Source organism: Lontra canadensis, unplaced genomic scaffold (genome assembly GCF_010015895.1).
Source record: "Lontra canadensis isolate GAN:19392208 unplaced genomic scaffold, GSC_riverotter_1.0 scaffold66, whole genome shotgun sequence".
In the NCBI taxonomy this organism is placed as follows: domain Eukaryota; kingdom Metazoa; phylum Chordata; class Mammalia; order Carnivora; family Mustelidae; genus Lontra; species Lontra canadensis.
Window position 1 is genome coordinate 2,812,547 of NW_022631060.1, and position 143,164 is coordinate 2,955,710.

Genomic DNA, 143,164 nt, shown 5'->3' on the forward strand with positions numbered 1-143,164 from the left:
CACACACAAACATACAAACACACACATTTATTAAGAACTCATGGACAATATTCAATTCACAGTGCTCTGGGTGCATCCTCACCGGAGAGGGAGGCCGCACCATCTCCCTCTGTCTCTCAAAAGTGGGGACCTCAGTCCACCCTCTCCCACTTTTGGACCATAAGAGGAGAGGTAAAGGAAGAAATTCAGCTGCAGAACTAGAGATGGACACATAGATATGCAGTAATATGCATCTGTTGAGGTGAGCACTGGCCCATTTGATGAAGGTGTCTACATATTGAGTGGACCAAATTTCATGCAAGAATTGGTAATAGAGGTTTTGAAGGACTGAAGCAGTAAAAGGGCAAGATGAATTATACCCAATGATTGATCATTTGAAAATACAGTTCTGATTCTAGAAAAGTGGGTGGGGGGGAGAAGATTGTATACTAAAGTAAATGGAGTAATATATCAGCAAAAGTGCCTCTGAGTAAAGGTACATGGCTGTTCTACTACATATATTACTGCATAATTTCTGTAACTTTGTGGGGAGTTTCTTGGATTTTTCTTCTTCCAAGATTTTATTTAAATTTGAGATTGTTAATATATAGTATAGTATTAGTTTCAGGAGTAGAATTCAGTGATTCATCACTTCATATAATACCCAGCACTCACAAGTGCCCTCCTTAATGTCCATCACACATTTAACACATCCCCCACCTTCCTCCCAGCAACCCTCAGTTTCTCCTCTATAGTTCAGAGTCTCTTATGGTTTGCCTCCCTCTTTGTTTTTATCTTATTTTATTTTTCCTTCTCTTCCCCTATGTTCATCTGTTTTCTTTCTTAAATTGCACATATGAATGAAATCATATGGTATTTGTCCTTTCCTGACTTATTTCACTTAGAATAATACACCCTAGTTCAATCCACTTCTGTAACTGTGCAGTTACTTCCAAGTACGAAGTTAAAAACTGTATTCCTGAGGCAAAATGGATTTGCTGAACACAGCTTCTTCATTCATGTCCCTGATGATGAGTAATGTTGAGCATACTCTCATGCATCTGTCGGCCATCTGGATGTCTTCTGCCCATTTTTTAATTGGATTATTTTATTTTTATTGTGTCCAAAAGGATATTCTTTTTTTTTTTTTGCAATACATTTTTTTTTTATTTTCAGCATAACAGTATTCCTTGTTTTTGCACCACACCCAGTGCTCCATGCAATCTGTGCCCTCTCTAATACCCACCACCTGGTTCCCCCAACCTCCCACCCCCTGCCACTTCAAACCCCTCAGATGTTTTCCAAAAGGATATTCTTAATAACAAGTTTTTCTTCTTTTTTGTCTTTAAACAAATAGATTAAATAGAGATTTTTTTTAAAAGCAGTTTTAGGTTCACAGCAAAATTGAGCAGGAAGTGCAGAGAGTTTCCATACATCTACTAAAATCACACAGATGGACAGCCTTCTCCATGATCAATATCCTCCACCAGATGATACTTAGTTACACAGGATGAACCTCTACAGACATTCTTATCACCCAAAGACCATAGTTTACCTTAGGGTTCATTCTTGGTGTTCTCCAGTCTATGCCTTTTGTGAAATCTATGTGATGAGCACACCCCCTCATAGTACAGAAGAATTTCACACCCTTAAAATCATCTGAGTTTTGTCTATTGGTTCCTTCCTCTCCCCAGACCTTGACAATTGCTATTTTTAATGTCCCCATTGTTTTGACTTCTCCAGAATGGCTGTCATTGAATCCAGAGATCCAGTAGAGCCTTTGAAATCCCTTCGAGTCACCTGAGTCACTCAATGGGAGAAGCCTGGACTCCTGAATGACTGGATGTGGTCAGGATGTGTCCTTGACAGACCACTGGGAGCACCCTGCTCAGGGTCAATGTAACAATTATTTAAAATGTCCAGCAAGGAGGGGCATGTTATCTGTGATATTGTAGAAAAACTAGCTCAAGGTGATCATTCAAAGCAGTTGACTTTTATTCCATTTTGTTGTCATTTTTAAATCCTACACAAAGAGGCACACATTCTTTGCCAATACTCTGTGAGAACATTCCTCCCCCCGTGCCTCTCTCAACTCCCAACATGTCAAAGAGCATCTCCCATGTCCTGGCCAACTGCATTGCACTGAGATATACTAGCAATAAGCTATTATTTTTTTCATCCACTGAGATGATGAAAAATAAAGACACATATGAAAAGAAGATTGGAGATATACATGTATTTTAGAGGTAAAGGAAGAAGTTCAGAGACTCAGAAATGACTTCTTCAACCAAATGGAATAGATTGCTACTTGGTCCTATCTCTGAGCAGTGTATTATCCAAAAATACACAGTCCAATAACTCAATAATGATTTTTCAAACAATTACTTTTAATTGCATTTTTTAACACGTAGGAATATGCAGTGTGCAGCAATTCTCAAATCCTGTTTTCCTCTCTCTTCAGTTTCTCTACCTTTGTGGTTCTTACTCAAATATCTTTCTCAGGGAGAAAAGTAGGGTTTTTAGATTTTCTTATTAGAAGACAGCTGGTTTTACATATTTGTTTCAGTCTTAAACGTTGCAACATCCCATGTCATATAAATTCTGAAAAATTCCACTGTACATTTGTGAGAGAATGAGAGTAACCTGGGGGAAAAATCTTAATATTATTATTAAAATAGGTTTTCTTCCCAGGGCCCCTGGAAAAGTCTTGGGGGGTCCCCTCAGCAGTCCCTGGAACCACTGCAGTATGTATATGTGTGTGTATATATAGTAAAATTTCTCCTCTGCATATGAAAAAGATGAAACTCAAAGAAGACTCTTAACTTCAAGGGTTAAACACATGTAGGGGATTCCAGAAAGACCAAAACCATTACTTAACATCATGATTATTACTTCAACAAATGAATAGAGAAAACCTCATGGTTATATGAATAAAGTTATTTGATAAAATCTGGTGATAGCTCTTATTAAAAATTCTAAGTAAAGAAAGAAAAAACTAGCTAGAACGCCCAAAAAATTCAATTCCAAAGTCAACAGCAAACAATACTCCAAAATAACGAGTGTTAAAAGGTACTTCCATGAAAATCAGGGAAACAAAAATGCCTGATATATTCGTTGTTTGTCAACATTGAATTGTAAATCCTAAGTGTCACATTAAAATAAGAAGACAAAATGAGCATTAATATTTCCAAAGTTGAGTTAAAACACTTTCATTTGCAGACAGTGCAATTCTTTCACCAGGAGACATGAGACATGCTCACAAAGTACCACTGGAAGTATTAAAATAATATGATGAGATACTTTGTAAATGGTTAGATACTTGCTTAATCTATACAAATAGAACAGCCAATATGCTGTATGAGAGAGCCAGTGAGAATTTTACAGGGAAGAAGATATATCCCATTTGCAAAAGTAGCAAAATCATAAAATACCTAAGAACAAATCTAATAAGTAGGATACATACAGTGTCTCTGGACAGTAATTATACAAATGCCAATCTTTCCAAAAATGATATATAAAAGTAATACACTTTAAATTGGATCCCCTTGGAGCTTTAGCAGGAACTAGACACAATTATTTTAACATAATGGAAGAATATGCATCTGAAAATGGTCATGAAGATTAGGAAGACCACTGAATGGTGACTTGCTGGATCAGATACTGAAACTAACTGAAAAAGAATTCACCTTGATCCAAATTAGTGTTGGGATGGGAATAGACAACCAAAATGTGGAACATAATGGAGAACTCAAAAATGGATCCACATTTTCCCAACCTCACTTAGTGAATAAGCTCTCTTTTCCCAATGATTTAAATCTCACCATTATCTCTGATATGGAGAATCAGGGGACATTCTCATATAAGCTATTGGCCCCCTATTTTTAAGCTGTTTCAGGGAGTGCAGTTCCATTAGTGGCTTACATACTACATAAAGCTGCTTCTACCTCATTCATTCTACTTTTTGCAAAATGCTGTTTTGCGAATAATAGGCATATTTTTCTTGGGGAACTTTGTGTCATTTTTTCAAATATGAAAACCAATCTAGATAGAATGTCAACCCATTGAATTTATAGTTTGATCAATGTACACACAAAATGGACCCATGTATATAGGGAACTGAATATATAACATGAACAACAGCATTCAGTAGTTAAAGAAACTATCTTTGGGGCAGACATTGCTAATAAGCATCTGGAAGAAAGAAAACATGACTTCGACCTATATGAATATAAAAAAAAATTGAAACTGGCTTTAAGATTAAAATGTAAGACCTTAGGAACTTCAGCTAAATAGTTGGAGTGGAAGCCAGATTGCTTCTGCATGAGGAGTGAATGGAAGGTGAAAAGTCAACACTCTCCAGGACCTTGTGATGTACATAAATATTAGAGCATAATGGAGAATAAGAAGATCAATACCCAGAAGGCACAAACTATTTTTCTTGTCCACTTCACTACAAAAGACTATTCAAGAAGTTAGGTCTTTGTGGTAAGCAACATATAAAGGTCAGCAAACTAAAAGGTCTTGAGAATACTACAGTGAGTATTATTTCATCCGTTTCCTGGCACATCTCATAAGCCCAGAGGTTATTTGGTTTCTAATTGGCGCAACTCTTCCAAAATTTAGAAATAACTTTACCCAACCTGTTGATGATGCCACAGGGTAACTGCTTTCCTCCCTGGGCCAAAGATTGAGAAAATCTAAGTGGCATCTGAGTACCATTTACTTAAGTGTCTGCAGAGGACTCAAATGCCCACTTTGGGGGAGGTACCTTTGATGAGGTTGTAGCTTCCTTTCCCCAAGTGTCTCTTTCATGTGTGAGGCTGACTTATAATGAGGAGCACATACCTCAGGGATGGACCAGCACACCTGTCTGACTGCGGGGATGGTCAAAGAGTTGTTAGTGCCTGGCTTGAGTGCTACAAGGTAACCCCTCTGGAACTGCTCGCTGTAACATCTGTTACTCAGACAGAACACATCAATTGTGACAGAGTCTCACTAGCCTTGACTCCAGCTTAATAGGAGCTTGGGGTGAGAGGAGAGTCCCTGACATTCAAGTGTCTTCTCATGGCAGAAGAAAACTGTTGGAGTCCTACATGGAAATCTCCTGAGCCCATGATAATTTCATATGTACAGTGCTTCACAGCTCATTTTAATGCAGCCTGTAATTTTTTTAATCATTAAGAAGGTTTAAGCCACTGTAGCTTCTTACTTGTGATTTATTTAGTCTGTAATTTGTCACTCAAATTAGGTATGACCTTCTCAGAGCCCAGGGATTTGGGTACAAGATGTGATTGTAATTTGATGTTTAAGCCTTTGCAAATCTGCCAGAAAATTTGTCTCCTACGTTAAGACTCTTTGTCTTATTCTATATTGGAACAGAATTCTCACAAAGAGTCTGTATGCAGGAGCAAATGGAGTAACTCGCCAGTGATAGGTGGGTCTGGGTAAATGTGAACATATCTTCTACTAGGGTACATAACATTGCATAATCCTTATAAATTTCTAGTTATTTTCAAAGACAAAGTTAACGCTTGTATTGCTGAAGCAAAATGGGATGAACAAACTTCTCCCTTCCCAGGAAGGAAGGGTCAAATCATTCTGGGAGAGTACCTGATACAGCTGGGCCATCGAGGACCCCAGTGATGGGTGATGATATATGAAGTCAATGTGCAATTGGATGAAGGGTCCTCAAACTCTGCCTTGTGTCTGAAATGACCCCTGGATTGGATTCCCAGCATTATGGGAGTAGGGTAGTGCATACAATGAGAAACTGTTACGGAAAATTCTGGAGTAACCAAGCATTTCTGATTTTTTCTTCATTCCTTATCTCATATATGACACAGAAAAGAGATTTAGATACTTTCAGACCATCGTGTTATGGCAACATTTGGCAAACAGGTGTCAGAAACAATCTCTGATGCCCAGTGGCCTTTTCCATGATATGAGCTTCTTTTAGCAGCTCACAGCTTATAGCAAGAGTCTGAGCATGTGTTATGGGTATGAAGGTTGCTGGCAGATGATGGGTGGGGGTAGTGGATGGCTTGGTCAGCTCACACATTTCCCTGAGGACCCTCAGAGCAAAAACCTCAGAGGCTCAACAGTGCACAAGGACAAGGGAAGGAATAATAAAATGGTTTTGTGGAGTGTGTAAGATAAGGCACAGTGGTGATTTGGGTGCCTTCAAAGATGCTTGCAGCTTTGGATAAAGATAGATATATTTCGATTTTTGATACTTCCTAAATCTATGATATAAAATGTTATTGATAAATATATCCTTTCAAGAGCTGAATGAGGCCCTTTTTGGTTTTGTATATCGTGAATATAAGTTGTTGCTAAATTGAGACATTATTATTCAGGTTTTTCCTCTTTATAGTTGCAAACCCTAAAAATACTCCTCACATGAATGTACAAATGGAAAAAGAGTGAGTCTATGGCAGCGATGTCACTTGATTCTTTGAATTCCCCTAGGTACCAACTAAAAATGACATTTTGGTGTCTCACTATGAATTATTTTTTAAAGATTTTATTTATTTATTTGAGAGAGAGGGAGAGATATCACGAGTAGGCAGAGCAGCAGAAGGGGGGGTGCGGGGGAAGCAGGGTCCCCGCTGACCAGAGAGCCCAATGCGGGGCTCGATCCCAGGACCCTGAGACCATGGCCTGAGCTGAAGGCAGAGGCCTAACCCATAGAGTCACCCAGACATCCCACTCCAAATTATTTTTATTAATTTTTTTTATTTTTTTATAAACATATAATGTATTTTTATCCCCAGGGGTACAGGAAAGGGGGGTGGGGTTATGTCCACTCCAAATTATTTTTAATGATTTATCATCCCCAGCTAAATCAAGTCCTTTGATGGTATCCAAAGCAAGGAATTAGAAACCTCTTCCTATAAAGGGGAGATGAACCATGAGAGACTATGGACTCTGAAAAACAATCTGAGGGTTTTGAAGGGGCGGGGGGTGGGAGGTTGGGGGAGCCAGGTGGTGGGTATTAGGGAGGGCACATATTGCATGGAGCACTGGGTGTGGTGCATAAACAATGAATTCTGTTACACTGAAAAGAAATTAAATTTTTAAAAAAAAGAAAAAAAAGGAAACCTCTTCCTATAGAAAAATATGTGGACCACAAAATATTACTTTCCGTTGTTTTTTGGAGTCTAGAGATTTGTACACACAGTGTCAATGCTGTGTAAGATCTGAGGGGTGACAGAGAAGCCTCCGTCCTTATAAATTGGAATAAGAATGTTTATTACAGGGGAATTGGGACATGATAACCAGTGTGAACACATGATATATCCCTTGTGACACTATTTGTGGACCTTATGATCCAGAAGTGCTGTCTTAAATCTTTCATGTCCCAGGTGTATGTTAGGCGCTTAATGACTTAGCCCCAGAGAACCCTGGGATTTCACCCAAAAGGACACATGTGACTAGTGTCTCCTGCTGTGAACAGGAGCCCAGAGACCTTGTGTGGCTTGGGGATAACTAATATCTATCCCCACCCACCACTCTCCTATACCTTTAGTTCCAGTACTCAGTGTTTAGGAGTTTAAAATTACAAAAGCCATTTCAATGTGATAATAAAACAACAAATTAAGTGACTGAAAAGTATTGTGGGAAAATTTTTAACCAAGAGAAACTCCATTTTAACGTGAGAGAAATCCCAAAGAAACTAAAGCCAAATTCTGAAGCACACTGTGTTCCCATTTAGGATAAATAAACATTCCTCATTGGTAGAGTCAGGTACATTCAGGTTGAGATTTGATTTGGGAGAGAGCTGATTTATTTTGTTTGACATTTTCCTTGTATATTTTCCTTTTTGTTACATAAGCGTGACAACTGACCTTACTGCCAGATGGTGTGCTGAGCATTTTTCCTGTAGCAATTCATTTATCCTAAGATAAATCCTATGAGGTAGGCACTGTTGTGATTACCTTATTTTGTAGACGAGGCACCAGGCTAAGAGGGTCAGCGACTTGCTGATGTGCCCACAAGTAGAAAGTACAAGAGCTGAGCTTGAACCCAGTAATCAGACGCTAAAGTTGGGCCCTTACACAGTGCTCACACTATTCAATGAATGAATACATTCTACTTTGAAACACCCAGCACTTCAAGATCTAACACACAGTGTAAAACTTCCCAGTGAGGACTCTGATGTGAGCTGGATCAGATTTGTAAAGTAATTTGAGAAGAGTAGACTTCCTTAAATGTTCTGCTATTTCCTTTGGGAACAAAGTGTGTGCCTCTAATTTTTTTTTGAGTTTTTTTTTAATTTTTTATTTTTTCAGCATAAGGGTACTTGTTTTTGCACCACACCCAGTGCTCCATGCAATCCGTGCCCTCTCCAACCCACCACCTGGTTCCCCCAACCTCCCAACCCCTGCCCCTTCAAAACCCTCAGATTGTTTTTCAGAGTCCATAGTCTCTCATGGTTCACCTCCCCTTCCAATTTCCCTCAACTCCTTTCTCCTCTCCATCTCCCCTTGTCCTCCATGCTATTTGTTATGCTCCACAAATCAGTGAAACCATATGATAATTGACTCTCTCTGCTTGACTTATTTCACTCAGCATAATCTCTTCCAGTCCCGTCCATGTTGCTACAATAGCTGGGTACTCATCCTTCCTGATGGAGGCATAATACTCCATAGTGTATATGGACCACATCTTCCTTATCCATTCGTCCGTTGAAGGGCATCTTGGTTCTTTCCACAGTTTGGCGACCGTGGTTTTTTAAGATTCTTTTTTAGATCTGTAAGTAAAGTTTCATGATTTGATCCTTAAGGTTTTGCATATTTCCACTTGGGTCATTCCAATGTATTTTTGCTGCTGCTATTGTTCTGTTGACAGTGGCATCATTTTTTTCATGATGTTGAGTGATATTCACAGGTTTATTAGAAAGTCATTGATGTTTACATGCTGATCTTATATTCAGCTATGTAATGAGCTTTTATCAGTTCTAATACTTTTTTCCAGTAGATCATCTTATATTTTCTTGCCTTGACCAACTATCTAACCAAAGGACCTGTAGGGAGGACTACAATGGTATGTTTCCAGATATCATCAGCCCTCTCTTATTGTGATGACGGGATTTTCATTGCATGATATTTTACTTCCCCCAGCCCCTGGCAACCACCATTTACTCTCTATTTCTATGAAATTGGCTACTTTAGGAACCTCTTATTAGTGGAATCATACAGTATTTTCTCTTTTTACTGGCTTCTGTCCCTTAGTGCACTGTCCTCAAGGTTTACCTATGTTGTAGCATGTGACAGGCTTCCCTTGTTTTATACATCTGAATGTGAATAACCCTACATTACATATATGTACCACATTTCCTTTATCTATTCATCAGCCCATAAACCTTGGGTTCTTTCCCCTCTTGGTTATTGTGGATAATGCTGCTATAAACATGAGTATGCAAAAATGTGTTTGAGACTCTCCTTTCAATTATTTTGCACAGGGACTAAGAGGTGAACTCAATTAATCATATTAACTTTCCCTTTAATTTTTGGAGGGATTTACAGGCTCTTTTCCTCAGAGGCTCCACCATTTTCCATTCCCACCTAAATGCACAAGGGTTCTTATTGCTCCACATCCCTACCAACATTTGTTCTCTCTCTCCTCTCTCTCTCTCTCTCTTTTTCTTTTTACATTAGCTGTCATGATGGGTGTGAAAAGCCCATGTGATTTTGACATGAGATCTGAAACCCAGCATGGAAGCACTAGTGCCAAATAAACCTAGATGTGTCTCACCCCACCCACCATTCTGCCCCCACATCTCACAGAGTACAATGCAAACCCTACTTGGTTTGACCTATCCTGTCTCTGCAGTCACAAACCCTTCCCTCTGCCACCATGCACTGTCGTATGTAGTATGTGTTTCAGGGTAACCTAGGTACCTGATACTCCCATGAAACTTGGTTTGTGCCCTCTCATCTCCCCTCATGCTGTGTCCTTGGGATCCCTCCTCCAGCCATTTCCTCCAGTCAGAATTCTATTTACCCTTGCATGGCTCTCCCATATGCTCCTCTGGATAACCAGAGTGACTTCCCAATGCCTTTAGTAAGAATTTCCAACACCTTCCCTGTGTTTCCATAGAGCAAGATGCTCATAATTGGACACAGGCAGAGGAAGAGCCCCTGTGGGAAGCTCTATTGCCTGGTTCCTGATGACCCTGAGATGTGACCTTTCCAGGTGACAAGTAAAACTAAGAAGGAGCCTCTTCTTCTCCATGTAGGGCCTGATTTGACTTGAAATATCTTGATATTTTTTAAATTTTATTTCTTCAGTGTTCAAAGATTCGTTGTTTATGCATCACACCCATTGCTCAATGCAATACGAGTTCACCACCAGGTTCACCCAACCCCCCACTCCCCTCCCCTCCAAAACCCTCAGTTTTTTTCTGAGTCCACAGTCTCTCATGGTTCCTCTCCCCTCTCCAATTTCCCCCAATTCACTTATCCTTTCCTTCTCCTAATGTCCTCCTTGTTATTCCTTATGCTCCATAAGTAGGTGATATTTTTTAAAATATTAGCTTAGAATAGGAAAGTAGTATTAGGGAGGTAGTCTTCCTCTTCTCATTGTCTTCTCTTGGGATACAAAAACCACTCATTCCCCCCACTAGGGTCACCATAGTACTAATCTTTCTCCCTCACCTTCCCAAGGGGATAGTTGGCATAGCAGGTATCTATTTACACTGAAGATGCACCCTAACCAGGTTTCATGGTTTGCTGATTCATATTCATTCATTTATCCCAAGAATATTTACTTTTCCTTTCCTGTGTGCCAGGTACTATGCTAAGTAAAGATGAGCAAAACCAGAAACTGCTCCTGCAGTACAGGACCTAACATCCAGGAGGGGCTTGCATCAATTAATTAACTATATTTTTGTACAAGTACAACCTCAGATTTTGCTACAAAGGGGAGGTGCGTGCTGCCAGCAGTGCTTATGAACAGGAACTTTGGGGGGATTTTGTTTGTTTGTTTGTTTTATCTTTTCGGTGTTCCAAGATTCATTGTTTATGCACCACACCCAGTGCTCCATGCAATATGTGCCCTCCTTAATACCCACCACCAGGCTCACCTAACCCCCCACCCACCTCCCCTTCAAAACCTTCACATTGTTTCTCAGAGTCCACAGTGTCTCATGGTTCGTCTCCCCCTCTAATTTCCCCCAACTCACTTTTCCTTTCTTCTCCTAGTGTCCTCCATGTTATTCCTTACGCTCCACAAGTGAGTGAAACCATATGATAATTGACTCTCTCTGCTTGACTTATTTCACTCAGCTAATCTCCTCCAGTCCTGTCCCTGTTGATACGAAAGTTGGGTATTCATCCTTTCTGATGGAGGCATAATACTCCATTGTATATATGGACCACATCTTCTTTATCCATTCATCTGTTGAAGGGCATCTTGGCTCTTTCCACAGTTTGGCAATTGTGGGCATTGCTTCTATGAACACTGAGGTACAGATGGCCCTTCTTTTCACTAAATTTGTATCTTTGGGGTAAATACCCAGTAGTGCAATTCTGGGTCATAAGGTAGCTCTATTTATAATTTTTTGAGGAATCTCCACACTGTTTTCCAAAGTGGCTGCACCAACTTGGATTCCCACCAACAGTGTAAGAGGGTTCCCCTTTCTCCACATCCTCTCCAACATTTGTTGTTTCCTGTCTTGTTAATCTTTACCATTCTAGGGGCGCCTGGGTGGCTCAGTGGGTTAAGCCGCTGTCTTCGGCTCAGGTCATGATCTCAGGGTCCTGGGATCAAGTCCCACATCGGGCTCTCTGCTCAGCAGGGTGCCTGCTTCCCTCTCTCTCTCTTTCTCTCTGCCTGCCTCTCTGTCTACTTGTGATCTCTCTCTGTCAAATAAATAAATAAAATCTTTAAAAAAAAAATCTTTACCATTCTAACTGGTGTCAGGTGGTATCTTAATGTGGTTTTGATTTTAATTTCCCTGATGGCTAATGATGATGAACATTTTTTCATGTGTCTGTTAGCCACTTGTATGTCTTTATGGAGAAGTGTCTGTTCATGTCTTTTGCCCATTTTCTGACATGATTTTTTAAAAGATTTTATTTATTTATTTGAGAGAGAGGGAGCATGAGAGGGGAAAGGTCAGAGGGAGAAGCAGACTCCCCACTGAGCAGGGAGCCCAATGTGGGACTCGATCCTTGGACTCCAGGATCATGACCTGAGCCAAAGGCAGTCATTTAACCAACTGAGCCACCCAGGTTCCGCATTTTCTGACATGATTATCTGTTTTTGGGGTGTTGAGTTTAAGGAGTTCTTTATAGATCTTGGATATAAGCCCTTTGTCTGTAGTGTCATTTGCAAATATCTTCTCCCATGTCTTTATTTCGTTGACTGTTTCTTTTGCTGTGCAGGTTTTTAATCTTAATGAAGTCCCAAAAGTTTGTTTTCACTCTTTGAACAGGCACTTTGACCAAGTCATTGGGGTCTATGACACTGATGGATGGCGTGAGCACTCAGTGAGGAAACTAGGGCTAGAAGCCAGGGCCGTGGCCAGACCAATGTTTATTTGGGCAGCACCAGGGAGGCTGTCTAGGTATAAGTAGCCCTAGGTTCCCCAGTCTCCTGATATAAGCTTCTAATTGCTCACCACTCACTAAAGCCGAAAACTTGAAGGAAAATACACCATGAGGCTATCCCTGAGTGTCCTACTGGTCACTCTGGCTCTTTACTGCTATGAAGGTGAGTGTCATTTCTCATCAGACTGGCACCAGCCCTGGTGAGTACCACTCTCTGAACTAGGTGACCTTAAGTGGCTTTACTCCTTTTCCTCTACTTGTGAACCAGCCTCCTGCCCCCACTCCCAACACCAGAGCTAATTTTGTGAGTTGCCAACACCCTGGAAGTTGTACAAAAAATTATTACAGACAAATTTTAAGAATTTCCACTGAGGCCTCCCTCCTTATCTGTGAACTCTGTTTCAGAAGCAAGAGAACATAAATTTAGCTGTGAATCATGGCTCTGCCACTTATCAGACCTTTGACCTTCAACAAAATGCTTTATCTCTCCAAGTCCTTTCTCATGGTTGGGTTTGACAGATACCACAAGAGAAGCTATAGTAGTGGAGTGAGATTAAGTCTGTCATGGATCTAGCTTTGGTGCTCAAGCCCGTATCTGGTACTTCCCAGACATTCTCCTTCCCAAAGTTTTTCAGGTGCCAGTTGAGTCCACAGATTTTTCACTCATGGATTCAGACCCATAAAATGATACAGTTGGAAGGGTTTAGGGAAAGTTTTCACTTCCAAAAGAGCCAGTGTTCTTTTAATATCTGATAATGAATCTTCAAGGGGGCTCTGAAATATATAGCATTCACTGTATCTACTAGTGAATAGATTTCACTGTATCTACCAGTCCTCCTGGTTTTCTAGGAGTGATACCAGTATTTTGTAGTAGAACATGTTCATTCTGAGGGGTGGAATTTCTGCTTATCTTGATTAATTCTAGCCATCCATTCCACAATGTCTGCTTAACCTTGAGACCAACCCAACTCTTCTTCAGTCTTTCTATTTCATCTGGCTTTCTAAACATCCTCTTACTTCCTCCTTTGCCTCTGATTTAAACCTCTCTCAAATTCTTTGCATAGTGTGACATCTGATCAGGGGTCAGATCAGATCCTGACAGGGTACCTCCCTGGCTACAGCATGGTTACAAAGACATGAGGTGATAGAGAATCCACACTAGGAAAAGTGGTCACTTTAGGTCTCCACACAACTCCAGAGGGATCAGGAAAGAGCCCCATTCCCTGTCTCCCACCCTCTCTAAGGAATTCTGTACATCCATGCAAGAATAACAGAGCTAGTCATGGCTTTGTGTATGAGCTTTAAATGTGTTCAAACTGCTTACCTGGGGGTTTGTGCTTATATGCGTGTGTTTAGCTTTTTAACCATATCTGCATTCACATAATCTTACTCTTAATTTTTTAATAGCAGATGATTTATTTTAACTTACTTTAAATAAACACAGAAAATAAGTAGATTTTTAAAAATAAATTAATAAAAATAGAAATTTAAATAAATATGAGTACAGGGACATCCATTAAGAGACCCTTTGCTGGAGATACCTAATAATTAACTAAATGAGAGGCCATTCCTGATGTTTGGCCTTCTGAGCTCTGAATTTTTTATATTATTATTATTATGTTATGTTAGTCACCATACAGTATGTCATTGGTTTTTGATGTAGTTCTCCAAGATTCATTGTTTACGTATAACACCCAGTGCTCCATGCAATACATGCTAGCCTTAATAACCATCACTGAGCCAATCCATCCCCCCACCCTATCCTCACCTCTAAAACCCTCAGTTTGTTTCTCAGAGTCCACAGTCTCTCATGGTTCATCTCCCCCTCCTCCATGCTATTCCTTATGTTCCACAAGTAAGTGACACCGTATGATAATTGACTATGCTGAGTGAAATAAGTCAAGCAGAGAAAGTCAGTCGTCTTATTCTGTCTCAAAGTAGGATCTTCCACCATATAAAGAGTGTGACTTGCTCTTGTCCAGATCAACCCACCCCTTCTCTGCTCTCTGGAAAGACCTGACTCTACCATTCACTTAACAACTGATTATTAAAATCTCCTCTAACCCAAAATCCAAGACAAAAACAGGGTGTCATTCTATTCAGGCAAAACTTAATTATTTGAAATATAAAGAAAGTACATTCCAGAAAACCAGGAGAGTCTTGGAAAGAAGGGAATGTGATTTTAAAAAGATAAAAACTGAACTAGGTATCAGTAAGCCTATATTCCAGTCCTAGATCCTCTGAGTGCTCTTCAATATGAAGTCACAGGTTCTCTATTCACCCACTGTCATTGGTGCTACGGTGGGAGGGGATCATATAACCTTTCCATTCCTGTCTAGTTCTAACATCAGGAAACCATGGGGGAAAATTGACTTTCCTTATATTGATTGTATTTCTTTTTCTTCACCAGCCAACGCAATGACCTGTCCAGCCTTAGCAACTGATATGACAGGCTTCCTTCTTCAAAACAAAATCATGTACAGGAAAACACTTGAGAAATATAACCCACCTCCAGAAGTCATTGAGGCCAAGATGAAAGTGAAGGCCTGCACAGATGAAATGTCCCTTGTGTCCAGAATGCTAATTGAAAAGACATTGGTAATTCCTTTCTTCTTTGTGTATAGAGGCTTCTGCTCAGCTAAGCAGCCAGGAAGGAAATAAAGGTGCTGCTCTGTCAGGGGCACAGGTGGTTGAGGTAGCTGCCTCCCTGCTCACTGCTGATAGGATGACCAGTGGCCCCAGGGTAGACGATATTATACCTGGGGAGCTATACAAAGGCTGCACAGAGAATCTGGGAAGTTTTTCCTTCTCAGGTCACTTCCCTGAATACCAGGTTCCCCATAGTGTCCTGAGGAGGAGGATACCTGGGGCCCCAAGCAGTGATGTTGAAGGACCAAAGTCTGGCTGCCTCCTTACCTGGGAGCTTTCCTGAGGGCAAGATCCCCCCTCTGAGTGGACTTAGTCACAGGGGAATCCCAGGAGCATGTTGGGAGTGTTGAATGGGGAGACAGCTGGAAAGGAGGGAACTCAGACCTCTGTCAGCTTGGAGGGCAGATGGCTGGGCACTCTGCCAGCTTCTGCAAACCAAGGCCTAACCCTCATATCTTAGCCTACTTACCACTCCATGCCTACAACTCTCTCCCTTATCACACCCATGTCCAGCAAACCTCCTTCCACTATCTCCTGTAGTCACATGTGAGGGGGAAACACTTAAATTGTGTATTTGTCTAGAAATAAGATACTTGAAGGTGTCTCTAAGCCCATCCACTGCTGGATTTAGGTCATGAGGTTCAGTCACAAAGGCCCACGGGGACTGGGTGTTCAGTGCTGAGAAGACATGTGCGATCTGGCTGATTTTCCACACCCTGAATCTGGGACTCTCTTGAAAGCAGTATACCCAAAGTCCCCTCCCACCCCTATTCCAGTCTCTACCTCCATATCTGCACTGCAGTGAAAAATTGGAGTCCTTCCCCCTGGCATAGCAAAGAAAAAAGTCCTGGGCTGCTCCTCCTTCCATTAGAAACCTGAGTCTTACTCTTGGGTCACCTCAGGCTTTAATTTGCCAGACTATGGAAATGGATTTTCCTGACTTGCATCGTTGTTGTATTATGTCAGGTGTATTTAGTTTACCATCCTCCCTGGTATCCTGTCTTGTGCCCACTCTACTTGGCTTTTGTTGGCTGAAATTTCACAGACAAGGTCTTATGAGTAGAGTCTGTGTTAAGGTGTCATCCCCAGGAGCATCATGACTGAACTTCTCTCTCCTTTATCTGTTTCAGGGGGAAATCCTGATGAAATGTTCAGTGAATCTTATAAACTAATGTATCTGTCTTGCAATAATCACCTATTCTGGAAAATGTAAAGGTTTCAACATCTTGCTTCAGTAAATCAGTTTCCCTGCACTTTTTTATTTATCTTGTTATTATCCCACAGTCTCTGGCCTTGAGTTAGGGTGTTCTTTGTCATGAAGTGGTCACTGGGTGTTGTCAATAATAAATTTTGGAAAACTAATGTCCAGTTACTCATGACACTCTGGGGAGTAGGGACCACAAGAGGAAATACTTGCTCAAGAATCATCATGCATCACTTTATAGATTTCCCATCACATGGCCATGAGTGAAAATGAAGTTTCAGGGTAATAAATGATACAAATATTCCTGCTCTGGTTTTGTATGGAGGATACCCATGGCCTAACTGTCTGGCTAGTCACATGGTTCTCAACCAGAAACACCACTAGTATTCTGTCCTCATCACAACCACAACCAACCTGCTCCATCCTCACACCTTCACTCTGGATTTGATCCTGTGAATTCTCTAATATAATTTGTTTTCCATCTACTTCTCAATTTTTAGTGAATCTCCAGGGTTCATCCTTAAGTTAACTCTTTTTGAGCCTGCACGTGCACATTGCCCATCAAGGTCCAGACCACTCAACACCTCAGACTAATGCTTTTCCCTCACATTTTCCTGAGAGCTCCAGAAACAGCACCCAGCTGCCATCTGGAAAACTCCACTCAAGACTCCACAGTTACTTTAAAAGAAATGTAGAAAACTATATGCACTGCCTGCAGCAACCTGCTCTACCTTCCATAAGCCTCCCTTTTTCACCAAGACCACAAGCCATAAGGCACCTGATGCAGAAAATTTGGATTAGGGGTACCTGGGTGTCTCAGTCAGTTAAGCATCTGCCTTCAGCTCAAGTCATAATCCCAGGGTCCTGGGATCGAGCCCCGCATCAGGCTCTCTGCTCATCAGGAGCCTGCTTCTCCCTCTCCCTGCCACTCTCCCTGCTTGTGTGCTCTCTCTTTTTCTCTCTCTCTCTGTCAAATAAATAAATAAAATCTTTTAAAAAAGAAAATTAAGATTAGTTTCCACTGGCTGCTGCAAAACACTATGATACATTTAGTGGCTTACACCAATTATTTTCTCAATGCTTGAATGACAGAATCCAAAGTCTATAACACTTTGCTGAAATCATTGTGCTCCCTCTGGAAGGCTGAGGTGAAAATCTATTCATGGCTGCTGATGGGTGGAAACCAACATTCCTTGTCTTGTGTCCCATCACTCTGATCTCTGCCCTATGTGGTCCCATTCTCTTCTTCTTTTCTGTGTCTGTCAATCTCCCTCTATCTCCTTCATTTAAAATATATGGGGTTGTTCAGATATGGACCCGCAACTCTATGGTCAAGTAATCTTCAACAAAGCAGGAAAAAATATACAGTGGAAAAAAGACAGTCTCTTCAATAAATGGTGCTGGGAAATTTGGACAGCTATGTATAGAAGAATGAAACTTGAACATTCTCTTACACCATACACAAAGATAAACTCGAAATTGTCTTTTATCCATCTCTATCAAAAGGCATCTATCAAAATCCTAGAGGAGAACATAGGCTATAACCTCTTTGACATCAGCCACAGCAATGTCTTTCAAGACATGTCTCCAAAGACAAAGGAAACAAAAGCGAAAATGAACTTTTGGGACTTCATCAAGATCAAAAGCTTCTGCACAGCAAAGGAAACGGTCAATAAAACAAAGAGGCAACCCACAGAATGGGAGAAGATATTCTCAAATGACACTACAGACAAAGGGCTGATATCCGAGATCTATAAGGAACTCCTCAAACTCAACACTCAAAACACAGATAGTACATCAAAAATGGGCAGAAGACATGAACAGACACTTCTCCAAAAAAGACATACAAATGGCTAACAGACACATGAAAAATGGTCACCATCATTAGCCATCAGGGAAATTCAAATCAAAACCACATTGAGATACCACCTGACACCATTACCCTATGACCCTGCAATTGCACTACTGGGTATTTACCCCAAAGATACAAATTTAATGAAAAGAAGGGCCATTTGTACCCCAATGTTCATAGCAGCAACAGCCATAGTTGCCAAACTGTAGAAAGAGCCAAGATGCCCTTCAACAGATGAATGGATAAAGAAGATATGGCCCATATATACTACGGAATATTATGCCTCCATCAGAAAGGATGAATACCCAACTTTTGTGTCAGCATGGATGTGACTGGAGGAGATTATGCTGAGTGAAATAAGTCAAGCAGAGAGAGTCAATTATCATATGGTTTCACTTATTTGTGGAGCATAAGGAATAACATGGAGGACATTGGGAGAAGGAGAGGAGAAGTGAGTTGGGGGAAATTGGAGGAGGAGATGAACCATGAGACACTGTGGACTCTAAGAAACAAACTGCTGGTTTTTGGAGGGGAGGGGAGTGGGGGTTAGGTGAGCCTGGTAGAGGGTATTAAGGAGGGCACATATTGCATGGAGCACTGGGTGTGGTGCATAAACAATGAATCTTGGAACACTGAAAAAAATAAAATAAAATTTAAAAAACGTTAAAAATATAATAATATATATATAATTATATATATAAATAAAATTACACACACACACACACACACACACACACAAACTCAGGTCATGATTCTGGATCCTGGGATCCAGCCCTGGTTTGGGATCCCTCCTCAGCAGGAGTCTGCTTCTCCCTCTCCCTCTGCAACTCCCCCTCCGCTGTACTTGGGCTCTAGATCATTTTCTCTCTCTCTCTCTCTCATAAATAAATAATATAATATAATTTGAAAATATGTGTGGCTGCATGTAGAGGACAATCACAAAAATTCAGGACAATATGGCCATGTCAGAATCTAGTTTTATCACATTGATAAAATCCTTTTCTATCATGAACATAGCATTGCAATTACAGGTTTTAAGATGTGGATATCCTTTAGAGAGCTTTATAAGTTTACTGCTTTCACATCCCCCTGACATTCAAAAGTTCACTGAATTCTGCCCCCTCTGCTCCCATAGCCTCATTTCTGAGCTTCCCTCCTTGCCATCCCCACAGCCATCAACACTGTCCAGTCCCATCATGCCTGGCTTGGGTCCAAGTCACCTATATGGTTCCCTGGGCTCTGCCATACCTTCCTCAATACATATTCCTCATTGACACCAAAGCGACCTTCTCTGCCAACTGTGAATCTGATTTCACTCCTAGAACTATGAATTACTAAAGGTTATGTGTTTCCACACCTTTGAGTAAGAAGACTTTTTGAATCTTATACCTAACTCTCAAATTATATTCAGCAACTGATATTACCTCTTCACTGAGAAATAAAAGTAACAACTATCTACTGTTATCAATTATTAACGTCTTATAATAAATTTTTATTTTTTAGTTTTAATAAGTATTTTTAACACTTCAGGAAATACATACACTCAAATTGGTCCCCTTTTGTGAATTACACTTCGCTTTCAGGTTACACATTATGCTCAGTGGACACAAGGATTATGGAGTCCTTGGAAACTCTGAGATACTCAAATAGCAGACACACTGCTGGGAGGATCAAGGCCCACCATTTGCATTGCACACAAGGACATCCATGGCTCCATCCCTGGGCACAACTTAGCCTCTATCCCTGATCACCCAGGACTCAGTGCTCAGCCATAGTTGTCTACATGTCATTCACTTATGTATGTGCTGAATCATTCAATTGTACCAGGACAAGTACATTCCTCTTTGCCTCTATATCCTCCCTGAATAAGATAGCCTACAACCTCACCTATAAGGTCCATTTCATGTATCCTCTCCACTGTGACGTTCTCTGAGTCACACACCCTAAGACAAATTTTTATACATAGACACACATTTCACCTTCAACAACACACACACATATACAGAGTTTTACAATCACAAACAGACAAACCCAGGGACACACAATATCACACTCCCACACAGACACACAGACACACACACATTCTTCTGTTATCACTTTGCCTTTCTGTGATAGACTATTCATATCACAGAGTGGTTTGGGATAAATTAATATATAAAAAAACAAATATGATCAATCACTATTGTTGTTTCTAAAATACGAAGCACTTACATTCATTGAACATTCTTATGTGCTAGTCATTATCTTAGAAGGTTTACATGTTCTGTCTCTCTTAGTCCCTACTAGTTGCCAGGAAGGTAAAAGATTATTACCACCATTGAATGGGGAGATGAAGAATGTCTTCCTTAAGTGTTCCTCCACCCTAGCTCTGTGTCAAAATAGATTGGGAAGATTTCAAAAGCAACTTATGCCCAGACTGCTCACCAGCCCCACCAGCACCAATATACAGATCTCTCTGCAGGTAGAATCCATGCAATCCTCATTTCTTCATCTCCATTTCCTTCAGGTGGTAGTGGACCAGTGGCTGGGGAGGCAATTGCCACGTGTTCATGGTGAGAGGAAGACAAGAATCTCCATGACACTCAGGGAACCCCCAGCATCACTGTGGTGGTCACCTTGAGACATTTTGGTTTTAAGTTTTATTCTTATTTAAGTAATCTCTACACCCAATATGGGGCTCAAACTCATGACCCTGAAATCTAGAGTTCCATGCTTTTCTCACTCAGCTTGCCAACCACCTCCTGCCTTGAGACCTTTCCTTAGCTACTACTGTAAACCATCAATCCTACTCCTTTTAGGGGTACTCATTAGCTCCACTGTTATAAAACTAATAAACTGGGGTTTTCATATAGGAATATATTCCCTCATGAGCAGCTGCTAGAGAGTGCAAGGTGAGATAAAGCATGACTGCAAAGTCAGGGCTTGGAGGATAGAAGTTTATAAAGTGTTTACTGCATGCAGAGTTTCTGTTTGAGATGACTTCTGCAAATACATAGCTATTACAACATTGTGAATATACTTAATGCAGTGGAATTGTACATTTAAAAAGTTTGAATAGTAAATTTTATCTCATGTGTATTTTAACACACACACACACACACACACACACACACACACACACTCCTCAGCCTATAGCTACCTGACACAGCAGAAAGATAACTACATGGGAGCAGGGTCTAAAGTTCAATCTCCACTGGACATATTCCCCCAGAGTTGTTGACACCTTGAAGTTAAACAACATCTGGTATCAACTCACTGTTTGAGTTACCTCCTAGATTCTTTGTTGACATATGCCTAATTTTCTAGAAACTCTGGTTCAACTCACAACTGTGTTTAACCAAGCATGAAGGATGGATGTTATGTAGAGTCTTTTGACTTTGTTTTTGAGGCCTCTAACTATTCCTCTGGACATAGATTACCACTCTCTGCCCAGGGACTCCTCCTCCAGTGGCTTCTCCCTGAATCTATCTTGCTCACTATGAAAAGTCAACACTCTAAACACAAAGCTATGCTTTTCCCATGGCTTATTTTAAGCAAACCTTCAAAGGTCCACTGTTTCCTAGGTATGAAGTCTAATGTCTCCATTTGGAAATTAGTATATTGAGGCCTGTATAATAATCAAAACCTCACATTGTTTCAAAATTAAGACTTCTTTCTTTCACTCCTTTCCTACCACTTTTTCTCTCCCCACTACTAACCACAATTTCTGGCAGAGTTAGGGCCTAAAATGATGTGAGACAAGAGACAAGAAAGTTCCTAACTTATTCATATTCTTTTGCATTTAGTGTAGATTCTCTGGGCCAGGCAACTCATTCTCCTGTGGATCCTTTCATGGTTCTTCAGAAATCCCAGATTACCAAAATCTCTTCATCTCCTCAGGTCTTACAACCATTCAAAGTAAAACAAAGAGCTCTGGAAAAATTAAAAATATGACCTCTGGAAAAAAAAATAATAATGAGTTGGAAGACAAAGCAAAATGGTGGAACAAAAGTAATGTATATGTAGTAGAAGGGATTAAAAAATACAAATATGAGAGAATGGAAAACATGTTAAAGCACCAATCCGTGACACCCAACTAATAGAACTTCAGAATGAGACTGACCACAGTGGGAAGAAAACTATCATAGCAAAATGACAAGATATTTTGTAGAAATGAAGAATACAAAATTGAATAACCCACTCACTCCTCACCTCAAAACACATTTCTGTGATTCTTTTGAACACCAATCAGAAGAAAGGTATTTCTTTCAGAAGGAAACACTAGGTCACCCAAGAATGGAAAATAAAAATTGATTCAACACAGGACTGGAAGACACAAAGTTTAGGTTAAAAATTCAGAGGCTAAAACCTGGAATTTTATATGAAACCAACTATCACTTAACCATGAAGAAAATGTTCAACATCCTTAGCCATTCAGGGAAATTCAAATCAAAACTACATTGAGATACCAACTTCCCCAATTAGAATGGTAAAATTTGACAAGGCAGGAAACAACAAATGTTGGAGAGGATGCAGAGAAAGGGGAACCCTCTTACACTGTCGGTGGGAATGCAAGTTGGTAGAGCCACTTTGGAAAACAGTATGGAGATTCCTCAAGAAGTTAAAAATAGAGCTACCTTATGACCCAGCAATTGCACTACGGGGTATTTACCCCAAAGATACAGATGTAGTGAAAAGAAGGGCCACATGCACCCCAATGTTCATAGCAGCAATGTCCACAATTGCCAAACTGTGGAAGGAGCCAAGATATCCTTCAACAGACAAAGGATAAAGAAGATGTGGTCCATATATACAATGGAATATTACTCAGCCATCAAAAGAATGATTACCCACCATTTGCATCAACATGGATGGAACTGGAGGGTATTATGCTAAGTGAAATATGTCAAGCAGATAAAGTCAATTATCATATAGTTTCACTTATTTGTGGAACATAAGGAATAGCATGGAGGACATTAGGAGAAGGAAGGGAAAAATGAAGGGGAGGAAACCAGGGGGAAAGACAAACCATGAGAGACTATGGACTCCAGGAAACAAACCAAGTGTTTCACAGGGGAGTGGGTGGGGGATGGGTTAGCCCAGTGATGGATATTAAGGAGGGCATGTATTGCATGGGGCACTGGGTGTTATATGCAAACAATAAATCGTGGAACACTACATAAAAACAAATGATGTACTGTATGGTGACTTACATAAGATAATAAAATAAAATTAAATAAATAAATAATTTGGGGAAGGCACCTGGGTGGCTCAGTCGTTAAGTGTCTGCCTTTGGCTCAGGTCATGATCCAGGGGTCCTGGGATCAAGCCCCACATCACAGTCCCTGCTCAACGAGAAGCCTGCTTCTCCCTTCCCCCTGCCCCCCACTTGTGTTCCCTCTCTCGCTCTCTCTCTCTCTGTCAAATAAATAAGTAAAATCTTTTAAATAAATAAATACATAAATTTTAAATGGAGATTTTGGAAGTGCATATCTTCAAAAGTTTTATCTTCAGTTAGCTTTTTCTCAGAAGGTATGGGAAGATACGCCTTACCAAAAAGAAGGAGTAGATAAGGAAAGATAAGGCATGGAATCCAGTCAACACAGGATAAAACTTTGATTTTTATGGATGAATCAGTAGAGAACAATTTAAAACAATATTAAGAACATAGTAGAACCAGGAGACACAGTGAAAGAAGTAGAGGAGTATGAGCCCACGTGGTGTAGATCAGAATAGAGATGGCTCCAGCACTTCTCACTGGAAGCTGTTTTTCAATACTTTCCTTTTTCAATAGTGCTTCCATATAACCATTTTAAAAGGAAAATTTTGGGGGGCACCTGGCTTGCTTAGTCAGAAGAGGATGCAACACCTGGTCTCCAAATCATGAGTTCAACTTTATGTTGTATATAGATACTACTAAAAATAAGTAAACCTAAAAATAATAATAATAATAAAATAAGATGAAAATTTTGTAAAATACAAGAATTGTTAGAAATGAAAAGGAAGGACAAGAAGGAAGAGGAGGAGCAAAACAAAAAACAGTCAGAAAAAAATTTGGCCAAAACTATGTTATAATGTGGCAAATTATCTCAGGTCAACTATGAACCTACACTGCACCAAACATAGGAGCGATTTATGTATTTCATTGGAAGAATTAATGGATTTCCTTAAGGAATTAATTATCATGTCAAATGATAAGACATAAAAAAAGTGGAAAAGATATCAATATATCCCTGAGAATGAGATTCTACTGTAGAATTCAAAGGCCATAAGACATTTGACCAAGAACAAAGCCCTTAGGTGCTGAACATTCTTTCTGAAGGAAGACTTTGGGAAGAAGTGAAGACTAAGCTGGACTTTGAAGGACAGGGAGAATGTGGATGACAGAATGGAGAAACCAAGGCTGTCTGTGAACAAGAAAGAACAAGATGAGCTCTATGCACCAAATGACACAGACAATGCCCACACTTCTGCCAGTATCTGTCTGCACTGGTGCTCCACTCACTGTCCACTTAGTGGAAAGCTACCCAGCACATTACTGATATTTTGCTACAGGGAAAATGCTTTTAGTTATTTGTCAAGGCTCTATTGACTTTTGAGGATGAAAAAGTCCTTTTTGAGTAAATGTCCTGAGCATCCCAAGTTGTTTAAGAACAACCTCTTGATGCCATTAGCACACCACCCACCCTGTGGGGACACCCAAAATATCTCCAGACATTGACAAATGCCTAAAAGGATAAAATAGAAGGAGAAAGTCAGTCAGGTTCAGTAGAAAAATCAGTTTTCATAGTGCAAACACTATATCAGTTCTCCCATATACATCTTGTAATGTACCTGAGGACCAGAGCTTCAAAACTATGCATGCCATGATTAGAGAGAAAAGGTGGGCACATAGTGGAGGGAAAAATACTAACTCAATACAGAAGATAATGACGTAGATATCTAATGATCCATATGAACTGTCATGGGTAAATGAGTATTAAATTCTTTACCACACATTTCTTGACAATATCACATTGTGTAAAGTTCAGGGTTTTGGTGAATGAGCCAAGACTTCACTGGAGGTGACACATGGTCCTGGCTTGGCTTCCAAATCCGGCTTGCGGTCCCAAGTCATCAGATGGATCCAGGATAGATCGAATCAAAGTTACATTGGCTCAAGGTAATGGTTGCTTCTGCCAGCCATCTCCCTATTGTGACACCAAAGTCTTCATCCAAGAACATAAACAAGGTGATGTTAGCACCACAATGACAGGCTGGTGACTGGTTTTAGTTTGGGATTTGATCCCTGACTTCACTAAATATCCAAATTTAAATGCACTTCTCTTTCTCAGTAGACCTAATAATAAACATGTAATATAATCAGTGAATCTTTATATAAATCCAAAATCTGCCCTGAAAAGCAGTTACACAATTAATTAAGCACCTACCTTATCACTGTCATCACACAAAGACCAACGGTGCATAGGTAGTACCCTGTAAGAGCAAAACAGGGAAGAAGGACCATGAGATCAATAAGGAGAGAGTTACACACAGAGCCAAGGAGTCTTGGAAAGAGAGATCCCTATCGATTCAGAGTCAGGAAAGGGCACAAGAAGAGGGTTGTCTTTGATGTAACATCGGGAAAGAATAAGGAGTTTCAACCCAGTGGGACTGAGGCAAGGACAGTGGCAAGGGGAGTCTACAGGGAGCAAAGTCCTCAGCAGAAAACTGGTGGGCCTACACAGTAATCGACCTGGAATTCACACAGGGCAGTCTTGTGAGTCAAGATCACAAGCATCCATTTGAGCCATAGATGAAAGTCCATAAGTGTCAAACAAGGAGGTCAATAGTGTTGAGAGTGGTTTCTCAACTAGAACATTTGGGTCTTTACCCTGCCTGCCACCCACAAACATGGTCTGAGGGTCAACTTACTTGACCTCTCTTGTCCCATTGTCTGCATCTGGGAAGAAATGATATGCCCATCTCATGGGGAGGAGTTGGGAGAGAGGATGTGACCAGTTGACCGTGAGCTGAACCCAGGCAATTGGAGGCTCCACACCCACCTTCCCTGTCCTTGGAATGCAGGTTCCTCTTGCCGGCTCCACTCCCAGAAGCAGCCCCAAGCACAATGCCCTGAGGTAGTGATGTGTTGTTGAGACCACCTGAACTGAGAATGTGACTGAACAAACTTGAGGCCCCTCTGTACACTTTCTAATTCTGGCATGTTGGTATGGAGATCTACCGGTCTTGGGGCTTACTCAAGACAACCTTCTTATGTAAGACCCCTTGCTCATTAAACCTGCCACATACCAACTGGAGGGGCCGGTCTTTTCTTCGGTTTCTCCCTACTCTCTGTGTACAGGGGCTGCCTTCAGATTACACCCAGGAAGCTGCAGAGAAGGTTGCCAACCAAGGGAGGGCGATCACACATATCAGGTTTCTCAGGAGAATCCTGGTTTATGCTGCTCTCCTGGCAGTCCACTCATTTTGGGACCTCTTTCACACTCTAAATTACCCACTTCAGGCCAATAACTGTTATTATCACCTCACACAGTGGGTTGTTGTTGACAAGATTAAAGGAGGTTTGACCAGTGCCTTGCCTCCAGTGACCACTCTACTATTGTTTGTCATTCATATTTTATTGCATTTTGAAAACAGATAAACACCCATGGCTGCTGGGCTTTGAGAAGATTTACAAACCAACAGTGTGTGGAATGTGTTTGACAGAGAAGTGCTATGTAAATTATACCTCAATAAAAACTCTTCCAAAAAGAAGTCAGAACAGTATAAGTAAGCACGGATCAAAATATAGTGCTGTATATCAAACACAGGATTTTTGCCTCAGATCTCAACATGACCTTCTCTAGATCATTCAGAGAATGTAAGGTTCAACCAAGTTTGCTGTGGTCTCTGACAGTCCCAGTAGTCCCTCAAGGTTTATCATTAAGAGCTTTCTCAATTGTATAAAGTGAGTCACTGGCGGCTGCCATGTACACAGCACCTGCTCTGTGCCCAACCCAGTCCTAAGGACTTATGACAATCCCAGGACTATTCCCAGGGTACAAAGAAATGCAATCTTGAAATCTCCATAGCTGGCTGGCCCAAGGCTGGTAGTGAGCCTGTTCTAGGAATGGCCTAGATACTGTGAACAACCAACATCTCACTGCCTTCGAGATGTCTCCAAGGCCAGGTCCTTTCTTAATACCGCTGGCCTGGGTAACTCCCTCCCTTCCCAAGTTCTTTGACATGACCATAATGAGGAAGAAGTTCACTTCCAAAGAATATGCCTGAGGTTAATGTCCCAACAGCCCTGCAGGTAAGGGGCAGAACTGGTTTTCCAGAATGATTTAAAAAAATGTGGGGTATTTTGTCCCCAAATGTCCCCAATTCATATCAGTAACTTACAACTTAGAAATGTTTAAAGATCATCTAAACTTAAAAAAAAAAAAAAAAAAACTTCATAGGCTTTTGTGTCAATGCATGAATCGCTGAGAAAAGATGGTTCTGACTGACTGTTATTACTTTTATGCAATACGGCAAGGGCTCAATGACCAAAATCTTGATGTAAGTATATCTCAGGTCTTCTGTGAGCCTGAGGGCAGTCCAAATATAACTCACTCTTGCTGCATACTTTCTCTTTCTCCTATGACACAAGTCGTTCAGGGCAAAATCTGTACCTGTACAAATTCACCCATACACCATGGTCTGTCATAGTACAGGATCAATAAGCGTCACACCAACACCCAGACTGAAGGCTCCTTCATTCCTCTACTTTCTGAGCATCATCTGGGGACCTGACTTAGAGCCCCTTTTGGAGAAAGAAAACATCATGCTAGCAACACGTGCATCCTGACATTGGTTTCTTCTCTTTCTCCTTGTCAACACTGGCTTGACAATGTGTCATTTGCAGGCTGAGTTTACTTCTTGTTCATTCACCTGAGAATGATCATCATCTTCTCTGGAGAAAACATGAAGATAAAAAAAATATACACCTCTCTATTGTGGGCACCATGTACATCATGTGGGATATTATTTTATTTTATTTTATTTTATTTTATTTTATTTTACTTTATTTCTTGCTGAGTAAGAAACCTCTACCAGGACCTATGAACCCACAGGTAATAGGGAAAGTCCATAGTATCTGAGGCACCAGGAATAGTCCCCATTAAGACCTAGCCAAAAAGTCTCTCATTTCATCACTAAAGTCCTTTGTTTGCCTTTGGAATGGAGATTGACAGCAATGGTCAAGTGGGGAAAAGTACACACATAAGAACATCATCACCTTCTTCCCTATCTCTAGCCTCTTCCTAAATTAGTATTGTTCTTAGCAACTTATGCTCCAGCTGAATGATGGAAGGAAATGAGTCGCTAATAATCCAAACAGCAAATACTGCATTCGTGAGTAATTAACTCATCTCTCTGACTCTCTCTCATCAATTTCTTTTTCTTTTTCTTACCTTGAGCCAATATTCTCTTGTTGCTATTACCTCCTATTGTCCCTGCTTAAGCTGATGTGGTTTTTCTATTTCTATAGTCTGAGGCTGTCCTGTGTCTCTCTTGACACCCAGAGGCAACACGGTGTGTGCTTTCCTTATCTTGCCAAATACCAAGTGCCCCAGAGCGTCTGTACTGCTGTTCTTTCTGCCAAGAACGCTCCTTCCCACACTTTCCCCTTGATATCATTGTGCACTCGTCCAGGCTTTAAAGTCCATCCTCCTGGCGCTGGCCTGGACCTCTGTACAGGACATGGCCCATCATGGTTGTTTTGTGTTTCTGTGCAGCAAACTCTTTCTGATGTCATTCATTCTGTTATGGGATTGTTTGTTGTCTCCCTTGTGAGAAGTGAGCTCCACAGGGTCAAAGTCCTGGTTGAACACCTGAATCTGGGTCACACAGCACAGCCCCAGTCATGGGGGAAGCTCATGGTTACTGTGGAACAGCGGATGGATGGATGGTGGATGGATGGAATTCCCATTTATTCCTAATTACCTTGTTTGAAGCCTGAATAAGCTCTTCACAGAGTGTCTGTCATGCGTGCAAAACCAGGTGTGGTATTATTCCTGCTCATTTTAGAAATGAGGAAAAGGAAACTTGAAATGAGCAGTACTTTCACTTGCCCAAGGATACTTCCTGATTAGGTGTTGCCTCCAAGATTTGAATTCACATCTGCTTATGCCCAGACCTGGTCACATTTCGTCCACTCACACTGCCTCTGCTGACCAACCACTTGCTCTATAGTTTGCATCATCCTTTGAATCGGTGGGGAAAAAGTCCTAAACAGCTAAAAAAAAAAAATTCATAGATTTATAATAGACTGAATTTATGAAATTGAGTTAATTAGATGAGATATTCTTTTTTTAATATTTTATTTCTTTATTTGAGAGAGAGAAAGACAGAGAGAACAAGCAGGAGGGAAGAGAAGGGCAAAGGGGAGGAGAGGCAGAATGAGAAGCAGGCTCCCCACTGAGCAGGGAACCTGCCGCCGGGCTCGATCCCAGGACCCTGAGATCATGACCTGAGCTGAAGGCAGACCCTTAACTGACTGAGCCAACCAGGCATCCCCAAATGAGATATTCTTTATAAAAACAGCCTCAGTGAAAATAAGGCATTGTGAGTATTCTCAAAGGTCAGGCACCTTACTGAAGTCTGTGGATGAGAGAAGTCTGCCCTCCAGAGGAGGTACGTGGTATTCTTCTTTATACCGATGTGGTTTTATGATGTTTAATTGGGTTTTTACCGACACTGGCCAAAAGTACATAAGGCTCACAAAAGTCATAAGAACTCCCTCCCCTCTCCTTCTCCCAAACATCTCAGGGTCGGTGACGCCAAAGGGACCCTTGCCCAAGACCCACATCTTTTTTTTTTTTTTAGTAGCATATAATGTATTATTTGCTTCAGGAGTACAGGTCTGTGAATCATCAGTCTTACACAATTCACAGCACTCCCCATAACACATACTCTCCCAAGACCCACATCTTAACACTTCCCAACTATTACACACACACACACACACACACACACAGAGTCATTTATTTATTTATTTATTTATTTATTGTAATTTCCTTAACCCTTTTATTTTAAAATATAGTTTCACAGGAATTTGCCACAAACATGTGCAGAGATGTTCTGTGCCTCCTTCAGCGTTGGTCTCTCAATGGTAACATGTTAAATACTTAGAGTACAATCTTAAAGCCCAGAAATCGTCTTTGATACAAAGCACTTACTCAGATTTCCACAGTTTCACACCTGTCCATTTGCATGTCTGTATAGTTTTATGCAACTTTATTACATGTGTAGCTTCGTGGAATCATCACCATAACCAAGATACAGAATCATTTCTTCACCAAAAGTCTGCCTCGAGCCATTTCTCTTATAGTCACACCGGCTCTGTCAAACCCATTCCTAATCCCTGGCAAGCATTATAATTTTGTGATTTCTAGAATATTCTAGAATCTTATGTTACCATTTTATAGTGTCTAATCTTTTGAAATTGGCTTTTTTCATTCAGTAGAATTCCTTTCATGTGTGTGTATCGATAGTTAGCTCCTTTTTATTACTGAGTAGTAGTCCCGAATGCACTGCAAATTGTTTAACTTTTTACCCATTGAAGGACACTTGGGTTGTTTCCGGTGTATGGCGAATTTGAATGAAACTGCTCTGAACATTCGTGAACAGGCTTTCCCACAATTATTTAGTAAGACCACATGGACCATACTCAGTTCTCAGTGCTCTGGGTATATCCTCACTCGGGAGGGAAGCCGCACCATCTCTCTCTGTCTCTCAAAAATGGGGACCTCAGTCCACCCTCTCTCACTTTTGGACCATAAGAGAAGAGGAAAAGGAAGACATTCAGCTGCAGAACTGGAGATAGTCACATAGATTTGCAGGAATTTGCATCTGTAGAGATGAACACTGACCCATTTGTTGAAGGTGTCTACATATTGAGGACAGCAATTTTCAAGCAAGAATTGATAATAAAGGTAATTGAAGGACTGGAGCAATAAAAAGGGAAGATGAAGGACGTCCAATGGTTGATTCTTTGAGAAGACAGGGCTGACTCTAGAACTGAGGGGGGAAAAAAAAAGAAAGGGGATTGTAGTGAAGTAAATGGAGTAGCACATCAACAAAAGTTCCTACAGGTAAAAGTACGTGGGTGTTCTATCCAGTACACATATCACTGCATCATTTCTGTAACTTTGAAGTTATTTTCAAGTACAAAGTTAAAAACTGTCTTCCTGAGGCAAAAAAAAAATGTATTGTGATGAACACAGCTTCTTTGTTCATCTCCATGGTGATGAGAATATCAAGCACATTTTCATGTATCTGTTGGCCATCTGAATGTCTTCTGCCCATTGTTTAATTGGATTATTTGTTTTCTATGTGGTGCCCAAGAGAATATTCTCAATGTGTTTTCCTTCCTTTTTGTCTCTGATGAGTTTTTTAAGAATAATTTTAGGTATATAGCAACACTGAGCAGAAGCGCAGAGTTCTCACATATCTCCTAGTCAACACGCACACAGCCTCCCTCACAACAACATGCCCCACCAGGTAGTATGTAACTGTCCCTCAGAACAATGTATTACTTGAAATATCACCCATGGGAAATTTTACTAGTTACCAAGCACGTTTAGATATAACCTTAAAAAAAACACTTACTGGCAACAGGCCTCTGGGGAGAGGACGATAAACGGCCTTGAAGCTGAGCAAAAGGGAACACCGCCTACTTCATTTTTCCGTTATCTCCCCTTTCCCCCGGGAGAGCACCTGTGGCTAATTAGATAAGTCCTTTGAGTGTGTTTGTTCAATTATAAACTTTATACTGCTTGTCCAGACATATTTCGCCTTCCTTCTTGTTTATCTACAAGGCATATGACTAATGTTTGGCCTTCTTCGGCTCTTCTGTTGATTACTGTTTCTATCTAATAAGAGCAGGACTGAAGAGTTGTTTGGGGCAACAGTCTTTTCTACTGTTGTCCCCTGCTCCCTTTCTCTTGTAGCTGACTTGTTTGTGCCTCATTCTTCTCCCGTGCGCCATCAGGAAGCAGCGGTAGTACATCAGTTACACAGGATGAACCTCTATGGACACACTCTTATCACACAAAGTCCATAGTTCACCTTAGGGTGCATTCTTGGTGTTTTACAGTCTACACCTTTTGTGAAATCTATGTGATGACCATCTCCCCCACACCCCCCCGCCCATAGTACTGAGAGTTTCACCATCCTTAAAAATCATCTAAGCTCTATTCCTTCCCTCCTCTCCCAAGCTCTTAACAGCCACTGGTTTTTGTAATGTCCCCATAGTTTTTACTTTTCAGGAATGTCTGCTACAGAATGCAGAGATCCAGCAGAGCCCTAAGCCCCTTACAGACACCGAAGCCACTCAGTGGGAGGAGCCTGGACTCCTGAATGACCGGATATGGTCAGGATGTGTCATGGACAGGCCACTAGGAGCACCCTGCTCCAGGTCAATGTAACAATTATTTAGAATGTCCAGCCCAGGGGCGCCTGGGTGTCTCGGTCAGTTGGCTCAGATAATGATCTCAGGTTCGTGAGACTGAGCCCTGGGGCTAGCTCCATGCTCAACATAGAGTCTGCTTGTCCCTCTCCCTCCTCTTCTCCCCCATCCCTGCTCATGAGCATGCATATGCTTGCTCTCTCAAATAAATAAATAAAATCTTTAAAAAAAAAAAAAGATTCCCTCTCTGTCTTTTCCACCCTGCTCTTTCTTAAAAACAAAAAATTCTAGAATGTTGAACAAGGATGGGACATGTTATCCATGATATTGTCTAGGAAAACTAGCTCATGATGATCAGTAAAGGCAGTTGACTTTTATTCCATTTCACTGTCGTTTTTAAATCCTCCACACACAGGCACCCATTCATTCTCCATACCCTGTGGGAACACTCCCCCCACAACACCCTCCACCACCAGCATGTCACAGAGCATCTCCCCTATACTGGCCAAGTGCGTTGCACTGAGATAGTCTAATAATTATGAGCCATTATTTTTTAATCCACTGAGATAATAAAAAAATAAGTAGAACTGGGTGTGGTGCATAAAAAATGAATTTTGGAACCCTGAAAAAAAAATAAAATAAATTATGCTGACTTTGAATAGCATGGATTAGCTTTGCCAATTTTTATGCTTTATATAAATGCACTCATACAGTTTGCATTCTTTGAGTGTCTGGCTTTTTTCACTTAATGTAAAGTTTGTGAGATTCATCTATACTGTGGCAAGTAATAGCAGGTCTTTTCATTGCTGTATAGCATGCTGTTATGTGAATATACCAAAATTTATCTTTCTATTCTAATGTTAGGGGCATTTGAGGAGTTTTCATTTGGGGGCTACTATGATAGTATTACTGTGAACATTACATGCCTGTAAAATTACAATGAACTACCACATAAAACAATGTTCCTTGGGAAATAATATGTTCACATTTTCAACTTAATAAATGCTTATGTGTTATTTTCTATGAGGAAAAATAAGTAGAAAAATGGAGAGATATATATGTATTTTGGGGTAAAGGAAGAAGATCAGGAACTCAGAAATGACTTCTGCAACCAAATGGAATAGATTGCCATTTGGCCCTTCTCTGAGCAGTGTATTTTCCAAAAATACACAGTCCAACCACTGAATAATGGTTTTTTAAAAATTACTTTTAATTGCATTTTTAGGATTATTTGGAATTTTTTGTACTTTTTTTATTATGTTATGTTAGTTAACAAATAGAAATACGTAGTGTGCAGCAATTCTTTTTTTTTTTTTTTTTTTTTTTTGAGAGAGAGAAAGAGGCAGGGGAGGGGCAAAGGGAGAGGGAGAAAGAGAATCCTAACCAGGCTCCATCCCCAGTAGGGAGCCCAACGTAGAGCCCAATGAAGGACTCAGTCTCACAACCCTGAGATTATGACCTGAGCAAAAACCAAGAGCTCGATGCTTAGCCGACTGAGTTACCCAGGTGCCCTATTGTGTGCAGCAATTCTTAAATCCTGTTTTTCTTTCTCTTCAGTTCCTCTCCCCTCTTTGGTCTTTACTCAAATGTCTCTCAGAGAGGAGAATAGCATTTTTAGATTTTTCCTAGTCTCAATAGAAGACAGCTGGTTTTACATATTTACTTCAGTCTTAAATGTTGCCACATCACATGCCTGGAAGCCAGATTACATAGGGGTGAGGAGTAAATGGAAGGTTAAAAAGAGAACAGTCAGTCAGCCTCCAGGGTCTTGTGATAGTTGTTCCATATGTTGGTCAACAGAACCTAAATGTGCTGTTTTCGGGAATGTGTTCTCTAGAATAATCAAGGACAACACATGTTTATATAAAAACGAAGAGAACTGTCTGACCAGACTCTGGAGAGTCCTTCCAGCAAGAATGCTCATTCCTAGACACCTCACCCTCTCTCCCTCACCTCCCTCAGAGCTGGGCTGAAGCATTATGCCCTCCGTGAGTCCTTTCTGGTCCTCCAGCTTTGTGTTTGTCTGAGCTTATCAGTAGTGATGGTATCAGCTAGCAATGCCTTGGGGACTCCCTGAGCCTGTACCACCTGTATTGATCCCCCACAGACACATTCCAACTGGAGCTTATGTGGTGGCTAGACCAAGCCTGTGGTTCTTGTTATGACTGCAAGAAGCAGTTCAGCAACAACCGTACGGGAGCTTCAAAAAACAAGGTTGGTTACTCACGAGTCCTGGGAGGAATACTGCATGCAGGGGGTCGCACTTGGAAGTAACTGATAGAGAGAGATTGAGTTCTGACCTGGGCTTCTGCCTTTTTTGGAGCTGAGGGTGGGGTGCCTAGGGTTTCCTGGGTTCACTCTTTGGTGGTAAATTCAAACATAACAGTGACAACTAGGGCGCCAGGAGGGAACAGCATGGTGCCTCAAGCAGTCATCTTCCTTTCTGTGGTCTTGGCCTTAGGCTGATGCTGAAATTATCTATGTGCCCTGATTTGCGCTATCAAACTGGGGCACCAAGAGGTACACCAGCCATAAGGGAATGTTGGCTGGGATTCAAAGTCATTGCAGATAAGCCACAACATATGACATACTGATTCAACTACATGCAGAAGAGGTAGGAAAATGTTTCTAGAATGCCTTTTGTGTACAATAGTCCAGTGAAAAGTCCTCTGTAGTTATATAAGGGAAATTGCATAAATAATATTCGCCAGATGTGGTGCTATGTTAGCCAGAGTGGTCAGAAAGTAAATAAGACAGTTTGGGTTGCTGATACCATCCAGGCCCTATCTCCATGGTCTAGACTCTAAGAAAAGGCAGCAGGGAAATGGGGTTCTCTCTATGCAATGCCTAATGCTTGTTTTGTCTCTGGATTCAAAGCTTCATGAGATGAGTTTCCAAATGAAGTAAAACATTGCAGTGTGGCAGTTCATGACTCCTGGAAAGGCAACATGAGAAGCTTCTATAAGATCTCCCAGCTCTGTACTGACAAGGAGCCCACCTGGATCCCAAGAGTACAGAATCAGGTGAGAGCTAGGTGGTTGTATTAGTGTCCTAGGGCTGCTGGCGCAAAGTGTCACAACTCAGTCAGCTTAAATCAATGGAAAGATAGTCCCTCCTACTTCTGGAGGCTAGAAGTCCAAAATCAAGATGTTGGTAGAGCCAGGTTCTCTCTGAAGACTCTAGGGGAGGACCCTCCCTTGCCTCCTCCTACTTTTAGGACATTGCTGATAATCCTTGGTTTCTTGGCCTGTAAATGCATCCCTCCAACCTCCACCTCCACATGGTTTTCTCCCTCTCTGCATCCAAATTTCCTTCTTATAATCACATTGTTAGACCACTTGTTGTGGCCCAAGTCCCCCAGGTAAACAAAGACACTGTTATCAGATAGGATATGCCAGTGATCCCAGAAGCAAAGGGCAAAGGCCAGATCCTTCTTCAGGTAAGATTAATCCTTTATTACATAGCTTCATTCCATAAACAGACTCTCCACATGGGAAAAAAATGACCACCAACAGCCCCAAATCAACAGTCTCTCTAATTAGCTACTGCAGGAGAAAAAACTTCTTTCTTTTTGTGTCCAAACTTCAATTCTAGAGAAGTTATATAATTGACCCTGCTTGGATCACACAGTCACTTTCTAGCCATCTGCTGTTGCCAAACAAATGGAATAACATGATTGACCAGGTTGGGTTTTTGTGTCCATGTCTATGGTTATGGATTGAGGGTCCATAATCAGAAAAAAAGGGGATGGAAACAGCCAGGATTTGATCAATAAATGCCAGCCTCCCCAACAATTGTCCCAGCTTCCAACTTAGGACCAACCAGAGAAAACCAAAGGTATCTCCCTAACCGATGATGTAAGATGTCCACTTCTGGTCAGCCCGCCCCCAGCTTTCCCACACCGATAAGTTCCAGTCAGAGCACACCTGAAGTTTCCTCCCTTCCTGTCACTGAGTCTCTCCCTTGTGCATTCATTTCCTGTACGGTGACTTTCAAACTTTTCCACTAAGAAATTCCTAAAGATGAAAGAGAGATAGCTAGTTATTCTCCTTCTCTGGGGCAGTGGAGGTAAGTGAACAATAAATATATTAAAAATAACAATAGCATAAACAACATCAACACTGTATTATGCATTTACTATGCACCAAGTTAATGCTAAGGACTTTGCACACATTTTCTCATTTAATCTGTGCAACTAACATGGTTTCCTGGACTGGATGCTGCAGAAGTTGTGGTTCAGAGTTCTATTTTTGTATAAGGTCTGGCCACTGCCCTTTTGAATTCAGTCTTTCAGGAAGAATTTGTTATGGGTGGAAGAGTATGTGTTGTGTGGACGGAGGTCTCTGTTCTTGGATTCCCCAGGAAAGATTTATGTGAGGATCCATACTGGAATAAAGATAGAAGGAAAGTAGCCAGCACCAAGCAGTTTATTAAGCACAGTACACTCTCAAGAAGGGAGAGTGGGGGGCACCTGAGTGGCTCAGTTTGTTAAGCCTCTACTTTATGCTCGGGTCATGATCTCAGGGTCCTGGAATCAAGCCCCATATCGGACTCTCTGCTCGGCAGGGACCCTGCTTCCCCCTCTCTCTCTGCCTGCCTCTCTGCCTACTTGTGATCTCTGCCTGTCAAATAAATTAAAGAAGAAGAAGAAGAAGAAGAAGAAGAAGAAGAAGAAGAAGAAGAAGAAAAAGAAGAAGGGAAAGTGGGCAGACCCAGATTTGGCAATTGCACTATGGTTAGAGAATGTCTTTTCTTTTTATGTTTGCAGAGGCAATGAGTCGTGGCTAGGATGATCTCCCACAGAGGTTGTTTCCAATCACCTAGGGCATTCCTACTGATTGGGAGGGAGAGTTTTGGGCCCTACCAGGCTCTTGCCAGATTGTCATGGCCATCTTCCTCCAGGGAGTGTGGGAATGGGGGGTGGGATATATATTTATTTTATATATTTATATATATATATATATTATATATATTATAAATATTATATATTTATTTTATATATTATATATATTATATGGTAAATATATTTACCACCATGTAAATATATTACAATGAAGTTATAGGTTACCCTGGGGCAGAGGTTGATGAGGAGAGTGTTAAAAGCCACAATCAGAGAGGGAGCAAACCAGGAGACAATCTTGACTCCAGGAAACAAACTGAGGGTTGTGGAAAGAGAGGTGGGTGGGAGGATGGGGTACCTAGGTGATGGACATTAAGGAGGGCATGCATAAACAACGAATCTTGGAACACTGAAAGAATAAAATAAAGTTTTTTAAAAAAAAGGAAAAGAAAAACCAAAAGGGGGGGGGGGGGGCATGTGATGTGGTGAGCACTGGTTGTTATATGCAACTAATGAGTCATTGAATACTAATCGTTTTTTGGTGTACTATATGTTGGCTAATTTAATTTTTTTTTTTTTAAAGCCACAGTCAGACTTCGAATGTGTCATCTATTTATCACCACCTTTGTCTCCAGCTCTTAACTAAGAGTCTGCTCTCAGAATCAGGTCCTGCATTATCAGTGTCTTAAATTGGGGAGGCTGTGTGATGCTATTTGTTAGACAAAGTGAAAACTTTTATTTTTGACATTGGCTCATCCAACCAATTAAAAGTTTAAAGCAAATTACTAATGAAAATAAAATTATAATTCAAAAGGTTACTTTGCATATTAGAATAATGTATCCTTTGGTTCATGCCACTAATCTAGTATCAGATAGTTGTTTTACTGGATAGAAATTAAACTCCTCCAACTGGAAGGACGCCATGACAATGGGAATGGGGGATATGCAGATACAGGTGATTGGTCCAAGTCATCAAGGGGGTCAGAGCCTTAAGGGAACTCTCTAGGGCAGGTTGAAAAAAATGTGTCAACAACAACAACAAAAACTAAGGGCACATGTGGTTTAAAGAATTTAGAGGTGGGCTCCTGGAAGCTCAGAGGAGGGAGTAGCCTAGGGTTTCAGATCCTTCGAAGCACTCCCGGCTCTGAAGAACGAGACCAATTAAAGTTTATCTTTCTGTTCTTTACAAAAGGTTAAGGAAAAAGACGATTAAAAGGGAAAGATTTGAATTTAAACAAATTACTAGAATGAGAAACACTTCTAGCAGAGGAAGTATATTAGTGCGCACAGAGTTTCTTTTTTTTTTTTTTTTTAAGATTTATTTATTTGACAGAAAGAGACACAGGGAGAGAGGGAACACGAGCAAGGGGAGTGGGAGAGGGAGAAGCAGGCCTCCCGCTGAGCAGGGAGCCGGATTTGAGGCTCAATCCCAGCACCCTGGGATCCTGACCTGAGCGGAAGGCAGACATTCAACGACTGAGCCACCCAGGCGCCCAGTCTTTCAATTTTCAGTTACAAAAGCTTGGCACATCACGCATTTCGCCACCAAAGCCAACACCCCAGCCTCATAAACAGGAAGAGGAGGTTCCCCCTTCCACCAAGAAGCTCGGGTGAGTGGAGGCCCGGCACAGGGAGACAGCCTGCTGGGGTCAAAGCCGGAGCTGAGACGCGGGCAAAGGTGTGAGGTGTTGCTCGGCGGTCGGGACTTTACGGTAACTGAGCTGCGCGCCGGCCCCGCCCTCGTGCGCAAGCGCGGAGCCGTTGTCCCCGGAGCGGTTGCGAGCCCAGCGGTTTCCCGCACAGGCTCGCCCAGGCGCTGAACCGCGTAGGTTCGGAGGCCGGCCGGGCGGCTCGGCCCAGCCTGAATCCCCAGCGTTTGCCTCCCGCGGCGTCCTCAGTAAGTCGAGGGTCCAGCCGGAGCAGCCGCCGGAGACCGGGAAAGCGCCCTGCCCTGTGGCGGAGGTCCAGGATGGAGTGGGCGTCGGGGGTGGGGGGGAGGGTGGGGGTGGGGGTGGGGGGCCGCCGACGAACTGGCACTGCCCGAGAATGTCAAGGCTAAGGGATTCCAGTGAGATGTGGCGCATCTCTTTTGGGGGGGTGGGAGAGGGGGACCCGGATCTCTGCAACGCGGGGTATCCCCCACAAATCCGTGTCCGTGGCCCAGTATGTCCCTACACGGCCTGGACTGGACGATCCCAGGGAGCGTGGATACTGAGTGTCACTGGCAAGTGTATGCGCAGTTCACACCGGAACACCTTCCGCTGGGTCTGCAGCCCTCCGGGCCTGTTGGGGGCCTGTTGAATAGGACCTGTCTTTCCCCACCAGGAATAATCCTGAAGCCAGAGTTTCCTCCCACTGAGGTAGTGATGAGGAGGTTGGAATTGGTGGTTACCCTCAGACCCTCAGACCCTTCTTCCTTGCCTGGCGTTCATGATTCCCAGCTGTCTCCCATCCCTAAACTCTGACAGTCCCGGAATGGCTTCTGAGGTCCTGCGAGATCCGGCTTTAGAGGATTTAGTAACTTTGCTTTGAAGCGGGATGGCCCTCAGCAGCCTGGTGTCTTTCCCAGAGGCTCCACCTGTGTCCCCGACTATCCCTACATGGTCCAGACTCCAGACCAATCCCAGGGCTCTTGGTTGCCTAGTCAGTGTGGTACCTGCCTTCAGATATCCAGGACTTACAGGCTTGGAAAAGGGACCATCATCCTAGGGGAAACCCAAGACCAGAAAGAGCCCAGGAGTAGGGCTCAATCTCTGTCTCTGTCCTCCGCCCCCAGCCCCTAGGTCTCAGGAAAATTTTTGAGGCTGTAAACTTGGCCTCCCTCCCGGGGTAGAAACTGGACCTAGTCTCCGGTGGAATCTCCCCCAGGAGATTATGCCCAGAGTAGTTTTCTTGACCCGTAGGAAGTGACACTTCCATCTTCCTGATCCCTAGGATACGTCGACATGAATCCGGTCATCGTGGTCCACGGTGGCGGAGCCAGCAGTATCTCTAAGGACCGGAAAGAGCGGGTGCACCAGGGGATCATCAAAGCCGCTGAGGTGGGGTACAAAATCCTGACGGAGGGAGGGAGCGCAGTTGACGCTGTGGAAGGAGCTGTGGCGTTCCTGGAAGATCATCCTGAGTTCAACGCAGGTATGTTTGCAGTGCGATTAGTAGCTGATGCCAAATGAGGTTAAGCTTATCCCCCGAAACAAATAGAATCTAAAGTGCCAATGAATCTAGTAAGCTTTTCGGTAAAATGTGCTAAAATATTTAATTTTTCTCTTTTTACCTGTTGACCAAGTTGCTTTAAGAATTTTTTAAATCCGGGGCGCCTGGGTGGCTCAGTGGGTTAAGCTGCTGCCTTCGGCTCAGGTCATGATCTCAGAGTCCTAGGATCGAGCCCCGCGTCGGGCTCTCTGCTCAGCAGGGAGCCTACTTCCCTCTCTCTCTCTCTCTCTCTGCCTGCCTCTCTGTCTACTTGTGATCTCTCTCTGTCAAATAAATAAATAAAATCTTTTTTAAAAAAAAGAATTTTTAAATCCATCAGTTCACTTTTTTTAATTTGCTTCAGAGAATTCACATACTGCGACGCTTTTTTAGTAGATCTTTTCATGGGGGTGTGGGGATAGACTATATACTATAAAGCATACCCATTTTAAGTTTTGAAAATATATACACCTGTGTAACCACATCACAAGATTTAAAACATTGCCATCAGGGCACCTGGGTGGCTCAGTCGGTCAAGTGTCTGCCTTCTGCTCAGGTCATGGTCCCAGGAACCCCGCATCCCGGGAGCCAGTGCTTCTCCCTCTCCCTCTGCCTGTTGCTCCCCCTACCTGTGCGCTCTCGCTTTCTCTCTCTCTGTCAAATAAACAAATAAAATCCTTTAAAAAAATAAAAATAAAGCATTACCATCATAACCCAGAATTTCCTTCATGCCGCTTTGCATTTAATCTGCCCTCATCCCCACTACCAGGTATCCACTGCTCTTCTGTCATTAGAGATTAATTTGCCTTCTCCAGAATTCCATATAAATGGAATCATGCAGAGTGTAATCTTCTCTGTTTGGCTTCTTCTCTAAGTTGATCCCTTTTTAGTAATCATAGTAACTACTACAAGTATCTACTATGTATCAGCCAATGGTCTGAGAAGTTTGTATGATTAACTCATTTAATCTGCATTATGAGTTGGGTATAATTCTTATGCCCATTGATCTTAAAATAGAGAACCTAAAATCTAGGGATTAAAATACTGCTTGGGATGATACCACCCACCCAACATCTGTCAGAGAAAAGAATTTCAGGACATCTGAACCAATTAGTCATGAAATACTGAGTATTTGTTCCAGCCCCTCACTTCTGCTAAGCACTCTTTAACACTTATGCAAGATTTCATAGTCAGCCTGACCTATAATATATAATAAGGCATAAGTGCATTGTTATGGCTATGTTGGTTGAGTTGGAATTTACTAGATGCCCACCCCCCCCCCCGCAACCGCGACCTGCCTCCCCTGTTGCCAGCAGAGGGAGTAGCCTGCTGTTTCATGGGAGTCTTGTTCAAGGACATGCCATTAGCCGTTGGGACCCTCTGGTTGACAAACACCCACTTATTCACAAAGGACTTTGATCTGGAACAGGTCTTCTGCTCTGCCACTCTCTAAACTACTGGGATCAGTCATTTGCATGAACTGGGGAGTATCGATTCAGAACTGGAGGGGCTAGTTCTCATCTTTGCTCTATACCAGAGCCTGCCTTCTAAGTGACTCACTTCTTCTGTCCCAGGTGTCTGCTCTGCAGCACATTGAGGGAGAAGAGAGTAGAATCGTACAATCTGTAGCTTTTCAAGTCTGGATTCTTCATTTAGCATAATGCATTGGAGGGCCACCCATGTTGACACGAGTATTAATAGTCCATCTGTGGGGCGCCTGGGTGGCTCAGTGGGTTAAAGCCTCTGCCTTCGGCTCAGGTCATGATCCCAGGGTCCTGGGATCAAGCCCCGCCTCGGGCTCTCTGCTCCGCAGGGAGCCTGCTTCCCTTCCTCTCTCTCTGCCTGCCTCTCTGCCTTACTTGTGATCTCTATCTGTCAAATGAATAACAAAAATCTAAAAAAAAAAAAAAAAGAATAGTCCATCCATTCCTACTGTTAAGTAGCATTCCATTGTATGAACACACTAATTCTTGGTCATTTACCAACCAGAGGACATGGCCAATTGGCGCCATTACAGATCACTAGAAACAATTGCATACAGGTTTTTGTGTGAACGTAAGTTTTTCTTTCTCTTGGGTGAATACGAAGGTGTGGGATTGATGGTTGTAGGGCAGGTGTGTATATCACTTTATTTGAAACTGCCGAACTGTCTTCCACAGTGACTCCCACTTTCCCTTCCCACCAGCAGTGTATGAAAGCTCTAGTTTCTCCACATCCTCACCAGCTCTTAGTGTTGTCAGTATTTGTGTTTTAGCCATTCTAACAGCTGTGTGGTGGGATCTCATTCTAGTGTTAATTTGCATTTCCCTAACAGCAAATGTTTATTGTAATATCTTTTCAAGTATTTTGTCAATTTCTGTATTGTGTTTTTTATTATACTGAGTTTTAAGAATTCTTCATAAATTCTAGATGTTGGCCTTTTATCAGATACGTGATTTGCAAATAGTTTCTTTTGGTCTGTGGCTTGTCTTTTCTTTCTCTTAAGAGTGGCTTTCAATGAACAGAAGTTCTTAATTTTGTAGGAGTCCAATTTTTTAATGGACTCTGCTTTTTGTGTCATACCTTAAGACTATCTGTCTATGCTGAGTGGCTCCGTCAAGTAAGCATCTGCCTTCGGCCAGTGTACTGGAATTGAGCCCCAAGTCGGGCTCCTTGCTCAATGGGGAGTCTGCTTCTGCCTCTGCTCATACTCTCTCTCTCTCTCTCTCTCTCTCTTTTTTTCTCTCTCTCTCAAATAAATGAAATCTTATATTATATATATAATATATATATACACATATATATATTATATATATATATATATAATATATATATCTGCCTAATGCAGGGTCACATATGTTTTCTTTTATGTGTTTTCTAGAAATTTTATAGTTTCAGGTTTTGTATTTACGTCTCTGATCCATTTTTAATAATTTTTTGTATATGGTGTGAGGTGTTTATCAAGGTTGTTTTTGCATAATTGTTCCAGCACCAATTATTGAAAAAGCAATTCTTTCTTCATGGAATGCCTTTCCACCTTTGTGAAAAATCACTTGACTTTGTATATATGGGTCTATTTCTGAACTCTAATCCATTGGTCTGTGTGTGTAACCTTTCACCAATACCACAGTGTCTGGATGACTGTAGTTTTGTATTAAGTCTTAAAATCAGGTAGTAAGAGTCTTGCAACTCTTGGTGCATATGTGGGTGATTGTTTTGGCTATCCTAGTCCCTTTGTCTTTCCCACCAATTTGAGAATCACCATGTCAGTTTCTACCAAAAAAAGTCCTGCTAGGATTTTGACTAGGACTGTATTAACTCTATAGATCAGTTTGGGCGAATTGAAATCTGAGCAGTACTGAGCCTTTCAATCCAGTACTTCCAAAGCATGGTATATACTTGCATTTGTCTAAATCTTTGATCTCTCTCAGTGTTTTGTGGTTTTTAGCATGCATATCTTATAAATATTTTGTTAGATTTATACTTAGTTATTTCATGTCTTTTGGTACTATTGTAAATGTTACTTTTTACAATTGTCGCTAGTATAAAGTACAATTGATCTTTTTCATACTTGCCATCTGTAGATCTTCTTTGGTAAGGTGTCTGTTCAGGTCTTTGTCTCATTTTGTTGTTATTTTTTGGTTTTTGTTTTTCCTTCTTTATCTCATTTTTTAATCAGATTTTTTGTTTTCTTATTGTTGAGTTAAAAGAGTTCTTTGTATATTTTAAATGATAGTCCTCTATCAGATGTATCTTTTAAGAATGCTTTTTCCTAGTCTGTGGCTTGTCTTCTCATTCTCTTGACAGTGTCTTTCATATGGAAGAAATTTTTTGTTTTAATGACGTCCAGCGTAACAATTTTTTTCTTTCACGGATCATGCCTTTGGTGTCGTATCTTAAAAGCCAATCCCAAGGTCATCTGGATTTTCTCCTATGTTATCTTCTAGGAGTTTTATAATTTCACATTTTACATTTAGGTATGTGTTCCATTTTGAGTTAATTCTATGAAGAGTGTATGGTCTGGGTTTAGATTTGTTTTTTTTTTTTGCCTATGGATGTCCAGTTGTTCCAGAACTGTTGTTGTAAAGACTTACCTTTGCTCCCCTGGATTGCCTTTGTCTGAAGATTCTGAACCCAATTCCAGTGCATGGGTAGGTTTTCCCACACCAAGCACTTTTCCTACACCAGCTGGGTATCCTATAATTTAGCTCATTTCTGACACTATCTACCTGGAGGTAACATCAGATTCCATTAGGTGAGGGGGCCTCAGTGGCTCAATTGCTTAAGTGTCAGCTCAGGTCATGATTCCTGGGTGATGGGATCAGGTCTGGCATCAGGCTCCCTGCTCAGCAGGGAGTCTGCTTCTTCCTCTATCCCTCCCACTCCCCGACTTATGTGCACGTGCTCGCTCTCTCTCGCTCTCTCTCTCAAATAAATAAATAAATAAAATCTTAAAGGTGAAGGGCTCAGTCCCACAAGACTACCCTCCACTTCAGATGCCAGCTGTGAATCTAGGTTGTTGCTTGTGCTTCTGACCTACTGGCTGTAAATTAAGTAATTAATAAAGTCTTTTTTTTAAGATGTTACATTTATAGGGTTACCTGGATGGTACAGTCGGTTGGGCATCCAACCCTTGATTTTGGCTCGGGGTCATGAGATCGAGCCCCACTTCAGGCTCCATGCTCAGCACAGAGAGAAAAAGAGAAAAAAGGAACAATGAATGGATTGTTCCCTCTCTCTCCCTCTGCCTCTCCCCGCCTTGCTTGTGCTCTCTCATGCACGTGAGTTCTTTCTCTAAAATAAATTAGTCTTGTTTTTTAAAGATTTTATTTATTGATTTGAGAATAAGAGAGAGTGTACAAGAGAGAGAGCACAAGCAGGGGGAGCAGGAGAGGAAGGGAGAAACAGACTCCTCACCCAGCAGGGAGCCTGACGTGGGGCTCCATCTCTGCACCATGAGATTGTGACCTGAGCTGAAGGCAGCCACTTAACCCACTGAGCAATCCAAGTGCCCCTAAAATAAATCTTAAAAAAAAAAAGATGTTGAATTAATTGGCATAAGAGTTATTTACAATGTAGTTTATTATTTTTTTGATGTCTGTAAGGTCTCTAGAGAGGTCCCATCTTTCATTCTTGATATTTGAATTTTTGTCTTTTTTTCTTGGTTGGTCTAGCTAGAGTTTATCAAGTTTGGTTTTGGGTTTTTTTGGTTTTTTGTTTTCAAAAAAACAGTAGCTTTTGGTTTTGGGAGGCTTTTGTGGATTTTTTTATTGTTTTTTCTTTTACTATTTTTCTCTTCTGAATTTCATTGATTTATCTGTATTATTTCCTTTCTTCAACTTACTTTAGGAATAATTTACTATTATTTTTAGATCATTAATTTGAGACCAGTCTTTTCTAATACAAGCATTTAATGCTTTAAATTTTCCTCTAAGCCCTGCTTTGATTATATCCTATAAGTTTTCACATGTTGTCTTCTCATTTTCATTCTGTTCAAAACATGTATAATTTCATTTGTGACTTCTGCATTGAACAGTGGGTTATTTAAAAGTGGGATCATGTCCAAATATTTGTGGATTTGCCAAATATATGTCTGATTATTATTTTAATTCTGTTAACAATCAAAGGACATACTCTGTGTTATTTACATTCTTTTGAACTTTGTAAGGTTTGAGTTTTGACCCAGAATATGGTCTCTCTTAGTATATATCCTATTTGCATTTAAAAATAATATATACTCTGCTATTGTTGTATGGAAAGTTCTGTAAATCTCAGTAAGGTCAAGTTAGTTGATAGTGTTGTTCAGATCTTCTATCCCTTCATTTTCTGTCTATTTCTGTTGATTACTGAGAGAGGAGTGTTGAAGTCTTTCACTTTAATTGTGGATTTTTCTATTTCTCCTTTGACTTCTATCAGTTTTGCTTCATATATTTAGAAGTTGCTGTTAGGTACCTAGGCTGCTGTCTTCTGTGTGAACTGACCCCTTTATCAGTTCAAAATGTCATTATTACTTAACATTCCTTGTTCTGAAGTCTACTTTGCTGGATGTTAATATAGCTTCTCCAGCTTTCGTTTAATTCATTTTAGCATGGTATAACTTTTTCCATCCTTTTATTTTTAACCTATCTATATCTTTATGTTTAAAGTGGATTTCTTTTAGGTAGCACATAGCTGTAGCCTACCTTTTTATACAGTCTGACCATCTCTGCTTTTTATTGGGATGTTTATGCCATTTTCATTTAAGGTGATTATTGATATGGTCAGGTATAAATCTGTCATCTTGCTATTTGTCTTATATCTATCCAATCCATTCATTGTTCCTTTTTTCTCTTTTTCTGTCATCTTTTGGGTTGAGTGTTGTTTATGATTCTGTCTTACCTCTTTTGTTGGCGTAATAGCTAGACTTCTTTTTTTAGGGTTATTTTAGAGTTTATAGTATACATCTCTCACTTGTCACAGTTTACCTTCAAGTCGTACTTCATACATAATGTCAGAACCTTTTAATGGCATACCTGTTTCCCTTTTCCTAGCCTTTGTGCTATTGTTGTCATATATTTCACTTCTGTGTATGTTATAAATTGCCCAATATGTTGCTATTATTTTTGCCTTAAATAGTTTTATATAGATAGAGACATAGATATACACGCACATATACATACATACATTTTTTTTTTTTTTTGAGAGAGAGATTGAGCATGAGTAGAGGGGAAGGGCAAAGGGAGAGGGAAAAGGAAAGAATCTTAAGCAGACCCTACCAAGTGTAGAGCCCTACATGGAGTTTGAACTCACAACCCTGAGATCATGACCTGAGCCAAAATCAAGAGTTGGACACTTAGCCAACTGAACCATCCAGGCACCCCTAAACATTTATATTTTAAAGATATTGTTAAAATAAAGGGAAAAAATATTTCTGCTTATCCACATACTAAGCCATTTCCTGTGCTTTTCCTTCCTTTTTGTGGCTTATGATTGCTGTCCACTGTCCTTTTCCTTCTTCATGAGAGACTTCCTTTACATTTCTTGTAATGCACATCTGCTATTGGCCATTTCTTTCAGCTTTTATGTAACTGAAAAAGACTTTGTTTTCAGTTTTTGAAAGATACTTTCACTGATTATTGAACTTCCAACTTGACAGGCGTTGGTGTTTGTGTGTGTGCACGTTGTCATTGTTGTTTTTAATTTCAGGGCTTTAAAGACATTGCTCCACTATCTTCTGGGCTGCATCACTTCTGACAAGAAACATATTTTCATTTTCATTTCTTTTCCTCTCTTCCTAATGCTTCTCTCTGGCTACTTTTAAGATTTTCTGTCTCATTAGCACCAAGCTGTTTGATCAAGATGTCCTTGCATGTAATTTTCTTCATGTTTCTTTTTGCTTGGAGTTTACTGAGCTTCTCAGATCCGTGAATTTGTAGTTCAAATGTGAAATTCTTTTCTTGGTTTTTCTTTAAATATTTTGTTGCCCCTCTGTCTCACCTCTCCTTTTAGAGATTCTAATTACACATAGATTGGGTTGCTTGAAATTGTCCCTGAGCTCAATGGTCCTCTGTTAATTTGGGGTTTTTTAATCCTTTTTTATTTTTCATTTTGGATGGTTTCTGTTGCTGTGTCATCGTGTTCATTAGTCTTTCCTGCTGCAGTGTCTAACCCTGTTTTAATCCCATCCAGCGTATTTTCCACTTCAGATGTTTTTGTTTTTTTTTTTTTTTCATCTCTAGAAGTTCTGTTTGGGTCCTTTTTATATTTTCCTGCATGTTCTGGTACATACAGAATATAGTTATAACAGCTATTTTATTAACATCCTTGTCTACTTTCTATCATTTATGTCATTTATGATCTGTTACTATTAAGGTTTTTTTCCCCCTTCTCGTTATGGGTCATATTTTCTTGCGTCTTTGTGTGCCTGGAAATTTCTTATTGGATGCCAAACATTGTGAATTTTACCTTATTAGGTACTGGGCAGTTTTATAATCCTTTAAATATTCTTGAGCTTTGTTCTTATCCCATTTTACAGATGAGGAAACAGGCACAAAGAGGTTAAGTGTAGCTAGCCTTACAGCCATTATCTGGGCAAAAGCAGTTGGAGGAAGGATGCTGGTGGTAAAGAGAGCAGCATGCACAAGGGCACTGAGCAATGAGAACTCATGGTACTTTCATGGAAACCTAATATCTCAGTAAAATGCAGCCAAGGAAGGGGGATACAGCTGGTAAAGGAGATCAGAAGCCAGATCGAGAAGGGTTTCATATTTTATATTTTGTAGGTCATGGGGTGCCGGGCTAGATGTGTGTTTCCAAACCTATTTGTCTGGCAATGGAGTAGAGGATGAATTAAAGTCGGTGGCTTAAAGGAAACTTGGGAGACATTTCTAAGTTCTTAATTCTTGCTTTTCAACTTCTCTTTGGTTTTAGGTTGTGGATCTGTCTTGAATGTAAATGGTGACGTTGAAATGGATGCCAGTATCATGAGTGGAAAAGACCTGTCTGCAGGAGCTGTGTCTGCAGTCCGCTGTATAGCAAATCCCATTAAACTTGCACGGCTTGTTATGGAAAAGGTATGTGATGAAAGCATCCTCTTCATAAGAAATTATTACCAATGTACTTTAGCAACTAAAAGTTGTCTAACTGTAGGGAAATACTTGTGAGCACTGTCCTCCTAAAACCATATAAAAGAACAGAAGCAATGTTATTTAAATTTCTCAAATAAGCCGAGACTCGGCGCTGTTGACAGTGGAATTTGACTAGCAGTCCCTTGTCCAACAATTACTTTGTTTTCACGTTGTCTTCCTGTATTTTTTTAAGTCTTTTTCAACATGTATGACATAACAGATACAAACTGAGCAGACCAACTATTTAATAGCATGTATAAAATAAAGATGAATTGTATTTTCTAAACTTAAGATCATACATGAATACCTTTCTAGTACCATTCCATCACTTTGGGAGTTTTTTAAAAATACAAGGTCTCAGAGTGCCAGGCCCTGTTCAACATTCAGAAAAGCAAGCTAGTGGAATTTGCATCTTTGAGGCTTTGTACCCAGAGAGAAGTAATTATATCCACACACTTGGAACGGTTAAAAAGATTTTAACTATTCCAAAAAACTAACCATGTTTCTGTTTCTTTCTGGCTCAAGACAACTCACTGCTTTCTGACTGACCAGGGTGCAGCAAAATTTGCAGCAGCCATGGGAGTTCCCACGATTCCTAAAGAGCAGCTGGTGACAGAGAGAAACATAAAACGTCTAGAAAAAGAGAAGCATGAGAAAGGTGCTCTGAAGCTAGACTTCCAACAGTAAGTGTCATCTGTGGCTCGCAGTTTGTGGACTTACTCAGGTGTATCAGACAAGTATCTGATTATCTACATTTCGTAGATAAGTCAAGAATCACTTGGTAGTTTCAGTTTTTGTACGGAGCAATTGACACTATATCATGGAAAAACTGCTCTTTTGATTCTTACATTTAACCTCGTTTATTAGTCCTATAATCACAACTCAGATTCGGCCAAGAGTTCCTTCTCCAGTAGTAGAGTGCCTTATGTTACGGGATTAACTGCCGATGCCTCTTGATTACTTTGTACCATAAGCAGACAAAACAGGCTGTCTGGGATCGCGTGTACCCTCTGAAGTTACTTGAGCGTGCTGCCCTAGTGCAGAGGAATCCGTACAGTTCCTAGAAGTTTGAATTAATCATTTGTTCTGAATTACGGTTTTCTGGGTTACAGATTTCAGAACCCCCTTATTCAAAGCAAAATTTGAAAAATAAAATTGGAATATGGGCTGGGAGTTTATAATGGGATATAATTACTAACTCTGCATACTCCTTCTAAGATCTGTCATTTTGAACCAGCAGTATACTTTAATATCACCTAGGGAGCTTTTTCAAAATATACATGCCTGGTCCCCTTCCCTAAAGAATCTAATTTAATAGATTTGAGGTGAAGAGGCCAGGCAGATGTATTAGGAAAAAGTTCCCCAGGTAGTTCTGATGTGTCCCCAGCTTAAGAATCTGTTTTACAAAATCAGCCACGTACTGGTAGCTTTTGATAACCTTACCAAGTGTGCTGTTGTACCTGTAGGCTAGAGTCACAGGAATGGGGCTGCTTTATCGATGGCTCTTGGGTGTTTTAACAGATGTTACGACATCACTTTCCAGAAATTCTGCAACAGCTCACATCTCTACCAGCCAGTATTCCCCTTAGATATAAGCGAGAGGGCCCCCGCCTTGGGTCCTGCGCTTTAGAGGAACACCCCCCCCATCACAAATACACAAAACAGTTGGCTTATTACCGACACCTGGGGCACCTCTGTCACTCAGCAGTGGCATAGCATGACCCTTAACCCTCATCATCCACTCTTGTGATTAATACCACTCAGCCCCCAGGGAAATGCTTCTCTGCATCTCTTGCTCTATGTCTTGGAAGCGAAGGCCACCTAAATCTAAAGATTTATGGATTGTGCCACTGCTGATACCGGAAATGGACACTGCTTCGGAGTGGGGGGAAGAATTGAACAGCAGAAGGACTTAGGTAAGAGGAAAAGACAAGACAAATTAATAACTTGCCAAATAAATTCTTATATAACAAAGTAATTATTTCCCAGTAGTGCCAGGTATCCATTTTCTTGCCTCCTTACATGTTCTATGCTATGGTTCTGGTGGGCTTCATAGATTATTACAATATCTGCAAGACTTACATATGAGGACTGATGCTCATTAGTCTAAAATATGTACATGTGTAGGTCTAGACCAGCACTGTCCAATAGGAAGACAAGAGCTGCATTTGCAATTTAAAAATTTTCTAGTAGCCACAATAAAAAAGTAAAAAGAAACAGGTATGGGGCACCTGGGTGGCTCAGTCAGTTAAACATCTGACTCTTGATTTTGGCTCAGGTCATGATCCCAGGGTCATGAGATCAAGCCCCACATCAGGCTCCACACTCAGTGCAGGTGTGCTTGAGATTCTCTCCCACTGATCCTCCCCACCCCACCTCACACTCTCTCTGTCTCTAACCAAAAAAAAAAATAATAATACACAGGTGAAATTAATATATTTAACCCAATATAATCAAAATATTATCATTTCAGCATGTAATCAATATAAGAAATTATTTGAGATATTTTACAGTCTTCTTTTACACTAAATCTTCAGAAATCTGACCCATATGCTAGGCTTGCAGCACACCCCCCCCCACCTCACCCTGGGGCTGCCCATACTTCCAGTGGCCAGTGGTGCGGGTAGCTCATGCCAGCCACATTGGACAGTGCGGGTCTAGACAGAACCTGCCTAAAGAACCAGCTCTATGTTGGCAACTAAATGGACATTGAATGTTAGCCATGATTTTATTTGTAAAAATATGTCAAAATTTTTAGCTTTTAAGGAATTTTAAAATGTTATATTCACTAATTATAATTCATGTTTTACTTTTACTATTAATAGATAATTTGGTATATTTTAGGAAAAAGCCTAACTTTTTGAAGTTATATCTGCAGTTCATTTATATTTACTCAGTTACATTTGCTGTTCATTTTTGATGAAAATATATCCTCATTTTGTACACTTTCAAGACAATTAAAAAGAATCCCTCTTTTTAATCCCTAGATTATTGAAAATGCATGTTAAGTCAAGATTTTGATAGAAAAAGAATACAAAAGTGAACAAAAAACTGAGAGGTAAAAAGGAAAATAATCTGCCAGGATACAGCCCACATTCATTTTAAAAAGGAACATAGTAAAGAGCCGTCTTCCAGGATGATCCACCTAATGTTCACAAGCAGGACATTCCAAATTCTTGGTCCAGTGATGATTTAATTACCTTTCGTAACAGCGGAAATTATTAAGAATATTATTCTTGCCACATCCTCAGTTTGTACAGTTCCAATGAAATCCCAGTGGTTTTCCATCCTTTACTGCAGGAAGAGCTAATTGCTCATCACAAAGAATCACACACCAAAAGGACATGTGCAGTCAGTAGGATTGGGGGAACCAGCAGCCGAAAACAGAGGAAAAAGAAAAAGACCATCTGAAACAGTGATGTAATGTTCTTGAAAGAATAATACAGTGTGTCCGATATTTAGCCATGGCACTCCGTCATCAGCACCGTGTTTACAAAACACCGTGGGACATTTCTAGGCTTAATAAAAATTATTTCAGAATTCAATAATACATGTAATTAAGACAAAAAATAATAAAACCAACGATCACTATCTAGGATAGAGAATTCAGACATTAATTTAGTGGGTGATAAGCGGGAGAGGAAGTCAAATACCTAAAGTGTTTTTAACAAAATATTCAGTTCAACTAGAAGGTACCATGGTCAGAAGACATGTCAAGCAACTAACATTTATTGTACGTATTGCTGTACCACCCCAAGAAGAAAAACACGTCTAACTCACCTGCTTTTTGGAAGTAGACATTTTGGATTTAGGGAAGAAGTGGGGAGAACTTTTCATCTTAGGTATCAATTTAAAAGACCATCAAAGGCCATGGGGCACCTGGGTAGCTCAGTCAGTTAACTGACCAACTCTTGATTTTGACGCAGGTCATGATCTCAAGGCTGTGAGATCAAGCCCCGCGTCAGGCTCCACACTCAGTACAGAGTCTGCTTGAGATCCTCCCTCTGCCTCTCCCCTTTACCCATCTGCACATGCACACTTTCTCTAAAATAAAGCTTTAAAAAAATAAAAGACTGTCAAAGGCAAGCCTGTGATAATGGAGTGGACGTGCTTGGTAAATAAAAGATATATAAACATGAAGTTTAGCCAAGAGCCCAGAAGTCTCCGATGTGACATGCAGGCTCACAGTTCGAAACTACTTCTAGGAGGTGTGCCCCTAGTGTGCGCCAGCGCCGACGTGGTGGACAGCAGAAGGTCCAACGCGGGATTCTCTAGATAGGGCCAAAATGAAACAGCGTGCTCAAACTCCTGTCTGACCTTGGAACAAATCTCTGACAGATGGTGGCAATGAACAACTCAGTTCTGTTAAAGTAATTACATTGAATTTAGATTTTAAAATTCCATGAAACCACAGAAGATTCTCAAAGAGTAAATTATGGACTTAGTGTAATTAATTTTGATGCTACCTATAGTCACTTAATATGAACTCTTAATTTCTATTGATAAGCTTAATAAAAGCTTTAAAAATCTTTTTGGCTATTTCACTTTTAAAAGGATTGAAAATATATCACTAAATATATTATTGAATATATATTATTGAATATATATTATTAAAATATATTAAGTTTAGAGAAAAACAAAATCACACTGCATGGAAAATATGCAAGAAGAATAACATTCCAGGGGCTCCTGGGTGGCTCAGTCTGTTACTTAAGAGTGTCCAGCTCAGGTCATGATTCAGGGCCATGAGATCGACCCCCAGGGTTCTGCACTGGGTGTGGCGCCTGGTTGGGATTCTTTCTTTCCCTCTCCCTCTGTGCCTCCCAGCCACTTGCATGCTCTGCACTCTCTCTAAAAAAAGAAGAAGAAGAAGAAGGAGGAGGAGAAGAAGAAAAAGAAGGAGGAGGAGGAGGAGGACTAGGAGAATAGCGTTCCAGTAAAATAAAAGGAACCTGAAAGAAGTCAACAAAAATTCTTGTCTACCTTGAAGGAGAAGAATCACATACAAATCATCCCCAAATCAGCTCCCATAGAGGCTGTCCTTCTGTCTGTTGTATATCAGAGCATACTGCCATTTGAAGAGAGACTTGGCCAAAAACAACACAGCTGCTACTTTCAGTCTTCTTTATAATACACTGGCAGTGAAATGTGAAAGAGCTGCATGGATCTAGGTGCTGCTGAAGAGATGGTATAAATGACTACAGGGAGCGATCATGACATGTATGATCAAATTATGAAATAGTGTCTTCTGTTACAGAAATGTATCCTGTTGGGACGCCTGGGTGGCTCAGTGGGTTAAAGCCTCTGCTTTCGGCTCAGGTCATGATCCCAGGGTCCTGGGATCGAGCCCCACGTCGGGCTCCCTGCTTAGCAGGGAGCCTGCTTCCCCCTCTCTCTCTGCCTGCCTCTCTGCCTACTTGTGATCTCTCTCTGTCAAATAAATAAATAAAATCTTTAAAAAAAAAAAAAAGAAAAGAAAAGAAAGAAATGTATCCTGCATGCCTGGTAGCATTTGAGCTGGTAATGTTCAAATCAGGAGTTCCTTTCCAAATATAAGGATTGCCTTAAGAATTTTGTTGCACATTCCAGTTGCTGCTGCCTCAGCAGAGAGAAGCTTCTTCAAATTAAAAACCTGCTAAGAACTACACAGACTCAAAAAAGATCAGTCTTATGTGGCAGTTTGTCCAGAGAATGCACGTTGTACAGACCTACGATTATAAGAGCATACTGCTTCCTGAAATGAAAGCAGGAAAATCAACCTCGTGGAATAAACACTTAATAATTTATAGGGTGTGTGTGTGTGTGTGTGTGTGTGTGTGTGTGTCCCCCACTCATCCAGCCATCAATAGCTGATCAACAAAAGACCCAGATGGGCACCATAATAATTACATTAAGTCATTATTGGTAGTTTGTCTACTTTTGGTCATGTAAAAACCATGGCTTTACAATATTTTTGAAGACCTGTGCACCACACTATGATAAAAGAACGTATCTACAACTTCTAAAAAGTGAACAGATGGTGTAATGGCTACCATTTGTACCTTGTAGTCATGCCTCCACACCTTACGAACGTTAGGGGTGGACCTGCCACCAGCAGAGTCTGAGGTTGTCCCCTGCATCTGACATGAGGAGGGTAACACTGTCACTTTAAGTTGTATCCCCTATCAACATGTGTGAGCTTTTGGCATTTGTTGGTGGGCCATTTGTTTCTATGGATTTGCCTATTTTTGTCCTATGATCATTTTTTTCTCTTTCATTGTTAGGTCCCTTCTTCTCAGTCTTAAGGCTGTCTACTCTGTTTTTAAAAAAAAAAAAAATCCAAATCTGTTATTTTTAGTCTTGCTTTTGCTTTGCTTATGGTATTTTTGCCATACACAAGTTTTTACTTTTTTGTAATCAAATACGCAGTCCGCCTCTCTCGTATAGTTTATAGGATTAGAAACGTAGAAGGTATTTCCTACCCTGAGACGTCTGTAGTCCCCTAGACTTTCCTGAAGAATTCTGTTTTATGTTTTATATTCAGGCCTTGAACTCTCTGGAGTTGAATTTTGTGAATGCAGGAAGACAGGGTTCCTGTTTTCTTCCTAGCAGACTGCCAAATTTCTCTTTGTAGCCCCCTGAATGCCAGCCCACACCCAGCTGCAATTTGCTTCCTCCGTGTGATTGTCCAATAGGTACCTCAAGCTTGTGTCCACAACTGAACCCAGCATTTCCCCACCTAACCTCGCTCCCCATGCACCGTAAACCAACAGACACCAAAAAACCTATTCCTAATAGTCTGCATTTCAGTGAATGATTTCTGTACCCTTTTGGTTCTGGAAGCCAAAGCCTTAGAGCTGTCCCTAATCTCGCTCATAACCCAGCTCCCCCTCAAAGTCCGTCAGCTCTGCCGTCAGTGTCCTAAGCCAAGCCCACTTCTTGGTGTCCCAGGGGCACCCTAACGAGGCCCCTAATGACCCTTCAAGCCTCCTGACAGTCTCTAGTTCCACTCTGGTCTCCCTCAGTCCACACACAATTGCCAGAGTAATTATTCTAAGAGAAACTTTTTGTACATGTGCAGCCTACCTCCGGAAGTGCACAAGTCTTACGTCACCTCCGATGACTTTTCACAGTGGACCCATATAACCAGCCTCCAGGTGGGGAAACAGATCATCACCCGATGCCCTCCCCACCCGCCCCGCCATGCTCCCTTCCATTCCCTGTCCTGCCCTAAAGGCAGCCACTTACCTGGCTTCTAACACTGTAGATGGCCGTCGCCAGTTTTTGAACTTGATTTAAGTGCAACCATATAGTATGTACTTTATTTGGTGCCTTCTTTCCTCATTGTATTTCTGAGACATTCCATGTGTCACACCCACAGAAGCTCATTCTCATGGCCGGAGAGGATTCTGTTCCATGCTACATCTCCGCCCACCCCCTCTGCCTTTGCTGGACATTTACATCGCTTTCAGATTTCTGTTGGGAGAATGCAGAAATGTAGGAGTGTGATTGCCAAGTCAGCATTGGCAGATTCTGCCAGATGGTTTTCCAAAGAGTTGCCCCAGTTTATGTTTCTAGCAGTAGTGACTGAGCGTTCCAGTTCTGCATATCCTGACCCACACCTGCTACCGGGTAGTCTTCGTTTTTAGCCATCCTGATGGATGGGTGAAGTGGTAAAGAATGATATTTTTAAAACTGAACTCATCTTGTGACACATCTCAGCTCAGGTTTGGCAGTGTCCTCCCATCTCACTCAGGGCCTATGTGTCGGAGGACCCTATAATTTAGTGTTCAAATCAGAACTTGACTTTGAGAGTGAAGGGGGAACTGTGACACAGGGATAAATCAGGACCGTCCTGGGTCACCAGAATACAGTCACCCCGCCCATCAGAGCCTCCATGGTCTGGCTGCCAGCCATCCCCGGAGGCCACCTATCCTCTGTCCCTCACTTTATTTGCTGCAACCACAGTGACCTCCAAATTCCATGAGTTTCACAACCATGTTCCAGCTTCAGGAGCATTCTCCCCAGCAAGCCTAGGGATTGCCCTCACCTCCTTCAGAGAGGCCCTGCATAAAGCCCTCTCCACACTGCTGGAGTCGTCAACATTTTTACTGTTGTTCCATAAAAAATTTTTTATCACCCTGTTGCCCTCTGCCCCCAAATGCAAGCTGCACAGAAGGGACTTTGTCCGTTCACTTCACTCCCATGCCCAGCACTTACTACGTGCCTCGAATATAGGTCATTATAGAATCTGGGTGGTGGGTATTATAGCTGTGGTTCAGTTTCTTCCAATTCTTTTTACTTGAAATGTATAATATGTTAGGGAAAACAATAGCATATTACATCTTTACAGCAAGCCCTGTGAAACAGGCAAAGTGGGGTGTGACAGGCAGCATCAGCATCACCTAGGAGGCTCTCTGAGAAATGCAAGGTCTTGGGTTCCCCGTACTCACCAATTCAGGATCTCGGGGGTGGGCTCAGGGATCCAAGGGATTTTTATGCACACGACGTTTGAGATGCACTCAATTGTTTTTACCCCCGTTTTATAGGAGGGGGAAAATGAGACAGAAAAGAAAACTTAGTAATTAAGTCACACGGCTAGAGGACGGTGGTGCTGGGATGGGATGTGCTCTAAAGGCTGAGATCTAAAGGGATGTCTAGCAACCTATCTGACCTGCAGAATAAAAAGCTAATGTGAGCCATGAATGTTGGAAACAAATCGTGTCCCGTTTGCCCTTGGCATCTAACGTGGGAACTTAAGGGCCGTTCAGCTACAATGTTAACTTGTGATGGTGTGTCTCGTCTCAGTCTGTCACTTTTCTCTTTATTCTTGGCAGAGACTTGGGAACCGTGGGGGCCGTCGCCTTGGACTGCAAAGGAAACGTAGCCTACGCAACCTCGACGGGCGGCATCGTTAATAAAATGGTCGGCCGGGTAGGGGACACTCCGTGCGTAGGTAGGCTCCCTGTCTAGCTCCTGCCCCGCCCCTTCCGCTACCGTCCGCCAGTCTCCCTCGCTTCCCTCCCCGCCTCTTCTTTTCCGGGAACGCGGTGGGTGGGGCACCACCTTGAGCGGGAGCCTGTATCCAGCAGGCGCGGGCTTCTCGGAGGCTGGTGGCTCCGGGGATGACGTGGGGAGGCTCAGGTGGCCCCCAGCGAGCCCCCGAGGGCCTCTTTCTTCTCTCTAGCCCCAGATTCAGGCTCTGCGGTCCCAGTCCAGAAGAGTTACATACACAAAGCCTCTTCCCAGGCATGGGCTCAAATTAACAAACAGAAAAAGCTGAGAATTTAGGTTGATTTCATACCACTAGATTTGAGTGATATGAAAGGGACGTAGTGCTGCTACAAATGGAAGTGTTTGCGTTGACATTGAAGTACATCCTCTAGTTCCCCGGGCGTGGGTCAGTGGCCAGGCTGGGAGTGGCCAAATGGGCTCTGAGGAGGAGAAGGAGCCTTCCTGGAGGAGCTGCTCCCTGAGAGCTCAGGCCAACCCCTCCCCGCCACCACCACCACCACTGATCTGTGGGTCGTTACCTGGCCATTTCTACTCCACCTTTGCATCTCAAGGTCACGGCTACTGACCTTCGTTCATACTTGGGCACTCTAGGATTTAGCATTTAGGTAGCATTAGACTTGATATGTGTTTGAATTTCTTCACTGTTGCTTCTCAGTTAGAACCAGTCCACCTTTTTTGAGCAGGATCCGGAGGTTATGCTGACAATGACATTGGTGCCATTTCAACAACGGGACACGGGGAGAGCATCCTGAAGGTGAATCTGGCCAGACTGACTCTCTTCCACGTAGAACAAGGTACATAGAGCAAGTTCATATGGTCTGAAGACAAGTGAATGGAAGCGTTTTATAAATAGGCTGTAAAGTATTTGAAACCCTTTCCCGTTTGCTTTAGATGTTCCTTTCAGGTTGTTAACACTACTTTGACTTCTCCCCACCTTGTGTTAGGATCTGGAAAGAAGTGCACTTAGACTACTGTCATGTTGGGCATCTCAGGGGCAGTAGAGAGACTTTGAGCCTGGATGTGGGAGAGAAGGCAGCTCCCCTTAGGCTGATGCTAGGCTCCATCTCCGTGCAAAGAGGGCCTCTGTGGTGAGGACCCTTTTTTGAAGCATTCAAATAGAAATCATTTGCCCAGGGCACCTGGGTGGCTCAGTAGGTTAAGCCTCTGCCTTTGGCTCGGGTCGGGATCCCAGGGTCCTGGGATAGAGCCCTGCATCAGGCTCTCTGCTCAGCAGGGAGCCTGCTTCCTCTCTCTCTCTACCTGCTTCTTTGCCTATTTGTGATTTCTGTCTGTCAAATAAATAAATAAAAATCTTTAAAAAATAAATTCTATTAAAAAAAAAAAGAAAAAGAAATCATTTGCCCAAAATCTTTTGTTAACTCATTTGGGTTTTCAAACTGCAACAGATTCTCCCACCAGATTCCTTTCATTACAATGCGTGTTGTTTCTCAACCTTTCCTTGTTTTCAGGAAAGACCTTGGAAGAGGCAGCCGACATGTCGTTGGGTTATATGAAGTCAAAGCTGAAGGGTTTAGGCGGTGTCATCTTGGTCAGCAAAGCAGGAGACTGGGCGGTAAAATGGACCTCCACCTCCATGCCCTGGGCGGCCGCCAAGGATGGCAAGCTGCACTCTGGAATCGATCTCCATGAGACCAGTGTCGCTGATCTGCCCTAGGGCCCCGAAGATTGTATTGTAGAAGCTAGCTTGGAGGGAAAGGCCGGTTTCCTGGTGTGGAGACTTGGCTTAATCAATTAGATCTAGAAATGGAAAATTCTGCAGTCTGTCACTCGTTTTGTCGCCTTGATCAATAAGTATCTGAGTGTTTGGTTGAGGGGGCGGATCGGGAAGTGCCGAGAGAAACGCCCCTACTAAGGTCAAAGTAAGACCAGTGCAGATGACCAAGTCCTGAGTCTTTCTTATGAATTGTCCCCAGTATCTTAGATTAGAAAGAAGAAACGACATGATCTGAGCAGAACAGCAGCCATCTCAGTGTAGGGAGTTCCATCTGGGATCAGAAGACCTGCCACGGGGACAGAAGCGGCAGGCTCGAAAGCTGGGGGATCTGAGGCCAACACCTCCCAGAGCTGTCTTGGTTGCAGAGTTCACATTAAGTCAGAAGAATATCAGGGAAAAGAACCCATGAGAGGAGAAGCTGATTTTTCTTTCTAAGAAGGTTCATATCTCCTTTGACTTACTAATGTAGACATGTTTCCAGATCCTTTAAAAGTAGCCTCGGGTAACCCATAGCCCCCAGTCTGGAGGTGAAGGGTGTAATGGAGACTGCGGGGCTCCTGCAGGTCTCGTGGGCTCCCAGGTGAGTCTGCTGGCCTAGCGTTTCCCACCAGCCTCTGCCTGCTGCAGGCCCTCCTGGAGCTCGTGCTGAGGAAGGGGGCTCATGAGCTCTCCGCCGCTGCTCTAACCAGAGCCCATGGGGATGGCCCTCGACCTACTGCATTCTCTCGCTGTCCAGGGCCGTGGGCCCCCACAAGACTGCAGGTGCCACGTGTTCAGCATGGTCAGCATGACAGAAAACGTAATTTCCTTGGCAGAAACTGTTCCTACCCATCTCTCTTTACACTGGAAATGATATTTCTGGCTGGGACGGTTTTTTAGTCTGTCAGGTCTTACCTTCTCTCTGGAAAGAAATTGCTTAACTTTAAATTCCATGTGCTACTAATAAAATATATTTTGAAAGAATAACAGTGTGGTTAGGAGTCACTGCTGACAAATACCAGAGTGTCCACAAGCTCCCGTTGTTTCGGTCAGTTCAGACAGGAGTACTAACTCCAGAGGACTTTCTAGAGGAGGGTGGTGTGGGGGTGTCCATACGTCCTTCCCATGGAGTAGATTGGACAGTTTTCAGAGAAATGGAGCTTTTTCTCGGTGGGTTAAGAGAGAGACCAGACCACCGTTTGCAAGGATCAGCAGGGAAAATGGTCAGTGTTCTCGAAGTTTACCCTACAGCCAGCCCCTTCCCGATCCCTGCCCATGACCTTCCCAGGCTGGCCAGCCACTCTGAGCTACGGACAAGGAGGTGGCACTCGGGGGCCTGGCTGAGTCTGAATCCTGACTGTCCCCACCATTCGGGTGACCCTGGGCAAGTTAATTTCTAGGAATGTTTTCATCTAGAATGAAATGAATGTAGAATGGATTGCCATAAAGACTAAGCGAGATTAAAGGAAAACTGCTCCATGTTTATCTTAAGAATCCTCTGGACAGATAGAGAAACTGTGGCTGGGCCCACAAGGGACTGGGTGTATTTCTATCCTTGAAAACCTCAAAATGTTGGGGCACCTGGGTGGCTCAATCGGTTAAGCGTCCAACTCAGGGTCATGAGCTCAAGCCCTGCCCTGACCCACACTCAGCAGGGAGTCGGCTTGAGATTCTCTTTCTCCCTCTCCCTGTGCCCCCTTCGGCGCTCGCCCGCTCTCTCTCTTTCTCTAAATTAAAGAAAAAGAGGGGAAAGAACTCAAAATGCAACCACTTCCCCTGTAGAAATAAGTATTATGTTAGGGCTGTATTCGTTTGCTAGGGCTGTGCCAAGAACGAACACCACGGACATGGGCTTCAGCAATGGCCAGTTACGTTCTCACAGCTCTGGAGGCTGGAGGTCAAGGTGTCTCCTGAGGCCTCTCCTTGGCTGGCCGATGGCCGCCTTCTCACTGGGTCCTCACGTGGTCTTTACACACGTCTGTAGCCAACTTCCCTCCTCTGATGGGGACACCGGTCAGACTGGGTGAGGGCTCACCCTAGCGGCTCCATTAACTCGACCACCTCTTCCAAGGCCCTGTCTCCAAATACAGTCACGTGTGGAAGTACTGGGGGTTAGGACTTCCACATACCAGTTTTGAGGGGATACAGTTCAGCCCGAAAAGGAGGCAAAGCAGGATTACAGGAGAGGTTGGGGAAGGAGAGACTGAAGAAGGTAGCCGTCACTCAGTGGATAAGGGCGGGGGAGTGGGAGCTGAGGTAGGAGGAGGGCCAGCTGAAGCTTCTCGTTCTGTGCCCATCAGTTCCACCATTCCAAAGGAAAGCAACTTTAGTCGTCGAAGACTGCTGGAGGCTCTAGGGGCCTCTGACCTCTTCGGCCGGGCACCCTAGTTAGGGAAGGGTATGTATGTCCGCCCCCTGTACAGCCCAAGGTGTGGATTGTTGCCCTCGGACCCTGGTTCAATGAAAAGTCACCTCCACTAGCCTGGGAAATCCCTCAGCAGAGACCTCGTATGGCTGTTTTGTCCCACACATTCTCCGCGGAGCCAGATGCTATGGGAAAGAGGAGAATCTTGTCACCATTTTTGCACCACAAGAGGGCAGCAAACCATAAAACGTCCAGCGTTGCCGGGGGCCCACAAGGGAGACCAACCGATCTTTGATTGCATCATTATAACCTAGTCAGAAAATTTGGAACCAAAAGAGGGCTCCTGTTCCTGACCTTCATTTTCATCCAAACACTACAGTTTATTTTAGAGCAGCATTGTCCCAAAAGCAGTGCTAGCAAAACGCCCCAAAGGACCCATCAAAATCAACCATGTCTCTGACTCTTAAACCACATCTCTGACTCTTAAAACAACAGAAGCACATCCCACACCTGACGCCCGATGCCAGCGACCCCCCCGGTGAGCCCCCTCAGACAGCCCCAGCCTCTGCCCTCGGTTGCTCCTTCAGCCAAGAAGACTCTCTTTGGACTAAACTTGCTAAAATGGTGAGACGAGAAGGAGCACAAGAGGGGCCCAGAGTCCAGAGTGGGTGTCTGCCCCAGCAGATGCCGTGGTCAGCAGTGGGCTGGAAGGGGCCTTAACCTCATAGCTATGGCACAATAATTTTTTTTTTTTCCCAAATGACATCCTTCCCGAACGTGTTCCTTTCTGGCATGAGAGATTACAAACTTGAGTGCGAAGGAAGGTAGAATGGGGCGCGTCAGGATCCCTCTCGTTAGAACTGGGTGGTGTTTGGAGAAGTTGGCGGAGGACTTGGCCCGTCAGCCCCACACCTGCCCTGTGGTCCTCGGGCAGCCTTGATCTTGGCATAGACCAGCACTGCTTTCAGACTTCATACCAACCAGGGAGTAAGGAGGTGCCCACAGAAGCTGGTCCAGCTTGGAGAAACCCAGGCGTCCTCCTCCTTCTCCCTGTGTAGCCCCCAAGGGGATAGGGGCCAGACTGAAAGACTGAGGCGCACCAGGCCCGGGAAAGGGGTTGGGAGATCTGGGCCTGGACCACAGGGAGGCTTGGGGCCGGGAGTGGGTGTGGGTGCCCAGAGTGGTCCCAACCAGGATGCGGGCACCATTCAGCGGGCAAGTGCCTCGCTTCCATCCACCCCAAAACAACTGCACGGTCATACATAGCTTGTGTCCTGCAGGGAGTTAAAGATGGGGGGACTCCCACAGGGAGCCCTTTTGAAAGATGAAAAAAGGCCTGGAAAACTGGAGTTTCCTCAGATTAAACTGAGGTTTATCTCAGCCTCTCTGTTCCCTGCCCATCCTCATGATCTCTCTCATGGCTCCCAGCGCTTTCCAAGACCCACACAGAGCACAGGGGCGGTCCCAAGAGCCTACAGGTGAGGACCAGAAAAGAACACCACGTTTTAACAACTTTATCCTTCGAACTCTGCTTTTCCTCTTTAACCCTCTATTAGAGCGAAGTTGGGGGGGTGGGTGGCGCCTGGGTGGTTCAGTTGTTAAGTGTCTGCCTTCTGCTCAGGTCATGATCCCAGGGTCCTGGGATCGAGCCCTGAATTGGGCTCCTTGCTCAGTAGGAAGTCTGCTTCTCTCTCTCCCACTCTGGCTTGTTTTCCCTCTCGCTGTGTCTCTATCAAATAAATAAAATCTTTAAAAAAAAATAAAGTGAAGTTGGATTTTTCAGGCAGTGAGCAAGAAGGGACAGGCATGGATGGGGTTGACAGAGGACAGCAGACTGGGATTCTCAGTCTCTTTTTTCTTTTCCTTTTTTTTTATTTTTTAATCACTGATCATCTCAGAGTTAACTGTTTTTTGTTCCGCAAATATCACCACTTTCTGGTTTCTGTGCAGAACTTGGACGGGGTTTTGGCTCTAAACTATAACTAGCAGAAAAGCAGAAAAGAGGTCAGTTCTTCCCAGTCTCTGAGGTGGGACTGAGGGTCCACCACCCCATGCTCTGGTTCAAGCAGCCCCTGAATTGTTCCCTTCCAGGGTAACAATTTTTAATCAACATTTTTAAGTTAAAAATAACCTTGTAATTAAGTAAAAGAGCTATGTGTGCATTGTAGAACTTGGAAGAAATAGCAATTCTTAAATAAGTTACAAGAAAACATAGATCTTGAAAAACAAAAAAATAGGGGGAACATTTCGTACCACCCAGTGACTACTGCTATTAACACCTGTTGCATATTTGTGAGTATCTTCCAAATTGAAATCATACCATCCATGCTTTTTAAAACCTTTCTTCAGGGGCGCCTGGGTGGCTCAGTGGGTTAAGCCTCTGCCTTTGGCTCAGGTCATAGTCTCAGGGTCCTGGGATCAAGCCTCGAATCGGGTTCCCTGCTCAGCGCCAGGCTCCCTGCTTCCCCTTCTCTCTCTGCCTGCCTCTCTGCCTACTTGTAATCTCTAGCTCTGTCAAATAAATAAAATCTTTTTAAAATTTTTTAAATAATTTAAAAAATATTTTTAAAAATCATTTAAAAAATAATAAAACCTTTTTTCAGTTAACAATCCACCTTTCCATGTCAATAAACTTTCACCTTATATAATAGTCAATATCCAAATGTCTGCAGTTTTCTCAAGAAAAAACACCACCAACAACAGGTGTATCCAAATCCCACAGTCAGTCTGGATGAGTGATGGGCCCCCCTGGCTATCCTCCGGAGTTCGGTCCCCATGACTTGGCGAGGCACTCAGGACCTGGGGCCAGGCAGTGTCATACCTCCGCAGGAGGCCAGGTTGCCTCCTCATGCCACCAGGTGAGCATTTGGCTAGAACGCGTGGCTGGGATGCTGGGGGCCAGGCTGGCCGTTCCAAACACAAACGCGGCCGTCCCTTCTGCACCAGAAGCCTCCAGAGCCAGGCTGTGGGAACAGGACTGGGCTCCAGGTTTTGGAAAGGGAAATGCAGGTTGTGCCAAGAGCACAAGGCCCCACCCAGAAGTTTGGCAAAGAATGACTTGGCGTCAGAACAGGTGGGGATCGAGTTCCCCCTGTGTGGCCACCAGAAACCGTGGCCCCTTCCCTTCCCGGCTGTGCTCACCCTTCAACCTTTCCCAAGGCCAGCCCTGCCAGACAAGAGCTACCCCAAGTGCCTCTCCGGCAAAGAGCACTTTCCCAAAGTATTTACCAACTAATTAGCACAGGTGGACGCTGGTCTCAACCCAAATCCCGGAATAGTTACTGTGGAAGTGGAATGAGAACAAAGGCTGGGGTTCTCTCGCCTTCGAGAACAATGTCCCACTGTCCACCCAGCACCAGATCCCTGGGGGACTGAACTCCTGACCTCTCTCCCCCAACGTTCCATTCAGACACCAAGTACTTACTCTTTTACAAAGTAAGAAAGGCCAAGGCGAGTTCTTCCCTTCCTCCCTTCCGTCTGCTCCCCTCCCTTCCCCTGGGCCCACTCAGCCCAGAGCTCACTGTGGGCCCGCATGCTTCCCTGGTGACCTCACCCCGGATCTGGCCTCTGCCCCGGGCCTTCCCAATCTTCCTGGCCATCTCTGTTCATCTCATCTCTGGGTTTTGCACAGATATCACACCCTGGATGCCTCATGGCTAAAAAACTCTGCCGCTTCCCCCAAGCCTCTTCTTACCCTGTCCCTGTCTTGGTTAGAAATTCCAGCATGCTTGCCGACTGCTTCCAAGCAGAAATGGTCAGGACGCAGGGTGGGGCGCCCTGCAGAATGGAATTTCCCCCCATGCACACCCAGCGTTCCCAGCCCCCCGGTCCTCGCTCAGAGGTGCTGCAGAAAGCAGGCAGCCCGTCCCTGGGAGGGTGCCACACACCTGCCTTTACTTCCCCAGAGTGTCCTACTGGTGTGTGGGCACCCGAATCGTCCGACTGGAAAGCCTCCACCGTGGCCAACTCTGCGGTGGCCTCCCCGGACTGCATTCTATTTGGGAGAAAATGTTCCAGCCCTGCTTCCTGTTTCTAATCACTGAGGCCCCATTGCCCTACCTCTCCATCCCTAGCCGGGCCAGTCCCCATGACCGGGCTGTGCAGGGGGCTCAGACCAGGAAGATGCCATTGTCCTGCCAGTGTGAGCAGAAAGCTCTAGGCTCCTCTGTAACCCAGCAAGCAAGGCCGTCCTGCCTTCCTGGGGTCAGCCCCGCAATGGGGCGCAGTCTGGCCCGTGTAGGACCCGCTTCAGGCCACTTGGCTGCAAGCCTGGCCTCCCAGGCCTCTGAGAGCTCAGACCCCCGGGCCACCCACAGCCCAGCTTCTGAGCCCGTCTCAAAGTCAAGGCATCCCCTGGGGGCTCCCTGGGTGGCAGCTGGGCCTGTCCTCAAGTATGAAGACAGAAGAATGAGGAACCTCTCTCCTTGTTCCAGGGACTCTACACCCTGAAGCCAGCCCATTAAGGCCCTTGTCCCCCTTCCAGGAGCCCCATCCCACCCACCCTCAAGGATTAGGTCACACAAGAGCCTGTAGCCGTCCCCGGCTTGCCATCTCAAACCTAACCCCCGGGGCCGGCTGCCAGGGCCCCATGAGGCCAACTCCTCCCGGCTGCAGGCACGGCGGCCACTGCCCCCAGGATGGGAGAGGCTCCCCAGACTCTGCACATCCCACTCCTTCTCCCGAAATGCCTTTTCGCCCTTAACAACACGTTTAAAGTGGGGGATAATAGAAACCTCCTTCGGAGGGCTGTTGTCAACTACTTTTTCCTTTTTTTCTTTTTTAAGATTTTATTTATTTATTTATTTGACAGAGATCACAAGTAGACAGAGAGGCAGGCAGAGACAGAGGGAGAAGCAGGCTCCCCTCTGAGCAGAGAGCCTGATGCGACACTCGATCCCAGGACCCTGAGATCATAATCTGAGCCGAAGGCTGAGGTTTCCCCCCCTGAGCCACCCACGCGCCCCTTGTCAGCTACTTAATACGTGGAAAGGTCTTAGACGTGTGCCTGGTGTATAGTAAGCTCGCAGGAACTCCGACTGTCATGCTCTTTTTCTCCCAAGCCACGCCGACCGAGGCGAACTCTTCCTTTTCTGGGCCCGGCCGCTCTTCAAGACCACAGCCGGCACCTCCTGAAATGCGCTTCTGTTCCAAGGACCCAACAGTTGGTTTTGACCATTCCGGACAAGGGTCTAGGCACTGGGTCTGCAGGCCTGGGGTGAGGTCCCTGGGCAGAGCCCCCCATCCCACCCCCAATGGCAGGGGGAACCCCTGTTTCATCTTTTCCGTGGTTTACCGAGCACTTTGACATGGATTTCTGCTTTGGGGAGTAGGCAGAGCAGAAATGATTACTCCCGTGTCCCAGTGGGCTCCTCAGTGTTCAGAGCCAGTGGGTGCCTCACCCGAGTCTCACAACCAGTAAGTGGCCCAGTTAGCCTTCAATCCCAGCTGGTGGATTCCAAACCTAGTGCCTGTGCCTCAGCACCAAGCTGATCCACAACTGGTTAAGTGCATCTCCCTCCTCCTGACAAGCTGAGATGCCAAAGGAATTAGAGGCAGCCGCCCCCCCACCCCACCCCACCCCCCCGATGAAAAGCAGACGCCCTCCCCCTGGTCTCTGGACCAGCTCCCAGGAAAGAGAGAACAACTGATATGTGGCCCCCGAGGCCCGCCCCACCCTGTGAGCTCAGCTCCTGGCAGAAAGACCTCGCTGAGGGGAGCCTCTCACCAGAGCCGGGGCCAGACCGCAGGGCTCAGAACAAGGAGTGGCCAAGGCCAACTGTATTGCCACTAACCTCCTCGAACCCTAACAACCCAGCCAGCCAGGTGCTAGTCTCGTTTTTCAGACAGGAAACCGAGGCTTGGAGAGATGTGACTTGCCCAGCTAGCAAGCGGGGCAGCCCGGAACACCTGGGTCACATACAGCCTGGGCCTCAGCCCCGCTCACAACCCCCTCCCCACCCATAGCCAGAGGTTGGGCCCACCAGGACGGCCCCCCAGGTCCCATTATCAGGCCCCCTGAGTTCAGGGTCCCCTTGCTGTTGGGGGAGAGGGATCACCTCCCAGCCACAGCGAAGGCCCTCTTGGCCAAGGCTCCAGCAAGTCAAGGGCCTCCGGATGGGAGTAGGGCAGGGCTGAGGCAGGACGGCCGGGAGTGGCGATTCCCCGAGGAGGGAAGAGGCAGCTCCAGAGTCTCGGGCGCTCCCGTTCAGCAGCCCAGGATTCCCCGCTGGGGGCCGTTGTACCAGCCGCCTCTCCCACCTAAATGACAGGAGGGACTGTGGGGCCCAGGGCAGAGCTGGGCTCAGGCCAAGTGAGGGTGTGAGTGTGGGGTAGTCTCCGTCTGATCAAGCCCAAGTTCAGGGATCCAGTCAAGGGATCGTCCACACTCTTTCGACAAACATAACTGTGGAAACAGCATGAACGTTCCTCAAAAAATACAGGCTTTGGGGATGCCTGGGTGGCTCAACGAGTTAAGTGACTGCCTTCGGCTCAGGTCATGATCCCAGGGTTCTGGGATTGAGCCCCGCATCAGGCTGGGAAGCCTGCTTCTCCCTCTCCCACTCACCCTGCTGTGCTCTCCTGCTCACTCTCTCTCTCTGTCAAATAAATAAATAAAATCTTTTTTAAAAAAAAGTTCTCGTCACAAGAAAAAGATGTTTGAACTCCGTGCGGTGGCAAACGTTACCTAGACTTCTTGGGGAGATCATTTCACAACAGATACAAATACCGAATCATTTCGTTGTATACCTGAATATGATACCGTAGGTCAATTACACCTAAATCATCCACATATTTAATAAAAGATGGAGAAACTTAGGGTGCCTCCTCTACCACTGCCCCAGGAAAGAGGCTAAAAGAGCAGGTGCTTGGCGTGGGGTAGGAAGGGGCGGAATTAGGTTTGATCCTACCAGCAACGCTGTTGGGACTCACAGTGTACTGAGGTTCCAGGAGCAGCCAGGAGGAGGCAGAGCTGCGAGAGAGGACAGTCTGCGAATTCTCGGGTCCCTGCAGACAGATGACAGACGCCAGCCTGGCAAGCAAGGGGAGAGGCAACTGGACGGGCATCAGCAGAGGGATGTACATCAAAGTGGGGTCAGCCTCCCTAAGTGGAGATCCCAGCTCTTCCAACGTTCTGACTAGGAGACCTTGGGCAATTATCTGAGCCTCAGTGTCCCCATCTTTGAAATGGGGATGGGATGAGCACCTACCTGGTGAGAGAGAGAGAACTGAGCTCGCGCTGCCTGGAGAAGGGACCTATTTTCCCCGAAGGGGTGAAGGGAGACCAGGGGGTTCCAGCCCACAGAGATGGAAATGAGTGCATTTCAGGAACGGGAGGAGTTACCGAGGCTAGGCCTCTGGGTGAGCCTGGGGTGCAAAGATTGTCACAGAAAACACTGAATATTTTCATTTTTGGTATGTGTCGGACATTCCACGTGCTACACACACCCTCCCCACGGGTGCTCGCAGAACAACTGGAAATGGGGCCGCAGGCTGAAAGTCTCAGAGTCCCATTCACGCAGCCAAAAAATATTTAAAAAGCACCTACTAAGTGCTGGGCCGCGGAGACTCACCGCTGAGCATGGAGCATGCCTTCTAGGGGTGGGTAGATAAGAAACAGATGCCCACAGAGGGTGGCAACAGCTCAGATGCCAGGACCCAGAGTGATGGGGGTGGGGAGCACGGTGATCAGAAGGCTTATCCACAGAGGAGCTGTGTGGGTTGACACCTCTGACAATGATAAAGGGTGTGATCAAGAAATAATCTGGGTGGAGTGTCCTGGCCGAGGAAATGCCAGAGCAAAGGTCAAGCAGCCAGCCGCACTCACTACCCTGTGGGTAAGGCGGCCAGGGTGTCACCGAGGGCTGAGTCACAGGGAAGCGACACACACCAGGACGGGAGGGACACGTGGGGACCGGTCACTCTGGGTCGTGTGGACCAGGGGTGATTTGGGATTTCATTCTAAGTGTTGTGTGAAGCCAAGAAAGGTTTACACAGAGACTCGACATGATCCCTGATTGATATTTTTAAAAGGTCACTCTGGCTGTTCTGGGGAGAATGGGAACAGGCCGCTTGCAACTGTCCCCGTGCCCAACTCGTGCCTCGCCAACTCCGGCCTCCCTCTGGGACCAAGGGATGCCTGCTCTCTCTAGTTATCCCATTTCCTGGCATTCGGGATCTACCCGGAAAAGACCCACCAGTGACCAGAGGAAAGTCTGTTACAGCCCATGGTGCTGGTTTGTCAGCATTTTTGCAGACCCCAAGGGTCCGTGAGATTCAGAGCATAAATGCATAGACCCGTGTTTGCCCGTAGGAGTCTGGGTGCATTTATACCTGGAGCCGTAAACTGCAGGGGCCAAGCTCTGCCCTGCAGCCCAGCACAGCAGGGCACCCCCTGTCCCACCCCCTGGCAAGCATCACAGGACCTGGGTTCAAGTCCTGTCTCTGCCCCACACTTTTGCAACCCACAGTATCTCTCCCGTCCAGAGATCCCCATCTCCAGAGCACAGAGGGTGGAGCAGAGGTTCCCTGCGGCCCTTCCAGATCCCAGAGGCAAGAACAAGCCAGAGGCAGCTACGGAGAACCATCTGGAATCTCTGAGTCCGGGCCCTGGGCCTCAGCCGGGGCTCACCACCAGGGCAGGGATGCAGCAGCCCTGAGCCCGCCCCGCTCTCCCAGGGCACAAGCCAGCCATTTCGAGGCGCAGAAGTGACGTGGTGCCCAGAGGGGACAGCACGGGCGCTTGTCTGGGGGACAGACAGAGACCCAGGGGCCCAGCAGGCTCCTCTTGGGTGGGACACCCCTTGCCTCAGACTAAGAGCCAAAGGGAGCTCAAGGCAGTCTTCCCCACAGCCCGCCATCCCTGTGCATCTAGGACAGCTGCAGTCCTGCAGAGCCACGAGGCCGGCCAACCTGCATCTGCTGACCACGGCGGCTCCTGTACCCCAGGACAGTTGAGAGCAGGCCTGTACAACCCACCCAGAGGGGCCTGAGAGGTGACCTGCCATGTCTGTGGGTGGAAAGAGGCCCAGGGCAGCAAAGGTGAAAGAGGACAGACACAAAAGGTAGGATCTGGGGTGACTCACCACTGAACAAAGAACCTGCAGAGTTAAGCAAGCTTCCTGGGAAAGGGCAAGAAGTGTTATGTCAACCCCCCAGCCTGCTGCCCAAATCCCCAAAGCTGGCCTGTAAAGTGAAGGGGAACCAGTTTCCACTCGCAGAACAGGGACTTCCATCAAATGGATTGTCCCCACCCCTCAAGAGAGCTGGTCCCAGGCAAAGAACCAGCTGGCTCTGCCAGGCTCCACGGGGACCAGCCCCGGTTCCCAGGCCTGTTCCGCCCTCTCACCCTCCAAGTTTCAGCTCATCCGCCTGCCTGGCTGGGGAGCCAAGTAAGGGCTCCTCTACAGGTCATGGCCGGACTCACCCCCACCCCTCCCTGAAACTCTCAGATTCAGCCTCCAGAAACAGCTAACACCAGGGTCACTTCCCACCTGGGTTCGACGTCCAGCCCGCGTGGGCAAGGGGTACCAGAGGGTGCTCTCAGCAGCCCCAGAACCATCTCTGCTGGCTCCTGCCCTGGTCTGGGGCTGAGGGACAACTTGCTCTGGGCAAATGACCAAGATCCCCGTGGGAAATCAGAGCAGTGGCCGCGGACACGCCGCCTCCTTCTCCCACCTTCCCACCCCTGACCCCCACCCCTGCAGATGGAACAGACAGACTTCAGCCTGGGGAACCAGCACCGCCAGGCAGCCGCAGCGGGTCTGAATCCAGGCGTCTCTCCTACAGGGCAAGCACCCGAAGCAAGAGGCACCGTGTGTGGCTTCTAATGGCAGAAAAACTGGGGAAAATACAGACACCCGTCCATAAGGTGATGGTAACTCCAATTATATGACATCCTACAAGGGATATTCTGGAATTGGGGAAAAAAAAAAAAATCAAGTACATCTCTAAGTGCCAAAGTTTGAAAAGATATCCCAGACACAATATGAAGTGAAAAAGGCAAGATCCAGAGCTCTGTGTATCGAATGATACCGTTATGTGCGGGTTCTTCTATATTTGACACTCATCCCACCTGTCCGTTCTCTCCCTTTCTCTGAACTACTCTCTGCCCCCAGGAAGCTGACCTCTGCAGACCACAAAAGTGGGGTTTCCTCACTGACTGAGGTGGGAACAATGTCAGTTGGTTGAGCCATGGAACATTCTAGCTATAGATCAGAGAATGAGACCAGAGACAAGGTGGGAACAATGTCAGTTGGTTGAGCCATGGAACATTCTAGCTATAGATCAGAGGACGGGACCAGAGACAAGGCGGGAACAATGTCAGTTGGTTGAGCCATGGAATATTCTAGCTATAGATCAGAGGACGGGACCAGAGACAAGGCGGGAACAATGTCAGTTGGTTGAGCCATGGAACATTCTAGCTATAGATCAGAGGACGGGACCAGAGACAAGGCGGGAACAATGTCAGTTGGTTGAGCCATGGAACATTCTAGCTATAGATCAGAGGACGGGACCAGAGACAAGCTGATCCTTCTTTTCCTGTTCTGATAGTGGCTTGTGCCCCACGAGGCCCACAGCTGCATGTATGGGAAGAGCGGACCTGAGGCCCTCCTAGTTGATGTTCCCACCCCACGTCATATCAAACATTAAAATATACCCACTTCTCACACTATGCATAATTTTGGCTATAAACTTTTGAAGGGGCTTATATAAACTTAATAATTCTGATCCTGAAACATATTATGCATTTTGTTCATACAACCGAAACTTCATGGCTTCTTACAGAAAGCTAGGTCATAGCTGAACCGAGTTGCAGTAAGCAAGGTGAAATGATGTTACCTAGATAAATATTAATTACTTACAATTTTGAGGATTTCTTTTCCTATTCTGGAGCCTGTGGATACATGATCACTAGGGGAGGGGGGCATTCTCAAAAATTCACAGGACCTGGGCCTCATGGCTGGTGGCCAAAATGGCTGGACCGTCCAGAAGTTGCCAGGCCCTCCTGGGTCAGTGCAGGGATCAGCCCGAGGAGACGCCAAGGCAGAAGAGAGTAAACCAAACCCACAGGGGAAAATCCACTCTGCTCAGAGGTTGCTTCCAGAGCAAGCACAGAGCCAGAAGCCCAGGGTAGAAGGAGGCTGAATTCTGCAGCTTGCCCAGTGAGCTGACCCCATGAGCTGCTCTCATGAACCTGTGGCCTGACTGCCTGACCAGTCCCCCTTCAGCAACCCAGCCAGATGGGCAGGATCAGAATGGCCCACCCACGCCTCCACCCTGTTTTCTGGGCCATGCTGGGACTCGCAGCAAGCCGGATGCCCACACTGGCTGCCCCCCAGCTTCCTGCTAACTGGGATACACCGAGCACTGAGCCCAGGGGCTGAACATCTGGCCCCAGTCGATACCTCTGGCCCTATGGAACGGGAGCTGCTGCTGGCTCATGCCCTCCCACCCACCATTGCTACCTGACCCTTAAGTGGGTTCTGCAGAGGCTCCCCAAGGGGCAGTGAACATGACTCACCAACCTGGCACACGTGCACACACACACCTGAATGCTCAGGGGAGACCGGCAGGCCTAGGGCCTTATAGTCCAAGTCCCCAAGGGAGACTTCTGGATCCCCTGGGACCCTCAGGCTCTGGCTGAGGCTCCTTCTCCGGCTCCTCTCATGGGCCAGAACCAGGCATACCCTCCGAGGCAGACTTCCTGGTCACTCCCCCGGCCCTGCCCCTGAAGCTCTAGCAACCCAGGGTCAGGGCTCACACAGACCCAGGCACGGCCAACACAGAGTAGAGTTCCAGCTGGGGGCAGGGGTGGGGAGCACTGCTGTCAGGAACCAGGCAAATTCACTGCCGTACCTACAGTGCCAATAACCAAGCAGCTTGTCTTCCCTTGGACAGTTTATCTTTGCACAGTGACCAAGTCACTGCCCAGTGTAGCTGGAAAAGGTGGCTCCCAGCCCTCCCCCTGTGCTAAGGCAGGCTCGAGGGTTCTGGCCTGGAGTTCACAGTGTGTGGGGTTTCAGGATTTGAGGAGCAAGTGTTCGAGTCTAAAAATGTCCCCCAGCCTCATACCTGGAAGGCCACTGCCCCAGGAACAGCAGGGGTTGACTGTCCCGGAGGCTGACCAAGGGTCACATCAGAGCCTCCTAATGGCAGGAGAGATGTTAGATGTTAGGTTCCCCAGCAACCCAAGAGTCAGCTCTTCTGTTCCCAGGACCTCGAACTAGGAAGGTGGGATGCAGGGAACAGAGTCTAAGGCTGCAGGAGACCCACAGGCCCCAGCCACTCCCGCCACCAGCTCACAGAGGGACCGACCCACTAGGGGCAACACTGAGAGGGCTTCAGGGTACCCTGGGCATCCAGCATGCGACTCACACTCCTGAGACTGAGCCCGAAAGATGAGCTGGCCTCAAGAGACCAACCAGGTCACTGGATCGTGGATTCAGACCCAGAAGGAAGGGGGTATTTATATCATGGGGGTTTTGTTTTCTTTTCTTTTAATAATGAAAGGCTTTTTATTTTCAGCTTTCAGTGGGTTCTTTTTTTTTTTAACCTCTTAGATAAGTAGCCCCTCAAATAAACCTACCATGAATCAGTGATATTCCCAAAGTAGAGGGAAATAATCAGACTAAACCTCAGGGCCCTACTCTGATGCCCAGAGCTGATGGCCCCAGAAGGAGTTGAGCAAGGAAGAGAAGGACCTGGGTGGTTGATTGACAGACCTGGGGAGACCCTCAGAGAACACCAAGGGGGGAGTGCCCTCAGAGTTGTGTCTATGCCCATGCACTTGGTGGTGGACATGGGGCTGGGTCAAGATGACCCCAGGGAAGGTGAGACATCAAAAACGTGTCTCCAGTTTATGTAACCAGTTGGTTGGTGAGATCATTTGCTGAGATATGGAATCCTGGGGAAAGATCTACCAGGCATAGGAGCAAAGATCATGAGGTTGACTTTGTACAAAGTGAGTTTGACTGCCTTTGAAAAATTTAGGTGAGGATGTCTAGCGGGCATTGGATGGTCAAGGCTACAGTTCTAAGAACGCTGCGGTGGAGATAAAAATTAAGGAGTTGCCCTATGGTAGGAGGTAACTGAAACTGAGCAGGGATGACGTGCCCAGGGAGAGAGTACAGAGGAGCGGGGGGGAGGGGAAGGAAGAAGGAAAGGAACATGGAGGAACAGAGGAACCAGAAAAGGAGCCTCCAGAGAGAGATGGTGGGAACAAGAACAGGACGTGCACAGTTCTCCCTGCTGCCATCAAACCATGGGGAATAGCACGGGTGGCCCTCAACGGCACGGACAGAGGTCTTTCACAAAGGCGGCATTTTTAAGATGCTTGACCTGATGAACTATCTTGATGACACTCATCAGGCCGTTCTCTGCACAGCCACCGGGCTGTGTCCCCAGTCGGTCACACCATGTGTCCAGGAAGCCCTTCCTGGTTCAGGGGAAAACACATGGAGAGACCCTCGCTCTACAAGTCTACAACTCAGGGGACATGAAAATACTCCAGGGCATTCCAAGCCTCTTGACATGGCTTACGTACAGGTGGACCTCAGAGCTCCTCTTTCTTCGTAGAAGCCCACCTACCACCTCCCGCCCCAGGATCAGGTCAGGAACATGGGTGTCAACTAAGCCATCGCTAAGCCATGGCAGCTCAGCATGTCGTGGACACACCATGGGAGCTGGAAAAAAAGAAAAGCTCATCCTGATGGCTTAGGCTAAGTACTGAGTATGGAAGTGGATCCTCCCTGCCCTGGTCATGCACGAGTAGACTTGGACAAATTGAAAGATTTGTAGACTTCCAAATTGAAAGGCCTTCCTCTCGAAGCTTCCCAGCAGGGACAGGCAAATACAGTAGTCGGCAAGTTTCATTCACAGAGCACGCTCTCCACACCAGCACCACTTACGTGCAACAGATCATAGTGTCAGGCTCACCGTACAGACATGGAACTCGAGGCAGAGAGGGGTTACCTGCTTTACACAAGATAATACAACTAGCATTAACCATGGATCCAGGATTCAACTCAGCCCAATTCTAAAACCTATTCTGCACTTTATTATTTTATTATTTATTGTATTTTAGTTTATTATTATCTATCCTTTTTATTACTTTTTTAAATTGTGGTAAAATGCATATAACAAAATTTATTATCTTAATCATTTTGCGATGCTAAGTTCAGTGGTAGCAAGACTTTCCCCGTGCCGTGCAACCATCTGCCACCATCCACCCGCAGAATATTCTCACCTCCCCAAGCTGAGACTGTCCCATAAGACAAGGACAACTGCCCATTCTCCTCCCCTGGTGGCCTCCAACAAGCCCATTCGATTCTCTGTCTGCACAAACCTGACACTTCTAAGGACTTCATCTAAGTGGGGTCATGCCACGTTTGTCTTCTGTGACTGGCTTGTCGCTTAGCATAATGTCCTTAGGGGTTATCCATGCTGTGGCAGGTGTCATATCTGTTCTCTCTTTAAAAACTTGTTTTGAGGGGTGCCTGGGTGGCTCAGTGGGTTAAGCTGCTGCCTTTGGCTCAGGTCATGATCCCAGGGTCCTGGAATCAAGTCCCACATCATGCTCCTTGCTCGGCAGGGAGCCTGCTTCTCTTTCTGCCTCTCCCTGCCACTCTGCCTGCTTGCGCTCTCTCTCTCTCTCTCTCTGACAAATTAATTAATTAATTAAAATCTTTTTTTAAAAATTCGTTTTGCGGAGCCTCTGGGTGACTCAGTCATTTAAGCCTCTGACTCTAGGTTTCAGCTCAGGTCATGATCTCGAGGTGGTAAGATTGAGCCTCGAATCAGGGCCCCATGATCAGTGAGGAGTCTGCTTCAGGGTCTCTCTCTCCCTCCCCAGATTGTGCGTGCACTTGCTCTCTCTCTCTCTCTCTCGCAAACAAATAAATAAATTTTTTTTAAAAATTCGTTTTGACGAAGTCTTGCCATTTGCAACAACATGGATGGAATGAGAGGGTATTATGCTAAGTAAAATCAGTCCATCAGAGAAAGACAATTATCAATGATCTCACTGATATGAGGAATTTGAGAAACAGGACAGAGGATCCCAGGGGCAGGGAGGGGAAAATGAAACAAGATGAAACTGGAGAGGAAGATAAACCATAAGAGACTCTTAATCTCAGGAAACAAACCGAGGGTTGCTGGAGGGGAGGCGGGCGGGAGGGATGGGCTGGCTGAGTGATGGACGCGGGGGAGGGTAGGTGCTATGGTGAGTGCTGTGAATTATGTAAGACTGATGATTCACAGACCTGTACCCCTGAAACAAATAATACATTATATGTTGATTTTTAAAAATTTGTTTTGAGGGGCCCCTGGGTGGCTCAGTCGGTTAAGTATCCCCTTCTTCATTTTGGCTCCGGTGTTCATCTCCGGGTCGTGAGTTTGAGGCCTGTGTCAGGCTCCACGCTGGGAGAGGAGCCTACTTTAAAAAAAAAAAAATGTGTTTCGAATCAATAGCATATTTACACAATTCCAAATTGCAAGGGCACCAAAGTGTTGAAAGTGAAAAGCTTCCTTTCTCTGTCTCCCTCCCATGTGGTTCTTCCTTCTGGAAGCAGCCAGTACCATCAGTTTCAGGGAGCTTTTATGCATACGCAAGCAGTTACCTTCATGGATTCCTCTTTGCTCTTTTTCATTCTGGTATTTTTTTACTCTGCTCTGCCTTGTGGTTGTTTCTCTCCCCTCCGCAGTCTGCAGGGAGTCTTTCCACTGTTCGTTCAGAGGCTCTCCCTCTCCTGATCTGTCGGTTGCATTGTCTGGACACACAGCGGCTTGCTCAGCAAGTGCTCGTGGCTGGATAGTTTGGAATTTGTGGTCTGAGTCATATTTAGGCACCTCTGAGCCTCATCGTGGCCTCCAGAGACCACAGGATGAGCGGGGCTCCTGTACTGCTTCACACCCTGGCTCCCTGTTTAGCAACCATGACATGAGAGAGTCAAGTGAGCAACCATACAGTTAAAACACTCTATGGGGAGCCTGTAGCAGAGGGGTATAGAAATGAGAGATCAGGGGCACCTGGGTGGCTCAGTGGGTTAAAGCCTCTGCCTTCAGTTCAGGTCATGATCCCAGGGTCCTGGGATCAAGCCCCACATCGGGCTCTCTGCTCCGCAGGGAGCCTGTTTCCTCCCCTCTCTCTCTCTGCCTGCCTCTCTGCCTACTTGTGATCTCTCTCTGTCAAATAAATAAAATCTTTAAAAAAAAAAAAAAGAAAAGAAATGAGAGATCAGCCACGGGAACTGCAGGTTGAGAAGGCTCCACTCTCTCCCCATCCCCAACCCTCTTCCACCTGGCATCTTCTCTTGATCAGGAAATAGCATGCTCTGCACCCAGATGCCGCAGCCAGAAACCCGCCCGGCTCATCGTTTCACTTCCCTCTGCCTCACCCGCCCTGCTCTAGCCAGCACGGAGCCTGTCCCGGTGTCTCTCAGACCCTCACCCCACTGCCTTCAGTGGCTCCAAAGCCCACGGTCCCTTCTGCCAAGCTGCTCTGCCACCCCCTCCTGCAGAGTAGTCTGGCAGCCCATCAAAAGGGAAATCAGACCTCATCTCCCCAGATTAAAACCTTCCAGACTGTGCACCCCTGTCCACAGCAGCATTATTCGCAATAGCTAGAAGGAGGACACAACCCAACTGCCCGACAAATGGATAAGCAAAATGTGGTCTGCACATACGATGGAACATTATTTGACCTTAAAAGTAAAAGAAATTCTGCAACACACCCCCTGGATGAAGCTTGAGGACACCACGCTAAGTGAAACGAGCCAGTCGGAAAGACGAAGACTACAGGATTGCACATAGAAGAGGCACTTAGTGATCAAAATCCTAGAGCCAGACGGTAGAACGGGGACTGCCAGGGACTGGAGACAGAGGGGAGTTCGTGTCTAATGGGGACAGTTTCAGTTTTATAAGATGAAAAGAGCCACAGGGAGGGGTGGTGGGGACAGCTGCACAACGTGAATGGATTTAACACACTCAGTGGTACAAGTGAAAGTGGTAAAGACAGGAGACTTTGTGTTACGTGTATTTTAACACATTTTTTTTTAAAGCATTAAAAAAAGAAACCCCTTCCAGGGCTTCCCAGGACTGTGAGCATAGAGACCTTACTTAGCAGGAGGCTGTGCAAGATCCGGGTCCCCGCTTCCTTCCCACTGCAGGCACCATGGGCCCCCTGTGCCCCCCGGGCACACTCTGGTTCTTCCAATTGGAGGGTCTGGGTGCTGGGCATCCCTTCACCCAGACCCCATGCTGGGGCTCTCAGTAGGAAGTCACCTGCTCAGAGCAACTGCCCACTGACTCCCCCACCTACTTTCTACCCCATGTCCAGCTTCGTGCCCCCCGGCACCTAGGACCCCTTCAGTTAGGTCCCTGGCTTCATGGCCTGCTTGCTGCTCTCCGGCCCCAACACAAAGCTCCTCCGCGTCGGGGACCTGGGCCCGCTTCATCCATCATGGCCAGCTGCCATGGGTCGATGCTGTCAAGGAAGCCGATGCTGAGACGGAGTCTGGAGGGCAAGACTGCCATTACAGGTAGTAACTGTGTGGGGAAGGGGCCTCAGCAGGCTTGGGCAGAGGGAAAGGCAGCTGGCAATGCTGGTCTGGTGAAATCTCAGCCGGCCGAGCCAGATTTTCAGGAGTCGGCGTCGCCCCTGGAGTGGTTCCAGGCAGGGCAGAAGCACAGTCCCTGCTTGGTTGCCAGAGGGGAGCAGCCCCAGGAAGGGTGCAACCTTGAGCCAGGCAGCGTTCTGCGCCCTGGGCAGACCCCAAAGTGATGGGCATCTAGTGGCTCTCTGCTGACCATGCTCCTCACTACCAGGTGGCAAGCTCTACTAGAGGGGCTCCAGCCAATGCTTCTCCATATTTACCCCAACCCCTAGTAGGTGCTCAGAATGAATGAAGGAGTGAATGAACGAATGAACGAATAAACGTTTGTTTGGGTCTTGAAGTACAAACAGGATTTGAAGGAGACAAGGCAGGAGACATGTATTCCGGGCATGAGGCATCCTTTGTGCAAATGTAGAAAGGCATGAAGAAACACATGGGATGTTCCTGAATCCACAAACACAAAGATAGGGTTAAATCACTATGCGGGGAAGTCAGGGAACGAGGCTCAAATGATAAGCAAAGGCCAGTGGACAAGGACCTTGTAGGTCACACTTGAATTTTACCCTGTCGGAAAAAGGATGCTTTCGAAGGGTTTGAAGAAGGAGAATTGACATGATCAGCTGGGTTTAGAAAGATCATTCTGCTGGCCTTCCTGAGGACGGCCAAGGAGGGCAAGAGAAGGACGGGAGGCCATCCAGGAGTTGGCTTTGAGCAGGCGGCCTGTGTCCTGAGGCACAGATACTAGGGGAGGACAGGAGAAGCCGTAGCTGTGCTGTGGGGGCTGAGAAGGGGCTACAGCCGAAGCCTGGAACAGCCAGGGAGGCACAGTCAGTGAAGAGTAAACATCTGAAGAACAAGGATGGTCGGTTGGCAAGGAAATCAGGAAAGAATGCGACCATGGGAGCACAGGAGAGAGAACAGTTTAAGATGGAAAAAGTCAAGAGGGTCAAGGCCGTTAAGAGGTCAAGCGAGATAAGGCCTGAAGTGCCCATGGATTTGGCTACCAGGAGGGCAGGACTCCAGAGCAGCTTCAGGTGGGAGCAGACCCAGCCCAGGCCAGTGCATTTTCCAGTCTGATCTGAGGCTTGCGTTTCTCATGGGCTTTCTGGAGAAAGCCTTTATCTGTCAACATGCCTCAGTCCAGGGTCTCCCTTAAGTCTGGCCACGAGATGCTCTGGTCCAAGCGGACTCCGGCCGCCATCTTTGGAAAGGCAATGGGAGGAGCCCAATGGAGCATCAGGAGTCCCAAGCCCTCATCCTGTGACGCCATGTGTGAGGGGCCTTAGGCCTCGGTTTCTCCTGGGGGTCTCCTGGAGAACTCTGCAGTTGCCTCTGTTGATCTGGACTGTCTCAGCACTCAGGTTCAATGAGAGGGTAGCCAGGTCCCCACACCCTCTAACTTGAGTCCCCTTGTGGCCACCACATAGGACTCTGGGTTTCCCCATCCAAGTGCCCCATTGTGTGAACTCAGTTCCAATGAGGAAAGAAACCGGGTTGCGAAAAGAGAATATTTACTTTTCCCACCAAGGTGATACCCAGGTAAATAGTGTGGTCCCATCAGTGGAGCCCAGCCCTGCCCTCTTCCCTCCCTCCAGGTACAGCCTGGAGCATTTAAGAAGACACCCCAATGGGCATGTCTCACACAAGACCCCAACCCCGATCCAGAGACAGGCCAGCGCCTTACTCGCCAGCCTCCCGCCCAACATGAAGCTCGCGGTCATCCTCACCCTGGCCTCCCTCGCTCTCTGCTGCAGCCTTGGTGAGTAACCAGAGCCCTTCTCCCCCAAGCCAGGCTCAGGAACACTTCCTGCTCCCCAGTTCTGCTTAGAACAGGGGCCAGCTATTTAGCTGGAATGCAGACCCCCTGGCCGGGAAGCCGGGTCTGTGAACAGACCCATCTTGGGAACTTGAGGAGCACCCCGAGCCTGTGAGGAAACCTAGAAGGGGTCCAATCTTCCATTGCCAACCACCTCAGAATTGCAGCTTTGGAACAGACTGGAGGCAGGGAAGGAAGAGATCTCATAATGGATGTGTGTTCAATGACCAACAGAATAGGAACAATGAGCTTCTCAGAGCCCAGTTTTAGAGAGACCCCAAGATGCCAAGAGACCTTGGTACAGTGCCGCCTTCAGGTTTGGGGTCTCCACACCACTCTGGCAACCACGGGAGCTAGAAGGAGCTGCAGAGCATCATGCCTCCAAAAGAAATCCAAGCTAAGGCAAGGTCTCCCATTCTGGATGGAGAGGAATATTCTAGAAAGGGATCTTCCCTTTGGGAGACTGCCAACCCAGAGTGGAGTTTTCTAAACATTTTTGTCCTCTGCCAAAAGGATTAGGAGTCTCTGAATAGTTGCAGCTGTCACTAAAAGGAAAGGAATGAGGGGTGGGGGGAGAGGAAGGGAGAGAAGGAGGGAAGGGGGGAGGAGGATCCCACCTCTCTCCAAGCCCCCTGTTCTTTTGGGAATTGAGTTACATGGTTTTTACTCTGTATCCGCTTCTTCTACTTTTAGTAAGCAAACAAAAAGTTTTTTAGCAAACTTCAATTAGTTCACTTTGAAAGTTTCATGACAGCCATGGCGATAAGTCTATGACCCTGGGGAGTGGCAGGGAAGTTGGAAAACCAAAACCAAGAGGCAATGGGGACAACTATAATGTAGAGATATTTGTTTTTAAGGAGAAATAACATCATTTTGGACAGACATCTACAGTTGACATACAATGAACAGCGCAGGGCTTCTGAGTGCTGACTGCCCCCCACACAGTCAAAAATCTGCCTGTAACTTTTGACTTTTAACTACTCACAGCCTGCTGTTGACCAGAAGCCCTACCGATAATATGAACCACCAATGAACACACATTTTGTACATCGTGTGTATTATATACTGTGTTCTGACAATCATACCCAACTTTTTCTGAATTCTTTCATTTTTTTCTAGGCTACTCAGTTCATCCATGAGTCTTTTCAAATCGTCACAAATCTAAAAAAAAAAAAAAATCCAATACATTTATTGAAAAAAATGTAAGGAGCCCCACGCAGTTCAGTCCGTGTTGTTCAAAGGTCAACTGTATGTTAATTACACCTCAGCGCTGTCAACAGAGGGCGGCTCAGCAAGACAGAGCTGAAATATGGGAAGGGGTGCACCTGGGATGCCTTTGTATATTTGTGCGTGCACACATGTCATAATAAGAATAGTAATATCCCCCATTTATTCGCCACTATGTGCCAGTCGCTGTTCTGAACCCCTTTACATCCTTACAATAACCCTATCAAATAGGGATCTTATTCCCATTTTACAGATGAGAAATGGAACTACACAAAGAGAAAGTAACTTGCCAAATGACATAGTAAAACAGGGCTCTACGTTCCGCAGGTGGTTTGACTTGGGGTGGCCACTTTGGGAGTCCCTGGAGTCCAGACAGGGAAGCAGAACTTGCACAGAAGGCAAAGAATTCAAGGATGGGGACGGACACCCAGGCTGTGGAAACCAGTGGCTCTCCCCCATGTTCCTGGGGCAGGGGCCTGAAGCGGGGCACAGTCTGGGAAGTACTGCAGGTGAAGGGAACATAGTGGGGCCGGGCATGGACACAAGGGGCATGTGGGCAGCTGAGTCCACCACAGGGGCCCAGAGCTCATGGTGCACACCTCTTCCCGGTCCAGCTCAGGGGCTTGCACTTGGCCCGGACAAGTCCTTCTTCCCAACAGAGCCTGACTCTGCCACATACCCGTCTCCCGCCCCAGGGCAAGTGGCCCAGACCACCACTAACCATTGGTAAGAGGTATGCTTCTGGCGGGACAACAACCAGAAACCCTCGGTAGCCTCTTCCCAAACCCCCACTGTTGCATAAAAGATCAGATCAGCAACAACTTTTATCAGTCCCCTGCTTGGAACTTTAACAGAAAGAACAAATAGCAAATGGCCCTGCCCCAACCCAGGAAGTGCAAGGAGGGCTCGGGCAGGCCAGGAAAATTTGGCTGCAACCCCGGGAAGTCTTCCCACAGTTGGCCAAAGAACCAACTGCTTGGAGCACCACCAGATCTCACGTTCAACGCCATCCCGTCCACCAAAAAGGCAGCTATCTCTTGCTGACAGGCCCGCCCGCTTTCCTCTGGAAGAGGCCCAGCCCGGGGGCCGGCCAGCTTGGAAAAGGGCCCGGACACATGTCCTCTCTCTTTCCTGTGCTTCAGCTTCGGCCGAGATCTGCCCGGGCTTCCTGAATGTCATCAAAACCCTCTTCGTGGACACGCTCTCCAGTTACGAGGCTGCGCTTGAGTTTTTCGTCCCAGACGCAGACATGAAAGATGGGATGATCCAGCTGAGGAATCTGGTGGACACCCTCCCCTCAAACACCACCGAGAACATCCTCAAGTTCATGGTAAAAAGCTCCTTTCCCCCTGTGCCTCTTAGCAGCGGATCCCCCCAGTCCCTGGGCTACAGCCTTGCCCCATTTTTTTGGAGCCATTTCTAATCCAGAAAGGAAAATCCCAGTGCGAATAGTCCTTCCGGAAGCAGACTCAGTCCTCTTACCCTTTTTAAGAGGTTTCTGAGACATAATCAAAACTCTTACAAGCTTAGTTCTTTCTCGAGCTACTGACCTTCTTAATGGACATTGAGGTCTCTACATGCAGACATCTTGGTCTAACTTTGAGTTTCGCTCACTATTGTCTTGGTTTTTTTGTTTGTTTGTTTGTGTGTTTGTTTTGTTTTGTTTTGTTTTGTCTGTTTTAGGGCAAAGTCTTAAAAAGCCCAGCGTGTGCTTAGGAATTAGAAGCAGAAGATCTCCAACTGCTGGAGCTCCTGCGGCTCCCCGGACATTTCCTTCACTCTGTCCCCAGCCTGGCTCCCTTTAATAAATTTTAAGCATCTCACTTTTGTGCCCTGCACCCCTGCCTCTTTTTTGCTCACCTGCTAGAGTGAGGAGGTCGGCCACTGTGAGGGTAAGTTCAGCAGGTGCAAAGAGAAAGGCAGTGGCCGTGCAAACACGTCTCCAAGGGACCCAGGGGTCTCACTTCCAGACCCCCAACACACACCAGTCTAGCCACACGTGGCAAGACATACACTCCTTCTCCTGGGCAAAAAGCCACCCAGGGACCTGCTCAAACATAACCTATAGGGTAACAAAATGGGGTCCGTATAGGGAGGCGGCTGACCTCAGACAGACTCCTCAACCTCCAGCCATTTAGTGATGAAAATGAACTATTCTGTAAATATTTAAGCTGATTATGCTACCCAGACACACCTGCACGCAAAGATGGAGCCTTCCAGAGAGTCCCATCTCCCAATGATCTATGGAAAAGTCCGTTTCTAGCATGTGGACAGAGCAGTTGGGATCTCTTAAGGGCTGGTGGCTTGGCCTCAGAACGTCTCACATCACACACAGTGCACAATCACTCCCAGAAGGAATCAGATTCCTGTAAGACACTTCAGCAACAAAGGCTTCAGGGGGAATAGGTTCAATCCCTTGATTAGGGATCCAGGGGGTATGGGATGCCATTGAGGGTGACGGACCCTGGCTCCTCAGGGCTAGCAGGGCAGTTTACATGGGGTCACCAGAGATGGTAGGTTAAGTATTTTGTTTACTTCATATATGCTACATGAAATTATTTAACAAACTATTTTTTAAAGGGGGTGGAGAATAGGGAAAAAAAACCCTCTTATGCATTTTCTAGATCATTTATCTGTCCCCATAGTTAGGACATTATATTTCCAGGTTGGTTGGTTTGGTTTAAGTAGCCTCCCTAACCTGTGTGGAGCCCAACGCGGGGATTGAACTCACAACCCTGAGATCAAGACCTGCACTGAGATCAAGAGTAGGACGCTTCACCGACCTTGCCACCCAGGCGCCCCTCTATTTCCAGGTTTAAATCACAAAAGCCTACAAGTCAAACCATCCATTCATATCAGTCTTCCTTTAAGGATGTCTCTGCCCAGAAGAGGATCCAGAGGTGGGGAGCAGTGTCACAGACGCAGGGCTGGTCGGCACTGGGTTACTGCTGTCCACCGTCCATGGGGTGATGCTCTCGCGCCCTGACTTGCACCCATGACCCATTCCCTGAGTCCCTGTTCAGCCAACTTTCCTGCAGAAAGAATCCGTCTTCTGTGGCAAAGGAGTCTTCAGGCATGAAATCAATCCCTAGATGTTTACTGGCACTTTCGATGTGCGCATAGTGACGCCGGGCATTCTGAGGACCCGGGAGCAGATTTCATAACCCAACAAGTATGTGTAAAGCACTTGCTCTGGGCCAGGAGCGCGCGGAGGCCCAAGTATGGCAGTGTGAATGAATGGGGGCTCCAGTTCTCCGCGGGCTGTAATCCCATGGGAAAGCTCCCTTGCTCTGGCAAAAAAAAAAAAAAATAAGTCGGCAGACAGGTACATGAAACAGCAACAAACACCCTAAAAGAAATCCATGGAGTGATGTGACCCGGAGTAGCTTGGAAAGGCCGACTGTAGCTCAGGAGGCCCCCTTCTTAGGATTTGAGAGGAGACTTAAAGGGAGGACAGGAGCCAGCCACCAGGGGAGGAGGACAGAGTGTTCCAGGCAGAGGATAAAGCAAGGAGTGAGGAGGATGCCTGGGACACCCCACTCCCTTGTCGAAGCCCCACTGAACCCAGCCCTGGACCCCAGGAGAAAATTCAGAACCTGTCTAAAGAAACTCTCCTCTAGGTTCTTTTACCTGTCCCCAAAAGAGCCCAGACCTCCTCCCCAGACCATCTACCCCCACCTCTCAAATGGCACTTGTCCCACCAAACTCATGCTCCACCCCTCACCCCAGGCTGTGTCTAATCTCAGTCAATTCTACATCCAGCCTCCCAGCTGCTCCAGCCAGAAGGACCGGTGTCCCTCACCCTGCCCTGGGCCATGCCCACTGCATCCAGCCAAGCAGGTCAGCCTCCAAAGCCGTCTGGGAACTCCCTCCATGTCCATAGGCCACACCAGCCACCTGTCACTTCACAACCCAGAGGCCTCCTAGCTCACACTCGGTGCCCCTGAAGTCCATTCTCTTCCCAACTAACAAAAGTTATTTTAATCACATGAAAACCCCCTTCCACCCCCTCTCCTCTGCGGAGTAAAGCCTTCGAAGCTTTTCTAGGGTTCTTAAAAAACTTAAACGCAGAACCTGCCCATCACTGGCTCTCACCTCCCACCCTCCTTCCTGCGGCTTATTCCTCTGCTGAAGCCACCACCCCCCCTCCCCGCCCTCCCTCCCTGCCTTCAGGTCCCTGCTTTTCTAAGAGCAAAGTTCCTTCCCACCTCAGGGCCTTTGTACTAGCCCCAAGCACCAACAGCTCGGAAGTACTGTTGATTGGTTCACAAAATGGCCCTAGAACAAAATGTGCAAAGTATAGAACTTGTCATAAAGGTTGTGTCCCGTGTGGATATAAAAACCACCCAAAAAACACTCCCTCCCCATTCCGTGGCAAGCGGTCCCGGCCCGGCCACACCATCCGCGGACACTGAATGAAAGTGGAGGACGTGCAGAGGGGAGGCGGGCACGGAAAGGGTACCGGTGTAGCACGGGGAGGGAGGGGGCGGAGGAGAGAGAGAGCCCTTCAGTCGGAATTTCCCAGCCAGCACCGCGGGCGGGCGGGGACGCGCCTTCCCCGCCCTTAGAGCCCCGGGGCTGCCGCGGCCTCTAGGGGGCGGTGTCGGCCAAGGTGTCGGGGAGCGGAGGGGGGCGGGGGGCGGGGCGCGGTACTCGGGCCTTGGGGCTCCCACACCCTGCACACCGCAGCCCTGGACAGATGATGAAACACAACGCCTTCCTCGGACCTTTTTATCGTGTATATGATAGCTTTAATTTGATTTCTGAAATTTTTTTTAAATCAGAATTCTGAGAAATCACAGAGACAGTCCCACAAACAAAGCTGCCGACGGCCCAGGGGTGCCAGCAATGTGTCAGCCCTTTGGGAATTAGTATTAATTCCATTCCCAGACAAGTCCGAGGGCGAGTCCAGCAGAATCTACAACCTGAGAGGGCCAAGGGTGGGCCTCTGGAGCTGACCTTCGACCTCATTCTGCCCCATTTTTCAAGTCTGGCTGAAGAAAGCACAACCTAGTCATTATCTTTCTAGACGGCTTACTTGCTGGGGGGCATTCTTGCCATTTCTGATTTAGTCTTCACACAACCCAGATTCCAGAACCCAGGCCCCCACCCCTGCGCTGCGGAGAACGAGATTTCAGATGCAGGAATCTGCCAAACCAATGAAGAAGATTGATGAGCACGTCCTCCCGCCCCCAAACACGTCCACACACACATCCACACACACGTCCTAAGGCCACCAGGCCCCACCCTTCATTGTGGGACAATGCTGAGGGACTGTGGGACAAAGGAGGGACTCCAGTGGTAAAAATTCCAGAGCAGGTCATCAAGATTGGCCGTTCCAAAAGAGATTCCTGACAGAAAGTGGGAGCCTGGTGGGGGGCCTCCTGACTCTCCCACCTCCTACACTCACTCCCTCACGGCTGGGGCCCCTGGGTTCTTCGGCATCCAGGCCATCATCAGCTCACATACCTTCGCCTCCCGTGAGCCCGCCTCCCGTGAGCCATCCACCTGGGTGAGTATCGTCCAAACGGATAACGATCCAGGGCCATAAAAGGTTCAGAATTTTAATTACCTATTCGCTGGGGAAGTGTTTACCTAGGGCAGATAAGACAAAGGTACCTTGAGATGAAAGGAAACACAATTACACTGCAGCGAGTGTCCGCCTCGAGGGGCCTCGAGTTGTAGGTGGTCCACGAGGATAGGAGAAGTCAACACGGAAACGTGTGTTCGATTTTAAGAGAGCAGAGTGCAAGATGAACTGGCCCCCGCCGCAGAAAGAGCACGAATCTGTGTGGTGCACGTTGCCAGAAAGCAGAAGGGAGTGGGAGAACTGAAGGGATGTTCGTTGGGTTCTTTTCTGTCTGCATGTGCTTATGCGTAAGTTGGAGCTCAGGTCTGCACACTCTGGCCAGCCGCCCACATTCAAGCCATGGCCTGTTTTGGAAGATCTTATTTATGTATGTATTTATTTGACAGAGAGAGAGAGAGAGTAAGAGCACAGAGAGCGAGGGAGAAGCAGGATTCCTGCTGAGCAGGAAGCCCTATGTGGGGCTCGATCCCAGGACCCTGGGATCATGACCTGAGTCGAAGGCAGACGCTTCACCGACTGAGCCACTCAGGCGTCCCCTCTATGGCCTGTTTTTGAATGGACCTCAAGCTAAGAATGATTTCTACATTTGAAGAAGGAAGAGGAGAGGTAGAGGGAAAGTTTGTCCACCCCTGTATCATATAAAAAAATAATTATAGAATCAGCCATTTTCACTATAAATATGCCAAACACTAAAACACAGGGAGGCCCGTGAATGACTGTAAGCCTCCTGCATTTGAGAAGCATTACACACAAAGCCTCTAAAGAAAAAACTTACGATGCATCCCAACAAAGCAAAAACACAAAAAAAAATAAATAAAAACCAAGAAACTGTATTTTTAGCACTGTCCCCAAGGTTCCTTTTGGTCTTCATACCTCTAAGGAGCCCAGAGGAAAGACCACATTCCTCGACCACACTATTCACTACAGTGTGAATGTGGGTGAACGTGGTCCCTGAAAATAGTCTGTCCCCCCCACCATCTGCCAACAAAGGAACATTTACTCTAGAAGGAAAGAAGGCTGGGAGTCTCAGACATCGCCGGCCGTCACATTGCAAAATCCCCGCTTGCCCTTGCTCTAAGTCAACGTGTCCCCTGAAGTGACTGATCACCAGGCGAGCTAGTTTTCCACCCTCAACACATGAGACAGTTGAGGTTAGGCTGGCAGAAAAAAATCTCTAAATGACTCACGAGGCAGGAAGAGGAAGCAAAACCAGCCCTCATCAACTTTATCAAGATGGTGTGGATAAAATTATGCCTAGTTTATGGCTGAGGCAAGGCATGCTGTTTGTGAAAGTCAGGGGACGGGTGGGTAGTAATCCTCCGTAGGGTGACCGCCCCTCACAGTGGCTTCAGATGGACGATAAAGCACACCTGGATGGATGCCGGCGGGGCCCCACAAACAATGCACCCCGAAACATGTAATTAGGGACTGATCCTCCCAAGCACTTACAGAACACACCAATGGGCACATGGGACATCGTGAGAATGAATCATCTGTAGGAAGCCACCCTACATCTTTCCATGAGCAAACTAAAATTATAAAACTATAGTGGACGCAGAAAAAAAAAATCTAAAAATAGATTCATGCACAGTGGCCAGTGTCGGGGTTTGGAACTTAGATCTGTTCCCCACCAAATGAAGAGATTCCTGGCCCTTCACAAAAGTCTAGTAAACTCAACGTATCTGAGGTTGTGGGTCTGCGGCGCCCGACCATCCAGTGTTAACTGTGATGCTCGTAACTACAGAGTGTCCTTTAGGATTCCCTCCCATGGTTTTAGTGGCCCAAGAGGTACTTCCTCAACCCTGGGACAGGGTGGAGGCCAGGCAGGGGCTGCCAGATGGGACAGATGAGATGAGACGCGAGCCTCGGGGTACTGGGCGGGAGAAGGGTCTTCGGGCTCCCACCACAACCCCATGTGTCCAATCAGTCTCTAAGTCTGTGTCTTCAGTGTCATTTGACCTTGTCCCCTTCCTGGGGCTCCTTTGCCATGGAAACTAACATAAGCACAGGTTCTGGGGATTCAGACATGGGCCTCTTTGCGAGTCATTATTCAGCCCCTAAATCGTCTCGGAGATGCCAGTCGTGCCCCCTTCCACAATACTCTACCCATGACTGCCAGAAATCAAACAGAAATGCCAGGCTTTTGTTTAAAATCCTTCTCGACTACCAATCTCCTGTAGGATAAAGACTCCTCACCCGGCACGGCAGGCCCTCCTCGGAGACGGGCCCTGCCTGCGGCTCTGGCCTCCACGGCTCCTGCTTCCCCCACCTACCCTGGGGGTGCAGCAGCGGGCGAGGCTTGGGAATAAGGCTGCCCTCCAAATGGGGCTGGCGAATTCCCAGACCGTGGATGTAGTGAGCCGTCTACGGGGATGAACCAAGGGACCGCCCCTAATGAAGAGAGATTTCTGCCACATCCCGTGCTCCGCCAGGGAGCTGAGGGAGTCACGTGAAGAACGTGGGTGGCATCGAGTAAGCGGAAATCGAACCCGATGCCCTGTGCCCCGCTGGTCCAACAGAAAGGGCTGGCGTGCCGGAGAGGAGGGCTGCACAGCAGTGCCCGAGAGATGGGGCGGTCTTGAGCAGGAAGGAGAAGCACTGCAGCTTCCATGGGCCGGGAGCCTTGACTGGGTGTCCCCTCAGCCAGGCTCTACAGACTGAGTCTGTGCTCACCCACCAACCTCCAGGACTTCTCCCTCCAGGGGAGAATATGCTTGTCTAGGCTACTAGACTTTCCTCACAGCAGATTAATAAATGGGCTCCTGGGACCTCCTGGGTGGCGCAGTCGGTTGGGTGTCCAACTCTTGGTTTCTGCTCGGGTCATGATCTCAGGTCATGGCACTGAGCCTCGCTTCTCGGGCTCTGCACTCAGCACAGAACCTGTCTGAGATTCTTTCCCTCCCCTCTCCCTTCTCTCTGCCCCTCCCCAACTCTCTCTCTTAAATAAATAAAACCTTTAAAAATAAAGGTGATCCGGTGGCAGCTACAGGTCTGGAGGCTTAGTGTGCAAACTCCTCTGCAAGATGTCCCCTCACACAGGTTCTCTGGTGACGAAGACCGAGGTCCCACTGCTCCTCTGTTCCCCCAGAGAGCCCCAAGTGTGTGGTTTATGGAAGACAGACAAATGGAAGGAAGGGCGAGCAGACAGGAAATCGGATGCCACCAGTGCAGGACAGAGGATCCTCCCGGGGGGCAGACCGCCTTTCTCAGGTGACACTTACCTGCATTACTGTGAGACACACAGGTTTACATCCGAAAGAGGCAACACGTCCATGCTGTTCACATCTCCACACCTTTGCAGGCAGTTCCCACGGACTGAAGCACCCCCTCTTGTCAAAGTCACCTGAAGACCCACCCTCCACCCTTCATGATCCGTGCACTATCTGGGACACAACTACACTAAAAAAAAAAACAAGCAAAAACAAAAACAAAAATCCATCTCTGATCTAAAATTAAAATGTAACTGGGCATCCTGTCTTTTTATCTGCTACATCTAGCAAATTTGTAGTTCCTTCAAGACTCAGCTGATGGGCTCTTCCCAACCCTGTCCAGGCAGCCCCAAGAGCCCGGGGGCTCTCCCTACCACCATCGGCCTCATCTAGGCTCTGTGGTAAACTTATCTCCCTGGAGCATGCTCCCTTTTATCTGCTTTCCTCTCTCGAACATGAGCCCCATGAGGGCGTGTTCTAAATTTGTGTTATCTTGCCAGTCATTGAAGAAAAATTAGAAAATCTGGGTAAGCAGGGCACCTGGGTGGCTCAGTGGGTTAAGCCTCTGCCTTCAGCTCAGGTCATGGTCTTGGGGTCCTGCATCAGGCTCTCTGCTCAGCGGGGAGCCGCTTCCCCCTCTCTCTCTGCCTACCTCTCTGGCTACTTATGATCTCTGCGCGTGTGTGTGTGTGTGTGTGTGTGTGTGTGTGTGTGTAATAAATAAATAAAATCTTAAAAAAGAAAATATGAGTAAGCAAAAGGGGCCGAGGTTGGGGGTTGGGGGGTGGTGGGGAAGCACTCAAATACGAATCCAGTACAGCGTCCTACTTTTGAGCCTCTGGTGGAAGAGTTAAGACCAAAGTGGAAACCAAGACAGTAAATTAAACATGTTACAGACCCTTTTTATCCCCATCTCTCTTCTTCCAGGCGGGACCACATCAGTCACCAAGTGGTCCCCAGAGAGATAACCCTGACTCCCAAGAAAGATCTGCCCTCACTCTCTGGCCAACCCCTTGGAGGAAGGCACGTGTTCCTGGGCAGAAAGTTCTAACCAAAGTCAACGCATTCCAAAAAGTTGGAAATGCGCTGTTTCCCCCTTGCTCCTGTCTTTCTTGCTTCCAACAAAGATGAGATCAGCTTATACAGCTGGATTCTCCCTAAACCACAAATCTACCTGAAATGTATTCTTTTTACCCTTGATGAGTTTCAAGACCTGATTATTTTGCAATGATAGCAAGGTTGATAAGTGTTAACTATTAACCAGATAACCAAAAAATTACCTTTTGATGTCTCACAGCACAGAACAAGAGCTTCTGTATGTAGCCCCATAACAGGAAACCGTGAAAAATCATACACTTAAAGAAACATATTGAGTGACGTGTTAAAAAATAACATTTTTATTTTTGTAGATGAATAAAGAGGAAAGAGAGAGGAGGAAGAGAAGGTGCTGGGGCTCTGTCTGGCTCCCCATTATAGGGAGGCAGAACTCATGCATTGGCTCTGAAAATTGACAAGAAGTGACTGGAAGCCAACTTTCCCTGTGATTTTTTTAAACATTTTTTAAAGGTTTTATTTATTTATTTGACAAAGAGAGAGAGAGATCACAAGTAGGCAGAGCAACAGGCAGAGAGAAAGGGGGAAGCAGGATCCCCACCGAGCAGAGAGCCCAATGCGGGGCTCCATCCCAGGACCCCGAGATCACAACCCAACCCAAAGGCAGAGGCTTAACCCACTGAGCCACCCAGGTACACCCTTTTTTTAAACATTTTTATTTGTTTGTTTGCTTGCTTGTTTTAGAGAGGGAGAGAGAGAGAATGGGGGAGGGGTAGAAGGAGAGTGGGAGAGAGAATCTTGAGCAGGCTCCTCGACCAGCTCGGAGCCCAACACAGGGTTCGACCTCAGCACCCTGACTTCATGACCAGAGTCAAAATCAAGAATCAAAGGCTTAACCCACTGAGCCACCCAGGTGGCCCACTCTCCTGATTTTTGGTGCCAGGGAAGGGAGTAGTGAAAACCACCAACACGGACCCAGCGGAGATGCTCAATAGATGTTTATTGGATGAATGAGTAAAAGACAATCACCAGAACCCGGTAGTTGCCCAAGCCCACCCTGGTTACAAATATAAGCCCACACCCGATCCCCGTAGAAAAGAAGAGACGCACCAAGTGGAACTCCTGCAGCAGCCCTACACCCAGAACGGGCTGGGCTCTAAAAGCCACCTCGAGGAAGGTATGCCTTTAACTGCAGGTGTTTGTTTCCTTTGGCCCGGCAGTATGTAATTTCCCATTTTTAGAACAATGCTCCAAAGAACAGTCACAAAAACAACTTTCAGAGGGGGCGGTTTTCTTCCTGGCCGCTGCTACAGCCCTGTAAAACAACAATAACAAAGGGATTTTTATTCAAAACACCGTTTGCATCTCTCCATAAAATGGGGAGACCACTCGTTAGCTTTGCGCGGGCTGAGAGAAGATCCCTGAGAACCCCTTGGTACAGCATCTAAACAAAGTCTTGTCTTGGGGAGGATACATCTGGACACTGATCTGCTGTTGGATCTGTTTTGGTCTTGAAACACCTCCCTCTGTGCGGTTCCTAGGCTGTGAGGATGGAAAGGATGTTTGTAGAGAGCCTGTGTCTGTTCTTAGGGTGCCCCGCAAGCCCAAAACCGGAAGAGGAGACTGTGCTCTTGAGGACATGCAAATAACAGACTGAAGGGGAGGACCCAGGAAGGGATGCAGGGTGCCCCCTCCAGTTTTAGCCTTGACGAAATCCCTTTCATTACCATCTCCACACAGACTTTCTCTCTGCTTTGTAAACTCAAGAAATTGACTCCAAGACTTCAGGAGTCCTCCCCCATGCTCCCCAGATCACACCGAACTCCTTCCCACCTGACCCTGCATTTCTTCTCTCCTCACTAGCTTCCTGGCCCAGTCTCTTTGACCTCCCATGTGGGTCTGCCCACCCTGGATTCATCTTACCCCCTCCCTGCTCAACCATGGTCAGTGACTCCTCTTCCTGCAGATGGAGTCCAGCGTCCTTAGTGGGACCTCATCCAGAGCCAGCCTTCCCTTCTAAGCTTATCTTCCAGTAGTTCCTACATAAATCTTAGGCGCCCTCCAAACTGGTCGGCTTACCACTCCCAGACGCACCCCCTGCCCTCTAGGTACCACCTCCCTCCCTCACCTTCCTGGTCCCGTCTCTGTGACAAGATCTTACCCATTTCTGAAAGTCCTACCCAGCTAATACCTCTGTCTGACCAGTCTCGCTGAAAGTGACCTCCCTCCCGCACCTCTAAGTAAAGCACTGAGAGTCTGCCCCACCCAAAGTGTCTCCACTCTAGAGAAATCATTCCCATAACTTTTTTTTATATGTGTGCTGAATCATTTGAAGGAGAAAGGTGCTAAGCTTTAAGAGCCCTGAGTGGAACCAACTCAATATCAGCTCCAACATTTTTTTTAAGATTTTATTTATGTATTTGACAGACAGAGAGAGAGACAGAGAGAGAGGGAACATAAGCAGGGGGATGGGAAAGGGAGAAGGAGGCTTCCTGCCAAGCAGGGAGCACAATGCGGGACTCGATCCCAGGACCCTGGGATTATGACCTGAGCCAAAGGCAGACACTTAATGACTGAGCCACCCAGGCGCCCCAGCTCCGACATCTCTATACTACCTTTTACCGAGCACTTGCTATGACCCTGCTGCTGGGCTGAGGGCTTCTTAGGTATGATCTCATTCAACCCTTGCGGTCAATCTATAAGGTAAGTACCAAGTCCCCTCTTTATAGACAAGGAAACAAAGGCTTTGAGAAGCTAAATAACTTCCTGAGAGCCTCCCGGTTTAAGAGGAATGAACTGGAGCTCAAGCTTGGCTTCCAGTATTGACTGCTGTGGCCAGTGCTTCCTCCTCAGAAAATTTACAACGCAGAACAGTTAGGATGAGCAGGGCGGGTAGGAAACCACAGGTTCTTCTCCCAATTAGAACAAATTCATGGAAAGTTTCCCCATTCGATGCCGGGGGTTTTTTCTTCTTCTTTTTAAGACAGTAGAGGGATTTAATCCTGGAATGTCAGGAGACATGATGACATTTTCTTTAAAATGCTATCAGGGTGGGCGCCTGTGTGGCTCAGTGGGTTAAAGCCTCTGCCTTAGGCTCAGGTCATGATCCCGGAGTCCTGGGATCGAGCCCCGAATCAGGATCTCTGCTCAGCGGGGAACCTGCTTCCTCCTCTGTCTCTGCCTGTCTCTCTGTCTACTTATGATCTCTGTCTGTCAAATAAATAAATAAATAATCTTTTTAAAAAATATACCAAATTTTTTTAAAAATGGTATCAGGGTGCCTGGGTGACTCAGACAGTTGAGCATCTGACTCTTGGTTTCAGCTCAGGTCGTGATCCTGGGGTCGTGAGATCGAGCCCTGCATCAGGCTCCACGTTCAGCATGGCGTCTGCTTGAGATTCTCTCTCCCCCTCTCCCTCTGCCCCTCCCCCCATACCCTCTCTCTTGCTGTCGCTCGTTCTCTCTCTCTCAAATATAAATAAATAATTTTTTTTTAATGGTATCTAAGGCTTTGATGCTTGGAGAGGAAGCTTTGATGCCGCACCTACATCACCCTAAGATCCCAAGCCAAGTAGCAAGAACACAGATTGCGGTGCCCAGGTTCCGGTTCCCCCATTTTGCAGCAGTGAGGCTCGGCAAGCTATTTACCTTCTGAAGTTCCAGTTTCATCTTCTGTAAAATGAGAATAATACCTAGCTGACAGGGTGGTTTGGATGGAGTCAATGAAATAATCTATATAAAACACCTAGCATACATTGAGTGTTCAGTAAATTACTATTGTTACTACTTCCCTTGGACATAGGAATCTGCATTTCTTTTCATGTTCTTCAATCAAAGTCTACCACATACACAGTCAAGCACACAAGGAGTGCACCTGTCATGATGAGCACAGAGGGATGTACAGAAGGGTTGCATTACACTATTGTACACCTGAAACTAATATAACACTATACATTAACTAAGTGCAATTAAAATAACATAAAATAATAAAATTAAATTAAATTAATTAAAATAAAATAAAATAATTGGGGTGCCTGTGTGGCTCAGTCTGCTGAGCTCTTGATTTCAGCTCAGGTCATGGTCTCAGGACCTTGCGATCAAGCCCCAGGCTTCAGGGGCCCTCAGCAGGGAGTCTGCTTGAGGATTTCTCTCCCTCTCCCTCTGTGCCTTCCCACCCTCCCAACACCCCCCAACCCCCCTCACCCTCTCTCTCAAATACATAAATAAATCTTTGAGATAGAATGAAATGCATAAATGGACAGCCTGATCATCATTTACACATATATGCACTTACATAAACACCACCCCAGTCCAGACACACAATATTTCTAGCACCCCAAAAGGTTCTCTCATGTGCCCTCTCAGTCCATTGCTCCACCAGACAGAACTAAAATTTGACCTCTCCTATGTCAGCTTTGCCTCTTCTTGACCTTCGTAGTAATGAAATCCTATAACGTGTAATCTTTCACTGCCGTGTCATACTCTACCATAGGAATATGCCACCGTTTGTTTACTGCTCCAACCTGCTGTTGATGGGAACTTCCAAGTTTGGAGACAATGCTTTGGAACATTCTTGTACATATCTCTGTGCGGTCGTATCTCTTAGATACATATACCCGGAGAGGAATGACTGAGTGAAGGAGTAGGCGTATCTTTAACTTGGACAGAAACTACCAAACACGTTTCCTATGGGATCGTACATGTCTACGGTCCACACAGCAATGTATGCTAGTTCCAGTGGCTCTGTATCGCCAGTGACCCCTGGTCTTGTCACTTTTTCATTCTAGCTGCTCTGGTGGATGTGTAGTGCTCTGTCCTCATGGTTAATTTTAACGTGCATCTTCCTCATGAGTGAAGTTGTTGAGCACCTTCTCATAGTTCATTTGGCCATCTGGATATGATCTCTTGTGAGTATTACGTCTTTTGCCCAATTTTTATCGTGTCATCATCTTTTTCTTACTGATTTATTTTAAGGACTTTTTAAAGATTTTATTTATTTACTTATTTATTTATTTGAGAGAGAGTGAGAGACAGAGAAAACACAAGCAGGGGGAAGGGAAGAAGCAGAGGGAGAGGGACAAGCAGGTTCACTGCTGAACAGGGAGCCCAATGCGGGGCTCGATCCCAGGACCCTGAGATCACGACCTGAGCCAAAGGCAGATGCTTAACCCACTGAGCCACCCAGGTCCCCTTCTTATTGATTTATGATGGTTCTTCATAGATCCTGAAAGTGAACACTTGTTCGAAGGTATGTATTGCAGATTTCTTCTGAGACTAAGGCTTGCCGTTTCATGTTTTGAATGGTGCTTTTTGATGAGGAGATGTTATACTTCTGATAAAGCTCAATTTACCAGTTTCTCTTCTATAGTCAGTGCTTTTGGCATTGTTTTAGAAAATTTTGTCCACCCCCAAGGTCACGAAGACATCCACTCTACGTTAATTTCCTTTAATCTCATTTTCCCTGTATCTTCCTCTGGAGTTGGAGATTAGCTGCTTTTTCATTAAGGAGCGAAGTTTGCACAGAAAACCTCACCATGGGGCACTTGGGTGGCTCAGTGGGTTAAAGCCTCTGCCTTCGGCTCAGGTCATGATCCCAGGCCCGCATAGTCTCTCTGCTCAGCGGGGAGCCTGCTTCCTCCTTTCTCTCTGCCTGCCTCTCCGCCTACTTGTGATCTCTATCTGTCAAATAAATAAATAAATAAATAAATTTAATTTTTAAAAAAGAAAGAAAGAAAACCTCACCATGACTTGTTTGCATGGTGTTGCTCACAGGACAATGACTGCCTGTCTTGGGACCAACCAGTCTGTTATCCTAAGGCCAACATAGAGCATCAAAGGGGACCACTGCTGACTGGCTGCATTTCTGTAATTCCAGAGACCCTAATTTGGGGGGGGCTGGGGAACACGTCTTCCAAAATGAGCCAGAAAGGAGAAGGGAGGATATCAGTCCCCCTCAGTACTGTTTACACTCTCAAACCAGCGGCTTACTCCGAAACCCTAACTGTGATCACTTGGCAGACACATTCTTCCCATCCTAGCACTCTCGCTGCTCCCCTTTATAAAGCTTTTCCCCACGCACGTTTTTTCCCCCCTGGATTTGCCCTTTTATCATCATTCACCTACCCACTTGTCATTTCTAGGGCACTTACAATGTCTTTGCTTTTTCCTCCCTTCGTCTCCTCTCCTTTAATGCAAGGTTTCCCAGCCTCAGTGTCATAGACATTTGGGGCTGGGAACTCGTGTGCTATGGGGCCCATCCTCTACGCTGTAGGACGCACAGCTCTTCTGGTTCCGCCCATTTCCTTCCCACTTTCCTCTGTCAATCAAGAGGCCTGAGGGAACAGTAAGGGGGTGGGAGGCAAATCATAGCTTTTTCAAGCTGAAGAGAGCCTTAGATACAATCTAGTGCAACCCCCTCATTTTACAGATGAGGAAACGGATCCCGAGAGGGGGAGGGAGAGGATACACCACAGCCAAATATGTGGGGGAACAAAGCCAGGCCAAACAGGAAGTCAAAATTCCAGGGCTTGAGGCAGAATTTCCAGTCCCACCAGGGAACCTGGGACTGCTTCCCACAGCAACTTTCTCCCTCCAAGCCACAGGTCCTGTTCCAGAAACAACCAGGGCTGCTCAGATCGAGCAGCAGACTCGGATTGGACAAGCCCTCAGCGTGTGCATGGGACCGTTGATCCCTGAGAGTCTGTTCCAGAGCCTCCAGTGGGCACGGATGACCACCCATGCCAACGGGAGTGTTTTAAGATGACTAACGCCATGACCACATCTTAGTTTTAATTCTATCATCGTGAGGGAAATGACAGACATACCACCTGGGTGCACCTGTCTGAGCGGAGGAGTTGGAGAGGAACAGAGGTGGGTGGAGAGCAGGAGGGAGCCTGGAGATCAGGTCTGTTCTGCCCTGTCACCAAACAGGCAGGTGATGGGATCCCCAGGGCAGCCCCCAAGTTAAGGCTGGAGCCTCCCAAGTTATGGTGGCTGTTAACCCCTACTGAGCACTTACTAGACCCTAGACCCTGTTCTGAACACCTTATACAAACATGAATTGGGTCCGTCCTCACCCAGCCTCTGAAGGAGACACTGTCATTCTCCCACATTGAAGATGCTGACATGGAGCCAGTAGCCTCAGGTCAAGCAGCAAGGTGCCTTCCTGAAACGTCTTCGATGATGGGCACGAACCACCCTACTCATGACTTCTCGCCAACACCAAGCTCACCCCCAATGTCACCATCAGACGCCCGCGGAGACTCCCTTCTGTGTGAAAGTCCACACCAAGAACTCACACAAGGCTCAAGATCTTAGCGGGTCCATGATGAATATTTTCATTTTAACAGTAATGAACTTGTGCTGACAATTATTAGAAAAATGCCAGATTTTGTTTATGGTAGTGACAAAGATTTCTTTGTAATTAAATGTGGGCTTTTAAAAATAAATCTATTTCAAGAGGACCATTAAACAAACAGTGTACAGAGTGGGTATGGGTGTGCAGAGGGGATGACGGTGGCCCCAGATGGACTTAAGTGTGGGACCCCCGCTTAGAGGCAGTTGCCCAGCCCTAGTCCTTGCACATCGGGTTCCCACCTGCCGCTCCCATGGTCTCTCCCTCATTACAGCCCTGTGGATTTGCAAGACCCTAGCCAGCCCTTTGATCTTCTCCTGCCCTGCTTCCCCTTGAGGGTCACTCATTCTGATTTCTGGTGGTAAAAGAGAAACCCAGCAAGGCTGATGAGTGTACAGAGATCCACAAACAAGAGGACAAGTATGAAGACAGAAAGGGATGCGGAAATCGTGCCCTTTCCTTGATCCCAGTCCTGGGCCTTCTGCTCCCACCAGACTTACAAAACATGGGCTGGGGAAATGTCCATTCCAAGGCCCTCTGCTGAGGATCCCTCCCGTACTGGTCCGGGCGCTGGCCCTGGCCAGGGCCATGCTGTCAAGGACCCAGCAGCACTCCCTCCTGCCAGGGGTATGGTGGCAGGAGAACATGGCGCAGCCTAGTGGCTCTAGAATCTAGGTGCCATGGGAGGTCCAGCCTCAGATGAACTTTCCTGTATCAGTACCTGTAGCTGGTAGTACAGGAAAGACTGTCCTTCCTCAGCAAATAGGGACAGTTTATAAATAGCGGTCATTAATGAGATGGGGGGAGTTGCTCAAAGCCCCAGGGATATAACAGCAAACAATAGGTTGGGATTCGAACCATCCACCAATCCCCAGCGCTCTCAGAGGACAGGAGTCAAACGCCATCTGCCCTTGGGAGTGCCGGCCATTGTATTCTCTCCGGCACCCCCACCCCCACAGCTGGGCGGGTGCCTGGACAAGGAAGCCTGAGCCTTGTTCAGGGCATTGTTCTCCCTCCGAAGAGGATCTCGAAAGCAGAAGGAAATTAGAAACAACCACACAATGAATACCAGATTCTCCTTTCTCCCTGCTTTGGCTGCCAGGAGATGAAGCAGGGCCGGCTGACAGCGCGCCCCACCCAGCCGCTGCTGGCCCTCCAGGAAGTCATCCGTGCCACTGGGAAGGGCTGGTCTTGGAGGCTGCTCTGGTTCTCTATCGATTTCTACAAGGTCCATGTTCTTTCTTCAGCTAGATGCTGACTCCTTGAGGGCAGAAATGCATCTGGGGCTTCCTTCCCACAAGGTGTAACTGACAAGTTGTTGCTGGCCCTCTGTGATGGTGGGTTGAGTAACTGATTCCATCCGGGGACCTTCCTAGACACTTCCTAAGTGTAAACTCATCGAATCCCCATAGCCATCCCATGAGGGCAAAACTATCGTTAGTCACATTTTGGTCATGAGGAAGTGGAGTCCAAGCGATGCAGAGATGGGCAGGACTGATCTGACTGCAGTAGCTTTGATGGGACTCTGGGATCTCGCCCCCCAACTCCTTACCAACATCGGCATCCCCCAGCGAAGCCATGAGACATGCACAGAACCCTCCTGAGGTCAACGTCCAACCCCACATGCCAGCTAAACAGGGTGACCTAAGAGAAGATATGTCCTGTTTAGAACTCTCACCCCGAGAGACAGCACAGGGTGTGGATGGACATTAACGAGGCCTTGAGAAGAAGACAATCTGACCAATTTAGCATCTGAACATGCCTCCTAAGGATTTTTTCTTAAAAAATAACCTCTTTTTTTCTGTTGGGGTTATTATTCATTTTAACATAATGTTGTGTTTTATGCCTCCTACGTAAGTAGGCACCAGCTTTGAATGTTGTGGAATATTGAGCCCATATATCTAGTCAAACTTCTGTTTGCTTTTTGCTGCATCCATAGCTACGATCTGAATAAATAGAGGAGAAAGGTTTGGCTCCCAATCCCACTAGCTGGGCCTTATGCCATCATTCCCCAAAACAAAGGGGAGAAGATGCCAGAAGTGAGGGACCAGGGTTAATGGTGAAAGAAAACACTGTCCTGTTCCAAGGGGTACTGAGCAGAGTCAAAACTCCCCAGACAGGGATGTGGAGGGGGCAGGAAGGCACTCCCCTAGCTCCCAGTAAGGAGCATGCACATTTTAAAGCTGTGGGCAGAGGAGAGAGGATAGGAGCTGTCAACAGCCCAGCTCCCTGCAGATGAGGTTGCAGGCCTGGAGGATAACAGCGAACCCCAGCATGTAAGTGGTGCATCTGGACCTAGGACCCAAGTCCTCTCTGACCAATTCAGGGCGTGCGCCCCTCCACCCTGTTGCCCATCGGCTGCAGGATCTGGAAGCTCTTGCTGTCTGTTAAGTGTCCTGCAACCTCTAGACAGTATGATATAACAACCACACCCCTGACCATGTGCTGGGCGGCTCTGTTCCGCTGAACGAGAAAACCCAAGGATCAGTCTTTGTCCTTGGACTTCCGGAGTACAACCACACAGATGGATCTGGGGTGGTTTTGTTGTTGTTGTTGTTGTTGTTGTTGTTAGTCTATTATATCAGAATGTTAAAACAAATGTTCTAACCTTTGGAAAGGTCAAGGTCACCCATTCACTCTTTGCATGAGCCCATTGTCACACAAAGGAAAGTGAGGGGAAACTTCATCCCTGGGCACCTTCACCATCCTACGAATCTTCTCCCATCTCAGAAGGCATCTGAGTCTCCAGAAAAGCCTCCCCACTCCGTCCAGTAACAGCCACCCCTCTTGTGCACTTGAACCCATCCCCATGCCTCTTTCAAGGCAAGGGACTCAACTACCCCATCCTGCTTCCCCCTCTCTCCTGCTGGCTTCTTTGGCTCATCCAGTAAACATCTTCAAGTCTGCCCCAAACTGGAAAGACCTCTTTGCGTCTGCCTCCAGTGGCCAGAGATTGTCCCATCTCTCCTCTTACCTTCAACATCAAATTTCCTGGTCGTCTACCTTCCTCTCCTAAATCTCTCCCACTAATTCGTAAGCTTGTAGTGGACAGCCCGGCCCAACCACTCTATGGGAACTACTCTCTCAAGGGCCACACACAGTCTACGGGCAGCAACTCCAGCAGCCATACCCAGCTCCATACCCATCCTATGTGACCAACAGAAAAAACTCTTCCCTGTGAAATGTGCCTAGAGCAAGGATGGTGCATTGCTTACTCAAAAGCCATTCCCCTTCTCCTCAGCTGGCACAAGCCCAACTTTGTTCAAGGACAGGAAAGTGATTCTTGTATTTCAGCAAGGTGGGCCCAGTCCCTGGTCCAAGGGCAGGCATGTGTCCTTTCTAACCAGTGGAATATGGAGGAACACCTGTTGGAGTCTTCTGGGGGCAGCGTTCTCACCATCTCACGCCCCACCAAGAAGAGAGAAACATGTGAGGAGGATGTCTGCCCCACCCTGCTCCCTGTTTCCTGTCTTTGAACTCAGTTGTGTGAGGCTGTGATGCTTGAGGCTGAGGGAAGGCCAAGAGCGCCTGAGCAACACTGGCCCAGAGCATTGCCACCAAACATTTTGACTACGAGAAGAATCATCTCTTGTCTTCATCACCACGGGACAGGTTTGCCATTACCTGGAGCCAGTAGCATCCCCAACCAATGTCATTCCCCTCTTGGTTACTGACACTTCTCTCTTGTCCCTCATTCTCAAGTCTCCATGACCCTTTGACAGCCCCTCTGCTCACCCCTTGAATATCGGGGTTCTCCTGGCCCTCCATGCTGCCTCGGTGTGTTCCCTCTTCATCCACTGGCTACTAACTCAACAAATGTCTTCTATATGCCTGGCTAGCCTCATAGAGTTGACACTAGGTGGGGGAGACAAACAATACACAAGACGAACAACTAACAGATCTCAGCTGGTGATCAGACCATGCTCTGAATGAAGATAAACTAAAGAGGATGTTGAGAAAGATGTGTTACCTCCTCAGGCTGTAGGCAGTGACCCGAGAGGGAGCATTTAGGCTGGAGTTTGAAGGGTGAGAAGGAACAGCGACGGCAGCGATGGGGCACAGCATTCCAGACAGTGAGAACAACATGAACCATGGGTGAGTGCCTGAGGAAGACCCGGCATGTAATGGGGACCGCAAGGAAGCCAGTGAGGCCAGAGAAGAGTGAAGGGAAGGGGGGAGTCTGATGAAGCCGAGATCTGTGCAGGACTTTGGAAGCCTCTGGAAGGTGGTGGTTGCTATGCTAAGTGCAGCTGGAATTCATGAGGTAAGATGAAATAGTCCAGTGGAATCTGTGCTCCTAAAAGATCACTGTGGCTGGAATTTGGAGCCAAAGTAGAAGAGGAGAGGCAGTGTGGACTCACAGTCACCCCAGTGAGAGATGGGGGTGGCTTGGCCCAGGACAGCGGCAGTGCAGATGGTGACGTATTTCCCTTGTGATGTATTCCCGAGGAAGCAATTAGGGGACTAGCCAATGAGGGAGAGCCCAGGGGTAAGGAAGCGGGAGGCATCAAGGATGATCCCCATATTTTCTAGCTTGAACACAAGGAAGAGTTGTACCATTAATTGAAATGGAGAAGCAGGTTTAGCGGTAAGGCAGACAAATCATTTTTGGAGTTCTGTTTTGGAGATGTTGTGTTTGAGATGCCTGAGAGCCATCCAAGTGAAGAGAGCAAGAGACAGCTAAGTACTCAAGGCTGAAGCTCAGGGAATTGCGAATTTGTCTAGACTGTCATCCTAGAAATGTATTTAAAGCCATAGGAATGGATAAGATCCACTGAAGGAAGCACGGAAAGGGAAACACTAGGGTCCTCAGGCCACTGAAGTGAGAGATATTATTTATTTTTCACATCTCCCTTTGTCTTCTCCTTGTGATGTCAGAATGCCACATCTTATCGGTTTAAATCCAAAATATCCCAAAAGCTGTCTTCTCTCTCCATTCCCATGATTGTGACCTTCCAGCCTTGACCTTGTCTCCCCTGGACACTTTCAACAGCCTCCTGGGCTTCGGTCCCTCCAGTGCATCCACCATTCTGCCACCGGTGGGGTGGGCCTCCGCTCAGCTGTAGCAAAACTGAAACCAGAGGGTGCAGCAGGAAGCATCAGAGAAGGAGCTGTGAGAATGGGGTCACCCAGACCAGAGCTGGAGAGGCACCCAGGACAGAGAGAATGAGGTGCCCAGGTCAGAAACCACAGCAACTTGGGTGGGGGCAGGCAGACTCCTGCCATGCACCCTAGTCAGCACCCTGCTCTGGCAGGATTGGCTTTATTAGCAAGTTTACTCCCACCAGCCCGTGTGGTTTCAAACTTCAAGGTACCACCCAGCACCTGGCATGCCAGCAAGCACTCTCTACAACAGATGACAACAATGCTAAAAATAACAGTGACTAACGATTGTTGGGTGTTTACAATGTGCCAGGCACTGTACCAAGTGCCCAAGTACCCCCCCAGTTCATAAAACAACCCCATGAGGGAGGTGTTCTAGACGGGGCTCTGAGGTTCAGGGAGATGGAGGAGCCGTGGATAGCAAGGACTTTGGTGTTAGAGAGACAGGGGTTCATCAGCCGCTACACGATTGGGCTCCATGGCTCTCCCAGCCTCCCAACCTGGGGGACGCCTAGGGGGCTCAGTTGGTTAAGCAGCAGGCCCTTGATTTTGGCTCAGGTCATGATCTCAGGAGTCCTGGGATCAAGCCCCACGTTGGGCTCCACACTCAGCAGGGAGCCTGCTTCAAGATTCTCTCCCTCTCCCTCTGCCCCTCCCCACCGCTCACTTGCCTGCCCACTTGCTCTCTGAAATAAATAAATCTTGAAAAAGAAAAAGAGAACTTGGTAAAGCCTTTAGTTAATGCCTATCACAAGAAATGTTCGATACCCATCACTGTGATAGCTAAGAAAAACAAAAGCCAGCTGGTGTCATTTCCCCATATTAAAAGCTTCCAGTGGCTCTCACTCCCCAAAGATAAGGACTCCTAGGTGGCACTCTGACCCGCCCACGCGACCGGCTCCTCCATCTGAGGCCACTCACTTCCTGAATGAACCGCATTGTTACACCTCCTCGGAGCCTCTGCTCTTGCTGTCTCCAGGAACAGAACGCCCTCCTGGCCCTTCTCCAGCAGAGAGGGAACAGGAAGTTGTCAGCAGGGAGCTCCAAGAGCCCCCAGCCCTCACCTCGCTGGACTTAACAGACTGGGATATCTCTCACCTATTTGCATTCTGGAGGCCCAGCACAGCAGCAGCCATTCAGCAGAGGCTGACTGAAGTAAATATCAGAAACTCATGACATTTTCAAAAAACAGTCATGGGAAGATTGGTGGAGAGATCAGTTCAGGATTCCAGGAAGGGCCGGCATCTCAGCCAGCCCTTCTAGCTGTAGGCCAGAGGTATCACCTCCACATGCCAAGGGCGGGTCTCAACTCATCTCTCCTCCACCAAGACTTCAGAACAATCCTGGGGGTGAGACTTCAGTTCAAATACCACGGGTGGTTTGGGGAATGCAGCCCAGGGCAAAAGGTCGGGTCAGAGAATGGTTGTCATCTGGTCCAGTGTTCTTCCGGGTCCCTCTGCAACCCCAGACACTCACCCGTGCCCATCCCAGGTCCTTGCCCAGCAAGCCACCTGGAAGGCCAATTGCTGGAATGCTTCAAATGATCGCTTACTAATAAGACTCTTGAGGGGCGCCTGGCTGGCTGTCGGTAGAGCACGTAACTCTTGATCTTGGGGTTGTGAGTTCAAGACCCACACTGAGTGTAGAGATTACTTAAAATTAAAATCCTTTAAAAAAAAAAGAAGAAGAAGAAGAGGCCTCTAGAAGACCAAAAGCCTTTAGTCTCAAAATAATAATAATAATGGTCTCAAAGGACAGATGGCACTTCATGACAATTAGCAAAATATTCCCAAGAAGCTCACAGGCAGATCACAAATCCCATCCCAAAGAGAGTAATTACAGTAACAGATAACATTGCTTCCTACATGCCCAGGATTTCACATCTATAGTCTCATCGTATCTGTACAATACAGCTATGATGTGCATGGTTACTATCATCCCCTTTACAGCAAGGGGGAAGCAGAGGCTATTTAAGAACAGCTTGTGAGGTGCCTGGGTGGCTCAGTCTCTAAAGCATCAGACTCTCGATTTCGGCTCAGGTCATGTTCTCAGGGTCATGGGGACGAGCCCCACATCGGGCTCCACGCTCAGGAGGGAATCTGCTTGAGATTCTCTCCCTCTCCCTCTGTCCTGCCTCCCTATCTCTCTTTCTCCACTAAATAAATTAATTTAAAAAGAAGAAGAAGAACAGCTTGTAAGTGGGGACCCAGACCTGGAGGCACCCCCACTCTGGAGCCCGGGGTTCTACCCACCATGCCCCAGAGCCTGTGCCATTGCACTGTCTGCAAGAAGGGGCTCTGATCCCATGTGACAGTGGATTAGGGGGATCAGTTGAATTCCTGTAGTTTCTTTCCAGCTGCTTTTACTTGGAGGGTAGAGAAGGCAGACAGGCACTTCCATGGTTTTATGTGACCTCTGTCTAAAACTTCCCAAGCTGGGGGGTGATGGAGGTCGAAGCCAGTAAGTGTCTTCCACAACCCTTGTCCCCTGAGTCTGAGCTCTTCCTGGGCTCACACAACAGAACCTGTGAAGTTGCAAGAGGGGTTTCTGAAAGCTTTGCAAGGATAGTATGAGGATCCTATGGCCCTCTGCTCCCCAAAACAAAGTCAGATGTCCCAGGAGCATCCCATCTCTGAACCGAATCCACTGCTAGTTGCTGCATTTCCAGAAGGATAAACAGCATTATCTTGACATGTCAGAAGGCGTGCTTCAGATCTTTTAAACCTGTCTCTGCTTTCTCCCACAAATGAGGTTGTTCTTCCCCCGAGCAGTACCTTCCAGCTGGCTGTTATCACTCTTGTCCAACTTGTCACTCATCAGCTTCCCTGAGGACCAGCGTGGCTCCAGGGTTATTTCTTCCACCTTATCCTCATTCCAGGGGAAACCACTATACCCAACGCCATTTGGGCTGAGGAAGTTGAACTCATGATAACAATAAGAATAAAATCAGGGGACGCCTGGGTGACTCAGTCAGTTAAGCGTCTGCCTTTGGCTCAGGTTGTGATCTCAGGGTCCTGGGATCGAACCCCATGTCAGCTTCCTTGCTCAGTGGGGAGTCTGCTTCTCCCTCCCCTTCTGCTCCTCCCCCTACTCATTCTCTCTCTCTCAAATAATTTAAAAAAAAAAAGAATAAAATCACCCATGATTTTTTGAGTACTTAATATGTGTCAGGCATGACTCAGAAATGAGGAAACTAAGACTCAGAAACACCCCAGAAGACCCAACTCGTCAACAGCAGAGCCAGGATTTGAACCCAGAACTTGCACTTGGCACCTCACGACTATCTTCCAAGAAGGTTACAACCTGGTGCCCATAGGAGCTGAGCAAGTTCTCCACAGAGTGTTTCGGCTCCCCTAGAAGGAGGGCTGGCTTGAGGAGACCCTCTAAGTAGGAGATACAGTTTGAATTCTAGTCTGGATTTGGGGGTTCTGTCCCAGGAACACATCTCCCCATAAAAGGACTGTGTCTAAATACATTCTGCCATGGGCTCGGTCAGAGACTCTAAGTTAATTCTGACACAGCCAAAGGGTTTGAAAAGAATGCCCTCCTCCATTTCTAGCACCCTCAGAATGACTATGAACAAAGAGACTATCAAATCCCCAAACCATTTAGCTAACTGATGTGAATAAAAGGCTGAAACCAAGACAGCCTTGAGATCAAGGTGAGGGAGCTGGAGTGTTCGTGGCGACAGCATGTACTGCCCACCCTCACTCCAGCAACAAGCAGCCAGGATGCCATCCTTGGGGCCCCGCCTTCAGCCCAAAATCAAAGCTGAATGGCAGGTAAAGTCCGCCATTAGACTTTACCACCAATGGTAAAGTCCGCCATTGGACATTACCACCAATGGCGGGTAAAGCTGAGTCCAGGAACCCAAGCAGGGACAGATCTGCCAGGATGTTGGGGAAGTCCACAAAGTAGCTCAGGAAGACCCTCATGGAAGAGAAGAGTGGGAAGGGGAGAAGAGGGTGCTTGACAAGTGACCTTCACAAGCTCATCCTGGGGTTGAAAGTTAGTGGACTGGCACACCTGTTCCCACGCTGGGCTCTAGGCCTGTCCTTAAAAGCCTCCAAGATGTTGAGGACCTACACTCCAGCTACCTGGTTGTCTGCTAAAGCCCGGATTTGCATTTCCTAAGGAAATGCGTGGACCAGAGCCAGGAGAAGGCCCTAAATGGCCAGAACACCCATCACTGTCTTCCTTAAAAGGGTTTCCTGACCCAGTGAAAGAAAGCAAGAGTTTTGTGAACCCAAAAGAGCTGGGCTGGAGGCCCAGGGATCCCCAAACTTGCCTTTGTTTTGTCCCCCTAATTGACAAGGATGCAATCTTCCTGTTTCTTCTAGAGCTACCATCTGCTCTCCCTTCCGTATCCTGCACACTCACCTCCTCATGCCACCTGTGGAGCTGATGTCAACCCCACATGCCAGGCGGGGCCCCGGCAAACCCAGCCATCAACCATAACCCTAGATGCATGGCAGTTGGCAGCACAGTCCCGTGGAATGGGCTGCTCAGGCAACCACAGCGTGGCCCCCATGCAAGCTTGTGCCCCACTCTCGAATCAGACTCCCTATAGGGGGACCTCTTCTGTCTGATCCTCGGAGATCCTGGCCTGGAGATCGGCCCTTGTTACAAGCTGACTTGTGTCCCTAAACCCGTGTGTGGAGCCCTAACCCCCATCACCTCAAAATGTGACTTTATTTGGAGACAGTGTCTTTAAAGAGGTGATTAAGTTAAAATAAGCCCATAGGGTGGGTCTTAATCCAGTTTGACGGTGTCTTCAGAAGAAGAGGAAATTTGCACCCACAAACAGACTTAGGGACACACGTGCATGCGGAAAAGACCAATGAGGACAAGGTGAGAAGGCTGACATCTACAAGTCAAGGACAGAGGCCTCAGAAGAAAGCAAACCTGCCAACACGTTTGGCTGGGACTTCTGAACTGTGAGGGAATGATTTTCTGGTGTTGAAGCTCCCTGGTCTGTGGTATTTTGTTATTGTAGCCTGAGCAAATTAATACAGACCTCATTTCGGGGCTCTGCCACTTTTCTGTGACTAATAATAATAAAGTCTAACCTTTATTCCGCATCTGGCGCTGTGCTAAAGCAGTTTGCCTGCCTATCTCATTCAATCTTCCCATCAACATAAGGAACATTACCCCATTTTACAGATGGGAAAACTGATGCTCAGAGAAGTTAACGCCTTACCCAAGCTGATAAATGACTGAGACGGGATTCAACTTGCAGCCATCACAACATGCCCCTGGGGATGCCCAGGGCACCAGTTCCTGGAAGCACCCTGCAACATGAATGTTGGTGCCCCCCCAGGATCCATCAGCTGAAATCCTACCCACCCCACCACCCCCCACCACACATTGGTGATTTCAGGAGGTGGGGCCGATTAGCAATAAGGGGGGACCCTAGCAATGGAATTAGTGCTCTTATAGAAGGGACCTCAAAGAACGCCCTCACCTCTTTCCACCATGTGAGGACACAGTGAGAAGCTGGTAGGCCCCAACCCGGAAGAGAACCAGAACCTGACCATGCTGGCTCCCTGACCTCAGACTTCCAGGGCTTCAAGAAATACGTTTCTATCATTAATAAGCCACCCAGGCTTCTTGGCCTTTTCTCTAAGACCAAGTGTTAATAAGCCACCCAGTCTATGGTACTGTGTCGCAGCAGCCCCAACTAAGACCGCGCCCCTGAGCCCAGCTCTCAGACCAGCTTGATGAGCCCGATGGGTAGAGCCAACATGGCCAGTGGTGACACATGGCCCCAGAGCGTCTTCCTGGAACCCCATGGGTGGCACGTCCTGCCAGGAGCCCATGAACCTCCCATTCCTCATCTAAAGGCCTGTGGAGCCGTGACTTCGCTCCTCTCCCCTCTGAGGGATGCCTCTGCCACTTTGTTCCTCAGCAGCGGGTGCTGAGCAAGCCCACTGGAACCACCACAAGCTCCCCCGTCACAAGCCGCATCTTCACATCATTCCTGTAGCGAAGCACCCTTGCGCACTCGAGTTCATCGATTGACCTTAGAAAAAGCAACAGAAGTGACAACTACCTACCTAGAATAAGATGAGGACAGCGTCCTCGTCCCCTCCCCCCATGCCAGAAGGTCAGAGCTGCAACGGCCCTTAGAGATGGCCCCCTTGTCCTTCCACCATGGATGGATGGATGCAGCAGACCGAACAGGGGCGGTGGTGAGACTGGGGAGTCCGACATCTCTTGCCGCTAACTTACCCTCCCTGCAGGCCCCCTGCAGAAAAATGCCACAGTCAAACCCTCTTAATGAACAAAGCCAAGCTTTGTAAGCACCGAATTACTTTGGAGGGTGGGAGGAGGAATAAAATCTGTCGGTCCTCGTGGGACTCATGTTACAGTGCTCATTTCAAGGTAAGCGTTATTAGCTCCCCACCGGGCTTCTCCTTGCCCTTGGTACGAGCAACGTGAGAACAGGAGTGGGCTCTGTTCCCCCCATCGCCCCAAGCCCCACGTGTGTCTCAAGGTGCGGGCCCCGAAACCCCTGCCCCAGACTCACCCAGAGGCCTTGATAAACGCAATTTCGATCTACGGACTCAGGCTCTCCAGAATGGGGCCCAGGAATCTGAATTCCTCAAGCACTCCAGCTGATTCTGAGTCTCACCGCTCTGCCGGCTCCTTAGCCCACTCGGGAAGTGGGCCAGGCCCTGATGGGGGACATCGGGAGGGGAACTGACTGTCCTGGTGTTGCGCAGAGGGTTCCTGGGACATGCGACAGGCACCATCCTAGCCCCCTTCAAATCACACACAAGGACAAGGAGCAGGGGTTCCCAAGCTCCCAGGTGAGATGTCATCTCCAAATGTCTCTTACTTAGTGTTGGAAGGTGCTCCAAATGTACTCAGTGTTGAGAGTGGGCGTGGGTGATGTTCTGGGATTTCACAACACTCCAGATGAAAAAATGAAGTCAGAGCATGAGGAGCTGACTCAGGAACTCTAGAAGAGGGTCCGGCTCCCCGAGTGGGTCACTGCCCAGAATCTACCATCTCCACCCTGTGCTGAAAGCAGCAAACCCCTGTCCTGAGCCACTGTCCAATTAGGATCAGAGGAGTCACCCTTGGATAGGAGGCGGTCATGAGAATCAAGGGGTGTCAGAACCAGAAAGTCTCCTTTCAGACAGTCCTGGTCCCTCACTTCTCAGAGGAGGAAACTAGAGTCCCAAAGGGCCACATGATTGGTGGTGTCACAGAGCAAGCCAGCCAAAAGGTGACTCCAGCTCTCTCATCTCTGCACGGCGACACAAGCCCTTCTGGGGGGCAAAAAAAGAAAATGATAATAGCAGAAAAAGAAACCAGAAACATCAGTTGAGGGGGAGGAGGCTAGATGCATAGACGGGGTAGAGCAACAAGTGCTTAAGGACCCTGGTGTCCTAACCCCCCACACACATTACAGATAAGAAACGGAGCAACACAGAGGTCAGATATATTCCTCAAGGTCATACACAGGAAACGTCCTTTGCAGGTCCCTGAAGCACTGTCCACAGTGGGACCTGCCAACGAATCCAAAGATTTACTGTATTTGAAATGAGAGACCCTCATGACACTGTGCAGCAGAAGGGAGGGACCAGGGCGCCTGGGTGGCTCAGTGGGTTAAGCCTCTGCCTTCGACTCAGGTCATGATCTCAGGGTCCTGGGATCGAGGCCCACATCGGGCTCTCTGCTCAGCGGGGAGCCTGCTTTCTCCTCTCTCTCTCTATGCCTGCCTCTCTGCATACTTGTGATCTCTCTCTCTGTTTCAAATAAATAAAATATTTAAAAAAAAAAAAAAAAAAGAAGGGAGGGACCAGTGCTCCGGAGACAGAACTGGAGCCCTGGGTCCACGGACACAGTCCCGAAGCCTTCATCTTGGGAGACTTTCTCCCAGAGGATAGGGGCTATTCTGGGAGGAGCAATGGGGGTGACTTTCACTTTTCACTTTGAACAGTTTTGAGGGGACCCCTGGGTGGCTCAGTCGATTTAAGCGTCTGCCTTCGGCTCAGGTCATGATCTCAGGCTCTTGGGATCAAGCCCCCCATCAGGCTCCCCAACTCAGTGGGGAGTCTGCTTCTCCCTCTCCCGGTCTCCCACCCCCTGCTTGTTCTCTCCTCCCTCCAAATAGATAAAATCTTTAAAATAATAATAATAATAAAATAAATAAATAAGATTAAGCAGGGAGGGGGAGTTCTTTGGTGGCTCGGGAGAGAGGAGCAGGAGACCAAGCCCTGAGCTGCAGAAAGCAGAGAGATGAGAACAGTGGGATTTTAAGGCAGAGGCTGAGATCAAGGCAAGAAGACCAAAGGACCCCTCGGTAACTGGAGGTAAGGTGGGTTTCCTGGAGGGGAGATGCCAGTGTGGTGGCAGAATTGGACTCCAAGTTGCCTTTTTAAGTACATTAAAAGTAGCTAACCTGGAGATCGTCAAGCATTTCTACTTGTCATAGTCACAGGAGAAAGAGAGCACCTAAGGATTTTAGAACTAATTTCTTTAAAGTATTTTGAGTTCTCCACAACTGAGCATTCAAAAATATTACCTCCAAGTTATAGTCCATGACAAAATGGAAACAATATTCCAGGAATTGGTGCCTCTGTGGTTGACCCAGTAAAACCCTGGCTATGCGGAACCCTTAGGGAATGAATGAGTCACTTTATAGAGTAGAATTTCCTGAATAGCTTGAAGGCGAAAACCTTAAGTGGCAAACAAGTCGTTTCTAAACTTTCTAAACTGGCCTCCTGGCCCCCTGCTTTCTAAAACAGAGGACCCAGGACATAACCTCATTTTAAGGCGGCCCCCAGGCGCTCACCAATGCCTGGAAGGACTCCACTCTTAGGTCCCGAATTTTCCCTCTCTTGCCGTCCTCCCCACCCCACACTCGTGCTTCACTCCCACCACCCCGCCCCCTGCACTCACTTCATCCCTGGTCCCCACTCCAGGGCCTCATTACTGTGGGTCATCCAGGCATCCCGGAGCTCAACAGCCATGCCGAGTGGATCAGCAGTTCTCTCTGTCTCTCTTATTATAGCTGCAGAATTAGAATCTATCGAAGAAAGGCACAGAACCACATGGCCAGTCGCCACAGCAATAAGCAGCCTGTGTTTGACACAGGACACTGTCCTCTAAAGCAGCCACACAGGTAGTTTTAGCTCCATTTTGATGACAAAACTAAGGTTTGCAGGTTCTGTGAGCTTCGTAAGGTCTCCTGACCAAACACCAGTGTTCTAACCCCAAATCCTTCCACCTTGCTACCGTTTCAATTACCTACTTTGATCACGTGTCTTAAAATCTGCCAAGAGAACAGACAGAAGGAGCCAAAATCAGCAACCCAGCTAAACCCCTTTAACTTGAAGATTCTTGGAATCAAGCTGGGCGGTAACTGTTTATTTCCGTTATTATTAAATTGTAGCTTGTGCAAATCATCGAATCATTGTAATTGCAAATGGCAAAGAAGTATTCGGTAAGAGCCAGCCCACCGAGGTGTTTCTGCAGGAGAGGAGACACAAAGGGTGTGGACCACGTGACCAGGTCCGCGCTGTAATTGTGAACAGCCCCTAAGGGAAGAAATCAAATTGGGGGGGGAGTGAAAGTATCTGTGATTAAACTACTCTCAAGAGAGCTGGCTTCTGCTCTATTTTTATCTGGAAGTCCTACAGACCGGGAATGTGTTTCTAACGATGGATCCATTTCCACCGTATCCCAAGACAACACCATTAGTGTCCTGTGTTCCAACAAATCACTTATGACGGAATGCTAGCCGTTTGGATTTCTGTGGAAAGTACACCCCACTGTCACTCTGACTGCTATCCCTTTTTAAGTTTATGACCACAGATCTCAAGTTACCACCCAGTACTGTTCGGAAAGGCTACTCCATTTCTTAGCAAGTTCCCTCTCCCCCTTCCCAAGATGGCCATTCCATACCTTCTCCTCCCCCCTCTAGCCTTCTTCCCCGCCTCTGCTCTCAGTTCATGACCTCGCCCCTTATGTCACCCAGAAAATAGAAGCCACGATCAAAGGCTACCTCATCTCCCCTCCATCAAGCCCTCGGCCCCCCAGTATCCAACTCTCCCTTCAGGCCAGTTCTGTTGATACAGTGACCGCCCGTCCCTGTCTGCCCGGGACTGGCATCGGGGAGTGGCCCTAGGACATGGAACTTTCCGTTTTAAAGCTTTGCCAGGATGTGGGACTTTCAGTGCTAAAACTGGGGAACTCACTCTAAACACAGATGTGCTCCCCCTCCCCCACTCCTTCCCATCAGAGGCCCACCCTCTGGGGGACACAGGGTGCCATCCCCTCTCACCAGCTGCGGGCTCCAGTCCAACATCACTCTCTTCTGTCTCAACCACCTCTCCCTGTCCACGGACTCCTTCCCCTGACCATGTAGACAAGGTCTAAGATCCTCCTCCCTAAAGAATAAGGAACATCTCCCTGGACCCCACTCTTCTCTCCTCCTGCCAACTCGATTCGCTGTCCTCCCGAGCAAAGCTCTCCCCATGCTCACTGCCTCCTTTCACACCTTCCATTCTTGGTCAACCGCTTCCACTCGGACCCCCTCCTCTTCCCTCCAACAAAACCTCCGTGGTCAAGATCACCCACACTGCCAAATCCAAAGTGAATTCTGGGTTCCTGTCTTATTCAACCTGGTAAGATTGGTAAGGGATCAAGATTTTTGCATCTTTATTTCCCACTGATTACAGACCAACACTTTTGAGAAAGAGAACACGAAGGAACAGCTAGCTACAAGAATGAGGACGTGCTTGCGTGAAATGGCTATGAACGTAGCTGAATGCCTACTCCGAATTTCTAGAACATGTCCCCCTGAACCAGGCTCTGCTCTAGATCCCATACCCTCCGGCTTAGGGGGGGGCCAGTGGTTGGGGGCCTTCTAAGAGGGAAATTTGGACAAAGAGATGCAGATGTGAAGGTGGATGGGTGTGAAGATGGCAGAAATGGAAGGTACAGCCGTACACCAAGGAATGCCAAGACTCGCCAGCAACCGGCAGAAGCCAGGAAGAGGCAAGGCAAGAGGCTTAGGCTTCCCTAGAACCTTCAGAGGGCACATGGCCCTGACAACACTTTCTTTCTGGACTTGCTGTCTCCAGACCGAGAGACAATAAATTTCTGTTCTTTTAAGCCACCTGGAGAAACCAATACGACCCGCAGTTTGGATTTCCAGCCTGGACTGCTTCCCCGAACCCCAGAACTCTCTTCGCACATCCATGTCCTTGACATTCTCCCCCAGCAGTCTCAAACGTGACCTGTCCCTAACTGAACTTTTGGGCTTTCTTTCCCAGACCCTTTTCTCCCGGTACACGGCAGCGGCCTTTTGTTAGCTGTTCAGGCCAAAAACGTAGGCGTCATCGTCGATCCCTCTCTCACCACTGCCCCCACATATCCAGTCCATCAGCAGTTTCTGTCAGCTCCGCGTTCTAGATATTTCCTCCCCTTCTGCCAACCATCATCACCTCTTGCCTCACTAGAATGTTCCAAAAGGGCAAGGACTTAGTCTGTTCATGGCTCTCCGCGGGACCTGGAACGTAATGGGCATTCCATAAATACTTGTTAGATCAATGAATGAAATGAAACCTTATTAATTCAAACGTTCCCCTGACTAAGAGTTTGCGATCATGTAAACAAAGGCTACCAAGCCCAGCAACAGTAAAATGAAGATAAGGAAGCATTTTAACTATGTGGGGCAATAAACCGTTTACAAGCAATATGTTAACCCTGAATCATCGCATACTCACAAGGGTCCCCAGGTTTCCCTCTTAAATGACCTGGTTTACTTGGTGGTTATACAGAGCCTGGGTCCTTCCTAGTTCAATACATTCAAAGCATAGCCTTCAAAGTAATATCAGTGCATTTCCTTAGAAGAAAAGGCCTCATCTACAACTCAAACTTTTGCAGTGACCTCTGAGAGCATACACATGCTAGAAACACCCGAGCTCTTCGATGTTTCTTGTCTCCACCATGGCTCGCCTAGCATTCCAAAAATGCATCTTGAAATACTCAAGCCTTTTGACACCGAGGAAAGCATGCTAGAAGCTGGGATTGGTTTGAAAAGGAGAGAGAGCCACTCTCTCAAGCAGTTCTCAGCACACCCCACTGAGCCCGCAGCAGCGCCTTCCTCCCCTAGATGATGTGATCCATATAATGGGTGGCCCACGTTTGCCATTTTCCCTGTGAAGTTGTTGCATACGGTTCATACCTCTGAAGTTCAATTCAGTTCAGCAAACACTTCCTGCAGCCTGATCTCGGGTCAAACACAGGGCCAGTGCCAAGGGCTCAAAGATGAGTAAACAACACATAGTCCCTACCCTCCAGAATCTTCCACTGGGGGATAAGTATTTTAGTTATATTAATTATATTGGGATTGTGTTCACATATCCAGACTATAACGAAAGCTTGGTTGAGGCGGATTTAAGGCGCCGCCATGTAGAGAAAGGTAAAGGAACAGGTAATTCCCCGAGGGAGAGAAATGGTGGCATGAGAGATGGCCTGAGTCCACAAAGTAGAAAAAACAGGGAAAGCAGGAAGCCCAGCTCATCCACGCCGTATGAGTGCTGGATCACAAACCAAAAATTACATGAAAAAAAACTCATATAATCTACAGAATAACCCCTGTAGCTAGAATTCTGGCTCCTAGCCACCAAAACCACACAAGTTTTAAGGTTCAAAAACCAACTAATTGTCCCAGTGCTTTGTCATGCGTCTGCAGAATGAGGCCTGACGTTGATGAAAGGGTCAGATGGAGATGAAGACAGAGGTGGGGAGGCCCGCAATCCCTGGAGGAGAGCTTGCTGTGCAGACGGTTCCAAGCTCCCCTAGTGTAGAAGATCTCAACAGCGACACGTGAAAACATTTTGTGCTGGATAATTCCTTGTCTCGGGGGGCTGTCCTGTGAGCCCTAGGATGTTTGACAGCCCCCCTGGTGTCTTAGCTCGGGCTGCTAGGGCAAAAATACTCGACATGGGTGGCTTAAACTACAGAGATGTATCCCACAGTTCTGGAAGCTGGGAATCTGCCATCAGAGTGCCAGAGCATGGGGATTTCTGGTGACAGTCCTCATCCTGGTTTGCTGATAGCCACTCTCTCGCTATATCCTTTTTTTTAATTAGGTTTTTTCTTTTCAACATTTTTTACCAATTTTATTTGAATTTATTAATTTTTAAGATTTTACTTATTTGAGAGAGAAAGAGCAGATAGGGACAAGCAGACTCCTCCCTGAGCCCAATACTCCAGACCCTGAGATCAAGACCGGAGCTGGGCTGGAGGCGGGGCTGCCCTTTGAGCCACTCCCTGGAGCCCCCATCAGGGTCACACTGCCCATAAGCTGGCCGGTCCTCAAGAGGAAGTATGAGCAATCTCCTGATTGAGGCAAAGGGTTGGCACCACGTCAGATCTCTCTCCTGGGCCCACAGGCCCGCTTTCCCACAGCGTATGACCCCACTCGCCTACTCCGACTTCCCTCCATCTGCCTCTAGGCCTAGGGTGGGATCTGGCCCCTGTTTCTCACAGGCGCCCCCACCTGGGCTGACCCCTGTGGCTCTGACACCCCCCAGCCCCCTCCCCCTCTGGTTTATCTCCCCTTCTGTGGCCCTCACCCACCATTCCCCACTCCTTCCCCGCACGACCTCCACTTGTCAGCACTTCCCCTGGCCTGTGACCCACAGCTCATGGACCCTCCCTGGACCAAGTGGGCCACACACTGCTCCCTCCACTGTCCCTCTACCCTGAGCTCCCAGGCTTTGGCCAACACCCTGCCCTAAGGAATACTTGCCAGAAACCAGCGGCTGCTCACCCCAGGGCCCCACTGCCATCGCTACCTTCCCTCGCCCCCTCCGCCTCTCTGTCCACACTGTCTGACTCCCTCCTGCCTCACCCTCCCGGTCAACTCAGCCCTCAAACCCTGTGCCAGGCTTCCCCCCCTTCTCCCACTCCCAGCCACTACCAGAATTTCTCAGAGGGATCCAGACCCCTACATGAGGATTACCAGGGGGACCTTGTTTTAAAATGCTGTGACAGAGACAGAAGCCAGACACAGGAGGACACACACTGTGTGATTCCGCCTATCAGAGGTCCCCGGAGCGGTCAATCCACAGAGACAGAAATGGAAGGTGGCTGCCAGGGGCTGGGGGAGGGAGAGCGGGGAGTGAGTGCTTCACGGGGACAGAGTTTGTTTGGAAAGGTGAAAAAGTTCTGGAGGTGGCTGGTGGTGATGGCTGCATGCAGTGTGACTGTCCTTAATGACGCCAGACTGTGCACTTGAAAAATGATTAAAATGGTCAAGTTTCGATTATGCATATTTTGCCACAATTAAAAAAAAATGTTACGGGGCACTTGGGGGGCTCAGTGGGTTAAGCATCTGCCTTGGGCTCAGGTCATGATCCCAGGGTCCTGGGATCGAACCCCACATCCCATCAGGCTCCCCACCCGGCAGGGAGCCTGCTTCTCCCTCTCCCTCTGCCTGCCGCTCCCCCTACTTGTCTTCATGTTTTCTCTCTCTCTCTGACAAATAAATCAATAAAATCTTAAAAAAAAAAAAAAAAAAGAAGAAGAAGAAGAAGAAGAAGAAGCTACGACACAGTCAGCATCTTAGGAGTCCTGCAAGGAAGCCCTGTTTTTAAGCAGCAAGGGTCTTCTGTGAGAACCAGGAGCTGCCGTCCCCTCCAGTCCCAGGGCTGCTGAGCTTGGCCTTCCTGATCTGGACCGTCCCTTGGCCCAGGAGATGTGGCAGGAGTCTCCCTTCTCCCACTCTCGCACCTTCCAGGAGCTGCCTGCCAGGACCAGCCCGAGGGCCACGTGAAAACGTGTGAGGAGGTTGCTTACTTCCAAGGGTTATAATCTGGTGAAGAAGCCGCAGTTACAGAGACGGGGGCAGGGAGCCCACGGAGACCCCGATCCCCGACCCCATCCCTCAAGGCTTTCCTGAGGGGCGAGAGCTGTATCAGACCCTGAGGAATGATTGGCGGGGGGTGGGGGGGGCTGTGGCGCCGCTGGCCAGAGGAATTACACACGCAAAGGCCTCTGGTCCGTGTGAAAAGGGTCAGAAGGGAGGGCTGGGGGGTGTTACCGAGAACAAAGGGAAGCCTGGTCAGAGCCCCTGGGGCCCTGGTGCGCAGAGACCTAGAATCTCGGTTGCTGGGCTGGGAGGAACTCCCCGCCACAGAAGACAGTGTTATCTTTCGAGCACGAAGCTCTCGGCCTCCTTATCTCCTCACACTATATTCCCTGTGGTTTCTCGGGATGGTCTCCTGCCTCCCACCGCCTCAGCCCTCAGCCGGGCAGGTCTGGTCAGCGGGAACATTCCTTTCTTTCAGCTACAGCTGGGGCTGCAGGGGCGGGGGTTGGGGGGCAGGGACCTGGCCCTGAGACCTTCAAACCAAAACTGACCCCCCCAGCACCACCCCTTCGTCCCTGCCACTGCTCTCCCACAGCACCCCCACCCCCAAGTAGCCCCCAGCTCTCACCGGGGCCATGTTAAACCCTTTCTAGACCCCGGGGAAAGCACTGGTGGAAAAGGGCCTCTTTTCCTCTCTCCTTCTCCTTTGCCTTTCCCAAAGTGAACACCCTTAGCCATGCTCAGAAAAGAGAGTGTGCGCCCAACACAATCACTTTTTAAAATAAGACCTTGGGCCTTGGAATGCAAGAGTTTCACTAAGGCCGATGGTGAACATGAGAAAATACGCCTACTTCAAGAACTTACTGTAATAAGATAGTTGGACAAATTTTCAAATGGCTTTGTTTTCTTGAAAGAGACCCACTTCCTTGGGTAGTCTGGGGTCTGGTAAAGTGATAAACGCACCAGGAAATCACCTCAACCCGTTTGTCAGGCCAGTGATTTTGTCTCAGGTACAAGGAGGGTTGGCAGGTTGCCAGACTGCTCAGGACCCTTTTTATTAAGATGTCACTCTGACAGCCTGTCGCTATGCACGGGGCAGCAGTGGGGGGGACACATCCTGGAAAAGCAGCAGGCCTCCATCCCTCCACCCCAAGGTCTCCCACTCCTTTTCTCCTTTGTGCGTGAAATCAAAGTTCTCTTTCTAGAACCGGCTCTCCAAGTGGGTGATCCAGCCCTCTGTGCAATCTTGTCCTTTTCCCTCTTTTGCTGTGAAACTATTCTCGAAAATATTCCAAAGTGGCTTTAGGGGATAGTCCTATCTCAACTATTTTTCACTTCAATAAAAAGTGATGGCAACTTTGGCCAGGGCCGGGGAGTTGGGAATCAGAGGAGAGCGCGGTCAGATGCCAGGTGCCCTTCTGACTCAACTCCAGATTTGTAGAAGGGTTTCATTCCCTTTAGAAATGGGGGGAGCAGGAGACAGGACTCAGGAAAGCCTCGAGCACACAGACCCTGCTTCCTGCCAGGCAGGGCAGCCCTTAGCTCACTGCCCGTGACCGCAGGGGAGGGGATGGGGGGGCAGGCAGGACCCAGTGGACTGCTGTCCTGGACAGTGAGAGCCACGGAACCCTCATCCTTGCTATGCTAGCCTCTGCCCCTTCCTACATACGTCCTCCCAGCGGCTGATAGTTTAGGGATGGGAGAAAACAAAGCGCAAGGGTTAAATTGCATTCGGGGCTTGTGTTCCAGTTCATTCTAGGTACATCAATTCAGAGGCTAATCAAGCAAACTTGGGATCAGCAGAGGAGGGCCTGACTCTTTCTGGAAGGCCCTGAACTCTGAAGGCCTGACCTCTGTCCCCGAACAGGGCCCTCCTTCCCGAGCTCTCCGCTATGCGAGGAATTCTGCATGCAATAAAAATTTAAAAAAAAAATCCCCCCTGGATTTGCTGCTTTCGGATCTGACCAAGTCGGAATGTGTGTCGCGGAGGAATGCTCGTTGCCTGGGCAAGGTCAGCCACGCGCAGGAAAGCAGATCTCGGAAAATAACGTCCTCGACCTTCCCAAAAAAGCCCAGCAGCTGCCTTCCACGAGCAGCCAGACGGAAGAGCTGAGCAGCTGGGAGAGGTGCGGCCTCATCCTTCACCACGAGGTAACTAGGATGAGAAGGAGTTAAAGGCTGAACCCTGTCCTCGAAGAATTGATGCGGAGAAATCCTAACCTCCAGCACCTCAGCATGGGACTGGGTCTGAAGACGGGACCTTCAAGAAGTGGCTGAGGTAAAGGAAGGTCATCAGAGGGGGCCGAGTCAGTAGGACTGGTGTCCTACCCACAAGAGGCCGTAAGGACACAGGCAGAGAAGGAAGATGCTGAGGAGTTTAAGGGCCTCTTCTGCTAGAGCAGCCCCACCCCGGTTGAACTGCCATTTGCTGTAAAGCTTACATTGACCTTGCCCCCCCCAGGGGAACTTACTTAAAAGCAAGTCCGGGAAACCCGTCCCAGGTAACAAAGTCCAAGTACAAGGGTGGGTCAGGCCAGGTGGAGGTATTCAATCAGCGGGGGGCGCAGACTGTCTCCCTAGCTACCAAGGAGTATGGGCCCCGCACTTTGGGCACATTTTGGGCGCCAATTCTGAACGAGGTGATAGGCTGATTCCAATGTCTACTAGGGTAAATTGTAATTCAATTGGTCGCCTAGCATCACTGTGGAGTTTCCTGTGTGTGTTACAATCTCACTGGCCACCTGTGTGTGGCCAGGCCCAACCACACGGCCTTTGCTCTATTAAAAGTTAGTCTGGAAAGCAGGGAGGGGTTGTCCTCTTTGTAGGGGCGGCCCCGACCGGTCTGTTTGACGGTCGGTCTGATTCCTGATGCTTGGCGCGAAAGAAAGCTTTGCTTGACCTTCGCTTTATACCAGTCTCGCTCCTTTAATCACGGACCCATTATTGGGGTACCCAATTTGGGGGGACCCAACAGGAGACATTATCCAGAAGCCGAGGAGAGAGGCCTTGACCTTGGGCTTCTGGCCTCCAGAACTGTGAGAAAATAAGATTCTGTTGTTCCAGCCACCTGGTCTGTGGCACCCTGTTACGACGGCCCTCGCAGGTGAAGGCCGAAGACGGAGCTGCCGACAGCCTCCTGCCACCTACCTGAAGAGGAGAACAGAAGAGCTAAAGGAAAGTGAACCTGCTGTGAGTGTGAACAGTCGTGATGGCTGGGGGCTGGGTCCACGTAGGTACATTTCCCAGGATTCCCGTCCCTCTAGGGTCCCGGGTCAGTGCGGGCCCCGAGAGGAATGTGTGGCATTCGGAAGTTTGGAAGGCACAGGAGAAGCACTGCCATCTTGTTCTGCTCTGAAGAAGGCTCGGGGCCCCCACGCCCCATCCGCGCCGTCACCATCCCGCCGGCCCACCTTGTTGGCGTGGGGTGGCCGCTGGGCCTGCAGCAAACCCAGCTCCCAGGCCAGGCGAATGCGGCTCTGGGATGAGGGCCCCAGCTTGCCCCTCGGGTCTCCCCTCCAGGTCATCGTGGAGAAGGCAGGCAGTGAGGGCCAGACATGGTTCCAGGCTATCTACCCACTGTCCCTCCCTGATCCAGCCCAGATGAGACACAGGACAGCACCTTACACAGACCGCAGACTGACTTCCCACCAGCACGGGCACTCGGACCCGGGGATAGAGCCCCTCTTCTCTCTATAGCTCACGGACGTTCCACTTCTCTCATCAGATCTTGACTGATACAATAATCAACGGGAAAAAAAATCAGTTTTAGCAGGCTACCCGAACAGGTGCGCGTTTAAGACATATGACCTGATGATGTCCTGTATGTTTAATTCCCTGAGATAGCGGTGTCGGTGAGTAAGCCTGATGGAGTCAACATTGGGCCTCTTACCAGACGCAGAATCCCAAAGCCTGTTCTTTTCCCAGCTGCTGTTCCCGGCCATGCATTCTCCCACACGGCTCTCCTTCGCTTCCATTCCTCTTGCATCATCTAGGCTACAGCCTCAGGGCTCCCATCCTGCCTCCACACCTCCTACCCACTACCTGCGGCTGGTCCCAAGCCCCTGCTTCTAGAAAGCCATACTGCAACACACTTCAAAGGCAAAAGACCAAGACCAAACCCTCTACCTGGATGTTTAGACCTTTTACAATCTGTCCCCACCCTATTCCCTCCGCCATCCTCCCCATTGCTCTTCAATACAAGCCCTCTACAGACTTCCCTGCTGGGGGCCTGCCAGGTCTCTCCATCCCTGGGCCACCCCTCAGGTTGTCTCCGTGTTGCAGGACCTCTCATTGTGCGAGGCTCAAATCTTGCCTCCTTCACGAAACCTTCCTTCAACAAGGCCATCAGGGGTAGCTTTCTAGAGAAAGGACTCTAGAGCTAGCCAGCCCTCCGTCACTCAATCTTTCTGCCCCTCAGATGCCTTCATTGTAAAACAGGCATGTAACGGTACCCGCCTCACAGGGTTTTCATGAGGATCCATGAGTTAAGTCACATAAAGCCCTTCCATCATGCCTGACATCTAGAAAGTGCCTGATAAGGGTTAGTCCTTATTTTATTTTTATTTTCATTATTGTCTGACCCTTCTCCCCATCTCCAACCCTCTTCTCCCCTGAGTTTCTACACCTAGTAATAGCAGAGACCACATCACTCAAGCACATTATTCATAGTTGATCTTGTACCGTTCGGTGCAATTTCGTGTGTAACACAGAGGAACAAGAACAGTCTATCTGTAATCGGAACATCAAAAAGCAATAGCTTATGCATGAGCATAAAATATTCCTCATTCCTAATGTGCAGAATAAGCAGGAGAACGTTCCCTGCTTCTTCCTGATAGCATTTAACCCCTAAAAAGCCTAGGAGGAAAAAGATGAAAACAACCGTCAGAAACGTAAAGACCTGAGAATGCCTGCCCAACCCCACCATCCCTCCACCCCGTCCCCTGGCACCACAACGGTCCTGAAACTCATCCTCCTGGTGCATCTGAACACCAAAATGCGACATTTTTGAAGACATGGTTTTCACATGAAGAAGAACTGTCTGGAGGGTGGTCTGATCAGAGGAGGGGACCTCAAGCCTGCATCGGCTCCTCCTGAAATTGAACTGCACCCAAGTTAGGGGAGATCCTAGGGGACCACTAGATGGTGACAGCATCAGGTGGGGAGGGGGGGCAGTCCCTGGTGCCGTGTAGACTCTCCACACTCCCTCCCTGGGACTTCTGGTTTACTGCCCGGACTGCTAAAGGCTCATGAATTAGCCAGTTCCTAATTCAAGATAATGTGGAAGTCACGCAACACTCCACTTTTTCAGGACTCCCTTTCTTCAGCTTTAAAATGAGGGCATTAGTGGAACCAGAGGGGAGATAATGAAGCACCCAGTTCTGAAGTTTTGCACAGTGTTTTCTTTTTTTTTAAGATTATATTTATTTATTTACTTATTTATTTGAGGGAGGGTGCGGAGGAGGAGCAGAGGGAGAGGGACAAGCAGACTCCAAGCTGAGTGCAGAGCCCAGCTGGAAGGGTGGTTCCCACAACCCTGAGATCATGACCTGAGCCAAAATCAAAAGTCAGATGCTTAACAAAGTGAGCCCCCCAGGCACCCCAGCGCAGTGCTTTCTGGACAGTCAGAGCAGGCAAAGGCAGCCAAGGAGGGCTCTAAGGGTTTAGTTTTTGCCCCAGGCAACCTACAGATTGAGTGTAATCCCTATCAAAATTCCAATGGCATTTTTCAGAGAAACGGAAACAACAATCCTAACATTGTAAAGAGCCAAAGCAATCTGGAGAAAGATGAACCATGCTGATTTCACTTCCTGATTTCAAGCTACATTACAATGCCACAATAATCAGAACAGTAGGATATTGACTTAACAGCAGACGCACATATCAAGGGAACAGAACAGAGAGCCCAGAAACAAACCCATGCACTTATGGACAATTTACGACAAAGGAGCCAGGGATATACAACTGGGAAAGTGTAGTCTCTTCCATAGGTGAGAGTCTGATCTCCCCTTTCCCCGTGAGCAGAGCAGTATCAGAAAGAAGGGAGGAAAAAAAAAAAAAACAAACAAAAACAGAACTTTAACTTAGCCTTGAAGCATCTGGTTCCTGAGTTCTCCTGGCTGAAAGGTGCCAAAGGCAAGGACGGATATGGCAAGGTACAGGGCTTACCTGAGTTCAAGGCCCAGCTCTGACACTTACGGGCAAGCCTCCACTTTCCCAGCCATTGCATAAGGCTAATAATCACGCTTACTTTACACACGTATTGATTAAAGTGTAAAGCACTTTGCACAGAACCCAAACCAAAGGAGGTGCTCAAATCATTGGGCTATTCAGCAAATGTGGACCTGTGTCTACAAAATGATAGACTATTCCAAGGCACTGGGGCACAATCTTAAAAAGAGACTCCACCTCACAGACTTGGCCTTTGGGAGGAAAAGACAGATAAGAAGAAATAACCAAAATAAAATAAGTTTTTCTCAAAAGCACAGAAGAAGAATATGGAGAAAAATCAAGCAGGACAAATGAGACAGGAAGGGGGCTGTGGTTTTAGGTAAAGTCCTCAGAAAAGGCCATTTCTCCATTAGGAGAAAGCAACCTGGAAGGGGCACCTTAATCCTCATTGCCCGTGCTCTGGGCGTGGTACCAACAGAGTATTTCTCTTGGTGTTCAAATGGACATTTCTGCTCAACCATACCTCCCAAAATCGAACGTCCTAGCTGGAAGAGAACTTGAGATTCTCTATTTCACTTTGTTGATGAAGGACTGAGACCCAGGAAGGTGGGTTGACAAACCCAGGGCCACCCAGTTCAGAGACAGAGGTTGATCCTGCCTCTAAGGCCAATGTTCTTGCCTCTCTTGTAGTCCATTGTCTCTGACCATATAAACCTGCTGCCTGGAGCCTGGAAGCCTTTGCTCTAGTTCATAGTTAATTCAGACATGTCTGACAGGAAAAAAAAAATTATCATAGATTTGCAAGAAGATATCCATGAACCAGTGACCCCCATTTCAAGAATTAAGAGTGAGGGGTGCCTGAGTGGCTCAGTGGGTTAAGCCTCTGCCTTCGGCTCAGGTCATAATCTTAGGGTCCTGGGATAGAGCCCCGCATCAGGCTCTCTGCTCAGCAGGGAGACCTTTTCCCCCATCTCTCTCTCTCTGCCCGTAGCTCTTCCTACTTGTGATCTCTCCCTCTGTGTCAAATAAATAAATAAAATCTTTTTAAACAATTAGAATTAAGAGTGAGAGGCCATTGCTTCCAGTGATCACTGGGTACCAAGAATCCCATCACACGCAAAGGCAAACACCACCCGCAAACCACGTATACAACACTCCTTGGCTGTAAGACCATTATCAAAAAAACAAAAACTTGTTTCCATTCTTTTTTGTTCTCCTTAGATTGTCACCAAAATGTGAAAACAAAATTGTGGTTTGTGCTGAATCCTTGAACCCCTCAGAAGAGCCCGCAGAGCCCAGTGCTCTCACCGGGACATTCTTAAAAGGCTGTTTTCTCTTAGGAGAGAATTCCTTGCCCCTATCAGGGACATTTCTAAGAACCACCAAGGCCTCTGACAACACGGCACTTCTAATGAGGAAGAAGGAAATGAAGGAATTGGGGAATTAACAAGCGTGGGAGAGCGATAAGTAAATGGGTAAGAGGCACAGGCGGTGCCTGAGGTCGGGGGAAGAAAACTTTGGTACTTCAGGTAAGATCCCAGAGAAGATCTCTCTGGTCAAGCAACACTGGAGGGCAAACAGTTCGTCAAGGAAAGAACATTCCAGGCATAGTTCACAGCAAATGCAGAAGCCCTGAGGTGGAAGAGCAAGGAGACCCTGGTGGCCGGAGCTCCATTCGGGAGGAGAGTTGGGGTCAGAAGAGCAGGGAGGGCCAACAGACATTTGCAACCCCTTGAGATCTCCCTCGAGTGAGACAGAGAGCTAGGGAAGGTCGTGAGTGAGGCGTGACAAGAACTGACTAATGCTTTAAAAGGACGGAGCCTGATGCTATGCTAAGGGACCAGAGAGTACCCAGGGCAGAAACAGGGAGAGCGGTTTGGAAACAGTTGCCATCCTCCCGATGATGAGAGACCAGGAGGCCATGATCAGGGCAGTAAGGACAGAGACGCGGAGAAGGGACTAGATTGCGGATCTGGAAGATGGAGCCGATGGAAATTGGTAATCACCTATGTACAGGCTGTAAAAGAATTAGGGAAGTCCACGGGACACCTGGGTGGCTCAGTCGGTTAAGCATCTGCCTTCAGCTCAGGTCATGATCCCAGAGTCTTGAGTCCCATATGGGGCTCCTTGCTCAACAGGGAGCCTGCTTCTCCCTCTGCCTGCCGCTCTCCCTGCTTGTGCTCTCTCTCTCTTTCTCTCTCTCTCTGTCTCTCTGACAAATAAATGGAATCTTAAAAAAAAAAAGAAGAAGAAGAAGAAGAAGAAGAAGAAGAAGAATTAGAGGAGAAGAAGAAGAAGAATTAGAGGAGTCCAGGGTGATGTCAAAGTTTCCATCCTGACCAACCTGGGGGTAACACTGACGTTCACGGAGAGAAATACGGTCTGTGGGAGGTACCCGGTGGTAGTGGGGAGAAGGGAGGGGAAGAGAGAATTTTCCCACCAGGTTTTTAAGCTCTGTTTCTTTTTTTTTTTTTAAGATTTTATTTATGTATTTGACACAGAGAGAGAGAGATCGCAAGTAGGCAGAGCAGCAGGCAGAGAGAGAGGGAGAAGCAGGCTTCCCGCTGAGCAGGCAGCTTGATGCGGGACTCAATCCCAGGACCCTGGGATTATGACCTGAGCCGAAGGCAGGGGCTTAACCCACTGAGCCACCCAGGCGCCTCCAAGCTCTGTTTCTAATTGGTAAAGTCAGCCTTGCACAGGAGATGGGCCACATGATCCAGCAGTCCCCCTACTGGGTATATACTCACAAGAACTAAAAGTGGGTCCTCGTGCAGGTGCATTGTACACGGTCCACGTTCTGAGAAGCCTCATTCACAACAGCCAAAATGTGGAAGCCACACAAACATCCATCAACAGATAAATGGATAAACAAAACTGGGCGTGTGTATCCAATGGAGTATGCTTCAGCTTGCTATAGCGTGCACAAACCTCGCAGACCTCACGCTCAGTGAAATCAAGCCAGGTCCAAAAGAACAAATGTAGGATTCCACTGAGGGACCCAAAGTGGTTAAATTCAGAGAGGCAGAAAATGAAACGGGGGTTGCCAGGGACAGGAGGGAGGAGGGAAGGGAAAAGTAGTGTTCAATGGGTCCAGAGTTTCTGTCGGGGAAGATGGAGATGCTCTGGAGATAGACGGTAGCAACGGCTGCACACCGGTGTGAGTACCCTTGATGCCACCAACCGAACACCTCCAATGGTTAAAATGGAAAGCTCTATGTTATGTATACTTTACGATTTTTTTTAAAAAGTAGATGGTGATCTCACAGCTTAGTCCACTGACAAGGGCTCTAGAAGGTGTGCACACACAAACGCAAATGAAAAATGATCCTAGAGTTGTCCCATGGTGAGCTGTGGGGCCAGGAGTACCCGCATCCATTCCTCCAAGTGGCTTCAGAATAAGGGGAGGGAGAGCCTCGCAGAAGAGGCAGGGGCCAAACGGGAGCCTGTTCCAGGCAGAAAGGACAGTGGGAAAGAGGACAGGACTGGGGCGCCTGGGTGGCTCAGTCAGTTAAGTGTCCAACTTTTGATTTCAACTCAGGTCGTGATCTTAGGATCATGAGATACGAGCCCGGCGTTGGGCTCCTCACTAAGCACAGAGCCTGCTTGGGATTCTCTCTCTCTCTCCTTTTGCCCTTTCCCCTGCTCTCTGCGCACTCTCTCTCTCAAATAAATAAATAAAATCTTTAAAAAAGAAGAAAAAGAAAAAGAAAGAAAGAGGACAGGACTGGAGTAAGACGTTCAGAGAAGCAAAGTGAGCAAAGAAGACTAAACAGCAGGAACGGGCACGACGTGGCACGGAGCATGGGAGACCTGACGACAGCCTTGGTGACCAAGGGCAAGAGCCCGTGGCAAGCAGTCCCACTTGAAGCTGATGAAGGGCCACACTGGCGACAGCTCAGACTGAGCACTTACTGTGTGTCTAAGCAGCGGACAGGGACTAAGTGACTCACGCAGCCACCGACCCTGTAAGGGGAGTCCCCCAGTCATTCCCGGTTCACAGAGGAGGACACTGGAAACCTCCCAAGGTCAGAGTGGCAGAAACAGGATTCAGTGCAGCCCTGCAGCCGGGCTCTCAGCCTCTCATCTACGTACCTCCTGATGGCGGGCAGCGTGACCCAGAGCCCCGAGGTCAGCTTCCCTGGATTCTACCCTTCCAAACTCACTCAAGCGTTTAGGACACTGTGTGACTGGGTCGATGTCTTGATTCAAGACCCCCACTGGGGGGCGCCTGGGGGGCTCAGTCTTTAAGCATCTGCCTTTGGCTCAGGTCATGATCCTGGGGTTCTGGGATCAAGCCTCACATGGGGCTCCCTGCTCAGTGGGAAGCCTGCTTCTCCCGCTCCCTCTGTGCTCTCGCTCTCTCTCGATCTCAGTCTCTCTCAAGTAAAATAAATAAAATATTAAAGAAGAAGAAGAAGAAGGAGGAGGAGGAGGAGGAGGAGGAGGAGGAGGAGGAGGAGAAGATTGGGGGAAAAAAAAAAAGAGAGAGCCCCTTGGTCCAAACCTTGTGAGGTCTTACCTCAAAGTGCAGCAAAGGCTTTCTGATCAAACCTCCTGATCTGCTTATTTACCAGAATGACTCTCTATGACAACAGCTGACAGCCGTGTTGCCATGACAAATGCAAGTTGTGTGCCGTTCAAACGCGTTTCTAACAATCAAGGGAAATGGCAGAATCCTTCTGAGAAGTTGATGTAGAGATAGCTGGAGGCTCATGGCGGGGGCAGGAAAGGGTCGTTTCTGGCATCCTGGGGAGGTCATGTTGACACAAAACGCAGCCTCAAAGTCCACGCAAGTGTGGGACGTGGAAGTGGGTTTGCAAGGAGACGTCAGGGTCAGGGGAGAGCCTACGACGCGGTCGGTCAAGGAGTCTCCACCAGGGAGAACTGTGCTCTCACCTCTAGTGTGAACCGAGACCCACGAAGCCACAGCAAGTCCCTCCCAGCCGCACAGATTTTATCTGAATCCCTGCGCTGGGCGGCTTTGCTTCTGCCTTCAGGGCTGGCTCTCGGTAAAGGCTCCTTGACAGGAAGTGATACCGTAATCTCAGAGTATACCAGGCCCTTTGAGGAAGGGGGTCAAATCCCAAACACCTTTCAGTCTCAAGACACTTAATAGAGGCCGACAAAGTATACTGCAGAGCAAGCCTGCCGCACTGGGAAGGCAAACACTGCAACAAGCTAGAAGCCGCTTCCAGAAGGCGAGAGACGACTGCCCAGCCATGTGTGAGTACTAGGAAGCCCGGCCAGAAGCTCCTGCCATCATCTGTTTTATGTGCCTGCCACAGTGTGCCCGGGGACCTCTCCAGTCTCCACTGGACGTGAAGCCTAGTAGAACCCCAACCTCCAGGGAGCTGATACAGGGAGGCCCGGGCACCCCAGGACAGCAAGGGACACTGAACCCAGACTCAGAGGCTCAGGGGGACCTGGGGGTGCTGATTCAAACGCTCAGAAAAACTGGGAGCGAGGTGCCTAGGTGGCTCAGCCGGTTAAGCAGTTAAGCGTCAGCCTTTGGCTCAGGTCACGTCAGGGTCCTGGGATGGAGTCCTGCAAACACAGGCTCCCTGCTCGGGGGGAGTCCGCTTCCCTCTCCTTCTGCCCCTCACAGCCATCGCTTTTGGTTTTGCTTTCTCTGTCTCTCAAATAAATTTTTAAAATCTTTGTGTGTTTTTTTTTTAAGATTTCATCTATTTATTTAACAGAGAGAGAGACAGCGAGAGAGGGAACACAAGCAGAGGGAGTGGGAGAGGGAAAAGTGGGCTTCTGCTAAGCAGGGAGCCTGATGTGGGGCTCGATCCCAGGATTCTGGGATCATGACCTGAGCTGAGGCAGCCACCCAACAGCTGAGCCACCCAGGCGCCCTTCAAATAAATAAATAAAATCAAGAAAGAAAGAAAGAAAGAAAGAAAGAAAGAAAGGAAGGAAGGAAGGAAGGAAGGAAGGAAGGAAGGAAGGAAACCAGGGAGCCCAAGGCAAGGGGAAGAGCCCCTCACAGCAGGGGGACCAGCATCAGGGAAGGGAAGGGAAAGGAAATGTCTGCTGGGAGGGAAAGGTGCCCACAGGAAGCTGGGGGGGCCGAAATGGCAGCCGGGTCAGGGCAGCACCCCAGGCTAAGCCAAAGGTGTGAACCGCACCCTGAGCGCCAAGAGGAGCCACTGCAGAATGTGAAGCGGGAGTAACGTTAACTGATTTTTATTTTAGACGGGCCTCTACTTACAGCTCCCTCCACCTGCGGCGGAAAAATCTGCATGGGGCATACCCGTGAGGAGGTGATTGCAGTCACAAATGAAAATCAGAGTCAGCAGCCTTGGAGCTCGGAAAAGCAGGCTGGAATCCACAGGCCCCCAGAGGTGACCCCGAGAGAGTCTAGTGTCAGAAAAATAAAGACCCCGGGACAGATCCGTGGGAAATGCTGCCATTTGTGAGCTTTCGGGAAGAGAAGCACCCACAAAGGGCCTGGGAAGGGAGGGGAGAAGCCGCCCTAAGCACACAGACAAGGAGACAAGAGATGTCACTTGGCGGAAGGCAGGGAAGCTTCCAGGAAGGAAGGGCGCACTGCACCAGGCACCTAGAGACTGCCCTGGGTGGGGTAAGGATTAACCAGAACAGCACTGGGGGGGCAGTGGGGAGCTCAGAGGCGATGGGGGGGTGCACTAGGGGGGGTGGGAGGCAAGGAAAGAGCGCCCTTTCTAGCATCTGGCTCCACAGGAAGACCCCCATAGATAGCCGGAGGGGGAGGGGCTGAGGGAGGAATTCTTTAAACAGGGGAAGAAGGGGTGCACAGAGGTATTAGTAGGAAAGAGATACCAAGGTAGAGGTGAGGTGCTGGCGAGAGAAGGGGTGAGTGAAGGTAATGCACAGAACCCCTGGTGGGATCCCACAGGGGGATGGGATGGGATGGGATGGGATGGGATGGGATGCGATGGGGGAGGGGGGTTCCCGGGACAAGGGGGCGGTGAGGGGAGAGCTGATGAGCTCGGACTCCCCAGGGACAGGCTGTCACTAGGCTCCAGCTGATAGGCTCCACAAAGATTTTCCACATTACTAAAAAGGCCATACATTCCCTATTTTCCGTGAAATCTCCTGATTTTTAAATGTGGCGAGCTACCTTAAAAAAAACCAGTTTAAGTCTTATGCAGGCCCAAATCATGGCTAGGGCCTGGACTGAGCCAAGAGCCCCCCACCCCACCCCACCCCACCCCTGCTGCCCGCTTAGTGCCCTGTGACCCTTTGATCCAGAACCTTCACTCTCCAGTTACTTCTTCCTCTCTCTTGCCCCTCACGTGGGTGTCTCCCCTCAGGAAGGCCTCAGTGCACCTGGAAGACACGGTCCTATGTGGACGCTATCATTGCCCTGGTCTCCAGATGGGATGTGTCCTTATCAAGATCCAAGACGGTTCTTTTAGTCCCACCACCTTTTCTCACCTGCATTTGGGGTGGAAACTGAAACTGCCCGGCTCGGTTGGAGGTTTCCTCAGGTTTATTCTGGTCTTTGCATTCCAGGGCTGATGGTTGTGATGTGTTCTAACAACAAGGACAAGGATTATTAAAGGGTCACTTTTAAAGTCGTCCAATTGATTAACATTTCTCGATGGTATATAAAAAACCCAGAGGCCCCAACTTTCCCCACCACCACCATCCAGCCCAGCCCCCTCCACCCTCACTTGGAAGCTCTGCCTGTAGGAGAAAGAACGGAATCTTAAGAAGGGAGTTGACAAAAACTGGCGAAAGTCCAGTGAACCTTGTACAAGGGGAATGATGCTATCTCGGGTTCATAGATTCAGCAAGCCCTGTTCCCGTCCTCAAGGATTTTGCAATGGCGGAAGGAGAAAGATAAGGTCCAGTGTAACACTGTGAACAAGGGGCCGTCGAGCAAAGAATGTGTAGAAAGGAGGGTTGTGAGTTACTGTCCACTGAGCATCTCCTCTCTGTCCAGCACTGAGTTGGATGCCATGGGATGGAGTCTGAAGTCCACTGGGAGGAGTTCCTGAAACTTTATGTGAGAGCTCTCCAATCCTGGGTGACCACCATCTTGGATGGGGCCTCCCAACAGGAAGGAAAGCCCACCTGGCCATGGGATTCCCTGGTCAAGGCCAAGATTCCATCTGACAACCACAGAGAAACCAGGTCGTAGAGAACATGATTGCGACCAACAGCTCCAGTGAGATGTTCTTTTCATGTGTTTGCACACGTTGAACATCATCCCAAGAAATTACTCTTCTCCAAGAGAAAGAAACTTGGAACTTAATGAGTAGAATGAGCCTGGATCTTCAACTTCAAACTGTTGAATTTTCTTATTCATGCTTCCTTCTCACAGTTGGCTGATCTCTCCTGCCCCAAGCTTTCAAAGGGATATTGGAGGCACTTAAATTTTTCTTCACCATGAAAGTAAGAAAATCCCCTATTAGATCTTCCTAAGGGCTGGAACCATGGATCATTTGTCTCTATGTCCCTGTTTATAGAGCCTAGCAGAGCATCCCAGGCACTCTGGAAATGTCTGTGGCTAGGAAGGAAGAGAGGAAGGAAGGGAGGGAGGGAAAGAGGGAGGGGGGAAATAATATTCTTTTAGCTGTGTTTCTTTTACAAAACAAAATGTGTTTCTTTAAAAACCAATGGCGTTGGGGCACCTGGGTGGCTCAGTGGGTTAAAGCCTCTGCCTTCGGCTCAGGTCATGATCCCAGGGTCCTGGGATCGAGCCCCACATCAGGCTCTCTGCCCAGCAGGGAGCCTGCTTCCTTTCCTCTCTCTCTGCCTGCCTCTCGGCCTATTTGTGATCTCTGCCTGTCGAATAAATAAATAAAATATTTTTTTAAATAAATTAATTAAATTAAAAAAATAAAAACCAATGGCGTGAAGACTTCCAAGGCTCCTAAAAGCTGCACATACATTAACCCCATTAATCGATGCTGATTCTTCTTAGTCCACAGGTTTTTAAAATTCTAATAGATTAATCAAGTGTGAATCATTCTAGAGAAACAATCTTGCCTTTTCCAGAAAGGGCTTGGTTGAGTAACTCTCTTCTGTTTCATTTGTTCAGTTTTCAATTATAAAATGAGACTCAGAAGAAGTTCAAATAACCACAGAAGAAAGGAATGTTTTTTTTCTTTCAGAAAGAACTGAATAATAATAGCAAACACATCAGCACTTACCATGTGCCAAAAGCTATTTTATCTTGTACTTTAACTCTTTATGGCAACTCTAGAGACAGTAGCTACACTTACTTTGTTCTACACAAGAGAAAACTGAGGCCCAGAGAGTTTGAATAACTTGCCCAAGATCACACAGCTAGGACGTGGCAGTGCTAGGATCTGAAACCAAGCCCTCTGGTTCATGAACCTACACTCTAAACCGTTAAACCAACCACTCAGGTCCAGCAGCATATATTAGAAAATGAGAAAAGTCTGAGCCAAAGTCACTACAATGCCCCAAATAAGAAGTCATCCTGAAGAAAGTATGGCTCTTAGCTACATGTGTATCTCCTCACAGTGACCTCTTGGAGTAACTTGTGGCCAAAACTTGAGTGCTTTAAAATAACAAAGTAGGAGCGCCTGGGCGGTTCAGTCGCTTAAGCGTCAACTCTTGGTTTCTGCTCAGGTCATGATCTCAGGATCGTGAGATCAAGCCCCAGGCTGGAACGCTTGAGAGATTCTCTCTCCTTCTCCCTGTGTCTCCCCATCCCAGTCCATCCTCTCTCTCTTTCTCAAATAAATAAACAAATAAAACCTTTTTAAAAGGGTGGGGGGCACCTGGGTGGCTCAGTGGGTTAAAGTCCCTGCCTTCAGCTCAGGTCATGATCCCAGGGTCCTGGGATCGAGTCCTGCGTCAGGCTCTCTGCTCAGCAGGGAGCTTGCTTCCTCCTCTCTCTCTCTGCCTGCCTCTCCGGCTATTTATAATCTCTGTCTGTCAAATAAATAAAATCTTAAAAAAGAGAGAGAGAGAAATAACAGAGTAGTATTTCTAAAACTAGCAAAACGAACATTCTGTAGTAGCTGGACTGGACAAAGGGGTAGGAAGGGAATTCAGTTCCAATTCACTTTAGAAAACGAAACAATCATGCTTTCAAGCAAATGGCTTTCTGATCCAAATACAAAATTCATCTGAAACCACCAAAACAAGTCACAAGCCTTAAAAATCCTACCTCAACCGGAGGAGGAGCCCACTGTTCAATGCAGCCATACTGGAGGCACGAGAGATTAACATTAAGTCCTACATGACCCTAAACTAGATGCTGTCAGTGACAAAGAACCAGACCTAGAGAAAGCTTGCAGTGGGGGGAGGGGTGGGGTGGAACTCTTTCCCAGCGCCATTTTGGTTTTATCCTGAATACCGAGGTTGAGAAACATAGAAGAAGGAAGGAATGGCATAGGGAGGAAAATAGCCACGAAATTAAACAGTGTATGATCCTAAATGTCCTTAAAGCTTTTCCTCTTAAAATGCACTTCTCAGTGTGGAAAACATTGTCCTAGGTGGCGTGAGAGCTTGGAAAAGATTAAGGCGGGATCCAGCCCATGACATAGCTTCTATTGTGCTCCAAGGTGGGCCTGATGATAACCTCAAAGTCAAGCAAAGGACCAAACCCACAACTTCAGCTGACATGTTCTGAGCTGATCAAAGGAGAACCCCAGGGGCTGGATGGCAGAGAACACACTGTTGGCTTAAGACTGGACAACCTGGCATTGTCATTCCAGGGCACAGCCACTGTGGGACAGGAAAGGACGTGAAGGAAGGACAGGCTGCAGCCATGGAGGTCATCCTCCCCCAACCCCCGCATACTCAAGACCCCACAGTCCTGTGTTTCACATCTAAAGGTCATGGTGAAATATGTGGAGAAAACAGATTTGTGACTATTCCTGATTATTACTCACTCTGTGCAAAATAATTACCAAGTACAGGACACATAGCCGTTAAATGGTATTATCACTGTCCGTGTGGCTGTGTCACTAATGGGAATCACTGACAAGTTCCTGGCCAAGTAGAATGAGCTGAACACTATTATTCAAACCATGAGATCACGGTTTTTGGCCAACAGTAAAAGAGATCTCTAAGAGCCAACAAAGGTATGGAAAAAGCTGAGGTTTTCACACCCAGAAGTGGGAATGTATGTGAATACAGCCTTTTGGGAGTGCAATTTAGAGTAGCTTTAAAACGTTCAATGCCCGTGCTCCTTCATCCAGCAATGCCGTCTCTAAGAATTCAGGGGAAGTATTTGAGCATGTGCTCCAAGTGGTGTGTGCAAGGATGTTTGCAGACACTGGAAATAACCTAAAGTTCCGTCTAGAACAATCATTAAACTTAGAATTCTTCATCTATGCCATGCCATAGTCTGTAAGAGTGAAAAAGAATGAACATTGACCTACATATTGTTAAAGGGGATGGGGGAAGCAAATTGCAAAACAAGACGGCTCAATCTTATTTATTGTTTCTTTTATTTTTTTAACCTTTTTTTTTAAGAGTTAATTTTTTTTTTAAAGATTTTATTTATTTGACAGACAGAGATCACAAGTAGGCAGAGAGGCAGGCAGAGAGAGAGGAGGAAGCAAGCTCCCTGCTGAGCAGAGAGCCTAACGAGGAGCTCGATCCCAGGACTCTGGGATCATGACCTGAGCCGAAGGCAGAGGCTTTAACCCACTGAGCCACCCAGGCACCCCTTAAGAGTTAATTTCAAGTAATCTCTACACCCAACGTGGGGCTCGAACTTAGAACCCAGAGATCAAGAGTCACAGAGTTGAATGCTCTACCGAATGAGGCAGCCAGGGGCCCCATTTATGGTTTCTTTTCACCCACCAAACTACAGACATCTGCGTTAACACACAGATGCACAGAGCAAAGTCTGCTGGGCGCATGCCGAGAGGACGTCAGCGGGTTACGCTAAGGGGGAACACACAACAGGGTTTCAGGGATGAGGAGGACTTCTTGGATTGTTTCAATGTTTCCCAAAACTGAATTGCTATGTGGTGTAATTAAAAATTAAATTCGGGGGGGGGGGGTGGGCACAATAGAGAAAAAAATTAAATCTCTGCCAACGTTGGTCCTAAAAACGCCCAATTGCGTGTGCGTTGGGGTGCAAAATATTTTACCAGCGCGATTACATCCACAAGAGGAAGTCGGCTCAGCAAATATTTATTAAGCACCTACTGTGGGCCAGGCACTGTTTGCAACTCTGGGGAAGTATTAAAAAGACCTGCCTCCATGGAGTTTACATTCCAGTGGAGTTCACAGCGGCCTATCTGCTTTGAGGGGAGGGCGGTGCTTCTGGGAGAGAAGCGTGGGCTGATACAAGGTGCCCAGGGTAGGGGGGCAAGGCAGAGATAGGCTCTAGTCCTCTCTTCTAGGCCAGGGAAAGAGGAAGAGGCAAGACCCAGAGCACCTGCTGGCCCCTCACTGAACATGGTCTATGTCTGCTCCAACCAACTGCACAAGTTGGGGTGTCTCTTGTCGGCTGGAAGGCCACCCCCCACCCACAGAACAGGGAATTGTGGAGGGGAGGTGACTCGGTAGAGGCCCACCATCTAGAAAGTGCAGCTCAACTTACTGCAGGGGTCACCAGGCAATATTCACAAATATCAAATCATCATGGGGAGGCCCTAAAGCTAACACCAGGTTCTAGGCCAAGTCTCTCTCAATAAAACGAGAAAGAGAAAAAGTGGAACTGAGTGTGTGGGATAGCCAAGAGATTAACAGTAGAATTCAAGGTGAGAAGGTTAAGGGAATCCTCCTTACCCCAGACCAACCTGCATTTCGAGGGACAGCCAGCAGAGAGCCCACGGTAAATACAAAGGAATGACTCCATAATAGTGAAATTGTCGACATCCTTGATGAGCCAGTAGGGGGAGATTTCAGGCTAGGGTGCGTCTTTCCTGAGGCCTTCAAATCACACCTTACAGGCACCAGGCTGCCCCACCTGAACCCCGGCCCCCCCACAACTCCCGCCAGCTTCCCCGTCAAGCCAGTTCACACGGGTGCTGGAAGGCTCAGGTAATCTGATTGGCCGGGAGATTCGTGTTTGCTAGGAAAGACTGGCTTTGTTAAGATCAAAGTCAGGTTTCAACCTGCTCCTCCCAAACCTACGTGCAGTCCCTCATAGAGCCCGACATAGGGCGTGGTGAGCAGCTTTGCATAGCTCTGATGATTTATAAAATCCAAGTGGGTTTTAAAACTGCTCAGTACAGGAGAGTAGAAATTAGGCTAAAGAACCACCCCCACGAAGCACCTGGGTGCTTCAGACGGTTAAGCAGTTAAGCGTCTGCCTTCGGCTCAGGTCATGGTCTCAGGGTCTTGGGATCGAGCCCTGCGCAGCTCCCTGCTCAAGAGGGAATCTGCTTCTCCCTCTTCCTTTGCCCTTCCCCCACTGCTCCTGCAAGCTTTCCCTCTCTCAAATAAATAAAATCTTTTCTAAAAAAAAAAAAAAAACCACCTCCACTCCATTTCCACTTTGAATTAAGAGAATCAACTGGGGGATTCCTGACCCACCAATTTACGTATGCTCTCTCCCTCAACAGGGAGTCCTTCCTCCCTCCGGGACCTTGCGGTCTGTGGATAAGGAACCAGCACAAACAGCAGGTCAGCCACCCGTGGCCAAGTCTGCCCTGGGCTGAGAATGGTATTTCTTTCTTGACCAATGGACATTGCTCGAACACACTGGCCCCAGATTAAAACACACAATTCCTCACCACTTCCCCAGGAGTGATTTCTAATCTCAGTGCCTCAAAATCTGCTTTCTAGAAGGACTTTGCCCAAACCTGAGAAAGATAAACACCTTCACCACACCCCAGCCTGGCTGTCCTCGAAGGAGGCTTGGAAACGCTGTGAAGGGCATGCGTGGGAGTGCTTTGCGCTGGGACCCCACAGATGCTCTCCTGCGCTCACGGGTCTGTATGTCACAGCCAAGTGCTTCCCAGCAAAGTACACAAGGGCTTTGTCTCATTCTGCAATGGTCGGCACTGGCCATGGGGCTACGGGGGCCACCGCTGTGTTCCTCCCACTCAAAGAGAACAGCCTGGTGGGGGTGGGGTAGCTTGCCGCCACAAAGAGCCGGCCAGCCCCACCTTGCTTCAGGTGGAAAACACAACTCTCCACATCCTGGCTGGGCTTTCCGGTCCAGAATTTCACTAGGAAGGAAGGGAGGGAGGGACAAGAAGGAGGGGGAACAAAGGAAGGCGCTTTCTTCGTAGGACTCTCTTAATGAAACAAAGCCTGGTCAGGGCACTCCATGTCTCATCAGAAAGACACACGTTTTCAATTAATACAAACAAAAATAATCAATTGGGAAGAGAAAAATCCAGTCACAATCCCAGACCAGAGCAATGGGTGACATTTCAGATGCCAGCCACCAGTTTTGGAGAAAAGTAATCAGATTTGGGGAGCCCTTCCTCCTCCTCGGCCCAGCTTTCTCCCCCTACCCCTTCCCAGCTTCATTCAGTTCATGGCCATGGGCTCTCCCCCGTAGTTCCAGTGGTGGCCATCTTGAATGCCCCCCTCCCCGCCCACCAAACCCCCATTCAGTGCCCTTTGCGCTCCACAGCCACCATGTCCCCTTCAAGGTCCCCAGGCTTTTCTTTATCTCCTTTTCCACTCCAACGAGGCAGTCCCGCATGTTGGCCAAGTGTGGTTTGCTGACCAGGCAGTAAGCGTTCCCTGCTTTCCACCCTTGTTAAATCAGATTCATCCACAGCTCAAGGAGAACAGCCAACCTTCAGACCCTTAGCCATGACATTAGGAAACCAGTTCTGGTGGGTGTTTCTTTTGTTGGTTTTCCCGGGTTGGGTTGGGTTGGGTCACAGTCAGGACTCGGATGGCGAACAAGCGGGAGGCATCCTTCCCTCACAGAGCTGATAGTCTGATGGCGGAGGCAGACAGACTGGTAACTAGTAGTCACTGATAATCTAGTAGGAATAGTGCTGAGAACCGGAAGGTACAGGGCAGCAGGAGCGGACCGACAGTTGGGGGATATGGGGGTGGCAAGGAAGAATTATTCCCAGAAGAAATGTCCCCCTAAACCGAAACCCAAAGGATGAGGAAGAGAAGCCTACTTAAAAGCCAGGGGGCCAGAGACGGCAGGGGTTGGTAAAGATTGCTGGGAAGAGCTGAGTGTGGCCCAGAGCCCAGCTGGAGGCTGCAGAACTTGACAGTGGCCAGAGTCACAAGCAGGGGCAAGCTTTCCCGGGGCTTTGGGCTGGAACACAGAAGGGCTGAGACACACAGGGCTCAGGGTTCATGGCCGTCTCTTCCCTGCACGAACCTGAACATGGCTCAGGCTGTCTTAAAGCATTCTGATTCCACTCTTCACTCTCCTTTAGTGAGAGCTCATTGAATCCCCATGAACACAGAGCAACGGGAACCCAATCCAGCCCGAAGAGAGTAAGCAGGTGACACGCCCCACTCCCCGTGTTTTTTCCTGTACTTGGTCCTACACCCAGAAGCGCCCTCTCAAAGTTTCTCCAGGATGACGTCACGAGAACAGGGCAGGCAAAGCTTTGTGGGACACACAGGAACTGACCATTTCCCCTTCAGAAATCATCAAATGCCGAAAGTGAATGGGGTGCAGGACATGCTGGGCGGGCTTCTCACCCAGCTCGTTGGCAAGGTCTGGAACCACCATCCCGTGGCAAGAACCCTATTAATCCAAGGTGTTTATTTCCTTTTGATAAACAGTAATGTGTAATTTCCCATTTCTAGGGACAATAATGACTTCAAACAAAGGGCAGGCACCAAAAGCAGTATTTAGAGGGAGTGGTTCTCCTCTGTAGCTGGATGGTGGCTCAGTGAAAAAATAAATTTTTGTCCAAAAAAAAAAAAAAAAAACCCCTTGTTTAAAAAAATGAATTTTTTTCTTCGATCCGATTCGGAAGACAAGTCATTTTTGGAGATACAGGGTGCTCAAATAGAGAAAGAAAAGGAAAAAGCCACCTCCTCCAAGCAGGCCTCCGGGACTACCAGCTCTCGCCCCTGCCTATGCATGGTACTAAATAGGCTCACCTGCTACTCTTCCCTCCCACAGTGAAATTCCTAGAATTTATTTTCTAGGAATTTAGACAATCCACCAAGGCTGCCTCCACTCTCTCACTTAACCTCCCTAATCTGCCTAAAGGGCCCACTTGAAATTCAAGTCGTGAGCTGAACTTGCACTGTTACGAGTAGAAAATGCCCTGTCATTAGTCAATCCTGCCTGTTCACATTCCAGCGCTCTCTGCTGCCTGGCCCCTGGAGGCGGGAGACACAGAACCCAGGCCACAGGGCGCTGGATGGAAAGGCCTTCCAAAGCCTTCTTTGTCACCTGGGCCATAGAAGGGACCTCAAGACAGGGAGGGGTCAAGTGCCCCGCTATGGCCCAGGGTTGTGTCACACCCAGAGAGAAAAGTAAGACAGGGGACTACCCATGCTGTGCGTGAGGCTTTGCTAAAAGGCTCTCCTGTCCCAAAATACCTGGAGCTGGCCAGCCCCGGGTCCATCCCTGGGACCATCCCTGGGACCAAAAAAGCCCTCGCTTTTTTTTTTTTTTTTTTTAGATTTTATTTATTTATTTGACAGACGGACATCACAGAGAAGCAGGCAGAGAGAGAGGAGGAAGCAGGCTCCCCGCTGAGCAGAGAGCCCGATGTGATGCGGGGAGCTCATCCCAGGACCCTGGGATCATAACCTGAGCTAAAGGCAGAGGCTTTAACCCACTGAGCCTCCCAGGCACCCCAAAAAAAAGCCTTCTTTTTAATGTAAATGTCCCAAAGTGTTCACATATATGGCTCAGCGGAGTACAAAGCTGTGGGCTGAGGAAAGTTTGGCCTAAGGGAAGAGTTAGGTCCCTGCACTATTTGGAACTTAGGGGCCTCCCAGGGTCAGGAGGCTAGCTCTCCCA

General features: G+C 47.0%; 3 protein-coding genes and 1 long non-coding RNA gene across 4 annotated transcripts; 3 read left to right on the forward strand and 1 right to left on the reverse strand.

The window, feature by feature from the left end:
• Window positions 1–12,641: 12,641 nt before the first annotated feature.
• LOC116880595 (secretoglobin family 1D member-like) lies at window positions 12,642–16,354 on the forward strand. The gene is made up of 3 exons (XM_032879905.1): window positions 12,642–12,696; window positions 14,944–15,131; window positions 16,313–16,354. Exons 1-3 carry the CDS (start codon window positions 12,642–12,644, stop codon window positions 16,352–16,354), a joined length of 285 nt encoding a protein of 94 aa, XP_032735796.1.
• A 22,823-nt stretch (window positions 16,355–39,177) lies between these two features.
• Window positions 39,178–60,966, forward strand: ASRGL1 (asparaginase and isoaspartyl peptidase 1). Its single transcript, XM_032879221.1, has 7 exons — window positions 39,178–39,391; window positions 40,429–40,629; window positions 49,075–49,217; window positions 49,797–49,954; window positions 58,088–58,206; window positions 58,949–59,059; window positions 59,735–60,966. The coding sequence occupies exons 2-7, from the start codon at window positions 40,440–40,442 to the stop codon at window positions 59,938–59,940; spliced, it is 927 nt and encodes a 308-aa protein (XP_032735112.1). The 5' UTR covers window positions 39,178–39,391; window positions 40,429–40,439; the 3' UTR covers window positions 59,941–60,966.
• Window positions 60,967–81,587: 20,621 nt separating this feature from the next.
• On the forward strand, window positions 81,588–84,837 carry SCGB1A1 (secretoglobin family 1A member 1). The gene is made up of 3 exons (XM_032879227.1): window positions 81,588–81,715; window positions 84,142–84,329; window positions 84,683–84,837. Exons 1-3 carry the CDS (start codon window positions 81,661–81,663, stop codon window positions 84,713–84,715), a joined length of 276 nt encoding a protein of 91 aa, XP_032735118.1. The 5' UTR covers window positions 81,588–81,660; the 3' UTR covers window positions 84,716–84,837.
• An 8,997-nt stretch (window positions 84,838–93,834) lies between these two features.
• Window positions 93,835–99,082, reverse strand: LOC116880292. The gene is made up of 3 exons (XR_004385189.1): window positions 99,001–99,082; window positions 96,500–96,543; window positions 93,835–94,166 (listed from the first exon to the last, which is right to left on the reverse strand). It is a non-coding gene; the product is annotated as an uncharacterized LOC116880292 (long non-coding RNA).
• Window positions 99,083–143,164: the final 44,082 nt, after the last annotated feature.

Bases quoted from the DNA above. Each gene is read 5' to 3' on its own strand.
- SCGB1A1 (XM_032879227.1), top strand. From the start codon at position 81,661: ATGAAGCTCGCGGTCATCCTCACCCTGGCCTCCCTCGCTCTCTGCTGC. The intron at 81,716-84,141 runs GTGAGTAACCAG...CCTGTGCTTCAG, and splicing joins CGCTCTCTGCTGCAGCCTTG to CTTCGGCCGAGATCTGCCCG. The intron at 84,330-84,682 runs GTAAAAAGCTCC...TGTCTGTTTTAG, and splicing joins AGAACATCCTCAAGTTCATG to GGCAAAGTCTTAAAAAGCCC.
- LOC116880595 (XM_032879905.1), top strand. From the start codon at position 12,642: ATGAGGCTATCCCTGAGTGTCCTACTGGTCACTCTGGCTCTTTACTGC. The intron at 12,697-14,943 runs GTGAGTGTCATT...TTTCTTCACCAG, and splicing joins GGCTCTTTACTGCTATGAAG to CCAACGCAATGACCTGTCCA. The intron at 15,132-16,312 runs GTAATTCCTTTC...TATCTGTTTCAG, and splicing joins TGCTAATTGAAAAGACATTG to GGGGAAATCCTGATGAAATG.
- ASRGL1 (XM_032879221.1), top strand. From the start codon at position 40,440: ATGAATCCGGTCATCGTGGTCCACGGTGGCGGAGCCAGCAGTATCTCT. The intron at 49,955-58,087 runs GTAAGTGTCATC...TATTCTTGGCAG, and splicing joins CTGAAGCTAGACTTCCAACA to AGACTTGGGAACCGTGGGGG. The intron at 59,060-59,734 runs GTACATAGAGCA...CCTTGTTTTCAG, and splicing joins TCTCTTCCACGTAGAACAAG to GAAAGACCTTGGAAGAGGCA.